Here is a 118416-nt window from a genome sequence, read left to right on the forward strand (position 1 = left end):
ATATACTAAAAAAAATAATAAAAGCTTCAACTACCCATTACAATGTTAAAATCAGACAATACAGGGATGACAAAGACCCAATGATTTTGGGTGACGATATAAAAAATATTTATGGGTGAACAGCACCATAAACTATAATGGGTGCAAATAGGACATATATGTGACAAACAGATGTCTGACTTGAAAGGATGAAAAAAAAAAGTGTTTTTGGGTACAGAAAACATGTTTTTCCTTTTCTCGAACCAGTTAAATAGATGGAGCTCTGCAGGTTTAGATCTGTCACTTCACCGTGCCCTCCTGCTTCCAGTCATGCAGAATGAGTGTGTAAAGTGTGCTACACAGCCGCCCGGGTACATTGAATATAAGATGCTGATACCGCTTCCATCCCTTTGGGAGTTAAGCAAGACATTATAAAAGCATTAGAGAATATGTTCCGGTAAAACATTCTAAGTGACGTGATCAGAGAGCTTGGAGAAAACACATTAACTCTGGTGTAGACGTCAGGGTGCACATTACAATCCATACATCAACCATACAGGAACGGTGTGTATTTCATCATACACAAGAAATGTATTGAGACCTTTAAGATGTGGCAGCAAATGTCTGGACCTTTACATTTTAAAGGGAATATGTCGCCAGGTTTTTGCTTAATAATCTGAAAGCAGCATAAAATAGGGGTATAGACCCTGATTCCAGTGATGTGTCACTTAATGGGCCTCTTGCTGTAGTTTGGATAACACTCTTATCTGCTGCAGCTCTGCTAGCTTTTGCAATACTGAGCTGTCTAACCCGGCCCACTACATTGATTGACAGTTTTCTGTCTACACTGTGCATAGGCAAAAAGCTGCCTATCACTGGTGAGGGGGTGTGGATATCCACAGCACATCAATATCAAGGACTACATAGCAGAAGCTGATCAATGAGAAGACTAGAAGAGCTGCAGCAGGTAAAACTGTTTTTATGAAAACTACAGAACCCCAGTAAATCACCTAGCATTACAATCAACGTCACAGCTCTCAGAAGAGGCATAAAAAAACTTGATGACGGGTTCCTTTAAACCCCTTCACCCCGAAGCCTGTTTTCACCTTCCTGACCAGGTCAATTTTTTCAATTCTGATCATTGTCACTTTAAGAGGTAAAAACTCTGGAACACTTCAACATTGTACTTTCATGATATTGGTAAATTTTGTTCAATACGATTGCATTTGTTTGGGAAAATATCGGAAATTGACAAAAATGTCACAATTTTCAAACTTTTCATTTTTATGCCCCTTAAACCAGAGTGGTGTCACACAACAGTTAATAAATAACATTTTCCACATGTCTACTTTACATCAGTACAATTTTTGAAACATTTTTTTTTTCGTAAGGAAGTTAGAAGGGTTAAAGGGAATCTGTCACCCCATTTTTGAATATGAGCTGCCGGCACTGACATCAGGGGCTTATCTACAGCATTCTGTAATGCAGTAGATGATCCCCCGATGTAACCTGAAAGATAAGAAAAAAAGAGTTAGATTATACTCACCCCGGCGTTTGGTCCGGTCGGATGGGTGTTGCCGTCCGGCGCCTCCCATCTTCATACGATTGTTGTCCTCTTCTTTCCTTCCTGTCGTGGCTCCAGCGCAAGCGCACTGCTCTGCCCTGTTGAGGGCAGAGCAGAGTCCTGCAGTTCGCAGGCTTGGGAGAGGTCGGCGCCTGCGCACTTCAGTATTTTGCTCTGCCCTCAACAGGGCAGAGCAGTGCGCCTGCGCTGGAGCCACGACAGGAAGGAAATAAGAGGACGGCATTGTATGAAGATGGGAGGCACCGGACGGCGACACCCATCGGACCAAGACCGGACCACCCCCCGGTGAGTATAATCTAACTCCTTTTTCTTCTCTTTCAGGTTACGATGGGGGCTCATCTACAGCATTACAGAATGCTGTAGATAAGCCCCTGATGTCAGTGCCGGCAGATTATATTTGAAAATGGGGTGACAGATTCCCTTTAAAAATTGACCAGCGATTTCTCATTTTTCCAACAAAATGTATAAAACAATTTTTTTTTAGGGACTACATCCCATTTGAAATTGATTTTTGGGGTCTATGACAGAAAATACTAAAGTGACAACATTCTAAAAACTGCACCCCTCAGTGTGCTCAAAACCACATTCAAGATGTTTATTAACCCTTCAGGTGCTTTATGTTGTTGAAAGCTACTGTATTGGCGCACAGTTTGATTTTTGAACACAAAAATGGCTGGAATCGAGAGCAGACGCCATGTCACCTTTGGAGAGCCACTTATGTGACCAAACAGTGGAAACCCCCCACAAGTGATCCCATTTTGGAAATTAGACTCCTCAAAGAATGTATGCAGATGTCTGGTGAACACATTGAGCCACCATAGACATTTATAACAGAGCTTTTCACCAAAATTTTACTTTAGCCCCCAATTTATTTTATTTTCACAAGGGTAACAGGAGAAAATGGACCACAAAATTTGTTGTGCAATTTGTTCTGAGTACACCGATACCCCATATGTGGGGGAAAACTACTATATGGGTGCACGTCAGGGCTCGTAAGGGAAGAAGTGACGTTTGGAACGCAGACTTTAATGGAATGGTCTGTAGGAGTCATGTTGCCTTTGGAGAGCCCCTGATGTGCCTAAACAGTGGAAACTCCCCACAAGTGACACCATTTTGGAAACTACACCCCTCAAGGAATTTATCTAAAGCCATAGTTTTATAGTAATGATTACAATGCTTTTGGTTTTACAGGTGTATGATTTTATAATGTGGTATTATGTGTAAGTTGTGCGGAGTACATCAGATTATAAAACTGTTGTGTTAACAGGGTAAAAAGAAATTTTATGATTTTGTGGACGTGTGGTACGTGTTGAAGCGATCCTTACTGCAAAAGCTAGGCTTCACAGGGCAGGTTTCACAATGGTAAATTGTGTCCTTTCGGATTCCCCTCTTGGAGAACCTTTTTTGCACATTTTTTGTGATCTTCCCATCTTCCCTGATTGGGGAACCTCTCTTGGAAAATGTTGACCTGGGACAATACGGGCACTATCAGTTTCAGAAGTACTGGGACCCTCACCTTCCTGAGTGCCAAATATTAGGGCCTTGATGACTACCTCCTGAAACTGAAGGAAGGACCCTGTATTGTCTGCAGATTGAAACTGCACAAAAGCATTGTACATTGCCATCTGTACAATGTGCATGGCCAATTTTTTGTACCATACTTTGGCTTTTCTCATGGCACTGGATGGTTTGAGGACCTGATGTGAGAGATCTACACCCCGCCATCTACTTATTGTAATCCAAGATACAATATGGCTTTGGGACTTGTGTTGCGTTACCTGGGACAGTGACAAGGAAGCTGTGGTCAAGATAAGGACATCCCTCAAATTGTGTCCTTGTCATGGCCATGCTGAATACCGGTGTACTATGAATACTCTAGTATTGCCGAAGCTCTGGTTTTCTGACTATGCCCATATGCAGCACAATGCCTCAAAATGTCATCTGCTGCATTTACAGGGTTCCATCTGTCGTATGATGACGTGGGATTTTGGATGAAAAATCGATGGCCATTCAAATTTGTGTGGGCCACCATAAGATTGAATATTTCCTCGCTGAAAAATAATTTGAAAAAGTCAATTTCTGTGAGGCCGGTGGTGTCAAATTGCATTTCTAAGCTGCCGTGAAGTCTGGAATAACAGACTGATAATTTTTGGGGCTGCAATCCATATGGGATTGATTGCTGTAGGGGGGGTTGCCAGGGTCCTAGGGCGCCCTTTCTCGCTAGATGAGGAGGGAGAGTAATAGATGATGTGGGATCTTCCTCTTTAGCTGAATCAGTGTCATAGGCAAGGAAAGTGTATGCCTCGTATGGTGAATAGCATCTTCTTGACTAGTTGGCCATTTTTATTTTATTCTTCAAAACACTGGGGATATGTGTATGGCCGGGGTCAGACTTTCCATACATACATCTCTCGCATCAATACCAGGCACTGCCGCCGGCACTCGGGACCAGAGTGTGCGGCTGCATAGAAATACATGCAGCCACACACTCTGGTCCCGAGTGTCGGCGTCAGGTATTGATGTGAGAGACTTATGCGAGTTTCTCGCATTCCACTCGCAAGTCTGACCCCGGCCTATAAGTGGTGCTTTTACACTTGTTTTGTGGTGGGCTAGTGTAAAGAGTACTATTTATTATAAAAAGTAGAGGGGGGAAAAAAAGTAAAAGGGAAAAATGTAAAAGAAGCACTAGAAGAAATAAATGAAAGAAAAAATCAGGTAGATGTAAAAAAAAAAAATTACAGTGACGTACACCACACTAATGTCCGACCTATAAAGTTACTTGGCGCTAGCTATTCTTTTTTTTTTGCAAAAGAAAAACGGACGTCACTAACACTGCGACGTACACTCCCCGAATACACTCGGTAAGAAGCTATTGTGACTGCTGTGATTGGTACTGTATGAGACAGCACCAATCACAGCATTTCACATTGATTTTTTTTTTTTTTTTACAACTTTATTGTGACATCGCTGCAATTGGCTGGTCAGAATTGATCAGTCAATCACCGCGATCGTCGACGCGTCGACTGCTGTTCCGTTGCGTTTCGAATTATACTGTTGACTCCATCAGGAATTTCTATCTGAATCTCGTTATTCTTGGGGATTTAAATGGAAATCCTGATGCAGTACTCAGTCAGTATAAGGGCAATGTACAAATGTGAATGAGGCCTTATTCAATCTCCTTTTCACCACTGACCAGCAATAAGGAGGAACAGGGAAGACGCACGCAACTCCTGTTCTTGAAATTGCAAGTGATCAGAAGTAGCGTTTATCATCTTTATTGTACCGAATTTAATGCCTTTTGTAACAAACGCCCTTGAGGGGCTTTCCATAGAAATAAAATGTAGTTCACATCTAATTCAGGAGTATAATGTACACGTACCAACGTGGCAGTGATTTTGAACATCTGAAAAATTGCCGAAGAGGTCAATGCGGCCAGATTATTTTTGTTACCTGATGTCGTTTAGTTAATTATAATGTATCGGGAACAGATGTATGAGCTATTCCCTGTGCATTACTGAAGAGTGTAGCTACCCTGTAAATCTTTATACTCTGTGGGGTAAATGCAGCAAAGCAAATGTCTTTATAATTAATGAGTGCCAAGTCCTAAACATGGCAATTTTCAGCTACGCTCGGCAGTCATGCAGACTTGCTTGTCCCTGCAGTTTTGTCTAAAAATGCTACGTGAAGAAGCTGAATTCATTAGTATGCTGGAATCATGGCTCGTTGTTTAACGGTTATTACATTTATTTTCCACAGGCTGACAGCACATTGCTTGTGTTCTGGAAGAATAACGCTAGTATTGTGTTTTCTGTATTCTTTTTTTCTTTATCAAGGAAGGAGCACTAGTAAAAGTCAGTTGCCAGGAACACAATGTTTACAGAATAAAGTCATTGGGAATTATTTATCAAAACTGGGTAAAAAAAAATAGCAACCGATCAATGCTCATGTTAGATTTCTTCAGCGATATTCACATATTGTTTCCCAGTGGCTACATCGGGGCTTAGAGCCAACCACACGCAAAACACATCAGCGTCGACAGCGCCATCATTTTAGTCCATATATGCCTTGTTGAGATGGGCAGCTACATGGCACACTGTGACTCCGTCTGCATCATTATAGTCAATGACCCATCTGCGCATACGCCCGAATCCCATTTTGCGGGGGTTCGCCCTGAACGTAGTGATGAGCGTGATTTGAACATTACCATCACATGCTCTTTGTCATAGGAGGAGATGTACAGATTAAAGACTGGGGGCCCTGGATCACTGCCTGCCTGTGAACAGGTAATTGAAGCGGGTTATCTGATGAACAGAAGACATGGAGTATGTACACAGAATAGTTGTCAATGCTGGGTAACCGTCTGGGCCAGCAAATGTGACCTGTATGACTCCACTAGCACATAGGTGTTAGACATTGGGGCATTGATGCTTTCACCATGTGCAGCCATTCTATCTGTACTCCACAAACCGGACAAGGCACAAGGGTAAACAATATTTTATTTTTTTTATTATAATTTTAGCTTTACAGAATCCATGATTATATCCATGATCAGTCACATTTGTGGGTGATATTGCAAAAGTGTTGGTAGCTAGCAACCCACAAGAATGCAACAGTTCCCCAAATTAGGGATATATCATACCCATGTGTGGTATGTGTACAATGCATGGTAAGATGATGGCTGCATTGTTTCTCTAGGACAGGGGTGTCAAACTCAAATACACAGAGGGTCAAAATTAAAAATTTGGACAAAGTAGCATGCCGACCTTGATATTATTATTATTATTATTATTATTATTATTATTATTATTATGCATTTATATAGCGCCATTTATTCCATGGCGCTTTATATGTGAAAAGGGGAAATATAGACAAGTATAGTAAACATGTGTAAGACAAGGGACACACAAGTACATAAGGAGAGGGGACCCTGCCCGCGAGGGCTCACAGTCTACAGGGATGGGTGAGGTTACAGTAGGAGAGGGTAGAGCAGGTCGTGCGGTGGTTCAGTAGCCCGAGGATCATTGCAGGCTGCAGGCTTGTCGGAACAGGTGAGTCTTCAGGTTCTTTTTGAAGGTTTCCGTTGATGGTGAGAGTCCGATGTGCTGCGGCAGGGAGTTCCAGAGTATGGGGGAAGCACGGGAGAAGTCTTGTATGCGGTTGTGGGAAGAAGAGATAAGGGGGGGGAGTAGAGAAGGAGATCTTGAGATGATCGAAGGTTGCGTGCGGGTAGGTACCTAGAGACCATCTCACAGATGTATGGAGGAGACAGGTTGTGGATGGCTTTGTATGTCATGGTTAGGGTTTTGAATTGGAGTCTCTGGGTGATAGGAAGCCAGTGAAGGGCCTGGCATAGGGGGGAGGCTGGGGAATAGTGGGGAGACAGGTGGATTAGTCGGGCAGCAGAGTGTAGGATGGACTGGAGCGAAGCCAGAGTGCTAGAGGGGAGGCCAGAGAGTAGGAGGTTACAGTAGTCGAGGCGGGAGATGATAAGAGCATGCACTAGTGTTTTTGTGGTTTCATGGTTGAGGAATGAGCGGATCCGGGAAATATTTTTGAGTTTGAGGCGGCAGGAGGAGGCGAGGGCTTGGATATTTGGCTTCAAAGAGAGCGCAGAGTCGAGGATCACCCCAAGGCACCGAGCGTACGGGACTGGGGAAAGAGAGCAGCCGTTATTGACATTGATGGATAGGTTGAGTGAGATGGGGGAAAGATGATGAATTCTGTTTTATCCATGTTCAGTTTGAGAAAGCGAGCAGAGAATAAGGCTGAGATCGCAGACAGACATTGTGGGATTTCATTCAGTATGGAGGCGAGGTCGGGTCCAGATAGGTAGATCTGCGTGTCATCGGCATAGAGGTGATACTGCAAACCATGGGATATGAATATGATATGAATTAAAAAAAAAGTCTATAATTGAGAACGTTTTTCCTTATCAAATATACTGCTGAAAAAAATAAAGGGAACACTTAAACAACACAATGTACTAGGATGTGTTCCCTTTATGTTTTTGAGCAGTATATAATGACGAAACTCTTCATATGGAAACAAACTTAAGGGGGTTGTCCCATGACCAAAGTATATAATCACAAATGGGGCATACTGTAAGACTATGTGTCCATGTAAGCAGAATTTTTCTGAGTAAAACCGGACTCTTCAGGAAATCCGCATTTTTTTTGCGCTTTTTTTTGCTTTTTTGAGCGTTTTTATTGCGTATTTTTGCGTATTTTTTGCGTTTTTTTCCAAAGCATCTTAATACAATGAACATAGTGGCAAATCCGCAGATATTCAGCAAAATTAATGAACATGCGTTTTTTTCCGCGATGCGTTTTTTTGGCGGAAAAAAACGCAGCATGGGCACAAATTGCGGAATGCATTCTAATAATGGGATGCTTAATGTATGCATTTTTTCAGGGGAAAAACGCTAAAAAACTGTGAAAAATTCTGAATGTGGGCATACAGCCTAATAATATAATGTTATGTAAAAAGCATATGGCAAAATAGCCTATATGCCATAGCCATAGTTCTCCATACAGTATAATGGGCCCCACACAGTGCTCCATACAGTATCATGGGCCCCACATAGTCCTCCATACACTTATAATGGGACACACATAGTGCTCCATACAGTATCATGGGCCCCACATAGTTCTCCATACAGTATAATGGCCCCACATAGTGCTCCATATAGTATCATGGGCACAGGGAACTTCCACCTGATGAAGACGGATCCTCCGTCGAAACGCGTTGTGGTTTAACCCCATCTCTTGTCTGAGTCTCTTTCCTGCGCTCCCAAGACCGTTCCCATTTTCTCATTGCTCCAGTATGCCGTTTGTCTCTATTCTGCTCGTGTGTCCCCAATCTACCGCTTGTCTCCATTCTGCCCTCGTGTCTCCAATCTTCCCCTGTGTGTCTCCATTCTGCCCCGTGTTTCCAATTCTGCCCCCGTGTCTCCATTCTGCCCCTGTGTGTCTCCAATCTGCAGCTTGTCTCCATTCTGCCCCTGTGTGTCTCCAATCTGCCCCTTGTTTCCCCTCCTGCCCCATGTCTCCATTCTGCCCCTGTGTCTCCATTCTACCCTGTGTCTCCAATCTGCCCCTTGTATCCCATCCTGACCCCGTGTCTCCATTCTGCCCGTGTGTCTCCATTCTGCCCGTGTGTCTCCATTCTGCCCCTGTTTGTCTCCATTCTGCCCCTGTTTGTCTCCATTCTGCCCGTGTGTCTCCAATCTGCCACTTGTCTCCATTCTGCCCATGTGTGTCTCCATTCTGCCCTTGTGTGTCTCCAATCTGCCCCGTGTGTCTCCTATCTGCCTCTTGTCTCCCATCCTGCCCCGTGTCTCCATTCTGCCCCCATGTCTCCATTCTGCCCCTGTGTCTCCAATCCTGCCCCCGTGTCTCCAATCCTGCCCCTTGTCTCCATTCTGTCCCCCGTGTGTCCAATCTGCCCCTTGTCTCCTATTCTGCCCCGTGTCTCCATTCTCCCCTGGCAGGATGGAGACACATTTTCTATGTGTCTCCATCCTGCCGGGGAAACATATTGCCGCTTTCAAAAATAAAATAAAAAAAAAAACTTTCTTCCTACCTGGCTCCTGCGACGAAGATGGTATCATACCAGAGAACACGAGCTGCACACAACCAGGACAGCTGCTGCTTTGTGAGCTGAAGGACCTGTGGTGACGTCATCGTCATATGATCAGATGGCGGAGCTGATAAATGGTGAAGGCCTGTGACGTCACCACAGGTCCTTCAGCTCTTCCACGTCGTGTAGCTCTCTGATGTCGGCCGCTATGGTGGCTGTGCTTATGTGTGGGCCGCAGGCCCGACCGCAGCGCACACAGCACTTGGGACCTGATGACGCACAGCACTTGGGGCCCGATGACTAGAAGCACAGGAGCGGGGCCCCTGACCTGCGGGCCCCCTTCTGTACTGCTGGTCACCAGGCCCCATACAGCAGTAAGGGCAGTAATGCCCTGATGGCAGCCCTGCATGGGCCACACATAGTTCTCCATACAGTATAATGGCCCCACACAGTGCTCCATACAGTATAGTGGGCCACACATAGTACTCAACATCACATTCCAAATATAATCACCCTGAGGGCTAGAGTTTGACATGTGTGCTCTAGGAGGTTTCGGGGGGATATGACCCATAGCAGAAATGAGAGCTAAAACTGGATTTGAATCTAATCAGCCTTACATGAGGATAGGGAAGAGTGAGTTCTGTTTTGTGTTTTTGGAGTTCAGAACACTTTTTTTTTTTTTTTTTTACTGTATTCAACAATGGGGAAGCATTTTCAAGCAAAAACGCTGACACTACTGTAGTGATGCATATATTTATATTTTACCCCCTGTACTATTTGTATTGTATTTTCTTGTACTTTCTAAATACAAAAATAGAAAAAACTTGAATTTGAAAAAAATAAATAAAATAAAAAGCTGACAAAATGCTCAAAAACACTCCTGTCATCTTTGGGTGGTTTTTGGATCTGATGCACTGCTTCAAATCAGCCTACTTCGGACCATTTTGTTAGCATTTATGTTTGAAAAACCTCTAGCTCTGGAAACCACATGAAAAAGAATGAACGTATTTCTACATGGAAACAACTTGCGCTTCGTACATTCATCTTTTTTTTTTAGCACGTTTTTTAACTTCAGGTTTCCATAAACGCCAAGCGATTAAAAGAAATTACAAAGCACGAGAAAGACGCTCTGAACTTTAGGCCACGTTCACACGGTCAGTACTTGGTCAATTTTTTACCTCAGTATTTGTAAGCAAAACCCAGGAGTGGGTGATAAATACAGAAGTGGTGACGTATCTCTATTATAATTTCCCTCTGATTGTTCCACTCCTGGTTTTGGCTACAAATACTGAGGTAAAATACTGACCAAATACTGACTGTGTGATCGTGGCCTTGCACTGCAAGTCAAAGAGACCGCTCATGAGGCGCCCATGCACCTCCTAGAGCGTCTTTTAAAGGGAATCTGTCGCCCTTTTTTAGTGATATCATGTAAAGATATCACCCCATTGTGCGTCCCATAAGGATTCTTTTAGGATTTTTTATTCCTCCCGACCCCGCACCTTTGATGCAAAAATACCTTTGTTATCGTGGTGAAGAGGTATGCAAATCGCCGCGGATCAGTCCGATGGGCGTGGCTTAGTCGGCTTCTTTCCCCCCCTCCTCGGCTTTCTGAGCGTGATCTTCATCTGTGAATAGCACAGATAACGTTGTTTTCCGCGCTCGCACATTCAAAAAGGCCTCCAGCGCCTGCGCAGTATGCTTTGCCCAACTGTGGGCGAAGCATATAATCGGTCCTGCGCATGCGCCGGTATTTTCCAGCGCGGTCTATGCCCCGGAAGTGTGTCCTGCATGTGAAAACTTCCGGGGCATAGACCGGACTGCGGCGATTTACATACCTCTTCACCAAGATAACAAAGGTATTTTTGCATGAAAGGTGCGGGGTCAGGGGGAATAAAAAATCCTAAAAGAATCCTTATGGGACGCACAATGGGGTGATAGCTTTACATGATATCACTAAAAAGGGCGACAGATTCCCTTTAATAGTTTTTCTTGCTTGAAAAACCTCTAGTGATCTCTTCATTATTGAATGGAGTGTTTTTTTCAAGTTCAGAAATTACCAGGAAAAAACTTGTCTCAAACAAAATTAACAACAAAAAATATATATATTTATTTATGTGGGTTTTTTTTATCCATCTGCCGCCATTGTTTATGTGAGCATTATTTATGGTGGTGTTTTGTACTGAGGAGGTCAGGGACGTGGACAGAACTCAGGTAGGAGCAGCTCGTCACTCTTTTACTTCATTTATCACTTGTTTCTGGTGTCTCCCTTATCACTAAAAGCCGCACGCACAGCAGCACGCATCGTCTGAGCGGTTACTGTCGGCGCCATTCACCTCAGCTGTAGTCTCTGCCTAGAAACGGACTGTACCAACTCACGTTACCCTCCAACCTCTCTCCCGGCGCCTCAGAAGCGCTCCCGAGTGTAAATCACATACAAGACTATTATAAAAAATTATATCAACCTGTTATTTCACCCTGAAACAAATCTGCTCACTGGAACCTACTCTCCATCCTCCCCCGCCCTGACCGAGCAGATGGAACGCACCGTCGCTATGGAGACGCGCTAACATCTCTGCTGCAGGAAGTTGGCCGGTACGGGAAATTTACACGGTAATTACTGGTGGGTTTATTCCTCGTGGACTGTGCTGGCGAGAGCCACGCAGGTAAATTAGTAAGAGGAGTCTGGCTCTGTTATATATGAGCAGCACGGGGTGCACTGTATACTGCCGTCAGGAAACGGACTCAAACCAATCAGAACGCATGTTTCATTTTTCCCAGTGCTGCTGAGACCATGTAAGCTGATCGCTGATTGGTTACAGTGGACAGAAGTTGATACTAGGGAGCAAATATATTAACTATATATATATATATACACACACATTATATATATATTTGTTTTTCTTCCATGGCTGCATTAGGACAAATTGTATTTTATTATTGTTTTAGCACAGTTTTGGAGTTCATAAACCTTAATGTATAAATAAATAAAAAATATTTATATATTTTTTTTGTGACGGAAATATATTAAAAAATGTTCTGTTGTTCAATTTTCTTTTATTTTTTATTGTTCAGGTTTCACACCAGAATTACCTTTTGATTTCATTTATTTTGTGCCCCTTATATAGCGTCATTAATTCCCCAGCGCTTTACAGACGTCGTCATCATCGCTGTCCCCATTGGGGCTCACAATCTTGATTCTCCAGGTTATTATGGTCGTGTGATTACACGTATATAATAAAATATATTTTAAAGGGTGTTTTTTCTTATATATATCTTTTTGCTTTGTGGACTTTTATTATTTTCTTTAACCCCTTAACCCCCGGATCTTTTTTTTCCGGTTTTTGTTTTTCACTCCCCTTCTTCTCAGAGCCATAACTTTTGTATTTTTCCGTCTATATGGCCAAGGGAGGGCTTGTTTTTTTGCGGGACCAGTTGTACTTTTGAACAACACCATTGCTTTTACCATGTCGTGTACTCGAAAACGGGCAAGAAATTCCAAGTGCGGTGAAATTGCAAAAAAAGTTCAATCCCACACTTGTTTTTTGCTTGTCTTTTTGGCTTGGTTCACTAAATGCTAAAACTGACCTGCCATTATGATTTTCCAGGTCATTACGAGTTCATAGACACCAAACATGTCTAGGTTCTTTTTATCTAAGTGGTGAAAAAAAATTCCAAAATTTGTAAAGAAAAAAAAAAAAAAAAAAAAAAGTTGCCAATTTCCAAGACCCGTGGCGTCTTCATTTTTCATGACCTGGGGCCGGGTGAGGGCTTATTTTTTGCGTGCCAATCTGTTGTTTTTATTGCTACCATTTTATTGCAGATACGTTCTTTTGATCGCCGTTATTGCATTTTATTGCAATGTTGCAGCAACCAAAAAAACGTTATTCTGGAGTTTCGATTTTTTTTGACGCTACGCCGTTTGCCAATTGGATTAATTCTTTTCATATATTGATAGATCGGTTGATGCTGAACGCGACGATACCTAATATGTGTGACTTTTTTTTTATTGTTTTATTTTGAATGGGGCAAAAGGGGGGTGATTTGAACTTTTATTTATTTTTTTATATATATTTTTAAAAATATTTTTTTTACTTACTTTAATAGTCTCCTCAGAGTCTTGAAGCTTCAGTTGTCCAATCGCCTCTGTTACATACATCAAGGCTGCAACCCTGCTCTATGTAGCAGATATGCTCACTTGCTATGAGCGCCGACCACCAGGTGGCGCTCATAGCAATCCAGCAATGACATCCACGGGGTCTCTCCTGCTGACCCCTGGTTGTCATGCCAACCCATCGGCGACCCGCAGTCATGTGACACAGACGCTGATGGAAGGAGGTAATGACGCGCTCCCTACGCGTGCATGTTAAATGCCGCTGTCAGCATTTGACAGCGGCATTTAACATGTTAACAGCTGCAGTGGAATCTTTAAGGTGTTGTAGGGTTTCATGTTCTTTGGTAGGCGTTTAGGTAGCGTTCACACAGGCAATGCAGTTTTGATCCTAACACATGCAGTTTTTATTGCTTTCCACAGATTGCACAGCACCAAAACAAACTCAGAAACATAAATCCCGGTCTTGTCCAGGTGCTAATTAAGCAGAACAGACCCTGGCTACTCATACACGGCTGAAATAGCCCCAGCTCGGTCAAACAAAACAGTTATTGTCCATAGCAATTACTGATACTGTGCAAACTCTTTTCAGAGAGGGATTCTGCCTGTCTCTCTTTTCAGCTTCAAGACACATCCAGTCTGGTCTGCATTCCCCAGCTGACTGACTCAAATGAACACCTAGCCTGTTTATATGCAGGGCCAGGCAGGTGCCCTAATCAAAGAAGTCAGAGCTAAGATTTAACTTTAGCCTACCTGGCATTGCTACATACACTCCCTTTTTGCCCAAAGTCGAGGGCTGGGCACCATCTGCCAATCACCCAGTACCTACAGGTGGCTACTTTACCCAAATTGATTTTGTGATGGAGCGTGGGAGGTTTTGTATTGCCTCCTCTGAGACTACCTCCTGTTGGGACTCAGGATTTCTACAGGGCTTTAAATTGACTCTAGTTGGAGACTCATGTTTTATGTCCATATTGTCTTTAGGAAGGTGACAAATTTCCTGAAACTTTGACATCCGAAATGTTGGCTTCTAACTAGGCTAACAAGTAAGGAGTTTCTATTGGGTCCCTATCCCTCCAGGGTTTTAGCAGGTTGCCATAATGTATGGGAGAGGGCTTCCTTTTCCCTGGTCAGTGTACTCTATAGTTTACCTCTCCCACCTTTTCTACCACCTTATAGAGCCTGTGCCACTGTTTAAGAAACCCGTTCTTCCCTATGGGCTCGAACCCAAGTAACCAATTCCCAGGTCTAAATTGTCTCACTCGCGCCGACCGATTATGCCCCTGGATTTTTCCTCCTGGGGTTTGAGGAGGCCCTCTTTTACCCGTGCCTTCACTTTGTTCCCATGACAGAACAAATAATCATGCCTGACTCCTTGCGGAAACCAACTATCAGCTTCTAGGGAACAGGATTTACATTACCCATAGTACTTTTCTTTACTGTTAAATCTGCGAGCTGGGCCGTCCCAAAGTTGTCCTGGGACTCTTCCAGGTCAGAGACCTTGGCTTCAGGAGATGCTTCCTCATCCTCGTTTCTAACCAGTACAGTGAATAGACATTTACCGTTTACCTCATGTGCCCTTGTTAGCATAGCCGACTCCTGGTGACATACCAGACTGCTGGGTGCTACAGCTTTACCCACATTTTCCAAAACTAAGGAAAATCTCGACCAATAACAATATCATTCAACAAGTTCTTGACCACTCCTTGACCACTCCCACTCCCTGGCAAGTGTGGCCCTTGCCAGAGTCACCAAACTTAAGTTTTGGAGTCCAATAGACCCATCATTTGGACACTGTTCACCAGGTATTCATGAGACCCCTCACAAGGATGAGGAACAGCACTGCAGGCAGGGTAGGCGATGTAGGAGTAGCATCGGCTGCGAGTTAAGGAGACAAACGGACGATATATGACCCGAGACTTGACACCTCCACCAGATAATGGTACTAGTTATAACCTTTCAACCCAGCTTTGACCCTTCTTGGGTTTTTATGTGCCCCTCAGACGTGATTGTAGAAGTTAATACACTAATGTAAATCTAATCCAGCGATCTAAGGCTTCATTCAGGCGTCCGATTTGCACGTATGAATGTTATCCATGGTTTTCACGGACACCACTCATGCCTGTGTTAGTCTATGGGGCCATTCACACGTCTGGTTTGCGAAAAAATCTGAGCATTGGATCAAAATTGGAAGTGTGAGTCAATAGGTTCATGAAAAAAATCGGTCCTCAATTGGATGACATCTGAGTGCAGTCCGATTTTCACGCAAAGGTGGAGATTTAAAAAAAAAAAAAATGCCCCACGCATGAGAAAATCGGATGACATTGTGATCACGCCCTGATCAAACCCTGATCAGAGTCTGATCTTAATAATTAGTCTGATTTTCTCATACAAAAAAATCGGATGTCTGAATGAGGCCTAACAGAAATCAGTCAGTTTTTTTCCCGCATGAGAAATATTACTGACGTCTGAGGCCTAAAACAATGCTACTCACAAATTAGTGCTGTGTCGGATTTGCAAAATCCTCTTGAATGGAACTGATGCGGTTCATGACTACGGTCAGGGCAGGACTAAGGGCTCATAAGCAGAAAAAAAATGTGGGCCACAAGTATAAAAGGTGGGTACAGAGGTGCGTGATGATCTCAGCTCAAGTCTCTAAGACTTTAGTGACCTCCTTTATGATTCTTTCTGGCAAGCGTGGATTTGTAAGTGGCCATCAGGCACGGTGAGTGATCCTCTAGGTCTCCAGGGTGGTGGAGGCTCCATGGCGCATGCCCTGTGATGCCTCATGTGTCTCCCCTCCCTTTAATGACTGCAGCCCCTTTCAGATAAGTTGGAAACCTCCGTTGACTCTTCCACTGTCCCCAGTGAGGTGCTGGTGTACTATTGTGTCTGTAGTTATGGATGAACATACGTTGATAATGACCTGCCCTCCTGCCACTGCTTGACAGCCTTTTCCTTACTTGTATGCATGGGGTGAATGCAGTTAGTCGGGAGCAGGAGGAGACCTCTCATGAATACCCTGCTGCTTATGAACACAGAGGACTTCACGCCAGGTATAGATCATTAAGCAAATGCTCTCAACTATTTTTTTCCTTAATTCTGGTAACTATCTTTGTATTGCAGTGCAACCTAGTAGAGGACCGGAGCGGCCTTGGATACTGGGAAAGACGGTGATCAGTTAGATATATTAACGCACCGACACTGCAAGGTACAGGACAGACACACAAACCATCAGATCATTGAAATCAACCGGTCTGTCACTATCCCAAGCTTCCCTCAGGATGGTAGCAACAAATTCACCTAAAGTGAATCTGTCAGCTGATTAATACTGCCCAAAAGTCTGGCAGAAGGAATCAGATCTCGGCTGCATGACCACAACCAGGTGACGTATAGTATGAATGTCAGGTTGGGGACCATAGCTGGAGACCAGACTAATCCAGCACAACGCTCCCGGCAGGCTTCTCCCAGCACCGCTGGCGATGATTGACAGGTCTCTAATGTGTGTACGTAGCGAGAGACCTGTCAAATCAATCACCTGGACCAGCGGTGGGAAAAGTCGACCAGAGGCAGCACCGGACTACTCTTGTCTCCGGATATGATCCCTGTACTGATATACATACTATGTTTTCTCTAAAAACACCAGTTGTTTCAGAGAAGGATATACCTGACTGCAGTCGCACAGCCACTTTCTGATTCATTCTGCCTGCGGTTTGGGTAGCATTAATGAACGGACAGTTTCTCTTTAAAGGGATTGAATCAGCAGCTTTTTGCTATTTCATCAGCATAATATAGAGCAAGAGAGCCTGATTCCAGTGAGGTGTCACTTTTTAGGCTGTGTATTGTAGTTTCCATACGATCAGTGTTTTATTAGCAGGAGATTATAACTGCAGGACTAGGTCTCATGTGCACATCAGACAGGCTAATTTATGTAACCCCACCCCCACCACTCATTGGCAATTTGCTGACAATGTATAGTGTACACAGAAAACTGGCAATCAGGGGTGTGGGCGGGGTTATACAGAGCTCTGCATTCAGAGAACTGCTAGATCTACAGGAGAGAAAACAGGGATTCTCTCCAAACTGCACCAAACAGCCCAGTAAATGACACATCACTGGCATCAGGGTCTCTATCTCTACATTATGCTGCTCTCGGATATCATAGCAAAAACCTGCTGACAGATTTCCTTTAATATTGTGACCATAGTGGGAAAAACTATTCTATAAAGAGTCATGTGTAATGTTTGCAGAATTGTTTTCTATTGGCAGCGAACTGTCAGAAATCAATAAGAGATCGGCTGCAAATTTCCAGAACTACCAGTGACCACTAATATCTGGCCTTCTTGGCAGTATAGTGTGACCAGTGCTTAAGCCTGAAAAGCAGCTAGTTATTCAACACTTCTGACGTTTATATTCATGTATCAAGTGATAGCCCCAAGGATATACCTGACATTAGATATATATAGTGTGTATCTGTTCTCTGCAGGTGTCACCCAATGGATTTACATACAGACAGCATGGCTCTTATTCTGGGGAACGATCAGTTCTTCAAAACTTCTTAGTAAGTATTTAACCACTTCTTTGTTTTGTATAACTTTTAAAAGGGAGTTAAATAATCTTCTCTTTGAAATACACTGCTTGGAAAAAGTTTTTATGCCATTCCACTTAATCATTCAGGTTGTTCATTCAGGCCCATTGCCTCCAGAGTATAACATCTGGCCCTTCGCCCCGATGTATAACATCCGGCCCCTCGCTCCCCAGAGTATAACATCTGGCCCCTCGCCCCCAGAGTATAACATCCGGCCCCTCGCCCCCAGTGCATAACATCCGGCCCCTTGCCCCCAGAGTATAACTTCCGTCCCTCTTCGCCCCCAGTGTATAACATCTGGTGCCCCGCCCCCAGTGTATAACATCTGCCCCGCCCCCAGTGTATAACATCCGGCCCCTCGCCCCCAGTGTATAACATCTAGCCCCTCACCCCCAGTGTATAACATCCGGCCCCTGGCCCCCAGTGTATATGATCCGGTCCTCCTCCCCCCAGTGTATAACATCTGGCCCCTCGCCCCCAGTGTATAACATCCGGCACCACACCCCCAGTGTATAACATCCAGCCCCTTGCTCTCAGTGTATAACATCTGGCCCCTCTCCCCGAGTGTATAGCATCCAGCCCCTTGCCGCCAGTGTATAACATCCGGCCCCTCTCCTCCAGTGTATAACATCCTGCCCCTCGCCTTCAGTGTATAACATTCGGCCCCCCATGCAGCCTTACATCACAAAGCCCCATTTTCGGATGGAGTGGTGTAATGTCACCATTGAACTCTGGAGCAGTGGAAACATGTTCTGTACGGTGACGGATCACATTTCTCTATCTGGTGGAGGAGTCTGGGTTAGACAAATGCCAGGAGAACATGGTTTGATGAGTTTGATGTGGAAGAACATGACCGGCCGCATAAAGCCCAGACTTCAACCCCATTGAGTTGCCATAGTACGGTATATCTTTAAGCAGATCCCATTTCTCTCCCCTTAGTGAATTATACCTCCACATTTACCCAGTCACAGCAGTAATCAACCCACGCAGCAGATGTTACATTTGCAGCATATCCGTTAATGCTGATGGTTTTACCGCAGATGTGAAATTTGACCTGTGGATTGTAAAAGCTGCCGTATGTCTGTCCTGTTTCAGATTTGTAGCGGATTTTCCCTCAATAATCCAGTGTTACAGATTTTGCTGCAGGTCACATGCAGATTTGTTTTGCAGAATCCGCAGCAAAATCCACGAGTGATTTGTTGCAGATTTTGCTGCGGACTAGTCGCATATTTCACCCGATGCATTACAGAAAGGGAAACTCACCAAATACTGAATGTGTGAACGTGGCCTAACGCTAACGCTGGTAAATCCGCAGCAGAATCCAAGTGTAACGTGCGTAGATTTTGCTTCAGATTCTGCTGCAAATTTTCAGTGGAAAAATCTGCCCCCAACACGCAACGTCATACTCAAAGGGTGAATTCACATGCTGAATGGGGCTGGTTCCAATGGATGGGACAGATGCAGACAAAATCTGTACCAAATGTGCAGTGTGTGAACATGAGCTGTAAATTGACATCCTGCAGATTTTACGCAGTAAAATCTCATCCACTTTACTGCTTTAATACGCTGCAGATTTTCCGTGCATGAACCCCAATGAAAAGTCTGTAACATATCTGCCAACTGTAATCATTCCCTTAAAAAGTCTGCAAGGCTATGTGCACACCGCGTCTTTTTTCTTTCCAATAGCAGAGCCGACAAATTTTCCCAGGCCGCCTCAGGTAAGGGCCGGTAGTCTGCTTTGTTATAGAGGCCAAAAAATGAACATGCTGCTTCCTTTTCCGAAACCTGAAGAAGCTAAAAGAAATAGCAAAAACACTAAACCGGTGCACAGCAATGTCGTTTTGACATTGCTGTACACTGTTCCCTTTTTGCATCGGTTTTACAGCGCTGTTCCAGCAGGAATCCACCTGAAAAAAGACATACTCCAAGAATGGTCACGAAACACAGGACCAGTCTAGGAGAGAAAAGCGCAAATAGGGTCTTATCCGATGACAGTTTCAAAATAAATATCAGCTTGCACTCACCTAGTCTTCCATATTATAAAAGCCCATAGGACTCATCAGAGCCAACAGCTGCCGCAGATCCACAGGTCAAACCATCTGACCGATTCACAAGAGCAGATAGAAGGAAACGTGGATATTGACCGCGCTGCTGTAGAAATCACAATCCCAGTATATAGATAAAAAAAAATAGGTATTTTATTCACTATTCTCTCAATGCGTTTCGAAGTTCACATAACTTCTTCCTCAGGAGATGCAGAAGTGTACAATATGAAAAAAAAATCAACATTTTAATATTTGAACATCCTTATTTTCTTTCTTTTTTTTTTTTAAATATCTTTTTATTGAGTTTTAAATGCAAAACAATAAGAACATTCTTTGAAATGTATATAGTCTTACAATGGATTATTGAAAGTCCTTTGTTGATTAACCATAGGTAATTATACAAAGCATGACCTTAATCATATTCGTTCATATATACCGTAATAATTCCTCAGTAGAAATCCGTTATCCTACTGTAAAGCCATGTAGTTCGGTCTCCTATTCAATTATTCTCTAGGAAACATAATTCTTTTACATACATTTCTAAAAGCTAAACAGTATAAAATACAAAAAGAATAAACAGAAGATAGGAATGGAGTGATAGAAAGTTCCCAAACCTGGGGAGGGGGGCGGAATGACGCCTAAATTCAGACTATCCCAGAAGGATTCCGGGGATAGTGTTATCATCCTTATTTTCTTTTATAGGTATATCAAGATCAACGAAAATGTCCAATAAATGAAAAAATAAAAGAAACTGTAGAAAACAGAAAAAAAAGTTTTCATATATACACCGCAGATCCGAACTCACTCAAAAACACGTGAGCCAGGAATTCACCACTCCATCAAGCAGACGAGACACATGTCAAATTCAAGGAAACCCGCTGAAAGAACAAGTGTTATGGACATTACCAACAGCAAGAATTATTTATTATTAAAAAGATAAAAATAACTTGATTTAATTTATATATATATATATATATATATATATATATATATATATATATAACTGCCCGGGTATAGTAACTAACTGTGGTTAGTTATAGCAAATTATCCTCCATCCCATAGTCCCGTGCCCATATACACATCTTACATATCCAAGATCCCATAGGCCCGTGCCCATATACCCATCATACATATCCTCCATCCCATAGTCCCATGCCCATATACCCGTCACACATCCTCCATCCTATAGTCCCATGCCCATATACCCATCATACATATCCACGATCCCATAGGCCCGTGCCCATATACCCATCATACATATCCACGATCCCATAGGCCCGTGCCCATATACCCATCATACATATCCATGATCCCATAGGCCCATGCCCATATACCTATCATACATATCCTCCATCCCATAGTCCCATGCCCATATACCCATCACACATCCTCCATCCCATAGTCCCATGCCCATATACCCGTCACACATCCTCCATCCCATAGTCCCATGCCCATATACCCATCATACATATTCGCCATCCCATAGGCCCGTGCCCATATACCCATCATACATATCCACGATCCCATAGTCCCGTGCCCATATACCCATCATACATATCCTCCATCCCATAGTCCCATGCCCATATGCCCATCATACATATCCGCCATCCCATAGTCCCGTGCCCATATACCCATCATACATATCCACGATCCCATAGTCCCATGCCCATATACCTATCATACATATCCTCCATCCCATAGTCCCATGCCCATATGTCCATCACACATCCTCCATCCCATAGTCCCATGCCCATATACCCGTCACACATCCTCCATCCCATAGTCCCATGCCCATATACCTATCATACATATTCGCCATCCCATAGTCGAGTGCCCATATACCCATCACACATCCTCCATCCCATAGTCCCATGCCCATATACCTATCATACATATCCTCCATCCCATAGTCCCGTGCCCATATAGCCATCATACATATCCGCCAACCCATAGTCCCGTGCCCATATACCCGTCATACATATCCTCCATCCCATAGTCCAGTGCCCATATACCCATCACACATCCTCCATCCCATAGTCAACCATTATGACATCATAATGAGGGGCGGGGCTTGATACACACACATTTTTTCCCCATTATGTAGATAGGGGAAAAATTGTTTGGTGAATTGGAACGCGCTGAGTTAAAATTTCGCCTCACAACATAGCCTAGGACGCTCTCGGGGTCCAGACGTGTGACTGTGCCTAATTTTGTGGCTGTAGCTGCGACGGTGCGGATGCCAATCCCAGACATACATACACACATACATACATACATACACACACTTGAGCTTTATATATTAGATATATATATATATGTAAAAGATAAGATTTTAATGGTGAAAAGAAATCAATAAAAAATATGAGTCGCCTGTGTGGTAAATTATAAAAGTCAGGTAACATCATATTAGGACATCCACATATTTAAATATTCACTATGATCACCATATAGTAATCCTTTCAATGAGACACTCACTATAAATTCATTAGTTAGTTTACTTAAACCACTAAAAAAAGAACCAATTGATTACATTGAATCAATACCATAAAAAACAACATAAATACCATAAAATATAAGTAAATAAGTAATTTTTTATGGTTTGTTTTTTATGGTATTGATTTAATGTCCTAATATGATGTAACCTGTCTTTTATAATTTACCACACAGGCGACTCATATTTTTTATTGATTTCTTCTATTCACCATTAAAATCTTTGCTTTTACATATATATACAGTGCGTATAGAGGGACGGCCGGGTCTTGGTAGATTTGCAGCGGTATGATACTCCTTCCATTTCAATTTGATCGCTTGCACAGTGCTCCTTGGGATGTTTAAAGCTTTGGAAATCATTTTATATCCAAATCCGGCTTTAAACTTGTGCACAACAGTTTCACGGACCTGTCTGTTGTGTTCCTTGGTCTTGATGATGCTCTCTGTGCTTCAAACAGAACCCTGAGACTATCACAGAGCAGGTGCATTTATACGGAGACTTGATTTCACACAGATGGATTAGATTTATCACTAGTTGAAGAGCCCGGCGCTGCCCGGGTATAGTAACTAACTGTGGTTAGTTATAGCAAATTATAATTATCCTCCATCCCATAGTCCCGTGCCCATATACCCATCATACATATCCACCATCCCATAGGCCCGTGCCCATATACCCATCATACATATCCTCCATCCCATAGTCGAGTTCCCATATACCCATCACACATCCTCCATCCCATAGTCCCATGCCCATATACCCATCATACATATTCTCCATCCCATAGTCCCATGCCCATATACCCATCATACATATCCACCATCCCATAGTCCCGTGCCCATATACCCATCATACATATCCGCCATCCCATAGTCCCGTGCCCATATACCCATCACACATCCTCCATCCCATAGTCCCGTGCCCATATACCCATCATACATCTTCGCCATCCCATAGTCGAGTGCCCATATACCCATCATACATATCCTCCATCCCATAGTCCCGTGCCCATATACCCATCATACATATCCGCCATCCCATAGTCCCGTGCCCATATACCCATCAAACATCCTCCATCCCATAGTCCCGTGCCCATATACCCATCATACATCTTCGCCATCCCATAGTCGAGTGCCCATATACCCATCATACATATCCTCCATCCCATAGTCTCGTGCCCATATACCCATCACACATCCACGATCCCATAGGCCCGTGCCCATATAGACATCATACATATCCACGATCCCATAGGCCCGTGCCCATATACCCATCATACATATCCTCCATCCCATAGTCGAGTGCCCATATGCCCATCACACATCCTCCATCCCATAGTCCCATGCCCATATACCCATCACACATCCTCCATCCCATAGTCCCGTGCCCATATACCCATCATACATATCCTCCATCCCATAGTCCCATGCCCATATACCCATCACACATCCTCCATCCCATAGGCCCGTGCCCATATACCCATCATACATATCCTCCATCCCATAGTCGAGTTCCCATATACCCATCACACATCCTCCATCCCATAGTCCCATGCCCATATACCCATCATACATATTCTCCATCCCATAGTCCCATGCCCATATACCCATCATACATATCCACCATCCCATAGTCCCGTGCCCATATACCCATCATACATATCCGCCATCCCATAGTCCCGTGCCCATATACCCATCACACATCCTCCATCCCATAGTCCCGTGCCCATATACCCATCATACATCTTCGCCATCCCATAGTCGAGTGCCCATATACCCATCATACATATCCTCCATCCCATAGTCCCGTGCCCATATACCCATCATACATATCCGCCATCCCATAGTCCCGTGCCCATATACCCATCAAACATCCTCCATCCCATAGTCCCGTGCCCATATACCCATCATACATCTTCGCCATCCCATAGTCGAGTGCCCATATACCCATCATACATATCCTCCATCCCATAGTCCCGTGCCCATATACCCATCATACATATCCGTCATCCCATAGTCCCGTGCCCATATACCCATCAAACATCCTCCATCCCATAGTCCCGTGCCCATATACCCGTCATACATATCCGCCATCCCATAGTCCCGTGCCCATATACCCATCATACATATCCGCCATCCCATAGTCCCATGCCCATATACCCATCACACATCCTCCATCCCATAGACCCGTGCCCATATACCCATCACACATCCTCCATCCCATAGACCCGTGCCCATATACCCATCACACATCCTCCATCCCATGGTCAACCATTATGACATCATAGTGAGCGGCGGGGCTTGCAACCTATGTTGACATCAGCGTCGCCATGGCAACCATTATGACATCATAATGAGGGGCGGGGCTTGATACACACTTTTTCCCCATTATGTAGATAGGGGCAAAATTGTTTGGTGAATTGGAACGTGCGGGGTTAAAATTTCACCTCACCACATAGCTTAGGACACTCTCGGGGTCCAGACGTGTGACTGTGCCAAATTTTGTGGCTGTAGCTGCGACGGTGCGGATGCCAATCCTGGACATACACACACACACACACACACACATACATTAGTCATTTAGGACAACATTGGATCATTCAGAGATCCACAATGAACTTCTGGAGTGAGTTTGCTGCTCTGAAAGTAAAGGGGCCGAATAATATTGCATGCCCCACTTTTCAATTTTTGACTTTCCACAAAAATTTTAAATAACCAATAAATTTTGTTCAACTTCACAATTGAGTTCCACTTGTTGATTCTTCACCAAAAATTTACATTTGGTATCTTTATGTTTGAAGCATGATAAGTGGGAAAAGGTTGAAAAGTTCCTGGGGGCCGAATACTTTCGCATGGCACTGTATATATTAAATCAAGTTATTTTTATCTTTTTATTAAATAATTATTGCTGTTGGTAATGTCCATAACACTTGTTCTTTCAATGGGTTTCCTCGAATTTGACATGTGTCTCGTCCGCTTGATGGAGTGCTGAATTCCTGGCTCACATGTTTTTGAGTGAGTTCGGATCTGCGGTGTATATATGAAAACTTTTTTTTTTCTGTTTTCTACAGTTTCTTTTCTTTTTTCATTTATTTGACATTTTCTTTGATCTTGATATACCGTACAGACCAAAAGTTTGGACGCACCTCATTCAAAGAGTTTTCTTTATTTTCATGACTATGAAAATTGTAGATTCACTCTGAAGGCATCAAAACTATGAAGTAACACATGTGGAATTATATAATTAGCAAAAAAGTGTGAAACAACTGAAAATATGTCTTATATTCTAGGTTCTTCAAAGTAGCCACCTTTTGCTTTGCACACTCTTGCCATTCTCTTAATGAGCTTCAAGAGGTAGTCACCGGAAATGGTCTTCCAACAGTCTTGAAGGCGTTCCCAGAGATGCTTAGCACTTGTTGGCCCTTTTGCCTTCACTCTGCGGTCCAGCTCACCCCAAACCATCTCGATTGGGTTCCGGTCTGGTGACTGTGGAGGCCAGGTCATCTGGCGTAGCACCCCATCACTCTCCTTCTTGGTCAAATAGCCCTTACACAGCCTGGAGGTGTGTTTGGGGTCATTGTCCTAAACGCAAACCGTGCTGGTTCAGTATGCCTTCAATTTTGAATAAATCCCCAACAGTGTCACCAGCAAAGCACCTCCACACCATCACACCTCCTCCTCCATGCTTCACGGTGGGAACCAGTCATGTAGAGTCCATCCGTTCACATTTTCTGCGTTGCACAAAGACACGGTAGTTGGAACCAAAGTTCTCAAATTTGGACTCATCAGACCAAAGCACAGATTTCCACTGGTCTAATGTCCATTCCTTGTGTTCCTTAGCCCAAACAAGTCTCTTCTGCTTGTTGCCTGTCCTTAGCAGTGGTTTCCTAGCAGCTATTTTACAATGAAGGCCTGCTGCACAAAGTCTCCTCTTAGCAATTGTTGTAGAGAACCCAGTACCTCCTGTCCACGACCCAGCAGCTCTACCTCCTGAGCTATTCAAGTCAGCTGGACAGTTCCTTGCTAAAACCCAGATACCAGTGACTGTTGTTCCTGATCGGCTCCACCCTGTGTTCTCTAATCGGCCCTCTGATTGCTAATTACACTCCCTATATAAACCTGGCCTTGTGATTGCTGCAGTGCAAGATTATTGTGCTTCCAGCCTCTAGTCATGCTCTTCCTTGTGCTGAGCCTCTGCTACCGAACTGCTTCTCCAGTGTACCGACCCACGGCTGCCATCTGACTACATTACCTGCCTCTGTGCCCACTAGTAGTTGCAATAATATAGGCTCCAATTCAGTAGAAACCGTGGCAGAATAATCTCGCGCCAAAATGGAGTCCGTTGTGACAACCTTGAGGCAGCAAGTTGCTGAACTTCAAAACTTTGGTACCACCTACCAAGAAAAATTTTCTAAGTTACAATCCGTGGTATCGGGTCAACAGCAGGAAATAATTGAGTTACATAGGCAACTCCTGGATGTGCGCAATTCAAGCTCAGACTCAAACGCACGGATGCCGCTGCCTGCCAAGTTCAGTGGGAATCGTCAGCATTATCGAGGATTCCTCAACCAATGCCGAATTTACTTCCAGATGCAACCTGCTCCTTTTACCAGTGACAGGAAAAATTTCACCATATGTGGAAAAGAACTGTGACCTCCTCAATAACTTAGATTCCTTCATCACAGCTATGGATCAAGTTTTCGGTGACCCAAATCGCTGTGCCACAGCGGAAACCAGATTGCATAATTTACGTCAAGGATGACGTTCGGTTGCGGAATACAAATCAGAATTTCGCCGCTAGGTGGCCGACACCACATGGAATCCAGCAGCCCAGAGGAGTCAATTTCGTCGAGGGTTATCAGAGCTAGTGAAGGACGAGCTTGCCAGGGTCGAAACCCCAGATCATTTGGAAGACTTTATTCAATTATGCATCCGAATTGATCAGAGACTTACTGAACGCAGAAAGGAAAGACTGCGGGTCCTTGAAAATAATCCGGCCTTCTCCTTTTCAGCAGCAAACCATCAACAAGGAACGGAAAATGCGTCTGAACCCATGCAAATTGATGTAATCCGAAAATCTCTCCCAGCCCAAGAGAAGGAGAGGCGACGTGCAGAGAGCCTATGCCTCTATTGTTGGGGCTCTGGACATTTTGCCATTAAGTGTCCTAACAAGAGGACTATAGCCTTCACAAGCACCAGGTCTGCAAGCAATTTGGACCTTTTTCAACAGCCAGATCCAGTTATGCAGACCATCTCATCGGTAACACAAAATAAAGACAAAATACCTTCGTCATCATCTCATTTTGTCATCCCCATTCAGGTCATAATGGGCACCCAAAAAATACAACGTTCTGCCTTGTTAGATTCCGGAGCAGGAGGAAATTTTATGGACTTAAAATTCACACTCGACAATAATATTTCAAGTAGGACCAAATCTATGCCTATTGAAATGGAAACAGTGGACAGTTCACCCTTATCTTCTTGACCTGTTACGCATGAGACAATTGAACTTGAGATTTCTATTGAACCTAAGCATCGTGAAGCTGTCAGTTTTCACCTTATTTCGTCTCCGAAATTTCCAGTGATTCTAGGAATCCCCTGGTTTTCTGTTCATAATCCTTCTATCAATTGGGCATCAAGGACCATTAGTTTTCCATCTGAGTACTGTAAGAATAATTGCCATAGTAATCCACCTGTTTTCAAACAACCCACAGTCTCAGAAATTTCTCATAAGAATGAAGATAAACTACCACTCAGTATCAACAGTTCTCTGATGTTTGCAGTAAGAGAAAAGCTGATCAATTGCCTCCTCATCGTCCTTATGACTGCCCCATTGAATTGCTTCCTGGAACAAACATTCCATTTGGGTGGATTTATCACCTTTCTGAACCAGAACTAAAAGTACTAAGGGAATACCTTGATGAAAATTTGGAGAAGGGCTTCATTCGACCTTCCACGTCTCCAGCCGGGGCACGTTTGTTCTTTGTAGAAAATAAAGACTCCACTCTGCAGCCATGTATCGATTACAGAGAATTAAATAAAATTACAGTCAAAAACCGCTACCCACTTCCCTTAATTCCTGAGTTATTTGAAAGACTCCGGTCTGCGAAGATCTTTACCAAACTGGATCTAAGAGGGGCTTACAATCTCATACGGATTCGCCCAGGGGATGAGTGGAAAACCGCTTTCAGAACAAGATATGGACATTTTGAGTATCTGGTCATGCCCTTTGGCCTTACCAACACCCCGGCCACCTTTCAGCATTTCATCAACGATGTTTTTCGAGATTTCTTGGACCAATTTGTTGTTGCTTATCTGGATGACATTCTCATATTTTCAGATACCTTGGAGGAACATCGCAGGCAAGTACAATTAGTCTTGGAACGTCTACAGGAGAACCATCTCTACATCAAACTCGAAAAGTGTGAGTTTGAGCAATCCAAGATTCAATTTTTAGGATATATCATCTCTCCAGAAGGTCTGAGCATGGATTCTAGCAAAATCAATGCGATAGTTGACTGGCCTACTCCAAGAAATTTAAAGGACGTTCAGCGCTTTATGGGTTTTTCCAATTTCTATAGGAGACTTATAAAAAACTTCTCAAAGATCATCTTACCAATCACCGGGGCTCATCTTTCATCGTTTTTAAGAAATCTCAAGATGGAAGAGGCCAGGAGCCATTTGGTGAGCTGCATTTCTTGCTACATGTTCACAGATTTACCAGTGGAAAAGCCAAACTTCACATGCCACAAATGCAAGATTGTGTCCCTGTTGGAGGAAAAGTTGCAAAATCTCGAAGAGAGGTTAGCTACGTTGAAGATCATTAAGGAAGGTGAAGAGTTCTTGGACAGAGCAGAATTATCTCTTCATGTTACAGAAAGAGAAGAAATTCGAAGTGCACCTGAAGAAACAGAGGAATGGAGACATGTGTCCCAGAGAAGCAGGAGGATCAGGAGGCAGTCAGCACCCATACTGCTCAGAAACCAGTACCAGGCTCTCACGCAGGAAAACGATGAAGAAATACATCAGGATAAGACTTTGCCAACAAGCAGCAACCTTGTACACCTTCAGAGTCCTCCTGGATGGAGAAAGAAAAATGTGAAGAAGAAACGGAGAGTGGTGGTCATGGGGGATTCCCTGTTGAGAGGAACAGAGGCCGCTATCTGCAGACCGGATATAACTTCAAGAGAAATGTGTTGTCTTCCAGGTGCAAAAATTAAAGATGTGTCTGACAGGATATCAGGACTCTTCAGACCTACGGATGACTACCCATTCCTGCTACTACATGTGGGGACAAATGACACCGCAAGAAACGACCTGGAAACCATCTGCAGAGACTTTGAAGACTTAGGCAAGAAAGTGAAAGAACTGGGAGCGCAGGTGGTCTTCTCTTCCATCCTCCCAGTGGATGGCCATGGAACAAGGAGGTGGAATAAGATTCTGCAGGTGAACAACTGGCTACGTCGATGGTGCCGTCAGCAACGATTTGGATTTCTGGATCACGGAGTGAACTACTTATACGATGGACTACTTGCTAGAGATGGGGTGCACCTTACGAAGACTGGAAAGCAGGTATTTGGAAGTCGCCTTGCTACACTTGTAAGGAGAGCTTTAAACTAGAACAACATGGGAAGGGAAGCAAAAGACCAGAAAAAGCCATACACCTGACAAATGCTATTGAGAACTCTGCTATTAGAAGTGGAAAGGAAGAACAAAGACGAAAGAATCTAATTAATAAAAATATTGGAGAAAGAGAAACCAATCACAAACTAAAATGTTTCTATACTAATGCACAAAGCATGGGCAACAAACAAGGAGAATTGGAACTACTAACACAGGAAAAGAAATATGATGTCATTGGAATCACTGAAACTTGGTGGGACAATACACATGATTGGAATACAAGACTAGAAGGATACAACTTATTTGCAAGAAACAGACTTGATAAACGAGGAGGGGGTGTCGCATTGTATGTTAGAAACGCGTATATCTGCACAGAGATTGAAGCTTCAGAGACTGGGAGTTCTGTGGAAACTGTTTGGGTAAGAATACAAGGACAGAACAATGGAAAGGACACCATTGTAGGCATTTACTACAGGCCGCCTGTGCAAGCTGAAGATATGGATGAACTCTTTATGCATCAAATGGCCAAGTTCTCCAAAAAATATGACATAGTTGTCATGGGAGATTTCAACTATCCAGACATTTGTTGGGAATCTCTCTCAGGCAAAACTAACAGGTCAAGGAAATTCTTATCCTCTCTTGCTGACAACTTTATCTTCCAAAAGGTAAGGGAGAAAACAAGGGGAACTGCTACCTTGGATCTAATCCTTATAAACAGGGAGGAAATGGTTGAGGAGGTAAAAGTGGCTGGGACCCTAGGAGGTAGCGACCATGCTATTTTAGAATTTTGGATAACTAGAGGCGGAAGACCTGTGAAGACTCAGACGTCAAGGTTAGATTTCAGAAAGGCAGATTTTAAGGGATTCAGAAAGAGAATTGGAGGGATCCAATGGCTGGATATCCTTAAAGACAAAAATGTCCAGGAAGGATGGGAAATCTTGAAAAATGAAATTCTCAAAGCACAGTTGTTAACAATTCCGAAAAGAGGGAAGAATAGGAAGCATTTAAGGAAACCAGGATGGATGAACACAGAACTTAAGCACATGCTAAAAAGGAAGAAAAAAATGTTTATAAAATGGAAAGAGGGAGGCATATCTAAAGAAGAATATAATGCTGTCTGCAGAACCTGCAGGGCACAAATCAGATTATCTAAAGCTGAAAATGAATTGAGGCTGGCAAGAGATGTCAAAAGCAATAATAAAGGATTTTGGGGATATGTCAAAAGTAAAAGAAAAGTCAAAGATGCTATAGGATTTTTACAGGATGAAAATGATGAAATGGTAAGACAGGATGTTGAGAAGGCTGAACTTTTAAATTCCTATTTTGCATCTGTTTTCTCTCAGAAAGGAAATGTAACATCAACTGTTATTCACTGTCCTATTAAGGGAATAGAAGAATCCAGGATATCTATAAACAGAAAGATAGTGAGGAAACACTTAGCTAACCTAAATGAATTCAAGTCTCCAGGTCCAGATGAATTACACCCCAGAGTACTGAAGGAGATAGCAGAAGAAATTTTTGAACCCCTCGCTATAATCTTTGAAAATTCTTGGAGAACAGGAGAAGTGCCAGAAGACTGGAGAAGAGCAAATGTTGTTCCTATCTTCAAAAAGGGGAAGAAGGTGGACCCAGGTAACTATAGGCCGGTGAGTCTGACTTCTATACCAGGAAAGATCTTTGAACAAATTATTAAACAACATGTATGTCAATACCTGGATAAGAATGAAGTGATTAAACAGAGTCAGCATGGGTTTGTAACTAATAAGTCATGTCAGACTAACTTAATTTCCTTCTATGACGGTATCACTGATTGGGTGGATCAAGGAAATGCTGTAGATATAGTATATCTTGACTTCAGCAAAGCATTTGACAAAGTCTCTCATACAATCCTTATTGAAAAAATGATTAAGTATGGAATGGACAAGGCAACTGTTAGGTGGATTCATAACTGGCTTAGTGATCGGACCCAAAGAGTGGTCGTAAATGGCTGCACATCCAGTTGGAAGAATGTCTCAAGTGGGGTACCACAGGGCTCTGTCCTGGGCCCTGTATTGTTCAACATCTTTATCAACGATTTAGATGAAGGAATTGAGGGTAAACTGATTAAATTTGCTGATGACACAAAGCTAGGAGGGATAGCTAATACTAGAGAAGAGAGAGAGAGGATTCAAAAAGATTTAAATAAACTGGAGAAGTGGGCAGCAACTAACAGAATGGTTTTTAACAGGGAGAAATGCAAAGTACTACATCTGGGCAATAAAAATGGAAAAAGCATATATAGAATGGGAGGAATAGGGCTAAGTGACAGCACATGTGAAAAAGACTTGGGTATACTAATAGATCACAGACTGAATATGAGTCAACAGTGTGATGCAGCAGCAAAAAAGGCAAATGCAATTCTAGGATGTATTAACAGAAGCATACAGTCTAGATCACGTGAAGTCATTATTTCCCTCTACTCCGCTTTGGTCAGACCTCATCTGGAATATTGTGTCCAGTTTTGGGCACCACATTTTAAAAAAGACATCAACAAACTGGAGCAAGTTCAGAAAAGAGCGACCAGAATGGTGACCGGTCTGCAAACCCTGTCTTATGAGGAAAGGTTGCAGGATTTGGGAATGTTTAGTTTGCAAAAGAGAAGACTGAGAGGAGACTTAATAGCTGTCTACAAATATCTAAAGGGCTGTCACATTGTAGAAGGATCAACTTTATTCTCATTTGCACAAGGAAAGACTAGAAGCAATGGGATGAAACTGAATGGGAGGAGACACAGATTAGATATTAGAAAAAACTTTTTGACTGTTAGAGTGATCAATGAGTGGAACAGGCTGCCACGAGAAGTGGTGAGTTCTCCTTCAATGGAAGTCTTCAAACAGAGGCTGGACAGACATCTGACTGGGATGATTTAGCGAATCCTGCTTTGAGCAGGGGGTTGGACCAGATGGCCCAGGAGGTCCCTTCCAACTCTACGATTCTATGATTCTATGATTCTATGATTCTTACTTACAAAGAAAACCAAGGCCTTTTTTTGGTCTTCTGAGGCACAGGAGGCTTTTGACAAATTAAAAACTCTTTTTACTTCTGAACCCATACTAGTCCATCCAAATCCGGAATTACCTTTTGTTGTGGAAGTGGACGCCTCAAACGCTGCGGTAGGAGCCATGTTATCTCAGCGAGTTGGAGACAAGATTCAGCTTCACCCATGTGCATTTCTTTCTTACACCATGTCATCTGCAGAAAGGAGCTATGATATCGGAAATAAAGAACTGTTAGCCATTAAAGCTGCCTTCTCCGAATGGAGACACATTTTGGAAGGTGCCATTCATCCAGTGATTGTCCTCACTGACCACAAGAATCTTTAGTTCATCCGTACAGCTAAAAGATTGTCTGCAAGACAAGCACGATGGGCCTTGTTTTTCTCCAGATTTAATTTTGATCCTATCGGCCTGGATCAAAAAATGGCAAGGCTGATGCACTGTCCAGGATTTTTTCTGTACCATTCTATACCCTAAAATTTTTTTGGGAATACTGGACTCTAAAGTTTTTTATACCAAGATTAAAGATGGATACCAAGATGACCCTGTCATGATCCCAGTGCAGGTTTTTGAGCTGCACGTCAGGGGTTAATGTCTGGAGCTCAGTGCAGGTTTTGACCTGCACACCTGGGGTTAATGATTGTGGCCTCTCGTTGGTTCTGGGAGAGCTTCTTAAACCCCTGGGAAGCTCCAATCCCTGTCAGTTATACTTTTGCCTTTGGCCGAGTGTGGTGACCTCTGTGTGCCTGTTCGTTGTTATAGCTTGTTTATATGGTTCTGACCCGGTTCTATTCCCCGTTGTGAGTTTGCCTGTTGATTCTGTACTTCGCTACCCTCCCTGTGTATGACTCATTGTCTGTGATCTGACTACTCTCTGCTCGCCCCTCTTGTACCTTGCAGCTATCTCTGTGTATGACTCATTGGCTACATCCTGGCTATCCTCCCTGTCTATGCCCCTTGGTAACTTTGTCTCGCAGTTACTCTGCTAGGAGTTCTCGTGCAGCTCCTAGCTCTCTGGAGTTTAGGCCGCGCATGGCGGAGGCGACGCACCAAAAAACCTTACATGTAACGTTTTTGTGTGCGTCGCGGCCGCCAAAACACGACGCATCCGTCGCACGACGGATGCGACATGTGCCCATACGTCGCAATGCGTCGCTAACACAAGTCTATGGAGAAAAAACATCCTGCGGGCAACTTTGCAGGATGCGTTTTTTCTCCAAAACGACGCATTGCGACGTACGTCGGCCGACGCTAGTGTGAAAGTAGCCTAACTCAGGACACGCGCACTGGCTCAGTGAGCAAGTGCAGTGCGGTGTTCCTGACAGACCCTTTCCTTGACCATCCCCCGAAAGATGTCAATCTCTCTTTTAAGGATGAGTTTTGGATGCTGAACCACAGAATATATGTTCCTGGAGCTGTGTGACTGGAAGTTCTCAAATTAGTCCATGATTCTAAACTCGCAGGACACCCTGGAGTTAAGAAGACCCAAGAACTACTGCTTCATTCATTTTGGTGGCCTAGTTGTTCGAACGATGTGAAGAAGTATGCTTCCTCCTGCTTAACATGCGCACGAAAAAAGACACCACGATCTTCTCCGATAGGACTTCTTCAACCCCTTCTAATTCCATACAGGCCTTGGGGATCAATCTCAATGGATTTTATCGTGGATCTACCTCCTTCTAAAGAGATGACTGTGATCCTTGTTGTGGTGTATCGACTCACAAAAATGGCCCTCTTCATCCCAACTAAAGGGATTCCTACAGCTGAACAAACAGCAGAATTAATGATTACAGAAGTATTTAGGCTGCATGGAATTCCTGACCATGTAGTCTCTGACAGAGGGGTGCAATTCACATCGAGGTTTTGGAAGAGCTTCTGTACAGTTCTGGGAGTGACTGTTGATTTGTCTACTGCATTCCATCCTCAATCCAACGGTCAGACGGAAAGGACTAACCAGACTCTCGAACAATACCTCCGCTGCTTTATTTCATACCTTCAAGATGACTGGGTGGACTATTTAGCGATGGCTGAATTTGCTTATAACAATTCGAAACACAGTTCTACATCCCAAAGTCCATTTTATGCTAACTATAGCTTACATCCAGTGATGATTCCTAACCTTCCAGTTAACACTTCCATTCCTGCTGTTACCGACAGACTTGCAAAATTGCAGGAGATTCAGAAGAAATTAATTGAGATGTTGCAGAAGGCCCAGGAGGACTATAAAAAAGCAGCAAATAGACATCAGAGAGCCCCGCCTACGTTTCAGGTGGGTGACAAGGTTTGGCCGTCCACTAAAAATTTAAAAACTCACGTAGTATCTGCTAAATTGGGTCAAAGATTCATAGGACCTTTTCAAATCTAGGGAAAAAATTAAGCAAGTTGCTTTCCGTTTGAAACTTCCTAGCAATCTGAGAATTCACCCAGTATTCCATGTATCCTTACTCAAACTATTCTGTGAGAATCCATTTGCGGGAAGAACTCAGCCACCTCCTCCACCAGAAAAGGTTCATGGTGAAGAAGAATATATCGTGGACAGGATTCTGGACTCAAGGAGAATTAGAGGTAATTTACATTATCTGGTGCAATGGAAAGGTTACGGATCGGAAGAAAATTCTTGGGAACCAGAGGACAATGTTCATGCTTCTAGACTTACAAGAGCTTTTCACCGGAGATAGAGCTTTTCACCGGAGATATCCAGATAAACCAGGCCTGAGATGTCCAGAGGCCATCCTGGAAGGAGGGGAGTACTGTCAGGAATCAAACCCAGTACCTTCTGTCCACGACCCAGCAGCTCTACCTCCTGAGCTATTCAAGTCAGCTGGACAGTTCCTTGCTAAAACCCAGATACCAGTGACTGTTGTTCCTGATCGGCTCCACCCTGTGTTCTCTAATTGGCCCTCTGATTGCTAATTACACGCCCTATATAAACCTGGCGTTGTGATTGCTGCAGTGCGAGATTATTGTGCTTCCAGCCTCTAGTCAAGCTCTTCTGCTGATCCTCTGCTAACAAACTGCTTCTCCAGTGTATCGACCCACGGCTGCCATCTGTCTATGTTATCTGCCTCTGTGCCCACTAGTGGTTGCAATAATATAGACTCCAATTCAGTACAGACCGTGACAGATGTGTCTTCTGCTAGAACTCTGTGTGGCATTGACCTGGTCTCTAATCTGAGCTTCTGTTAACCTGCGATTTCTGAGGCTGGTGACTCGGATGAACTTATCCTCCGCAGCAGAGGTGACTCTTGGTCTTCCTTTCCTGGGGCGGTCCTCATGTGAGCCAGTTTCTTTGTAGCGCTTGATGGTTTTTGCCACTGCACTTGGGGACACTTTCAAAGTTTTCCCAATCTTTCGGACTGACTGACCTTCATTTCTTAAAGTAATGATGGCCACTTGTTTTTCTTTACTTAGCTGCTTTTTTCTTGCCATAATACAAATTCTAACAGTCTATTCAGTAGGACTATCAGCTGTGTATCCACCAGACTTCTGCGCAACACAACTGATGGTCCCAACCCCATTTATAAGGCAAGAAATCCCACTTATTAAACCTGACAGGGCAACACCTGTGAAGTGAAAACCATTTCCAGTGACTACCTCTTGAAGCTCATCAAGAGAATGCCGAGAGTGTGCAAAGCAGTAATCAAAGCAAAAGGTGGCTACTTTGAAGAACCTAGAATATAAGACGTATTTTCAGTTGTTTCACACTTTTTTGTTAATTCTATAATTCCACATGTGTCAATTCATAGTTTTGATGCCTTCAGAGTGAATCTACAATTTTCATAGTCATGAAAATAAAGAAAACGCTTTGAATGAGAAGGTGTGTCCAAACTTTTGGTCTGTACTGTATATACACGGTATGTAAGGATATTGTACACTTCTGCAACTCCTGAGGAAGAACTTGTATGAGCTTCGAAATGCGTTGAGAGAATAGTGAATAAAATACCAATTTTTTTTATCCATATACCGGGATTGTGATTTCTACAGCAGCGCGGTCAATATCCACGTTTCCTTCTATCTGAGAATGGTCACAGACAGACGGATTTTGCCAATTGGGATACAAACCGAGCAAATTGCTAGGTATTTGCTAATATTCTTATTATTACACCTACTACATATTGGGATAGGATCTTGGAAATGGGAATACCCCCTTAAGCAGATAAGTTTGGTAATAATGTTTTGCCAGTGATAACAAGCGTAGTTGTGTAAGTGTATCAATAAACTAATTCTATTATTTTTATGATTTTTTTTTTTTTAATTACAGCCAAGAACCTGAAGATGTTTTGATACCTGTTCCCATTAGAGAGAAGCCCTCCCGGACAGAAGTGAAAGTCAACAAGTCACAGACACCGGATCAGCTGGTAAGAATGATTTTTTTGGCAGCATCTCTGACAAGCAACATGCAGATTGTAAAGATAATAATTATATATTCCATATTGCTCTTTGGATATGAAGGAGAAACCCCAACTTTATATATATGGACCCTTGAAGCCCATGGAGCCCAAAAACGGCAGGAATTAGATCCGTACCTGCACAGAGGGACAATTAAAGGGAATCTGTCACCTCATTTTTGCACTATGAGATGTGGCCACCGCCATCACGGGCTTATCTACAGCATTCTGTAATGCTGTAGATAAGCCCCCTGGTGTAACCTGAAAGATAAGAAAAACAAATTAGATTATACTCACCCGGGGGTCCGGTCCCGTCTGATGGGTGTCGCAGTCCGGTCCGGCGCCTCCAATCTAGCGATGACATCCTCCTCCTTACTTCTGCTGCGGCTCCTGCGCAGGCATACTTTCTTTGCCCTGTGGAGGGCAGAGTAAAGTGCTGCAGTGCGCAGGTTCCGGACCTCTGACCTTTCCTGGCGCCTGCGCACTGCAGTACTCTGACCATCGGACCGGACCCCGGGGTGAGTATTTTCTAACTAGTTTTTCTTCTATTTCAGGTTACTTCAGGGGCTTATCTACAGCATTACAGAATGCTGTAAATATGCCCCTGATGGCGGTGACCGCATCTCATAGTGCAAAGATGAGATGACAGATTCCCTTTAAGAGAACTTTTTTCTCCTAATACTGTATATGACAGGGCCTGTAATTCCCTACTGATCCGTGAGCCCTCCACTGATTGCTGAAAACACCTGTTTTTTATGTGCCAGAATGGAAAATGAAGCTGTGGGGGTTCAATTAAAGGAAGAGATATTATTCCGGGCATGCTCAGTTTTCAAAAACGGAATCGGTCGCTGGATTCCGTCTTTTGACGAACAGAGACGGATCCTGCGCCCATAGGCTTCCATTATAGCCAACGACGGACGGCGCTTGTTCCATCACTGTCCGACTTTTCATCGTACACACAAAAAACTTTCCGCTGTCTCCGGCCGACAGATGAAACGTGCGGCAATCCGTCGCTAATACAAGTCTATGAGAAAAAATGGATCCAGTGGCATCAGTCGCTCGATCTGTTTTTTTTCAAAAAACGACGGATTGTGACTGACTGGCAAAAAACTGACGTGTGAAAGAGGCCTTTAGTGGTCATAACCATGGATACATAAGCTACGGCAGTGCCCTGCACATGGGGTAAGAGACATGGCGAATCAGAAGAACTATACTACATTTCTAATTGGAGGTTTTCGCTAATATTATTACAATAGAATTTTGGAGATGGGAATACTCGTTTCAACACAGGTTAAAAAGAAGGAAGTAATGTAGAGTGGGTGGGGAGAGTTACAGGGTGGGGGATAAAGGATTTTTTTTTTTTTTTAGAGTGAGATTTTAGTAGTTTATTGGACAGATCCTTTTCAGGATTGATCATTTAGACTGCGGCTACACAACGACTATGGCCACGTCACATTAAGATTGCAATGTCGTCAAAATCACAACTAACACTGAAAGTGGTGGCACTAAAATCAAGCAGGGGTGGGCTGCCGACTGTCATGGCAGCTCATGGGTCACAATACACATCGATCCTTATTTTCAGTGTTATATTGTGCAGTCACAAATCACTATGTAGCCCTCTTCTATGTATGACGTTATATGTCCTTATGTCATAAGTTAGTTTATATACAGTAGGTGAATGTGATGCTTCCAAATGCCGCAATACTGAGCTTTGCCTCTATATACGCTCGCAAATCAGGGGGGTAAATGTAAATTCACTTTCTTTACTCGCCATTTTTGCATCAAATTACCAAGATGTTAAATGCTCCACCAACCTGCTGTGAATAAGAAACCGCGAACACTGGCACAAATAAGGGGTGTAGCGCCACCTAGAGATGGAACTGTAATATCGCTATAATATAACTAATAGAACTGAACTACATACGGTATACACAGAAATACTCTTTGGTGTATTAAGGAAATACGTTACAACTCGTTCTCGGAAAGATAACTCCAAGAATAAGCAAATATTTAATATGTACGTGATAGTAAACTATATACATATTTATGACATGACCTATATCTTTTTGTATATACAGGGGGATTCACTCACTACCCAGAAAAATTGCTGTAACTTCTATAATAGATGATCTATCGCCCTGAACTTTGGACTGTACATACCTTGGTTGATGAGAAACTGATGTTTTAAAGCAGGTGTTGAAAATGTCCACAGTTTGCATCCAAACCTACCGGCGTTCCACATTGTTGAGTGTATTTCATAGGACATTTGGGGTCATAACCTGAATTTTTCGCTGTATGTTCTCTCGGAGTGCCTGTAATGTTCGTGGATTGTTACTGTACACCTGACCCTTCAAATGGCCCCAAAGGAAAAATTCCTGCAGTAAGAAATTATTTTCTCTTAATTGAGCCCTTTCAATTCCTGAATGACAGTAACTCTGTATGGTCGAACACGACCATTCTCGGCCACTTGTTGTCACATGGAATACGACATTTCTGTTTCCTGGGAAAGCCTGTGCAACAATTTACTATTTAAGTCATTTTTTCACATCTTGAATTATTTCCTCAGACATTTTCGGACGTCCCCTATCATGCCTATCCGGTAATGTTCCTATACATTCCAGCTTATGCACCAATGACAATACACGGCTTGGATGGAGGATTTCGACCTCCAGACTTTTTTAGAATCTCACTTTGGCACCTCTTTAAGGACTCGATTTTGCATTAAGTTTTCACAATGAACGCACGCTCCTCCAAACTGTATCTGTACGTTGTTAATAAATGAAGAAGGAATTCAGCAAGAGTGAGATTTAAGCACCGCATAAACTACCGATGCGCAGAAAGTCTATCTCTTAGTGGAGTCGACTGGCGGGTCAACAAGTCGGCGATACCACTCGTCGTGAGAATTTTTCTCCTTACTGCGGTTCTTTGCACTCTCATTTCTCATGAACCAAAGTTCGTACAGTCCAAATTTCAGTAGGGTCGACCATCTCATTTGGAAACTATTTTTCCGGGTAAAGAAGCGAGTGAATCACCTTGTATATTTCACCTTCACCAGCTTCTATTGGAAACCCGGCTAGGAACAGAGGAGTCCAAAGTGGAGGTACGGTAAATATCTTCTTGCTTTTCCATTTCTCCTGACCATTTTTGGGGCTTTGTGTGAAATTAGGTCCAATTTGCTTTTTTTTTCTCTGTTTTTTTTGTGTTGCTCCAATACACACAAAGGGAATAATCATGTGTATAACAAAACTTGTGTAATTGCAATGCTATTCATGCTTCATTTTCTGGAACAGATTCAATGGTGCCAACAAGTTCGGCCATGACATTATGTAATTTCTGAACACACCCTAACTTTTGCCTGCAGAAATCGACAACAATAGAATATGGTCCTGAGGACACACAGTGCTCTGAAGAATGGGTTCTCCACCACAGTATAGACTCCCAGCATCTCACCATCCAAGATCTGCTAAACCTGGGGAACATTGTCATGTGAGTCACATCATTTTCTTCACCCAAGGTGGACATGGATATAATCAATTACGGACTGTTATAGTCATAATAAAAGTTTGGAGACTAACGTAAAGCTTGGTTTTCACAAAGTTGGCTGCGTCAGTGTTTTCGGCTCTTAGTTGGATGTTTCTAAGGTTATTATAGTACAAGTATCAGCATTTCATACAGTTTTATACTCTTATTGAAAAATTCATAAAGTTTCCACAAAGACTCAATATATCTAGTGTTGACCCTTATTTTTCAAGACTTCTGGCAGCTGGATATCGTCTTCTGGGCCAAATCCTGACCGGTGACAACACAGTGTTGCCTAATCTGTGCATGGATTTTATCACAATTTCTGTGATTTTGTTTGTCTGCCCGCTTTTTAAGGATTGATCACAGGTTCTCAATGGCGCTGATGACTACTAATAGCCTTGTCTCCATGGATTGAGATCTGGGCTTTTCCTGGTCCTGGGCCCAAAATTTAAAGGTTTTGTCCCCTTAGCGATTCTTGCTTGATGCTTTTGTTATAGTTATGAAAATTAGCAAAAAAAATTATGGATTTATCCCATAAAAAAACAATTTTTGATCTGTATGGTAACAAGACCCAACACCACATGTTTTGCATTAGTCTTTATTAGCATTGTTGGTTAACCATTTCATAACTGGAGGAATAAAATTGAACGAGTATTGTAGATTTGAAGGAAGGCATGCTTAAAGATCGGTAATCTGCTTTTATCCATAAGGAAACCATCAAGAAACTATTCCAAGCAAATTGAACTGACGGCCGAGACTGTAAATGAATTTGAACTGAAAATTCAGGAGTACGTATCATGCGAACCTACGAAAAAATTGCAATTGTGCAAATGTATAATTGTAAGCAAGAGTCTGTTACGTTAGAAATTGTCCAATAAATGTTTTAAAAATGTTAAAAAATCAGTCAATACATTACTCACCTGGAAATTAGTCCACGTCTCATCTGATGACTCTTATTTATTAGAGATCCATTTTGCCTAAAAATTCAACTTCTAATGTTGCACAACCTTATGTTATGCTACGACACCTTTGCCATTTTTACTGTCAGATCAAAATCAGCAGTGCAAGTCAACGAAAAAATCAGACTGCACTCAGATGACATCCAAGTACTAGCCAATTTTTCACCGACTGTCAGAATGGAGAAGGTGGAGATTTTATTTTTTTCTACACGTATGAGAAAAACACTTGGACCACACTCTGATCAAAATAATCTGTCCATTTTTCTCATATGTGAGAAAAAACTGATGTCTGAGTGGGCCAGACACAATCAGCTTGATAGTAAAGGATGTGGGGATATTAAAGGGCATTTGTCAGTAGGATCAACTCTCCTACGCCGTCTACATGGGCATGTAGGTTATAGAAAGTTGAATAAAATTATACTTTGATATTTGCGATCCAATGTCTTATTCTAGAGAAATCCACATTTTTCTTACTATGTAAATGAGCTGTTAAGATCTATGGGCCGGGCATAGATCTCCCTGAGAATCTGCCCCCAGAGCTTATTATAAATGAAAGACGGCGTTACCAGTGTGAGACATTTAATGACTGAGAGTCTTCTCTCCTGATCTACATGTCTCACACTGGTGATGTCCCCTTTAATTCACAATAAGCTCTGGAGGCAAATTCTTGGGGAGATCTATGTCCGGCCCATAGATCTTAACAACTCGTTTATAAATAAGAAAAATATGGATTTCTCTGGAATAAGACATCGGATCACAGATATGAAGGTGTCATTTTATTCAGCTTCCTATGGCCTACATGCCCATGTAGATGGACTAGGAGAGTCAATCCTACTGACTGAGTCCCTATAACATCCTTTATTATCAAGTTGGTTCTGACTATTCTTATAACAGCATATAACCTTTCTTCATCTTTCTGTTTTAGGGCAATTGGTCACTTCCATAAAAGAATTCACTGGTTGATGGAAGGGAGCAGGAAGGTAATGCAGAAATGATCCACATGTTACGAGATTTTTTTACGACTGATGGGAGGTCAGTTTAGCCACAGAGATATCCTAAAATTTGCACAAGAGAAGAGAAAATAATGTTATAAAATCAGTAAATAACCATTAGTTACCAGTTGAATTCCCAACTGTCCTGCGCTGCCCCTCTGGTGGTCCCTGCCGCTCCTGCAGTGATGAAGTCCAACCCATCATTCATGTGACCACTGCTAGAAACTTCTGGCATCCACAGTGATTTTTATTTTTGAAGAATGTGCCAAATGAGGATAGTGATTGGCTGCAGAGGTATAGTGAATGGCAGATAAGATTTCCCCAGCACGGTACCTGAATAGCAGTATTGTCCATCTGTGGTCTGTACTGTCACCAGCTCGTTACCTGAATAGCAGCATTGTCTATCTGTGGTCTGTACTGTCACCAGCTCATTACCTGAATAGCTGCACTGTCCATCTGTGGTCTGTACTGTCAACTGCTCGTTACCTGAATAGCAGCATTGTCCATCTGTGGTCTGTTCTGTCACCAGCACGTTACCTGAATAGCTGCACTGTCCATCTGTGGTCTGTACTGTCACCTGCTCGTTACCTGAATAGCAGCATTGTCCATCTGTGGTCTGCACTGTCTCCAGTCCGTTACCTGAATTGCAGCATTGTCCATCTGTGGTCTGTTCTGTCACCAGCACGTTACCTGAATAGCTGCACTGTCCATCTGTGGTCTGTACTGTCACCTGCTCGTTACCTGAATAGCAGCATTGTCCATCTGTGGTCTGCACTGTCTCCAGTCCGTTACCTGAATAGCAGCATTGTCCATCTGTGGTCTGTTCTGTCACCAGCACGTTACCTGAATAGCTTCACTATCCATCTGTGGTCTGTACTGTCACCTGCTCGTTACCTGAATAGCAGCATTGTCCATCTGTGGTCTGCACTGTCTTCAGCCCGTTACCTGAATAGCGGCATTGTCCATCTGTGGTCTGTACTGTCAATAGCTCTGTTACCTGAATATTAGCCTTGTCCATCTGTGGTCTGCACTGTCTCCAGTCCGTTACCTGAATAGCAGCATTGTCCATCTGTGGTCTGTAATGTCACCAGCACGGTACCTGAATAGCAGCATTGTCCATCTGTGGTCTGTACTGTCTCCAGCTCGTTACCTGAATAGCAGTATTGTCCATCTGTGGTCTGTACTGTCTCCAGCTCATTACCTGAATAGCAGTATTGTCCATCTGTGGTCTGTACTGTTTCCAGCTCGTTACCTGAATAGCAGTATTGTCCATCTGTGGTCTGTACTGTCTCCAGCTCATTACCTGAATAGCAGTATTGTCCATCTGTGGTCTGTATTGTCTCCAGCTCGTTACCTGAATAGCAGCATTGTCCGTCTGTGGTCTGTACTGTCTCCAGCTCGTTACCTGAATAGCAGCATTGTCCATCTGTGATCTGTACTGTCACCAGCCCGTTACCTGAATAGCAGCATTGTCCATCTGTGGTCTGTACTGTCACCAGCTCGTTACCTGAATAGCAGCCTTGTCCATCTGTGGTCTTCACTGTCTCCAGTCCGTTACCTGAATAGCAGCATTGTCCATCTGTGGTCTGTAATGTCACCAGCACGCTACATGAATAGCAGCATTGTCCATCTGTGGTCTGTACTGTCACCTGCTTGTTTCCTGAATAGCAGCATTGTCCATCTGTGGTCTGTACTGTCACCTGCTCATTATCTGAATAGCAGCATTGTCCATCTGTGGTCTGCACTGTCTCCAGTCCGTTACCTGAATCACAGCATTGTCCGTCTGTGGTCTGTACTGTCACCAGCACGGTACCTGAATTGCAGCATTGTCCATCTGTGGTCTGCACTGTCTCCAGTCCGTTACCTGAATCGCAGCATTGTCCATCTGTGGTCTGTACTGTCGCCTGCTCGTTACCTGAATAGCAGCATTGTCCATCTGTGGTCTGCACTGGCTTCAGCCCGTTACCTGAATAGTGGCATTGTCCATCTGTGGTCTGTTCTGTCACCAGCACGTTACCTGAATAGCTGCACTATCCATCTGTGGTCTGTACTATCACCTGCTCGTTACCTGAATAGCAGCATTGTCCATCTGTGGTCTGCACTGTCTTCAGCCCGTTACCTGAATAGCGGCATTGTCCATCTGTGGTCTGTAATGTCACCAGCACGGTACCTGAATAGCAGCATTGTCCATCTGTGGTCTGTACTGTCTCCAGCTCGTTACCTGAATAGCAGTATTGTCCATCTGTGGTCTGTACTGTCTCCAGCTCGTTACCTGAATAGCAGTATTGTCCATCTGTGGTCTGTACTGTCTCCAGCTCATTACCTGAATAGCAGCATTGTCCGTCTGTGGTCTGTACTGTCTCCAGCTCGTTACCTGAATAGCAGCATTGTCCATCTGTGATCTGTACTGTCACCAGCCCGTTACCTGAATAGCAGCATTGTCCATCTGTGGTCTGTACTGTCACCAGCTCGTTACCTGAATAGCAGCCTTGTCCATCTGTGGTCTGCACTGTCTCCAGTCCGTTACCTGAATAGCAGCATTGTCCATCTGTGGTCTGTACTGTCACCTGCTTGTTTCCTGAATAGCAGCATTGTCCATCTGTGGTCTGCACTGTCTCCAGTCTGTTACCTGAATCACAGCATTGTCCGTCTGTGGTCTGTACTGTCACCAGCACGGTACCTGAATTGCAGCATTGTCATCTGTGGTCTGGACTGTCTCCAGTCCGTTACCTGAATCGCAGCATTGTCCATCTGTGGTCTGTACTGTCGCCTGCTCGTTACCTGAATAGCAGCATTGTCCATCTGTGGTCTGCACTGGCTTCAGCCCGTTACCTGAATAGTGGCATTGTCCATCTGTGGTCTGTACTGTCACCAGCACGGTACCTGAATTGCAGCATTGTCCATCTGTGGTCTGCACTGTCTTCAGCCCGTTACCTGAATAGCAGCATTGTCCATCTGTGGTCTGTACTGTCACCAGCACAGTACCTGAATAGCAGCATTGTCCATCTGTGATCTGTACTGTCTCCTGCTCGTTACCTGAATAGCAGCATTGCCCATCTGTGGTCTGCACTGTCTCCAGCCCGTTACCTGAATAGCAGCATGGTCCATCTGTGGTCTGCACTGTCTCCAGCCCGTTACCTGAATAGCAGCATTGTCCATCTGTGGTTTGTACTGTTGCCTGCTTGTTACCTGAATAGCAGCATTGTCCATCTGTGATCTGTACTGTCTCCTGCTCGTTACCTGAATAGCAGCATTGCCCATCTGTGGTCTGCACTGTCTCCAGCCCGTTACCTGAATAGCAGCATGGTCCATCTGTGGTCTGCACTGTCTCCAGCCCGTTACCTGAATAGCAGCATGGTTCATCTGTGGTTTGTACTGTTGCCTGCTTGTTACCTGAATAGCAGCATTGTCCATCTGTGGTCTGTACTGTCTCCAGCCGTTACCTGAATAGCGGCATTGTCCATCTGTGGTCTGTACTCTGTCCAGCACGTTACCTGAATAGCAGCATTGTCCATCTGTGGTTTGTACTGTTGACTGCTTGTTACCTGAATAGCAGCATTGTCCATCTGTTGTCAGTTTCTGTCTGATCTACCCCGAAATGGTATCAATAAGAGCATCAGCTCAGGGATCAAAAACAAGATCCCTCTCACAGATCCATCAACTGAAAAATGAAAAAATGGTAGGTCTTGAAACATGGAGACACAAGAATTTTTTTTTTTTTTTTTTAAAGTTTCCAAAAAAAATGAAAACAGAAAATTGCCTATTTAGGAAGGGGTTAAATATTTGGATGTAAAACCTGCACTATATATTTCTCTTGCTCATTTATATTTTTTATTCTTTGCTTTATTTTCTAGATGTTTGGACTTGTTCAAGGGAAAAATGTCGGTCTGCTCATCGATTCATCTCAGCTAAACAGCGGTCCAAGGAGAATGGATTTCTTAAGAGGCCTCTTGGTAATAAACATTGCCGGAATTCATCTTTTTTGTATCAGGTGTTAGGCAGTTAATAAAGAAGAGAAACAATGAGAGTGCTCGGCGGATATCTGAAGAGCTGATGGCAGATAACATTGTCACATCCTTACCTCGCACCGCACTATTTACTGCTGCAACTAATTATACTCCAGGTCACATACATGGCTGTACTTTTCATTACTATTTTATTTGCTTATGTCCTTTTCTGTATAAATATGCGATACTACAGTAAACCATACCTGCAAACCAACTATACAGTAATCATCATCTTTCCAGGAAGTCATTAAAGGTATCAACAACTGAGGACTCCCAAGTTTTAACTTATTAAAAGTTTTTTTTTCTCCTCATTTTTGAAGATGTATTCCCATCTCCGAGATCCTATCCCAATATGCAGTCGGTGTAATAATACCTAGTCTCACTGTGGGACATGAATATATTTTACTTTAATTGTTGGTCTGTACTTGTGTACTACAGTGCCTGAGATCTGTCAATTTTATACTGATTCAGCCTGTTAGAACTGGCTTATAGCTGGGTCCAACAGGCCACCGTACCCTGGGGTCATCAGATGACCATAATCAGCACCCACGATTAAGATCACATAGAAATACACACACATTTACATATGAAAACACACATATACACAGAAAAACACTCATAGATACACACTCTCACCTCCTATGTTGGAGCTGTCACACTGGGCAGGTCACAGCCTCCTCCTGTCTCATCCTGCAGTGCTCCTTCTGCTCTGCGACGTCCTGTGACTTCATCCCTTTCCCCTCCTGAGCCGACATTAGGGGCAGCTCTGCTCACTGAGAAGGAGCACATCCTCCTGTCTGCATGGCAGGCAGGTTCCTCTCCCCCACAGCGAGGAAAAGGTAATCGCTGGCAGGGATCACCGTACTGGGGCGGCAACGGTCAATTCTCAGGCACAGTAACTTTCACCTGACTCGCAGTCGCCACCCATTGCAGTCAGCAGGTGATCCGGTACTTTGAACAAAATATTCGGGGCCGGAGCCCCTGATCTTTGACGCTGGCGACTCCAGTGGTGGTCGTAACCATGGATAGCTAAGCTATTGCAATGCCCTGCATGGTGAAAGCGACATAGAGAATCAGGAGAACTATACTACATTTCTAATTGGAAGTATTTGGTAATATTATTATATTGGTATAGGATCTTTAAGTCAGTTTGCGATTCACTTGCCATTTCTCCCTGGTCTTTTCCGATAGAAATCTTTTCCGTAGATCTTGTAATCACTGCTCTGAAGATGGCCAGAATCCTTGGTGCGTGTTTTCTTTTTCTAGTTTTAGCGCCATTTGCTCCACAGGATAGGTTATAACTTATAGATCAGCCGGGGACCCTCTGCTGGGAACAACAATCAAAGCAGAGCAGGACTTTTTTGATCCCTAATGGAGCAGAGGTGTGCATCCCTGAAGACCACTCCATTCATTCCCTATGGGGCTGTCAAGTGCCACGCTTGACTTTTTCTGGTGGTCCCTTAAGGAATGAATGGAGCGGCGGATGGGCATGTGCACCTTCACTCTATTCAAATGGGATTAAAGTGTTCTTCATCAGGGTTAAAAAAAAAGCCCTATTCTGCCAATCAGTGTGGATCCCACCTTCGAAACCCCCTACCAATTTATAGGTTATCACCTGTCTTCCCTGGACAACCCCTTTTAAATTAATTTTAATATTAACGTGGATGGGAAAACAATAAATATATGCAGATTAATTCCAGAAGCATAAAATACGCTCAAAAATTATCATAGATTTAGACTATTGAATTTCTTACCCTCACTACCTTTTCAAAATATCTGAATTTTTTCAATATTCCTCAATTTGGAAACAGGTTTATGTTAATTTCAACATCTCAACACAGAACAATGTTTTTTTTTTTTTTTTTTTCTCTCATTTGTGTCACTTCGATGTGCTGTACTTTGTATATTATTTTCAGTGCCTGGTAGATGAGCAGCTCTGCTACAAAGAGCGGATGTTTCTGATGTCATTTGGAACTGATGTGTCTTGTCCATGGGAACATCCACAAGATATTAATATTCGTGTGTAAGTATATTTTAATTTTCAAGTCTCTTTTAAGATATTCAGAATTGATATTTCTTTTCTTTTTTTTGCCTGGCTGATGGGATAATTTTTGGACATAATGCAGTCTGGTGTCTCCTACTGCTTTGCTTCCCTACCTCACTCTCTTGTACGTCTCCAATCAATCCTGGCAGGAATTCTCCTGTTTAATTTTGAAAATTGTGACGATAGTTATGGAATTCCAGATTGTTTTCCCTCCTCTCTATAGATTACATGAAGCAAGACAGTGGATTCAAGAGCTGCAGCCTCGAGGGGGCTGTAACTTACTCCTAGCATTACGGAAAACTCTCCAGATCCAGGACCTGGATACCCTTGTGATAATCGTAAGCAACTGGTATGGGATTATAAAGTTCTTGTTAACTTTTCTGCTGCATATTAATATTTTTGAAAAACATAATAGTAATAAATATTATTAATCTTATTATTATTGTTGTTATTATCTCCTTTTTAAAGTAAATTTTAGGGGTTTTTTTATATGCTGATCGCTTAAGAAAATGCCTGTTTCATTCATTTCTTTATTAAAGTCTAGAGTAGAGACTGCCATGCTAAACTACAAACTTCTCCAAAAGGAAAAGACCTCCATCGGCAGACAGCTGTCTCAGGGATCTTGTCCCGTTTCACAGTAGAGTAGGGTATTGATGGAATGGATGCAAGGCCTTTGACTAGATCTAGTTAGAACTCTGGTTGGCAAACCAGTGTCCTACTTTGCACTGATGAGAGGCAAGAAGCCCACAAGAAGGGTTTGAAGACGGAGGTCTTTTCCTTTTAGGAGAAGTCTCTGATTTGACTTAAAGGAATTCTCCAGACATACAATATTGAACATGCCTGATTATCAGATATTATTAGCTCTGGATTTATTCTGATATAAACATTAACTGGAGATGCACCTCACAGCTCCATCCAATATGTAGCTGCCGCTGCAGGATGCTGGAAATCAGTGCTGCTGGAGCTGCCAGTAGCAGAAAAGTAGGGGGTATTGGATGTCAGATTCCCACCGATTCGATATTGATCACCTATATCAAGGAGAGATGATCACTAGCATATGTACGGAGAACCCCATTAATATCATGTGTCAGACACTGGCTGCATGATTTCAGATATGTATGTTTGAAAAATCTACTTTAAAAGCCAACCAGGGATTTAGCAACGTGGTAGACTAGTAGGAAAGGCCGGTCCACAGCAGCTTCTCTCCGCCCACTCGCCTTGAGTGATGGGTTTCTCCCTGTGTGCATGTATAGGGACAGTCATTAGCAGCAGGCAGGGAGAAGCCGCCAGGGATCGGCCTTTGCGACTAGTCTCCTGTGCGGCTTAGTCTTGCCAGTCTGTAAGTCCCTCAAACAATTAAAACTTAATTTAGAAGGTATAAAAGCCGAGGAATACCAACAAACTTCAAATTTGAAAAAGGTATTCCAAAAAAAAGGCAAAAATTAGAAAATGAATACAAAACTAATTGATGATTAGAAATTAATTAATTGAGCAAAGGTCATAATAAAAAAACACACAAAACACAAGGTACAGTTTAAAATAGCCAAGGTGTAGGAGGACTAATACGGTAATTTAAATAATATACGGTACATAGTACACTAAATACAGTAGTAAGAGCAAAGTTTGCAAAGTGTATAAGTCGAATACACGATTGATAGAAAAATAGATTAATAAGTTTCTTTATCTAGAGTATAACAGCAGTAATATTAATTGTATAGATCAAAACATTGCACAAAAACCCTTGTTGTAGACACGATGAACATAATATAAAATTGCAAACACTGAGTAATGTGAAAAAAAAAAAAAATGAAAGCAAGTGTAATGGAACCATAACACAGACCAGACTGCATGGTTAAAATTATTCCTCCTACATGCGTTTCGCATCAACTTCTTCAGGGAGTGCTGTACACGCGAGATCATAATATTGTTTTTCTATCAATCGTGTATTCCATTTATACACCTTGATTAATTCTTGCAGTCTTTTCTTTAACCATTTGGTGTATCATGTATATTATGTAAATTATTCTTCCTACACCTTGGCTTTTTAAACTAATTTTTTGTGTTTTGTGTGTTTTTTTTATGACCTTTGCTCTGTAAATTAACATCTAATAACGTTCCTGAAACAGGTAGTCTTGTAAGGATTAATGTCTTCTGTAGGGATTAATATGTCTTCCACTGATATGTATACCTTGTTAGATTTTTTTAATATTTGACATTTACCAATAATGATTATTCATTTGTGTCTAGCCCTGACCAGACATCGGATGTCCTTTCGGACTACCTACTGCAATGCCTCTTGGGAAAAAATATTATAATTCGCATAGTTGCATTTGATAGCATTGGTCAGGTACTTATCCAATTTATATTCATATATGGTATAAAATGCAATGCGAAGAAGTAATTGTCTGGAAGTACGTTCTGTTACAAAATAACCCTAATGACTAGTTTATACCTCTATAGGCGGATTTGCAGGCACTTTCTGAAGCAGCTGGAGCACGGTTTCATTGTTTCTCGTCATGGAATGAGGTAATCTGTACATCAGGTTATAGTAAATTTCTATCCCAATCCTATATCGCTAGTTAAGCTTCAAATTTAAAGGGGTTTTCCTGCCTTAGTTCACATGTCTGCAGACATTCTATGTAACTGCAGACTTCTGAATCCTCACATTGCCCAACTACGCGAATGTCCATACTTCTGGCCACATTCTGACTAGACTTGTCCAGCCCCACTCAATACACTCGCATTGAGCACGTCTAGTCGGCATGTGAGCACATGTATGCAATCACATACTTGCCGTCACACCCCTGACACTGAAGCGTACAGTGCGCTCGATAAGATAATTCACAAGTCTGCAGTCACATAGAGTGACTGCAGACTTGTGTCTCTAAGTCCGGACAACCCCTTTAACAAAAGATATAATGATAATGTCTGATTTGCGTTGTGTAAAACAGGATGAGATTTATGCAAGTACAGATATTAAGGTGATATACAAAGAGGTACAGAAAGCAATAGACATCCTGAACAAGATCAAGGAGCTGCGGCAAGGAAAACTGGATGACACATTTATCAGTATAATACAAAAGGTGAGCCATATTTAATTTATTGCACGTGTTTTTGGTTCACATATTAACATTACGTCCTAGATAAAATAAAGAGAATAAGGGTCTCTTTTTTTCATGTTTTTAAAAAAGGAATCTGTCACCAGATTTTTGCTGTTTAAATTACGAGAAGCATGATGTAGGGGCAGAGAACCTGATTCCAGCAATGTGTCACTTACTGGACTGCTTGGTGAAGTTTTGATAAAATCTCTGATTTCTCTGCTGTAGATCTACCAGTTCTCTGAATGCTGAGTGCTGTATACCACCCACATGACTGATTTGAAGATGTATGTACACTGTGCATAGGCAGAAAGCTGCCAATCAGTGCTGAGGGCGGGGTTATGCTATAAGGCTCGAGACACCTTGTTCTGTGGTGATAATCTCCTGCTGATAAAACCCTAATTTTATGGAAACAACAACAAGCAGACCAGTAAGTGACACATTGCTGGAATCATGATCGCATGGAGTTTTAGTAGGATGTGGTTGTCCAAATTAGATTTGTCAAATTACTGATGCAAAATATATTTTCGCAGATATCAACAGAGGTCGCCAAAATACCCCCCTCTGCGTTTCTTCCCAAGCCTCCTAATCACAGTGCACCACTGAATATAGAAATTCAACATTTTTTACCCAGAACATCATCTGAATGGCTGCTGAAAAATGGACTGAGAGGTAAATGATATCCAAATGTTGGCTTTTTTTTTTTTTCTGAAATCGATATCTTGTAAGATAGGCACACCACATTGTTGAAAGGGTTAATATCCCAAATTAGCTCCATCTGATATTGGTAGCATTAAAAGGAACCCATGAGCTTGGAAGTGTTGTGCAATTTTTTGGCAGGAGAAGCAGAACAGATTGAATTATAGGTATGTTGGAAAAGATTCAGTGTAGCTTAGATTTTAGTCTATGAAATCTCTGCTGATTCTAGTTTACAAGTCAAGGGGGCGGGACTAATCAGTGATTGACAGGTTTCCTTTTATACCTTTGCAGACAGAGTTATACTGACTTTTCTTGTATTGGGGACACAGGATTGTAGAATATGCCCAGCCACTAGAAAGCTCAAGACAAAAAAACAAAATGTTGGGACTATTCCCTCTCCTCTGATACTAGGCAGCTCCGCTTTAGACTAGTGTCCGTAGGAGGCAGACCTTGCCTGTTTCAAGTCTTCTGCACAGTTTTATTTTTATTTTATTTTTTTTTACATTTTTATTTTTTTTCTCCTTTTTTGTGGTTCTTTCCAAGGTGTTATGGATGTCCTTCACCTTTAGGTTATCATCCAGTGACAACACACCATGCACTCCACAGTAGTGTGCCTCCCTGCAGACACCATTCTCCGCAGCTCCCCCATCACCCAATGATTGACACTGCCCAGAGATCAGGTACACAGTAGTGTGCCTCCCTGCAGACACCATTCTCCACAGCTCCCGCATCACCCAATGACTGACACTGCCCATAGATCAGGTGCACAGTAGTGTGCCTCCCTGCAGACACCATTCTCCACAGCTCCCCCATCACCCAATGACTGACACTGCCCATAGATCAGGTGCACAGTAGTGTGCCTCCCTGCAGACACCATTCTCCGCAGCTCCTCCGTCACCCAATGACTGACACTGCCCATAGATCAGGTACACAGTAGTGTACCTCCCTGCAGACACCATTCTCCACAGCTCCCCGTCACCCAATGATTGACACTGCCCATAGATCAGGTGCACAGTAGTGTGCCTCCCTGCAGACACCATTCTCCACAGCTCCCCGTCACCCAATGATTGACACTGCCCATAGATCAGGTGCACAGTAGTGTGCCTCCCTGCAGACACCATTCTCCACAGCTCCCCGTCACCCAATGATTGACACTGCCCATAGATCAGGTGCACAGTAGTGTGCCTCCCTGCAGACACCATTCTCCGCAGCTCCCCCATCACCCAATGATTGACACTGCCCATAGATCAGGTGCACAGTAGTGTGCCTCCCTGCAGACACCATTCTCCACAGCTCCCCCATCACCCAATGATTGTCATTGCCCATAGATCAGGTACACAGTAGTGTGCCTCCCTGCAGACACCATTCTCCACAGCTCCCCATCACCCAATGATTGACACTGCCCATAGATCAGGTACACAGTAGTGTGCCTCCCCGCAGACACCATTCTCCACAGCTCCCTGTCACCCAATGATTGACACTGCCCATAGATCAGGTGCATAGTAGTGTGCCTCCCCGCAGACACCATTCTCCGCAGCTCCTCCGTCACCCAATGACTGACACTGCCCATAGATCAGGTGCACAGTAGTGTGCCTCCCTGCAGACACCATTCTCCGCAGCTCCTCCGTCACCCAATGACTGACACTGCCCATAGATCAGGTGCACAGTAGTGTGCCTCCCTGCAGACACCATTCTCCGCAGCTCCTCCGTCACCCAATGACTGACACTGCCCATAGATCAGGTACACAGTAGTGTACTTCCCTGCAGACACCATTCTCCACAGCTCCCCGTCACCCAATGATTGACACTGCCCATAGATCAGGTGCACAGTAGTGTGCCTCCCTGCAGACACCATTCTCCACAGCTCCCCGTCACCCAATGATTGACACTGCCCATAGATCAGGTGCACAGTAGTGTGCCTCCCTGCAGACACCATTCTCCGCAGCTCCCCCATCACCCAATGATTGACACTGCCCAGAGATCAGGTGCACAGTAGTGTGCCTCCCTGCAGACACCATTCTCCACAGCTCCCCCATCACCCAATGATTGACACTGCCCATAGATCAGGTACACAGTAGTGTGCCTCCCTGCAGACACCATTCTCCACAGCTCCCCGTCACCCAATGATTGACACTGCCCATAGATCAGGTACACAGTAGTGTGCCTCCCTGCAGACACCATTCTCCACAGCTCCCCCATCACCCAATGATTGACACTGCCCATAGATCAGGTGCACAGTAGTGTGCCTCCCTGCAGACACCATTCTCCACAGCTCCCCCATCACCCAATGATTGACACTGCCCATAGATCAGGTACACAGTAGTGTGCCTCCCTGCAGACACCTTTCTCCACAGCTCCCCCATCACCCAATGATTGACACTGCCCATAGATCAGGTGCACAGTAGTGTCCCTCCCTGCAGACACCATTCCCCGCAGCTCTCCCATCACCCAATGATTGTCATTGCCCATAGATCAGGTACACAGTAGTGTGCCTCCCGGCAGACACCATTCTCCACAGCTCCCCGTCACCCAATGATTGACACTGCCCATAGATCAGGTACACAGTAGTGTGCCTCCCGGCAGACACCATTCCCCGCAGCTCCCCCATCACCCAATGATTGTCATTGCCCATAGATCAGGTACACAGTAGTGTGCCTCCCGGCAGACACCATTCTCCGCAGCTCCCCCATCAGCCATTTATTGACCCTGCCCGTAGATCAGGTACACAGTAGTATGCCTCCCGGCAGACACCTTTCTCCGCAGCTCCCCCATCACCCATTTATTGACCCTGCCCATAAATCGGACGGCATATTCAGTAGCACCGGTTGCGTCAATGGTTACATGACTTTTACTTTTCTTACTTTCTGCTACAAGTTATAGATTACAAATAATGGCTTTTATGGGTCGAATATTATCAATTTTACAACTTTTACCCCCAAAATATATCAGGATCAAAAAGGACTTGTAACCGGTTACCGCATTCAGTCCGCTCACCTTATCCTCTTTCCCTGCCACACGGGTGAAATTAAGTGACAGCCATCCTGAACATGTTTTTAGATCTGTGCCGTAGTTACAATTCTCTAAATCCCGAGGCTGACACGTCTGGCAGCTAGAAAGATGGCTGCCAGCATTCATATTTCACAGCCTGATGGCTCGTATCACTCAGCATCAATTGCAAGGACGGCATCTGTTCCAATGAATGAAGGAAGGGTTAAATGACGCCGTCCATAGCCCTCAATTCAATTCCCTTTTCTAAACCAGGTACCGAATATCAAAGTAGCTTTTGAATTTTACCTTCACCAACAGCTTGTGCCACGTCACGTTCTATAACATACAAAATTATAGATATTATTATATTGCTTGTAGCCAAAAAGATGACCCTGTACCAAGTACTGGCTCCGAACGCTTATTCCACGGTGGAGGAGTTTGTGCCCATACTTCAGAAAACTGTCTCTTCTACTCTTCTGGAGGTAAGTTATCAGATATTGCCAACCAAGAGCCATAGCTTCTGTTTGTTACGGTTGCTAGTTGTACGAGAGCTTGTTTTGGTGGGGTGAACTATAATTTGTATTGGTCCGTACAACTTTTTGATCTCTTTTTATTCTTTTTTTATTAAACCCAAAAACAGCAATTTTGCCATTTTTTGGGTTTTTTTACATTTACGGGGGATTCACACAATGAACTAAATATTTTGAGATTTTATTAATACGGACAGTAATACCAAATGTTTTTTTTTTCTTTTTAGACTTCAGTTTACATTTCGGATAATAGAAAACACTTTTTATCTTTTTTTATATATATATTTTTATTTAATTTTTTTTTTTATTAGTCCGCTTTAGGGGGACTAGAACCTCTGATCAATTAATATTTTACACTGTGATATTGTAATATTTCAGACTATTGTATTGAATATTGCACACCCCAAAAGTGGTGCATTAAAGTTTGTGAACCCTTCACAATTTTCAATATTTCTGCCTAAATTTGACCTAAAATTACATCATATTTTTGCACAAGTTCTAAAATAGATAACCAAATAAAACCTAAGAGTCCAAAATATTTAATCATTTAATATTACATCTGTGAGCGGCAAAAGTATGTGAACTTTTAGGGTTAGATAATTTGACGGTGAAATTCGAGTCTGGTGTTTGCAGACCATTATTTGGGAGTGGGTGACCTTTTTGCGTTTTATTTGTAGGACATACAGGGTTTGGACAAAATAATGGAAACACCTGGAAACATCAACAAAAGTTAGTTTAATATGGTGTAGGTCCACCTTTTGCGGCGATTACAGCCTCAATTCTCCGAGGTATGGATTCATACAAGGTGTGAATTGTTTCCAAAGGAATTGTAACCCATTCTTCAGTTAAAACACCCTCTAGTTCTTTGAGCGACGATGGCGGCGGAAATTGATGTCTAACTCGAATCTCTAAAATCGACCATAAATGCTCAATAATGTTGAGGTCTGGGGATTGTGGGGGCCAGATGAGATGCACATCTTCATTACAATGTTCCTCGTGCCATGCTTTAGCGATTCTAGCTGTATGAATTGGTGCATTATCATCCTGAAAGATGGCGTTCCCCTCCAGGAACAGTGCTTGAACCATAGGATGCACTTGGTCGCCCAAAATGCCTAAATAATCTCGGCTGTTAATTCTTCCTTGAAGGGATATCATTGGCCCAGCGGATCTCCACGAAATAGCACCCTAGATCATCACAGAACCTCCGCCATGTTTTACGGTTGGGAGAAGGCAGTCTGGATTGAATGCTTCTTTCGGCTGTCTCCAAACGTACACTAGGCCGGAGGTCGAAAATAGGGTAAACGATGATTCGTCTGAGAATATCACGTTTCCACAGCTCGAGGGACCAATTCTGGAAGTTTCTACACCACTCTAAACGCTTGGAAACATTTGTCATTGAGAGCAGCGGTTTTCGAATTGCAGCTCTTCCGTGGAATCCAGATTTGTGCAGCTCCCGACGAACAGTTTTCGTGGAAACTGGGTTCTGTAGGTGTTCATTGAGCTCAGCAGTGATTTTCGTAGCCGTGGTCTTGCGATCCTCTCTCACAATTCACTTTAGAGTCCGACGGTCTCTCTCAGTCAACTTCGACTTTCGGCCGGACCTGTGCTTTGCTGCGGACGTTTTTCCTTCTCTTTCAAACGCAGTCATTACTTTGGAGACAGTACCTCTTGACACGCCAAGCATTCGGGCACTTTCGGTTACACTAGTGCCTGCCATACGAGCACCAACAATTTGGCCTCTTTGAAAATCTGAGAGGTCTGCCATTGGTATCAGGTTCTCATCAATGTTCTTACAATTCTGCAAAACAAACAGTTAATTTATATACACATATCACATGACTCAAATAATCAACTACAAAACATTACCATATGTCACGGTTTGCTTGTTTATAACATGTTTGAAGATTATGATGCCAAAACGTTATGTGTTTCCATTATTTTGTCCAACCCTTGTATTTGTTTTCCTACATTCTGTTGTCTTAGCTCGGTTGTGTGATGTAGATGCGTCTTATAATCCGAAAAAATATGGTTGATTAATAAACTTATATTACAAAAGTAGTAATAAACTTTTTTTAGTATCTGTTAAATATATACGAGTGTGTAGAGTTACACCTTTATATTGTTTCACTGCTTGTATAATTAATTTTATTTGTTATATTATTTTTTAGCGAGCAATGATGCAATTTGAGTGGCATGATGGAACTGTTAAAAATATACATGTGGATCCTCCAGTGCTTTATGATTATCAGGTAACTTTTCTGATCATTATTTTAAGTATACCCATGAATGAGTTATATATTTTTAATATTAACACTCTAAAATACAAATGTTTTAAGAGGCACGCTGGATAGCTATTTTTGTGATTTAGTAAAAATCTTTTTAATTTTTGCTTGTTTTGAGCCTAGACGTTCAATGGGAGGTCCAATTAATGAGTGACACCTACTATGTATGTACACTTTTACAAAAATAGCTGTCAATCACTAATAAGACCGCCCACTGGACTCCCAAGGTCAAAATGAGCACAAATTAAAATGGAAAAGATTACAAAATTGTACAGCGTTTTTCCCGCAAAATTATTGTATAGAGCCACAGATGGCATACTCATTTAAACCATTACAGACCTAAAAAAAAAAGCAGATGATCAGTTCGTGAACAGCAAATAAAAGCTAGTTATGAATCTTTATAAAATTTGGTTTTCAGAAACAGTTAGCCAAAATGGCTCGGACCTATGAGAAAAGAATAAACTGGCTTACAAAAGGAAGCAGGAGACAGTGGGGAACAGTTTGTGAAAAAAGGTGTGTGTTAAGTTTTCCTTAAAACAGAATCCTACAAATGTTTAACGCAGATCTGCCGTCTTAATGTAAATCATGACTTGATTACAAAGAGTCCAAACGGTAGCCAGCACTCACATCTTATTAAAAGAATTGCTATACTAATCCAGAAGTATAAAAGGCACAAAAAATGGTTGACCACAACCGCACAAAAATTAAAAGGGAAGAAAAAAAATATCCCCTGGAAACATGTTTCAGACCTTTCAAATAGAAATAAACGCTGTATGTCATCGGTCATTTTATGATAATATACATAGCACATCTCTGTGTTGTCCTGAGCATGTATGTGCTGTGTGTTGTGATGGTTCATGTATATGCTCAGGTTTGTACTTTACTTTTTCTTGAAGGGTTGTGCTGCTTGTGGACTTATCCCTCGAGAACGCCTTGCACATTATACACATTCAGCATTCTCTGCGACTTTTACTGGAAGAACAAATGGCAAACAAGGATTTATTTAACATTATAGTGTAAGTTGTTCTGTCTTCTAGCTACAGTTCTAGCCAAACCCCACTTGTAAGTCATCTCAGTGCAATATCTATTATTCCTGCTGGAGAAAAAAAGTTGCATTTAAGGGGGTTGTCCGGGCTTTTCACATAATCACAGTACATATCTGGGCTGCAGAATTATGACAATAAGTAATTTACTTTCTGTCACTAGTTTGCGCGGTTTTCTAGATATTCTGAACAGAACGTCCAAGGGGGGGGTGTGTTATGGCATTGAAATGAGAACTATTCGTAACCTCCAACTCTACGCCAAAAATGCCCTCTATAGCAACAACCCCAAATCTGCTGCTGTGTGAAGACATCAGTGACACAGAGCTGTCTCATTCACACAGCAGAGGCTTTGTCACACAACAGATTACATCAGTGACTGCCATCCCCTGTGCAGATTAGAAGCTGCAGACCCCCATCACTGGCCATCACACAGTCTGTTCTCACTGCTGCCAGCAGCCTGGGACAGTGAGGGAAGGAATTACTGATAATGAGTTATGTATTGTAATCATGGAGTGGCCCAGAATACAGGACGATTTTCCCTCCTCATTAGTTTCACTTTCCATAGATCACTGTTCAGTGTGTGTCTGAGGGAGGAGCAGCTGCTCTCTGCACTGAGGCTGCTGGAGGGGAAGAATTCGTTAGGCTGAGTTCACACGTGGTGTTTTTTTCGCACTTCCGCGGCGGTTTTAACCGCGCAATTTTGCAGCGAAAAATAAGCATCCCATGCATTCCTATGGGATTCCGCAATGCTGTGCTAATGCTGTGGTTTTTACCGCAGCGGAATCGCTTCGCGGTAAAAAACGCAGCATGCTCTTTAATTTTGCGGAATCGCGGCGATCCCGCACCCATAGGAATGCATTGTTCTGCTTACTTTCCGCATGTGGCTGTGCACACCATGCGAAAAGTAAGCAGAACATTTGCGGATGGTACCCACGGTCCGGAGGAGAGGAGACTGTCCTCCGGGCTTTGGGTACCATATCCCTGTAAAAAATAGAATTTAAAATAAAAAATACTGTTATTCTCACCTTCCGACGTCCCGCGCAGCCTTCCCGCCTCTCTCCATGCTCCCGGTCCCAGTAAGCCTTTGCGAGCGATGACGTCCGTTCTCACGGGATTGCGAAGTCTCGTGGTCATTCGCGCGACGTCATCGCAAATGACCGCGAGACGTCGCGATCCCGCGAGAACAGACGTCATCGCGGTAATTGTCGCAAAGGATTACTGGGACCGTGAGCGTGGAGAGAGGCGGGAAGGCTGCGCGGGACGTCGGAAGGTGAGAATAACAATATTTTTTTTTTTATTATTATTTACATTCTATCTTTTACTCTTGATACCGCATAGGTGGCCTCAATAGTAAAAAGTTGGTCACGCTCGTCAAGCACTGTGTTTGACGAGTGTGACCAACCTGTCAATCAGTTCTCCAAAGCGATGCTACAGATCGCTTGGAAAACGCTAGCAATTCTGCAAGCTAATTACGCTTGCAAAAATGCTAGTTTTTCCACGGGAATTTAAAATGCGATTTTCCAGCGGAATGGAATTCCAGAATTCTTGCGGCAATTTCCGCGAGAGTTCTGCTACGTGTGATGAGGGCTGCTTCATGTGGACTGGGAGGGCCTGTAGCTATGGAGGGTGGGGTTGTTGCTATAGAGGGCATGTTTGGAGTAGAGTAGGAGGTTACAACTAGCTCTCATTTCAATGCCATAACACCCCCCCCCTTGGACGTTCTGTTCAGAATATCTAGAAAACCGTGCAAACTAGTGACAGAAAGTAAATTACTTATTGTCATAATTCTGCAGCCCAGATATGTACTGAGATTATGTGAAAAGCCCGGACAACCCCTTTAACTTTTGGCTTGTGATATTCACACAATCGGAATGTCACGATCCATCTTTGGATCTGTCAGATTCTAGATTCTTGTTTATAAACTTTTTCTCTTTCTGGCCATTGGGGGTTAATGTCAGTTTTGCCCCCGGTGGCCGCTGGTGTTACTACAACTGTAGTTGGTCTGCTGATGGGTTTATTCCCCCCGGTGGCTGCTGGTGTTACTGCATGGTGATTAATTATCTATGCAGGTGGGTTCCACTCCCTCTTCCCTTTATAAGGCCACCTGGTGCTGCAGCTCACTGTTGGTAACAGGGCTGTGGAGTCGGTAAGCCAAACCTGCGACTCCGACTCCTCAATTTCCCTTACACCGACTCCGACTCCAACTCCGACTCCGACTCCACGACTCCGACTCCCACACATATTGCTTATATTTAAGTGAAAAATTTATTGTAGTACAATGTGAACCTCAGACATTTAATCATTTTTATGATCCAATAATCAAGATATTTAGATAGAACAGAATATATATTGGTGTACTACCCAGTTTTCATTCTTTTTGGTACAGATACGATATGGATAGACAGATATGGATAAATGGATAGATAGAGCAGATTTCTAATCTGCTTTTGCTATTGAAAACATTATCTATGAGCTCAAAAACCTTTCAGGTGATGCAGTTTTTTAAAAAGATGATCAGCTTTTGCAGCTGAAAAACGTATCCCCAAAAAACACAGGAAAAACGCTGTGTGTGAATGTAGCCTTAGATCAGGAATATAACAGCCATTTATAGGACATTTCATAACTTTCCCAAATTCCTATGAAAAAATATTCAGCACATCCTGCATTGAATTACTGTACCCAATTTATTATATATTTTAGGAGTCGGAGTCGGTCCATTTTATACCGACTCCAACTCCGACTCCGACTCCACCAAAATGAGCACCGACTCCACGACTCCGACTCCGACTCCACAGCCCTGGTTGGTAATACTGATCATTTGCTAACCAACCTTTCGTGTTATTGGTGCAGTTCACTTTATTCCCTGGCTAAACAGGAGGTAGGGACAGGTTGAGGACTTGGGCCTCACTACCATCAAGTGTACCCCCAAGTTAATGAGAGTCAGGGCACTCCCTTTAGCCTGAGGGGCAGTTCAGGGGCCCTGGCTCCACGTCTCCTGTTTCCCCGCAACTGCTCCGTGACATGGAATTTTTGCAATACTTCCAAGATGATATGATTTTTTTCCGTAGTAAAGTAAACCTAAACTTTCAAAGGAACCTGACACATACAGAAATGCCATTTACCTGCAGATATATTGGTAATTTGCAGATAAATACAGTTTAAATTCTACGTCTCAGGCTTACTGGAGCAGTGGCTACAGGGAGAAAATGAAATTGTATTTTACTTGCAGCCTCCAGTCATTGTGCAGGGGTCTTTAACTGTCCCCTCACCGCTCACTACACAGTGAACACACTGTAAGGATTCCTCGGCACTTTGATTGACAGCGTATGTGGTTGGCCTCGTCCAACTTACTAAATCCCATCTTCTTTTAGAAAAGTGCGAGCGCCACACACAATCAGAAAATGTTCTTTTCTTGCGCAAAAGATTTGTGACTTTTTTCCAACATAAAACTGGTGCAAATAGTTTGATAAATCTCCACAAAAGTCCTGAAAGATATTTTTTAATATACACTCACCTTTCTTATAGAGATGAGAAAAAAATTCAAACTACTTATGTCCCGGTGCGGCGTTCAATTTGGTTCCTCGTGGCAGCTGGACCAGGACAGTCTTCACTTCTGTGTTGGCAGTCCTCTACCCAGCATCCCGGGTTCTTCTTCTGCTTATTAGGCCCGCAGCATTATGTCATGACGTTATGTGATGCCTAATCACTTTGCAAGCTACAGATCTACTCCCGATGCCTGGTAGAGGATTGCAAGCGAAAACTGTCACGGAGCATCAAACTGGAAGACAGATCAGGGTAGTTTGAATCTTTTTGCTCATCTCTACAATCTTATATCACAGTTACTGATTACTACTTTATACGTTGCAGATTCGGGAGTGATGTACACGTTTGGAAGGAAGGAATGGTTCCCACGACATCTGAAAACTTGCAGAACGCATGGGAGTAGGCAGTCTCACTCTTTCTAGACATCATTTTTAATGTTCAGTAGGGTCAATATTTTGCTTTTGTTAGTGCCACTGTTATAACTATCTGTCAGGAATCTTAAAAAAGTAATATGAAGAGAACTATTTAAGGGTTTGACCAGGGCTTTTATATTGATGACCTATCCTATAGATAAGTCATTAATATCTGATGGGTCGGGTAGTGACACCTGGTACCCCGCCTATCAGCTGTTCCCAGTGCCGGTGGAAGTTCTTAATTGCGGATTATTTTTTGTAGTGTACAGTTGATTTCCATGGAGCTTGGTTTCCAGATCCTGGCTAAGAGTGTCAGTAGTTACTTCCAGGAGAGGATGACTCCTAATGTAAAATATAATCTATTATATTAAATATAATATATCATTATATTAAAATATAATTTCTATGCAGCAGTTACCTACTCTCTTCCCTCCTCTCCCTCTCATCTGCTGAAGAGGTGCAGTTGTAAGTCACCAGCCCAGCAGCTGTCAGAGCAGGTCTGCTAATCACAGCTTTCATTGTCCATGTGCTTGTTCAAATGCACAGTTATCTCTATAAATACTGTGATAACAGTTTAAACTCCAGAACAAACCACTGATAGCTGAATGTGTTATAGCAGAACTTGTGCTGAGCGTTATAGTTCTACTCTTACTACTGTTCTATTAGTCACCAGAGCTGTCACTCAAGGAGGGGAACCCACCCTGCTAGAAATCAGGGCATGAAAGCTGTGTGCTGCTCAAGAGAAAAATTAAGAATACTCCTTTTAATAAAATAAAAAATCTGGATGTTTATCGGCATAATTATACCTACCTGGAGACTCATATTAACCAAGTAATTTCATCATATACAGAATACACTAAAAAGAAAATATGTGGAATTGATTTTTTTTTCACTATTTCATCCCACTTGGAATTATTTCCTGTTTTCCAGTAGTTTATCGTATTTTTCAGACTATAAGATGCACTTTTGTCCCCCCAAAATTTGGTGAAAACGGGTGTGCGTCTTATAGTAGGAAGATACCATACTTACAATTAGTGAGGTGGCAGCAGGAGTCGGGCGATTCTTCCTGTGGTCCGATGCTGCAGGGCGATGATCTCACTCCCAGTCCGGTGCGACAGGCTTGCCGGTGCTTGGTGGTAAGGGGGCTCCGGCGACATTTTGTGAAAACCCTGAGCCCGTGCACTTCCATTGCCTCGATGCTGTGGCCTCAGGGAAAATGGTCGCCAGAGTTGGTGCATGCACAGATTGAGATCTCGTCAACGAAATCGCGTCCCGAGTTCTCAATCTGTGCATACGCCGCCTCCTGCGGCCATTTTGCCGGAGGCCACAGCATCGAGGCAATAGAAGTGCGGGGGCTCCGGGCTTTCACAGAATGTCGCCGGAGCCCCTGCAGCACCAGCCTTTGGATGGGATTTCCCAGAGACCACTAATCGCAGTAATGGACGGGCTGGGGCTCCCAGCTTTCACAAAATGTCGGCGGAGCCCCCCGCACCACCGAGCACCGCCGAACCTGCCGCACCAGTTTCGTTCATATCATTGCCGGACCACCAAACACCCTCTGTGACTCCGCTCCAGCAGCGCTGCTGATCTCCCCCCCACAGAGTAAGCTGAGTTCAGGACTGTAAGACGGGTCCCCATTTGACGCATTATTTTTTTTTCCCCCATTTTCCTTCTGAACATTTTTGGTGCGTCTTATGGTCCGGTGCGTCTTATAGTCCGAAAAATACGGTAAATGGTGCAATTAATGATGTCAATAAAAAATACAAACCGTCCTGCAAAAAAAAACAAACCCTCGTACGGCTTTGCCGACATTAAAATAAAAAGTTATATCTCTTGGAAAGAGGAATGAAGAAAACAAATGTACAAAAGCAAAAATTGGCTGTGACATGAAGGGGTTAATAATAGAGTTGAGCGACTTTGGTCGGATCGGGTTTCATGAAACAAAATTTGTTTCAGATGAAACTCGTCCGACTAGGGCAAAAAAAGTCGGAGTTTCGTCCGCTCAATGCCGACTTTTATTCCCCATTGACTTGCATTGGGGTCGGGTTTCGGACGAAACTCCGGCTTTTTTTGCCCTAGTCGGACGAGTTTCATCTGAAACAAATTTTGTTTCATGAAACCCAATCCGAGCAAAGTCGCTCAACTCTAGTTAATAATAATAATACATATTATTAGATTTTATATGAATATTAATGATTGATTTTTCTATTTCCAGGTGGTTGCTGACTTTGGAGTGTGAGGGCTCCAGGAATACTCTTAGTGCCATTAAAACAGCAATAGAGTGCAACTTCATCGATAAGGAAAACCAAGAATCTCAGGGAATGTATTTATTTACAAGTGGGATTCCAGATCAGGATGTGGTGAGTGGCAATTTGTAGGGTATTTTTTAATGCTTTAGTGTTTTTTCTTTTTTTATTTAAACATCACAACAATAGGCATGTTAGTCAACAGGCAGTCCGCATCTCCATACAGCAGACAAATGGACAACTTCTATAGAATTTTCATATTTAGCTGCTAATAACATTTTTTTTTCTTTAACACCTCAGAATGTAGTTCATGCCTACTTGTCAGAGGCAGTCAGCGGATGCGATCTACAGCTCCATGCTTGTCTATTTACCGTCAGTGAGGACGGTGGCAATGACAGAAGTGATGCGGCACGAGTTTTACAGGACTTAGCCCATGTCACTAATGGAAGATATCACTGGTTTAATGACACAGGTAAGAAAATTGCACTTAGTAGCCTGCTATACCTAACAGAAATAGTTCAGGTAAAAAAAAACAACCCAAAATTATTCTCTGTGCTTAGAGCTATATATTAAACTCTTAAAGGTAATTTGTCACCAGGCTTTTGCTACCCCATCGGAGAGCATCATGATATAAGGGCAGAGACCCTGCTGCTGCTTCTGTCTATGTGCTACAGAAAAATAACAGCAGGAGTCCATTTCTCTGACCGCTGTGTATTGGAGACATCACAGCTGCTCTTCTCCATCCACTGTCTCAGAGAGAACTGAAAATTGTAGATAGAGCAAAAATTGGTGAAGAACTGCAAGCTTTTTATTTCAACTATCAGTGCACGGTCTTGTTAGTGATCTTAACCCTTGGTGAAGGAGACCTTATATTCTCTCATCTGAGAGAATCTGGTCAATTATGCAAAACTCACTTTGATCAGACTCTGATAAGGGTTTGATCAGAGTGTGATCAAAGGGTAATCTGATTCTCTCAGAAGAGGAGAAGATGGAGAAAAAAAAATCTCCATTTTGTCAGTCCGTGAAAATAGGGCTGCGCTCAGATGTCATCGGAATGCAGTCCGATGGGTTCCCCAAACTCATTGACTTGCATGGCAGATTGCGGTCCAGTTATCGGATCAAACTCAGGCATGCTCCATTTTTTTTTCTGACAGGTGCTCAGCCCCATAGAATAACCTTTCCAAAACTGAAATTCTTCTGCTCCCTTCGTCTACTGATTTCCCTAAATCTGACATTTCCCTCTACGTGGGTGGCACTATAATAACGTCTAGGCAGTAGACGCACTGTCTGGATGTTACTGTATGTTTGACACCAATCTTCCCTTCACCTCCCGTATACAATCTCTTGCTGCTTACACCTAAAGAACATCTCTAGAATCTGCCCCTTTCTCACCAGGGAAACAGCAAAAACCCTCACTGTTGCCCTGATCCACTCCCGCCTGGACTACTGCAATTGTCTATTAACTGGCCTCCACCTCACTCGAAGTTTCCCCTCCAGTCCATCCTTAATGCAAAAGCCAGTGTAATCTATCTGGCTAATCGGTACTTGGACGCCTCCGATCTGTGCCAGTGATTGCACTGGCTGCCCATACATTATAGGATCCAATTTAAATTGCTTGTTCTCACCCACAAAGCTCTCCACAGTTCGGAACCCCCTACATCTCCTCACTCATTACTGTTTATCGGCCTACCCTCTCGTTACGCTCCGCAAGCGACTTTCGACTAACCGCTGCATTAATCCATACCTCCCATTCCTGGTTCCAAAACTTCTCCCGAGTTGCACCAATTCTCTGGAATGCTCTACCCAAAAAAATTAGGACTAACCACAACTTACACAGTTTTAGGTGCTCCCTAAAAACACATCTGTTTGTGGAGGCCTATTGTATTCCTTAATTGAAGTCCTTTTCTGTACTTTGCTTCCCCCCCCCACCTGATTGTAGATTGTAAGCTCTTACGAGCAGGGTCGTCTTATTTTGCTTTAATTATTGTATTGTCTCTAACGCTGTTACTTATGACTGTTGTATATGAACTGCTGAATTGTAGAGCGCTGTCGAATATGTTGGCGCTATATAAATAAAGATTATTAATATTAATAATAACATTTGGTTCAAGTGCAATGTGTTGTGATGTCAGATCGCACTCGGACTGAAAATACGGCCATGTGCATGGCCCCTAAAACTTAAAAATGAGAATTCCTACGGAGGTTTTGGAGAACTTAGTGAAAAGTTTGTCCAGAGGATTTTAAGCCTTTGGCATCAACTTAAATAAAATGTTGATGGCTTGGAACTAAGTTATGAATCCGGATCAGTAGACAAGACTGTGTAGACGTCTTCATGCTTTTGGCCATTTAGTTTATAAGAGGTGACAGACAGCCACCAAGACTAGGTTTGGTGCGGAGTTTCCAATTATTGTAATCACTGCAAAAACTAACTAAAATGTTCTACTCCCGCAGCACTAAAGCGAGTCAGGTATGTATCACCGCCTATTTGTCACGGTCTGACATAGGATGTGTCGGCCTTCACGGCTTATTGAAATTTGGCAATGTTTTCTTGCCTCTTTTACAGATGTGATTGAAAGTGATGACATAAGGTCTCTTGTTTCCGAGATGGAGAAAGCTGTTAACTACTCCAATAAGGTATGTGCTGTCTTATATCCACTTATAGTGGTGGCAATCCCTGCATGTGTAGCAGTTGTCAAATAGTCGCGAGACATGCAGCTGCGGGGACTCGAACATAGTATTCAAGCACGACGGCTAGCACCTGAGCATGCTCAGATAACGCCTTGTCCCAGCATGTTCTCTCATCACTGGCTTTTCGTGCTTCTTGGAAGTGACTAGTACTGTCTGAATGTTTATCATGTTAGTCATTTACAGGGTTCATCGATACCTGCATGTAATCAGATAGTAGTTTGTGTTCCTATCATTTGCAGTGCGCCTATTTGGTGGAAGCATTAAAATATCGTGCAGGGACTAAAGACGAAAGCCTGAGTCCAGCAAACACCCCAGAGGTCTCGTCTCAAAAAGAAAAGCAGAAGCCCAAAAAACTTCCACTTCCAAAGCCAACAGCTCTGACACTTGCTCGAATGGTTTGTAGCCTCTAGATCATTCACAATCCATTTACAAACCATGATGTCCTGGTTGGCCACAGGTCTCCGGACCTTATATGAATGAATGAAGCTGTTGAGTTTGGGTCGGGAGACCAGTCCAGACATCACAGTCCATACTAGGACCTTGAATCTCGGATGTGTGACACTGGCCTAAGGAGATCTCTGCTTTTGGCTTGTTGGATTCCCTGATGGCCCAGACACAGGTTCCTTCACATTGTGCCGCCTACCTACCATTATGTCCCAAAAGTCCAGGATACGTAGCGATACCTTTTAATTCTACTCTACACATTCAACAAATTGTAATGCACTAAAGTGTCTTTGGTTCCTGGTTCATATATATTCATTATGATCTATAAGTCATCACTTATCTGATTTCCAGGGTCTCAGAGATGACGAAGAAGGAAAGAAGGATCCTAACCTGAAAGCATTGATGTGGAGACCAAATAGTGCCAAGGCGGACATTCCTCCAGGTATTTTTTTCCTCCACGTTCTTATGTTACAGAATTTGAAATAAATTTATTAATACTTTACCAAACAATTAGACAGTCAAAAACAATATTCTGCTATTGTCAAACATCCACATATTCTGGATGTGAAGACAGTGTCAATAATCAGCCCTGATTTTTCACTAGATTCATTTCCATTCATTGCAAAGTCACTTTAAAGGGGCTGTTCAATTTCAGTTGATTAAGGGTAAGTTCACACTAGGCGTTTTTGCAGCGGGTTTTTTTTCTACTGCAAAAACCTGATCTCTTGGCAGAAAAAAAGCTGCAGAAAAACCATGTTTTCCTTGTTTTTTCTTGCGTTTTTTGTTCCTTTTTCTGCGGTTTTGGCATGCTAGATTTGTCTCTTGTACATGCTGCTAAAGTCTAGTGCTGAAAAAAAAAAGTCCTATTCTATAAAATCAGATTTTGGCACAAAAAAGCAGCAAAACCTGATACTTGACTTGCGTTGTTGATGTGGATTTTTATAGAGTTTTCTCACCACCCACTCATGTCAATGGGTGAAAAAAGCTGAAAAAAAAAACGCTAAAAGAAGTCACATGCTCCATTGTGCAAAAAAACATGCAAAGCACAAAACACTGATGACAAAAAAACAATGTGTGTGCAGGAGATTTCAGCTGCAGCCAATCACTGGGCTAAGCAGCCTTGTGCACAGAGGAGTGGCTCTAGACAGGAAGGTGAAGAGTCGAGCATAGCCCCGCCCATGTTGCATTTGCAGCCTCATTTACATAAAGATTTATAGTTGATTCTTTCAATCATGGAATATCCATTTGCAGACTGTGCGCTTTTCTTTAATTCCCCTACCCAGAAATGTAATTCATTCGATTTTCCTAAGACGCCTGATAGATTCCCTTTTAGGTTTTTATTATCTGGAGCAGTCTGAGTAATGTTATGATGCAAACGTGTCTCACAAATATAGTTACAGTGTAAAAAATGTTTTACAGCTCAGCCATTTAAAGATTGGGGATTTACTAACGACAAGAAGGCGAAACAAAAGAAATCAGAGAAACCGTCCGTCAGTTCCTTTTATACCGAAAATGGGAAGGATATTGGTATGCGACCATCACGTCTGTGAACTAATAGTCATCCTCACAAGCTCATGTGCGCACAGAATTTATGACTTTGTTAGCGCGCGTTGCTGTGATAAAATGCTTTTCTTTATTGGACTCCATGTACAGTCATGGCCAAAAGTGTTGGCACCCTTGAAATTGTTACAGAAAGTGAAGTATTTCTCCCAGAAACATATATATAAAAATGGGCCAGACAAAATTGTTGGCACCCTCAACTTAATATTTGGCTGCACACCTTTGGAATAAATAACTACCCTCAATCGCTTCCTATAACCATCTACAAGCTTCTTACACCTCTCAACTGGAATATTGAACAACTCTTCTTTTGCAAATGTCTCCAGGTCTCTCATATGTGAAGGCGCCTTCTCCCAACAGCAATTATAAGATTTCTCCACAGGTGAACAATGGGATTTAGATCCAGACTCATTGCTGGCCACTTCAGAACTCTCCAGCACTTTGTTTCCAACCATTTCTGGGTGTTTCTTGAAGTATGTTTGGGGTTATTGTCCTGCTGGAAGACCCACAATCTAGGATGCAAACTCATCTTTCCGACACTGGGCACTACATTTCCAGTTAAAATTATTTGGTAATCTTCAGATTTTATGATGCCTTCCACACAGTCAAGGCACCCAGTGCCAGAGGAAGCAAAACAACTCTGAAACATATTTGCACCTCCACCGTATTTGACTGTAGGTACTGTTGTCTTTTCTTTGTAGGCCTCATTCCGTTTTCGGTAAACAGTAAAATGATGTGCTTTACCAAGAAAGCTCTATCTTGGTCTCATCTGTCCACAAGAAGCTTTCCCAAAAGGATTTTGGCTTACTCACGTACATTTTGGCAAACTGCAGTCTAGCTTTTTTATGTCTCTGTATCAGCAGTGGGGTCCTCCTGGGTCTCCTGCCATAGCGTTTCAATGCATTCAAATGTCGACAGATAGTTCGCATGGACACTGATGCACCCTGAGCCTGCAAGACAGCTGGAATTTCTTTGGAACTTGATTGGGGCTGCTTATCCACCATCTGTAATTATCCTGCGTTGCAACCTTTCTTCAATTTTTCTCTCCCGTCCACGTCCAGGGAGAACAGCTACAGTGCCATGGTGTCACAACACAGCAGTCGGATGACCCGAGACCAGGAGCTTCTTCTCTATCCCCAACACTAGGGGGCGCCCTAGCTCACCCTGTTCCCTGGAATACTTCACAGATGGCGAAGATTCCGGGGCCTCCACCCTTGCCTTATCTCCTGAGTTAGCCCTTCATCTGTTCTCTTCCCCCACCCAGGGTAGAAGAGGTGCTACTGTGCACCATAGTACACCAACCCAACAAACAAGGCTACACAGACAAGGGATAACTGAAAACAGGCATACAAAATATTCACTCACATGTAACAGAGGAATGCATCGGGGTGTGGAGGTAGGGCAATAAACAAACACAGAGAAGGTTAAGGAATTACCACGCATACAAGCCAACCAACACTCACTAATAACTCCTTCAACTCTCCTTCTCATATGTGCTCCTCTCCCACCGATAGCCATGCAGCAAATGCTAGCTCTGACAAGGATTCATAACAGAGCCCAGATTATAAAGGGGAAAGGAGTGGCTAACTGAGCTCAGCTGAGCACAGAGATCTCCAACATGGCCGATTAACCCCTGTTCTGCCAGAAGAAATAAACACATTTAAAATGAAGGAGAAGTGCTACTTCTCGGAATCGGCGATCAGATGCTGCGGTCTGCTGGCTCCACACTGTTGCGGTAACCCCATGACACATGGGTTTGTAAACTTCTTGATTATGTCGCGCCGTGTGGATAAAGGAACATCAAGAGATGGACTTGTTACCTTGAGATTGTTGATATTGTTCAACAATTTTGGTTCTCAGTGCCTCAGACAGGTCTCTTCTCCTCTTTCTGTTCATCATGCTTACTGTGGTACACACGGACACACAATGCAAAGATTATGTCAACTCCCCTTTTTATCTGGTTTCACATGTGATTTTTATTTCTCTATCGTTTCATTGGGGGACACAGAAACCATGGGTGTTTGCTGCTGCCACTAGGAGGCTGACACTATGTATAGAAAAAGGTTAGCTCCTCCTCCGCAGTATACACCCCACCGACCGGCACTAATTTCTTCAGTTTAGCTTAGTGTCAGTAGGAGGTGGACACGGGTCTTTCATTAGACCCATATCTACCTCGGTGTGCGTCGTTTTCTTTTCAGGTTCCGGAGGGATACAGAGTGAATAGTCACATCTGTAGTCCCACAAAGAGACTATGAGTACAGCGTGTACTGCCACCCTGTATCCTCATAGCTCTCCACGGCAGGACCAAGAGCCCCGATCACGGATGCGTGTCAGGCGATCCAGCTGGTCCTCGCCCCCGTCTCCCACCCACTCGCCCACCAGAGCCTGTCGGTCTGGAAGAGACGCGGACATCCTTCTATGGAAAAAGACAGGATCATGAGAAGAGCCTAAGGTAGAGGGTAAGTATGGGACCCCGAAGTGCCAAGCCCTTCCTCTCCCTGCCCTCCCTCCCATGACTCCCCGGCTGCACCTAGCTCTTTTCATTTGGGCAGCCACGCTGCAGGCTTGGGTACCTTGTGGAGCGGGCGCCCTGAGTGGCATTTCCCCAGGTATCACGGCTCTCCCCCTCCCCTCTCCCCGGCTGCACTTATCTTATTTCAGCACCAGCAGCCGGGCGGCGGGCACGGATCCTGGTTCAGCTCAGCAGCCGGGCGGTGGGCATAGATCCATAGCGGAGCGATCGCGCGGTTGTGCAGCGTCCCCTCCGCGCCGCCCCGTGCTCCCCGCCGGCCGCCGCACACCTACGCTTCGGCGGACGCCAGCCTGGGCAGAAAGATCCTGCAGGTGGTGGTGAGTCCTCAGACCTAATGGAAGTTTGCTTTTCCCTCCCAGGGACTGCTTTGGGACGTCCCATGGTTTCTGTGTCCCCCAATGAAGCGATAGAGAAAACAGGATTTTTGGGTTGCTTACCGTTAAATCTGTTTCTCGGAGCCTTCATTGTTGGACACATCACCCTCCCATATTCTGCAACTCCTGTTCTTATGTTGTTTGTTGATTACAGTTAAGTTGTCTGTTCTGTTTTCATTCTGTTTTGTTACTTCCCCTACTGCTTTCTCACTAACTGAAGAAATTAGTGCCGCTCGGTGGGATGTATACTGCGGAGGAGGAGCTAACCTTTTTCTATACATAGTGTCAGCCTCCTAGTGGCAGCAGCATACACCCCATGGTTTCTGTGTCCCTCAATGAAGGCTCCGAGAAACAGATTTTACAGTAAGCAACCCAAAAATCCTGTTATTGCTCACATATGTTACTTGCCACAGGTAAGTTTGAGTGAGCATCACATGCTTGAAACAAAGTTGTTTACCCGCAAATTTGGAAAGATGCCAACAAGTTTGTCTGGCCCATTTTGGGGCTTTGTGTGTAATTATGTTCAATTTGCCTTATTTTCTCTATTTTCTGGGGCAAATGTTTCATTTTCCGGAACAATTTCAAGGGTACCAACACGTTTGGCCAAAACTGTTTGTATGTGTATCTACCTATTTTTTTTTTAGGGTTTTTTTATGTTTACATAGTTTTTCACACTGATTACTTGGGCTACTCTAGAGGAAATCCAAATGCACATTAGCAGCAATAGACTGACCCAGACCCAGACCTAATCTTTTTTATTGAAGCATCTGATGTGCATGTAAAAAAAACTCATTGAGATTGAGGAGGAACCCTGGCATCACCTATTGTGAATGGTAGATATTGTTTTATTAGCCATGTGTTGAGGTGTTACTTGTTACTGTAATCCTGCCTGTGGTGATAATGAGACTTCTGAAAAGTCTTCCGTGCAGAACAGGAAGTAAGAGTCTGATATATAGCCCCAGTGGCCAGTTTGAAAATTGAAAAATTTCTACTTACTTTTTATTGCAGATTGTGATCTGAAAAAAAAAATTCTGAAAATTGTACAAAATATATTTAACACAGATGTCTGATTTAAACAATAGGAATACGTTCTTTTTAAAGTCCATTGTGAAATGCAGCAAATACAAAGCATTTAGGTTTGTGTCATTTTTCTGGAGTTTCAGCAGCACTGGGGACATGAGTTTTGCTGAAGGACTTCGAAAAAGCCATGAAAAAAAACAAGGGGGCAATAAAATCAAACAACTAATTTGATTTGCTGGGATGTTTAAAAACCCTTAACGAATTGTATTTTAATGAGCCTTAGACCTTTTAGTTGCACCTTCCTACCATTTACATTTAACTTGAATTATTGTTTGGGTTTGTACAAATTGATTTTTTCATGTTTTTTTTTAACCCCAAAATTACCTAAAAAAAAACCCTGAAAAGATGCTTTCTATTCACTTCACTATTAATCCTCTTTTCTGCTCATTTTTTTTAGCATTTACTTTCCTCCTCAGGTTTTAAAAAAATGCCTGAAAAAAAGTTTGCATTTCACTCCTTAGAATCAGATTCTAATGGAATCTGTTCCAAACTAGTCATTGTCACATCAAATGACTGCAAAAAAAAAACATTAAAAGAAAAAAAAATCCCAAAACTTTTAAAAAACTCAGAAAAATAACTTTCAAAAAGGAGCCTTTCCTGAAGTGGTTTCCACTTATTTTTGAACGTCTCAAAAAAACGTCATCTGCACATAGCTTAAGATATTCCTGTATATTCTTCACATGTTGATTATTTTTCATTTCACCTGATTTTTGCATAGTGGAAATTTCTAAATCTGTTTGAAATAAATTGAATTTTACAGAATATTATGTTATTTATTTTATTACGACAGGGGTGATGTATAAAGATTATCCGAAGACCAAGACTGTGAGGAAGTCTGTCCCTTTTATTGTGTTGCCTAAAGAAGAAGACGTCTGTTCCACAAAATCAGTAAGACCGACGCTAGTGGATGGGGATTCCTCAGCTCCATAGCACCGCTCCATAGCACCGCTCCATAGCTGTATATGGCAGTAATAACACCGTGATTACCATGTTAGGCCTCCTTCACACATCTAGATTTCCGGTTCTAGAAAAACTAGTACCGGTGTTGTCTGTGTGTACATGTACATCATTCATGTGTCATCAGTGCATACGTGTGTGTCGTCCGTGTGCACCATCCGTGTGCAATGTACCGGAATAGAATGCAGAATAGAAATGACAGATATTTAGGTGCTAGGTTTGCAAAGATACAGATAAATAATTAAATTAATATGGGGTAGATCGATAGCTAGATAGATATCCGTGAGATATATAAATTAGTGCTGTATGTAGTGTACTGTACTTGTATTAAGCTAATAAATGATTGGAAAAAATGACGTGGATTCCCCCCATTTTTTGATAACCAGCAAAGGTAAAGCAGGCAGCTGTGAGCTGATAGTATCAGGCTGGGAAGGTTTATGGATATTGGGCCATTCACAGCCTAAAAATACAAGCCCGCAGCTGCCACAGAGTTCGCGCATCACATTAGAATTGCCGATTTTGGCGCTTTGCCTCTCTCTTCCCAATGACCCTAGTTCGGTGGTAATCGGGGTAATGGTAGTTTGAGTTGATTTAACTGTGATTTGTTAAAAATCACAGCTGCCATCAAGCCCTGGGGTTAGTAATGGAGAGGTGTCTATCAGATAATATAAGTCCCTAGCTGTCTTCTTTATCTCTGCTGGTTATCAAAAATAGGGGGGACTCCACATCTTTTTTTAACTTATTTATCAGTAAATTACCCACACAAATCACTTATTATATATTTCACAGATATATGTGTACCCCATATCAATCTACTCCATATCTATGATCTATCTATCTATACTCTATGGGCACACAGGAAATGGTCAATTTATACGCTAAGAACCTTCCTTTTTTGTAAGTACATCTTACTGAGCAACAATATAAGAGAATCCAAAAGAAGGGAAGCAGTGAAGCCCAAGAAATAAAAATTAAACAATCTACACATATTGGAGGAATATATAAAACATGATGATCAAAAAGGGTAAAAAATGTGCAGAGGAGCCTGTGCAGTGACAATCACCATGTAAACATATGTTAGGCATCAACAAGTAATCTTGACAAAGACAGAAAAAATAATAATAGTTCCTAAAATAGGTTGTAAAAAATTGCGGTTCCCTGAAAAATGCCCACAGGAAAATTGCCCACACGGAAAATTGCCCACGCGGAAAATTGCCCACATGGAAAATTGCCCACACGAAAAACTGCCCACACGAAAAACTGCCCACACGAAAAACTGCCCACACGAAAAACTGCCCACACGAAAAACTGCCCACACGAAAAACTGCCCACATGGAAAATTGTCCACATGGAAAATTGCCCACACAGAAAATTGCCAAATGCAGCATCAAAGTTTAAGATCTATGATTTTTGAGGTGCAAGGTGAGGATGTTCACATGATATGTGATTAATTTGTGATTTACAGTTGATCTAGTGCAAAACTGCAAGAATGAAGATCTGTGTTTGTAGCAGTCTGTCATTATCAGCAATGGATAGATATAGTTTGCAGAGCACAGAGGCCCCAGGCAGCACACGGGGCCCAAGGCAGCACACGGGGGCCCAAGGAAGCACACGGGGCCCCAGACAGCGCACAGGGGGTCCCAAGCAGCGCACAGGGGGCCCCAGACAGCACACAGGGGGGGCTGTCTCCCCCCCCTTGCGTGCTGTCTCTTCCCACCTTGCGTGCTGTCTCTGCTCCCCTGTGCGCTGTCTAGTGCTGCCTGGGGCCCCGTGTGCTGCCTGGGGCTCCCGTGTGCTGCCTGGGGCCACATGTGCTGCCTGGGGCCCCTGTGCTCTGGCTGGGGCCCCTGTGTGCTGCCTGGGGCCCCCGTACGCAGCCTGGGGCCCCCAATGTGCTGCCTGTTGCCCCTATGCTGTGCCTGGAGCTCCCGTGTGCTGCCTGGGGCCACGTGTGCTGCCTGGGGCCCCTGTGCTTTGCCTGGGGCCCCTGTGCTTTGCCTGTGGCCCCATGTTCTGCCTGGGTCCCCTGTGCGCTGCCTTGGGCTCATGTGCGCTGCCTGGGGCCACGTGTGCTGCCTGGGGCCCCTGTGGTCTGCCTGTGGCCCGGTGTGCTGCCTGTGGCCCCATGTTCTGCCTGGGGCCCCTGTGCGCTGCCTGGGGCTCGTGTGCTGCCTGGGGCCCCGTGTGCTGCCTGGGGCCCCTGTGTGCTGCCGGAGGCCCTGTGTGCTGCCTGGGGCCCCCGTGTGATGCCTGGGGCCCCATGTGCTGATTGTATGGGCGCTGCTCCTGTCCTACTACAGAGCAGACAATGGCTGTAATACAGAACGGTAGTGCTCTTAAATGGATGGATCTGAGGATGCATTGAGGAAACATAAAATTGTTGACCACCGAAATGCAAATGTAAAAATGAAGAAAAAAATTAAATTATACATTTCCTGAAGGTTAACATTGGTCTGGTACTCGAGGGGATAAATTAGCAGACTGGTGGGTGGAGGGTAAATGATCAAATGCTGGGGGGCAGCTTACTGTCTGTAAATCAATATAGAAAGTGTTTGGAGATTTTAGAATGGAGCGCTGGCCCTATAAAAAAAGAAGAACACAAAATAAATTATGAGAAGACACTGAGCTTTAATGGCTTTGATTTATCAACTTTACCCAGTCTTGCTTTTTTTTTATACATTTTCTAGTTATGAATATTGTGAATTTATTATTTGTTTTATTTTTATATCTTATTTTCTTGACAAGTGGCTGAAAAGGTTTGGATTAAAGAAGCTGAAGTTGGAGCTAACCCGGCTGGTGTTTGGCCCGGACTGCACTCACCAGAAAAAGCTGGTGCCGGCATTGCATAAGAAAGTTTCTGCAAAATACTGCACTATTTTCCCAAGTGTGGAGATCAATGTAAGGCAGCTCTCTTCTTCCAGATCATAACCGATACTTATAGAATATGATTTAATATTTGGACTAATAAAAGGGTTTTTGTAATGTCAGGAGGTTTTCTATGCTATGGATGATGCATCCTGCATTACTGATGAAACTAAAGGAATCTCTCTGACTTGTTTATGTTGTCTATCTGCCCTTTATGTAAAAAGAGTATAACTGACATTTTATAATAGAATAAATGCAAATGTTCATTTGAAACTACTGTGTCCACTCATAAGATCAAAAGTATATTTAGGTCGGTTCCTATAGTAGATACTTATATGCCATTTATTATCTTAGATTTTGCTCTTTGGCTGCTTTTTAGCTCATTTCTATTAGATTAGACCTTTAATGAGTGACATTGTCTACAGGGACCCAAAGGTAGTCTGAGACACACCCCCGTCTCGTCATTGGGTCAGGGTGCTGCTCTCTCCCTCCCACTGCAGCTCTGCCTCCTCTGATTGGTTGCTGTGTATAAACACAAGTCTTTCACAGCGGTGACCTGGATTAAGTGGGTACTACTCAATGCTAAACCAACTGCAATGCCTTACCTGGTAAGGTGGATCCATAAAGTAACTGATCCAGATTTTGCAGATAATAAAGCAACATGGCCCGGTCATGTAGCAGAGTTGATGTAGCAGAGCTGGTTCGTTGATGGAGCAGAGTTGTTACTTCTGGCTGATATAGGAGAGCTGGTTCGCTGATGGAGCAGAGTTGTTACTTCTGACTGATGTAGCAGTGCTGAAATGCTGATGGAGCACAGTTGTTGCTTCTGACTGATGTAGGAGAGCTGGTTCGCTGATGGAGCAGAGTTATTACTTCTGGCTGAGGTTGCAAAGCTTGATCGCTGATGGAGCAGAGTTGTTGCTTCTGGCTGATGTAGGAGAGCTGGTTCGCTGATGGAGCAGAGTTGTTACTTCTGGCTGATGTAGCAGTGCCGAAATGCTGATGGATTACAGTTGTTGCTTCTGGCTGATGTAGGAGAGCTGATTCGCTGATGGAGCAGAGTTGTTACTTCTGGCTGATGTAGCAATACTGATGGAGCAGAGTTTTTGCTTCTGGCTCATGTAATAGAGCTGGTTTGCTTATGGAGCAGAGTTGTTGCTTTTGGCTGATGTAGCAGAGCTGGATTGCTGATGGAGCAGAGTTGTTGCTTCTGGCTGATGTGGCAGAGCTGGAATGATGATGGAGCAGAGTTGTTACTGCTGGCTGATGTGGCAGAGCTGGAATGCTGATGGAGCAGAGTTGTTGCTTCTGGCTGATGTAGCAGAGCTGTTTCGCTGATGGAGCAGAGTTATTGCAGCTGACTAATGTATCAGTGTTGAATTACTGAAGTAGTAGCTACAGTGAGGTTAATGTAGCATTTCTGGCGCAATGTAGTGGCTGGACGCCATGTGAATACGCACGCTGCCCCCACTGCCTGATCTGCGTGGATGACCATGGGTGTGTGTTGGGTTGCTGTAGTAAGCCTAAGTAAGGGAGAGTCTAAATCATATGAGCCGTGTTTATACAGTATACAGTCTTTATACAGTGGCATTTAAAAGTTTGGGCACCCCTGGTCAAAATTACTGTTATTGGGACCAGTTAAGCAAGTTGAAGATGGAATGATCTCTAAAAGGGCTAAAGTTAAAGATGACACATTTTCTCTGTATTTTAGGCCAGAAAAATTATATATTGTCATTTTTTACATTTTAAAAATTACAATAAGAAAAATAGGTCAATGCAAAAGTTTGGGCACCCTGAATAGTTAGTACCTAGTAGCACTCCCTTTTAAAATATCACAGCTTGTAAACGCTTTTAGTAGCCAGCCAAGAGTCTTTCAATTCTTGTTTGATGGATTTTCATCCATTCTTCCTTGGAAAATTCTTCCATTTCTGTGAGATTCCTGGGTCGTCTTGCATGCACTGTTATTTTGAGGACTAGCCACAGATTTTCAATGATGATCGAATCAGGGGACTGTGAGGGCCATTGAAAAACCTTTAGCTATCACCTTTTGAGGTAGTCTATTGTGGATTTTGATGTGTGTGATCATTATCCATTTGTAGAAGCCATCCGGTTTTCAAATTCAGCTTTTTTACACATGGTGTTATGTTTGCATCAAGAATTTGTTGAAATTTCATTGACTCCATTCTTCCCTCTACCCGTGAAATGTTCCCTGTGCCATTGTCTGCAACACAACTCCAAAGCATGATTGATCCATCCCCATGCTTAATTGTTGGAGAGATGTTCTTTTCCTGAAATTCTATGCAATTTTTTCTCTGCACATACCTTTGATCATTGAGACCAAAGAGTTTTATTTTAACTTTAACGATTCACAGGACTTGTTTTAAAATGCATTGGGCTTGTTTAGATGTTCTTTTGCATACCTCTGATGGTAAATTTTATGGTGAGGGTGCAGGAGAGGTTTTCTTCTGATGACTCTTCCATGAAGGCCATATTTGATAAGGTGTCTCTGAACAGTAGAACAATTACCACAACTCCAGAATCTGCTAAATCTTTCTGAAGGTCTTTTGCAGTCAAGTGGGGGTTCTGATATGCATTTCTAGCAATCCTACAAGCAGCTCTCTCTGAAATTTTGCTTGGCCTTCCAGACCTTATCTTGACCGCCACTGTTCCTGTAAACTGCTATTTCTGAATTACATATTGAACTGAGGAAAGGACAACTAGGAAAAAAAAGCTTTGCTATCTTCTTATAGCCTTCTCCTGCTTTGTGGGCCTCCACCATTTTCATTTTCAGAGTGCTAGGCAGCTGCTTAAAAGAACCCATGGTGGCTGTTTTTTCGCGCAAGGTTAGAGGAGGCTATGTGTTTCTAAACCTGTGGAATCTGCATCAGCTGGCCTTTCCTAACATTGAGGGTGAACAAGCCATATCCCTTACAGGATAATTAAGGTCTGAAACCTTGGTCAAAGTTATCTGAGCACACAAATCTCCAAAGGTGCCCAAACTTTAGCGTCGGACCATTTTTCTTTTTGTAATTTTTAAAATGTGAAAAAATTACAAGGTGTATTACTTTTTAGCCTAAAATACAAAACAAATGTGTCATCTTTAACTTTAGGCCTTTTAGAGATCATTTTATCTTCAACTTGCTTAACTGTTCACAATAACAGTAATTTTGACCAGGGGTGCCTAAACTTTTGCATGCCACTGTAAGTCCTAACAAAGTATGTGATTGCATAAAATTATGATTCTTTCTTTTTGTTTACAGGGAGTTGTGAAGCATCTTCAGTTTCAACCCAAGGAGTTGGAAGAATACATTGAACAGCTAGAAAAAACTTTAAAGCGCTACATCCAGCGGCTTCAGTGGCTTCTTTCAGGTAACTAACGTATTTCTCTTCCTACAAAGAAAAAAAACACACAAAAAACTCTGCGTCTTTTTTTTCAGACTTGATGTATAAGTGGATGAGGTTTTCAAAATCTAAACATGTAGAAGGAAAAATGTACACGAATATCCGAGTGTGCTGCATAAAAACCAAAGCAGGCTCATAAAATGGCCTCTCTATCCAATTCAGCCTTAATAAACGTGTGCTCGACATTGCAGGGAGTCGCCGACTGTTCGGCACTATATCGGAGAACAAAGTCTGTATACTTATTGATGCGTCCAGCTCTATGGCTCCATTTATGGCAGAACTTCAGAAGGGGTTAATATCGCTGCTCTGGGATCAACTAATGCCAAGAAATATTTGGTAAGTGAAGATTGATTTTTTTTTTTTTTAAATAAAATTTACAGTCCTGTCCATTTTTAATTCACGGCAGAAATGCTTCGTTTTTTACTCATTGACTTATAGAATCACTCTGGCGGGGTTTTCTCTATGTTCTACACCCATATTCGTGTTTCCTATGTGCAAAGTGTATGAATTAACTCCTTCATTCACCATGATGGATATACAGTATATGTGATGGAGTGGGTCAGGGTTTGTGGAGCAGGCTCAGAAGCTGAGCCTGCTCTACCCAGGGCAAGTGCTGGCTGTGTTATACAGCAGCAATCTGTCACTAAAAACAGCAATCTTAAAAAAAAACCAAAAAAACATACTAAATTGAATCTCTCTCAACTTTTTCCCTGGGTAAAAATGCATGAAAAAAAAAGCATACTCCATATTGCTTCATCTGTAAAAGTCCAATGTATGAAAATATAAAATTGTTTAACCTGTATGGTAAATTCCAAAGAAAAAATAAAATTGAACCACCAAAACGGTGACAGTGACAATTGGTGCTGTGTCCCATTGTTTACTAGTCTCAGCTGTAAACTTATAGTAATGGCTGCGTCACTAATTAAAGGGGTTGTCCTTAACTTGGAAAACCCCATGTCAATCCCTATGTTTCCCGATGTAAAAAAGTAACACCCAAAACTACCTCGGGTGTTGGTTCTGTTCCATCGGTGCTCTCACTTTCTTTGGATGTATGTGATATATCCGAAGGTGAGGAGAGTGAATGGACTACTGATTGTTATGTCATGCAATCCCTATGGCCAATGTCATACAATCCCCGGGAGAGCCAGTGCGAACACAGTTGTAAAAGCATTGGGGATGGAAGTGAGTGTATGTGTTATTATGTAGTGGACAAGCCCTTTAATAAATTGCTAAAGCTTCATCTAGGACAAGGACTGAGATGTAATATCAAGCACAAAAGTAGGGAGCCGACCAGTTTAAAAAGCGGTGTAAAGAATTGGCTGCAGCCCATCAGATCGGCAGCAGCGCTCACATCACATAAACAATGTCACAAGGTCATCAGGGGACATAGCGCTCGAAGAGGAGATGCGGTGCGGGTCCGAGGATACCGGAAAGGGTGGTTTCACATTAGCGTTTAAGGCCGCAGCGTCGGCCTGCGCACGGCCGCCCCTAAGCCCCGCCCCCTGCCGCGCCTCCGCCGGTAGCTCCGCCTACAGGCGCATGACGCTGCATGCGTCCTGCGTCCCCTATCTTTAGCACTGGGGATGCAGGCCGTGCGCAGGTATGCGTTTGGCGACGCATGCGTCCTTTTGACGGTGCGCCAAGCACACCAAATTGCAACAGGTTGCTTTTGGTGCTGGTCGGCGCACCCGTCAAAAGGACGCATGCGCTGCCAAACGCATACCTGCGCACAGCCTGCGTCCCCAGTGCTAAAGATAGGGGACGCAGGACCCATGCAGTGTCATGCACCCGTAGGCGGAGCTACCGGCGGAGGCACGACAGGGGGCGGGGCTTAGCGGCGGCCGTGTGCAGGCCGACGCTGCAGCCTTAAACGCTAATGTGAAACCACCCTAAGTGTTTTTGTTATTTTTCTAGGCACTTTAGGGCCCCGAAAATAAGTTATCCAGTAGTGACCAATGCCTTTAACTTTCATCTTATATGATCTGAAGTCTGAGGCCGGGATCACACTACCGTGTGTGATGCGAGAAACTCGCACGAGTCTCTCGCATCAACACCTGGCGCTGCCGCCAGCACTCAAGATCGGAGCTGCGGCTGCATGTATTTCTATGCAGCAACAGCTCCGGTCCTGAGTTTCTCGCATCACACACGGTAGTGTGATCCCGTCCTTAGAGAGCTAAACAGATTGCCACTTGGTAAATGCTCGTTATTGATTCATATAAGGCTAGTTTCACACTAGCGTTTTTGAGCGCAGCGACGGCCTGCGCACGGCCGCCGCTAAGCCCCGCCCCCTGCCGCGCCTCCACCGGTAGCTCCGCCTACCGGCGCATGACGCTGCATGCGCCCTGCGTCCCCTATCTTTATCACTGGGGGCGCAGGCCGTGCGCAGTATGCGTTTGGCGGCGCATGCGCCTTTTTGACGGTGCGCCTGCGCAACCAAACTGCAGAAGGTTGCATTTGACGCAGGTCGGCGCACCGTCAAAAAGGCGCATGCGCCGCCAAACGCATACTGCGCACGGCCTGCGCCCCCAGTGATAAAGATAGGGGACGCAGGGCGCATGCAGCGTCATGCGCCGGTAGGCGGAGCTACCGGCGGGGGCGGGGCTTAGCAGCGGTCGTGCACAGGCCGTCGCTGAGCTCAAAAACGCTAGTGTGAAACTAGCCTAAATGGGGATTTTCATCCTAATTGCATTGTTCTGCAAAACTGGAACCGAGGAAGCAAATTTTCTGTAGCAAACAAACCTGACCCACATTCTTTCATCTTTAGGAAGCAGTTTTCTTGCTGCTCACCTTTTTTTCACTTTATTAATGACATACGCTATTTTGCTGCATTTTCTAGGATGCTAGAAATGATTTATTCATTTACTTTTCATCCTTGAATTGAACAGGTTTAATATGATAAGCATTGCGGAAAACATTGAGCCGTGGCAGGAGTGTTTGGTGGAGGCATCTGACGAAGCTTGCCAGGACGCAGTGCAATGGCTTTCCAGGCTGAAACCTCGCGGAAACACCTGCATTCTTCATGCTCTGGAGGTTTGTGAAATGTCCCGGGATCTCACTTTTCTTTTCACGTTTATAGACGTTTTACTTCTAGATGACATTGTAACACATTCTGTAACACATATACTGTATATACGGTAATAATACTTAAGGAATACTCAGAAGGATTGAGAGCCTCACCCACTTGGCTAGAAGAAAGGCTGGATTTAAATACAGGAAAGAATAGACCTTATCTAAGGGTTATAGAGACACAGGAGCAAACAATAAGCACGGGTAGATTAAGAACAGTGGCATTTAAGGTGGCTTCTGAGCTCTTACATTGTCACTCTGTGTCCGTAGGAATGACGGGGAAGAAGGAAGCCCTAGTCTATCCCTAACCGCGGGGTTACTCCTGAAGGTGGAGATGCCCGGTTCTAGTACTTCTCTGTGCTGCTATGAAATCCTATGCAGCTTCCACCATTCATTCCCCAGTGAAGGAATATAAGGGGTAACACTGGATGTACAGACAGGGGCAAATCAACACACAATAATATGACAGCACAGGATAAAATACAAAGGGAAGATGGATGAACAGTAAGAGAGCAGAAAAGCAACACTAAGGAACGCAAAGAAGGGGAAGGAAGAGGTATTCTCAACAAATCGCATGCAACAATCTCAAGACAACAAGAGCGACTCTTCAGAACACCTTCTCCAATGACGCCTGGAACAGAATGGAGATTCTATTGCTGGCAGGGAGAAGACAGACACAGGTTTATATAATGGAAGGGTGTGGTTCCAATAAGCAGCACAGCCAATAGAACTAACAGGTCAAGGAAATTCTTATCCTCTCTCGCTGACAACTTAATCTTCCAAAAGGTAGGGGAGAAAACAAGGGGAACTGCTACCTTAGATCTAATCCTTATAAACAGGGAGGAAATGGTTGAGGAGGTAAAAGTGGCTGGGACCCTAGGAGGTAGCGACCATGCTATTTTAGAATTTTGGATAACTAGAGGAGGAAGACCAGTGAAGATTCAGACGTCAAGGTTAGATTTCAGAAATGCAGATTTTAAGGGACTCAGAAAGAGAACTGGAGGGATCCAATGGCTGGATATCCTTAAGGACAAAAATGTCCAGGAAGAATGGGAAATCTTGAAAAATGAAATTCTCAAAGCACAATTGTTAACAATTCCAAAAAGAAGGAAGAATAGGAATCGTTTAAGGAAACCAGGATGGATGAACACAGAACTTAAACACATGCTAAAAAGGAAGAAAGAAATGTTTATAAAATGGAAAAAGGGAGGTTTATCTAAAGAAGAATATAATGCTGTCTGCAGAACCTGCAGGGCATAAATCAGATTATTAAAGCTGACAATGAATTGATGCTTGCAAGAGACGTCAAAAGCAATAATAAAGGATTTTGGGGATATGTCAAAAGTAAAAGAAAAGGCAAAGATGCTATAGGATTTTTACAAGATGAAAATGATGAAATGGTAAGACAGGATATTGAAAAGGCCGAACTTTTAAACTCCTATTTTGCATCTGTTTTCTCTCAGAAAGGAAATGTAACATCAACTATTCTTCACTGTCCTATTAAGGGAATAGAAGAATCCAGGATATCTATAAACAGAAAGCTAGTGAGGAAACACAGCTAAACTTAGCTAAACACTTAGCTATGAATTCAAGTCTCCAGGTCCAGATGAATTACACCCCAGAGTATTGAAGGAGATAGCAGAAGAAATTTTTGAACCGCTCTCCATAATTTTTGAAAATTCGTGAAGAACAGGATAAGTCCCAGAAGACTGGAGAAGAGCAAATGTTGTTCCTATCTTCAAAAAGGAGAAGAAGGTGGATCCAGGCAACTATAGGCCAGTGAGTCTGACTTCTATACCAGGAAAGATCTTTGAACAAATTATTAAACAACATGTATGTCAGTACCTGGATAAGAATGAAGTGATTAAACAGAGTCAGCATGGGTTTGTAACTAATAAGTCATGTCAGACTAACTTAATTTCCTTCTATGACAGAATCACTGATTGGGTGGATCAGGGAAATGCTGTTGATATAGTATATCTTGACTTCAGCAAAACATTTGACAAAGTATCTCACACAATCCTTATTGAAAAAATGACTAAGTATGGAATGGACAAAGCAACTGTTAGGTGGATTCATAACTGGCTTAGTGATCGGACCCAAAGAGTGGTCGTAAATGGCTGCACATCCAGTTGGAAGAATGTCTCAAGTGGGGTACCACAGGGCTCTGTCCTGGGCCCTGTATTGCTCAACATCTTTATCAACTATTTAGATGAAGGAATTGAGGGTAAACTGATTAAATTTGCTGATGACACAAAGCTAGGAGGGATAGCTAATACTAGAGAAGAGAGAGAGAGGATTCAAAAAGATCTAAATAAACTGGAGCAGTGGGCAGCAACTAACAGAATGGTTTTTAACAGGGAAAAATGCAAAGTACTACATCTGGGCAATAAAAATGAAAAAAGCATATACAGAATGAGAGGACTAGGGCTAAGCAACAGCACATGTGAAAAAGACTTGGGTATACTAATAGATCACAGACTGAATATGAGTCAACAGTGTGATGCAGCAGCAAAAAAGGCAAATGCAATTCTAGGTTGTATTAACAGAAGCATACAGTCTCGATCACGTGAAGTCATTATTGCCCTCTACTCCTCTTTGGTCAGACCTCATCTGGAATACTGTGTCCAGTTTTGGGCGCCACATTTTAAAAAAGACATCAACAAACTGGAGCAAGTTCAGAAAAGAGCAACCAGAATGGTGACCGATCTGCAAACCCTGTCTTATGAGGAAAGGTTGCAGGATTTGGGAATGTTTAGCTTGCAGAAGAGAAGACTGAGAGGAGACTTAATAACTGTCTACAAATATCTCAACGGCTGTCACATTGTAGAGCGATCAACTTTATTCTCATTTGCACAAGGAAAGACTAGAAGCAATGGGATGAAACTGAATGGGAGGATGTCATGATCACGTGTGTCAGGACGCAGATGTTTCCGCTGGGCGAACCCATAACACACGTGACCCTGGAAACACCGCCTCCAGTGGGGCGCATTTAAATAATAAAACGTGCAGGTGGATACGCCGCCTCCACCTGGCGAATTTGGGAATTACACGTTATAAATACATTTCTGGAAACACCGCCTCCAGTACGGCGAATTTAAATAATAAAGGGGGAACCTGGGAAACATTAACAGTGGTGGGCCCTGCGATAGGGAAAAGGGATTTGGAGACCTCCTGAGCTCCCCTGAGCCAGTGTCCCTGCACTCCTGACGTTCCCTATGCCGGTATCACACCGGGCGCCGCACGCGTACCTTAACGCCCTTGCTCACCCTGACCCTAAACCCTCACTAGGGAATGGGTCGGTGCGGAAACTAATCCCACCACTGCACTAATAACACACATGAGGAAAGAGACAATACTGGGGAAACACCACTTAGCTTTGCTCTGTTGCGTGCGCTCCTAGCAACAGAGCCCACCACCTGCGTGCGTCTTCTCCTCCACCCGGATCCATCACCATAACAGGACCCTTCACCTTAGTGCAGCATTGGAGCAGAGTCCAACACCAGTTGCAGCTGCTTAGTACCAGAGTCCCAAGGAAGTGTTCAGCTTCTGCCACGAAGTCAAGCATGCTTGAGTCCAGCTCAGCGGCCAAGTCCCACATGGTGAGTGCCACTCTCCATAGTAGCCACTCCACCAGACCATGCAGACACTTCCCGCTGACTCCATCACTGCGACCCCACCACACCATGCCAGCCCTTCGTCCAGACACCATAGCTGCAACACGTCCCCCCTGGCTAAGCTGCGCAGGACTCCTCACCAGCTCCATCCTTCCTCCAGGCTCTCCAAAAACAGAGTGAACACAAACTCACAATATCACAGGCAGTGATTGCACACCTCTAGCACACCTTTATAGGGTGTCACACCTGATACCTAGTTAAGTGCACAAAAACCCAAAGTGCAATACCACAACCACCACCGGGGACAGTCAAAACACCTTTGAACTTAACCAAAGTAAAGAAAGTTCACTTTGTGCTTTTAATACCGCCAGATCCAACACTGGATCATGACAGAGGAGACACAGATTAGATATTAGAAAAAACTTTTTACTGAGTGATCAATGAGTGGAACAGGCTGCCACGAGAAGTGATGAGTTCTCCTTCAATGGAAGTCTTCAAACAGAGGCTGGACAGACATCTGTCTGGGATGATTTCGTGAATCCTGCTTTGAGCAGGGGGTTGGACCAGATGGCCCAGGAGGTCCCTTCCAACTCTACGATTCTATAATTCTAGACAACGAGGAATGCTAAACCATTTCCATGCATCAAGAAACCTGTTAACTCATGAATGGCTGTGAGGATTTAAAGAGGACCTGTGTTTAGCTAATGGCCGCCATCTTCTATTATCAATTGTACCACTGGTCCCAGCAGAATGTTGCGAATTCATGACAAACATTTAATCTTAGGTGAAAAAGAGGAGGTAAATTAATTGATGAAATATCCCAGGTACAATTCCAGGTGTATTTGTCAGCATCCCTGTTAGGGCTCATACTGCATCCTTGTTAAGGATCATTGGATCACACTCGGACGAGTGTTAGTCTACGGGGCGTGCACATGTCCAATTTATTTCCTTATACAGAGTCTGTCTGAGGAAACAATCACAGCTTGCCTGTGTTTGTTCAGATATTCGGATCGCACTCGGCCATGCAGGTCATTGAGTCTGTGGAAACCATCGGACTGCACTCGGGTAACATCTGAGCGCAGTCCCAATTTCCATGGATTGACAGAATAGAGAAGATGGAGAATTTTTTATTCTCCATCTTCTCCTCATCCGAGAGAACTGGATCACACTCTGATACGACAGAGTAAATTGTCATCTGTCTTATAGCAGCACACACGTAAATCATGTGAAATTGGATAATTTCATTCTAGATTACACCAGGAAAAAAGAACCATAACTCTGTGGAGAAATCACTGGTTAATACATGATAAACATATTATATTTACACGAAATTAAAAATCTTACCTACTACATCTCATCTTGTTTCAGAAAGGTTTTGCTTATCCAGATGTAAAAGGTGTTTATCTCCTGACAGACGGGAAGCCGGACATTAGCTACAACCTGCTGCAGGCAGAACATCTCCTAAAGTCCCAGAATATAAAAATACACACTGTCTCTTTTGACAGCTCAGAAAGGTAGGTGCCATGGATATCAAACATTGCAGTGTGCATGGGAGAAGCCAGCAAGGCATGAGGGGAAACGCGCCAGAACTGAGGGCTCTACAGAAAAACAAAAGCTGCCGCTCTCGTCAGCTGCCACAACAGCTGGATTCCGCTATGGTTGGGTGTAGACAGTGACCGGTGCGTGTGCCGGCGGCTGCTGGATCCCCACCGATCTGACATGGATGACCTACGCCTTTCCTTCCTCAATTTTGTTTTTCTTTTAAATCATTATACCGTGTCCATCTAAATAATGGTGAGGGGCCAGATCAGATATCACTGAAATGTACGAAAACTGCGACGCTAGTCACTACTCACAGACGGAGGGTTACGGGCCCAATCTCAAGGCAGACGCTCGTCTCAGAGGTGGGACATGCACCTATCAGACATCTAGAGCATATCTTGTTCATATGACATGCTCTCAATGTCCAAGATGGTAGTAACCTTTTAATACGGCAGACATTTTTTTGCTGGACTAAACCAGTCTTGTTACATAAATTTTGGATTGTAATTACCCAGTTTCGCTGGAATAAATTAACCAATAGTCAATTAATTAGGATGTACCAAGGTGCAACTTGTAAGTGTTTAATTATATATTTCATAAAATATTTTTTTCTTTTTTTCTTTTCTTTTTTTTATTTCTTTTATTTTTTATTTACTTTACTTGTTTTTATGTACATTGTTCCCTCCATTTAGATCAGGAAATGAATTTCTAAAAACCTTGGCGGCTCTGTCAGGAGGGCGATACCATTGTCAACATGGCGACATGGACGGACATTTCGTTGCACACAGGATGTTGACCGAGGGATTCTCAGATGAAGACGTAGGTATCAGCGGAGGCGGATCGGTCATTGCCATAAGTAAAGGTGGCCGTATAGAAGGTGGCCAAACCAAGACTACATTGTACTGTGCAAAAAAAAACCAAGACGTGAATCAGATTTCATAGTAGAAACTGCAGACATTATTAAATAGATGATTAAGTAGCCGGAAAAAGAGAAAAGAAAAATAATTAGACATTTTAGATTTTTCACTTTCATTGATAGGTTGATTATTTTTCAGATGTAAAATATTCCATTAACATTTAATAAAATTAATTAGTTTTTTCCTTTTTTTTTACAATAGGATCCAGTTCTCCCAGTTTTCGAAGGGGATGATTTAAAAAGACTTGCAAAAGAAATAGACAGAGCTCGCCGGTTTGTTACCCAAGCAAGATCTTTTCGGTATGTAATATATCCACCTTAATGTATCTGTTTTACTAATGACATCTGTATTTATAATGTTTTTTTTGTTTTTTTTACAAAGCGTGTCTTTTATGCCTTTATTTTAAGGCTATACTACATACTGTAGAAATCATATACATTTTCCTGTAAAATGTGAAAAATTTTCAATAAAAATTACAAATTAAAAAAAAGAAATCACATACATAGCACAAACATGGACAAGCATGTATCAGCTATGGACATACATATAACATATGAATGTTTTTTGATGCTCTTGTTCCCATGCCTAGAAGTTGTTCTTTTTTTCTTCATTCGTTCATAGTTGTTTAAGACATAACTTTTTAAATATTTTTACGTAAGATTTAATTTTTTTTTTTTTTGCTATTTGAGCTGTAGGTTTTTGCCAAACACATACAGTACATACAGTGGCATCTAGAAGTTTGGGCACCCCTGGTCAAAATTACTGATATTGTGAACAGTTAAAGAAGTTGTCTACTACTTGGACAACTTCTTATCATGCTCCTCTCTTGGCTCCGATAAAATAATAGTGCTTATAGTGACTTCCCGTGCTGGCGCCGATCCCGCGGTGTTGGCACTCGCTCTCCCGACACTCCCGCACTGTTATTGTGAAACGTGACGCCAGCGTCCAATCAGTGCTGGCGGGACTGTCCCGGCCTCGTGTCGAGTTGAGCAAGAAGAGGAAGCCCTAGATCAGCTGCAGCCCAAACTTCTTCATGCTCGATTTGTCCAAAAGTTGGGGACATTGACGCTAGAGGTGATTGGTCGCCGGCGTCATGTTTTACAACAGCAGCACCGGAGCCCTGAGAACGCGAGTGCCAACACTGGGGGAACATCGCCAGCACAGGAGGGGAGTATAGGCTTTATTATTTCATGAGGGACAAATATTTTGATCAAGAAGAGGTTGTCCTAGTAGTGGATAAACCCTAGTTGAAGATGAAATAATCTTGAAAAGGCCTAAAGTTAAAGATGACACATTTCCTTTGTATTTTGGGCAAGAAAAAGGTATTGTAATTTTAAAAATTACAAAAAGGAAAATAGGCCTATGCAAAAGTTTGGGCACCCTGCATGGTTAATACCTAGTAGCACCCACTTTTGCAAGTATCACAGCTTGTAAATGCTTTTTGTAGCCAACCAAGAATCTTTCTCTTCTTGTTTCAGGGACTTTCATCCATTCTTCCTTGGAAAATTATCCCAGTTCTGTGAGATTCCTGGCTCGTCTTGCATCCTCTGCTATTTTGAGGTTTAGCCATAGATTTTCAATGGTGTTCACATCAGGGGATTGTGGGGGTCATTGTAAAACCTTTTGCGCCTTTTGAGATAGTCTATTGTGGATTTTGATGTGTGTTTAGGATCATTATCCATTTGTAGGAGCCATCCTCTTTTCAACTTCAGCTTTTTTACAGATGGTGTTAGGTTTGCATCAAGAATTTGTTGAAATTTCATTGAATCCATTCTTTCTTCTACCCGTGAAATGTTTCCTGAGCCATTGGCTGCAAAACAACCCCACAGCATGATTGATCCCCATGCTTAATGGTTGGTGAGATGTTCTTTTCCTGAAATTCTGTGCCCTTTATTCTCCACACATACCATTGATCATTGTGGCCAAAGAGTTCTATTTTAACTTCATCGGTCCACAGGACTTGTTTTTGCATCAGGCTTGTTAGATGTTCTTTTGCATACTTCTGATGTTGAATTTTATGGTGCGGACGCAGGAGAGATTTTCTTCTGTTGACTCTTCCATGAAGGCCATATTTGTGCAGGTGTCTCTGAACAGTAGAACAATGTATCACAACTCCAGAGTCTGCTAAATCTTTCTGAAGGTCATTTGCAGTCAAGTGTGGGATCTGATTTGCCTCTCTAACAATCCTATGAGCAGCTCTCACTGAAAATTTGCTTGGTCTTCCAGACCTTATCTTGCCCTCCACTTTTCCTGGTAACTGCTATTTCTTAATTACATTTTGAGCTGAGGAAAGGGCAACTTGAAAACACTTTGCTATCTTCTTATAGCCCTTTCCTGATTTGTGGGCCTCCACCATTTTAATTTTCAGAGTGCTAGGCAGCTGTTTAGAAGAACCCATGGCTGATGTTTTTTGGCACAAGGTTAGAGGAGCCTGGGTTTTCATAAAGCTGGGAAATTTGCATCATCAGACCTTTCTTAACGATGATGGTGAACAAGCTATAACCCTAACAGGCTAATTAAGGTCTGAAATCTTGGTCAAAGATATCGAAGCATACAAATCTCTAAGGGTGCCCAAGCTTTTGCATCATTTTCCTTTTTGTAATTTTTTAAAATGTAAAAAATTGCAATATGTTATTTTTGTTTTGCCTAAAATACAATGGAAATGTGTCATCTTTAATGATAGGCCTTTTAGCGATCAATTCATCTTCAACTTGCTTAACTTATTACAATAACAGTAATTTTCACCAGGGGTGCCCAAACTTTTACATGCCACTGTAAGCATTGCATTTTTTTAATGGTTTTATTAAAGGAAAAAAAAACAATAACACTATTTTTAATAGAAAAAACTAATTCTTACCTCTCCGGCTGTCCCACTATTCATTGTCCGCCCTCCTTTTGTCCACTGTCGGCACCGCATCTTTGGCCTCTTCACTATAAGCCAATACTTTGGTCGCGTCCTGGGCCTCGGAGGTCACTTAAGGTTTCGGCGCATGCCTTAATGTCGCGACCTTTTAATAAGACGCTGAACGGAACATCATCATTTCTTAACAAGGCGAAAAGTCATATGCATTAATGTCAAATAGAAAAACGAGAACAGATTGCATGTTGTCTATAACAGGACTCTGATACTGGACAAACAGATGTCTGCCACCAGAGACGCGTCATTGGAAGGAAGTGATGTTTCAGGTAAGAATCAACATCGTATTTTTTAACAGGATGCGAAAGGATTTCACATTGCTAATATACTATATATATATATTATATGTTGGGGGTCTTATGATTTAAAGGTCCATTGCCCAAAAACTAGGAGTGATCTGTGCCCTGTTATATCCATGTATAAAGTGCTTCCTACTCACTGAGTTTTGGATTAGTACATGTAATCTGTAAAGGTTTTGGATGAGATTCCTTTATATATTAATCTGTGGGTGACTCGCATATAAACAAACAATTCTTTGTCTCTGATATGAAGCGTGGAGATTAATAAGTTTGCTGTAGAAAAAATGAAAGTTGGCTGAGGGAGGCAGGGTCCTGAGTTGACACCACGTGTAGTCCGGTTATGTAATATTGATGACCTATCCATTGGGTCATCAATATCAGATCAGTAGGGGTTTGACACCCTCCACCCCCAAAGCTGTTATTGGTTCCGGCGGTGGGCAGATGTTAATCCATTCACCAGCGCTGCACTGCACAGCTCCAGTTTCAGTACGTAGCAGCCACTGTTGGGCACTGCAGATCAGATCCTGTTCTACTGAATTTCTGAGATGTTCACCATGCTGATTAAACATACGATGATCTTGTAGTTTGGGTCGTTACTGATGCAGCAGTATCAATTACCTTACATTTTTATATTTTATAAACTTGATTTTATTTGCATTTTTTTTTTGTTTTAGTCCTACTACAGAACTACTTGATCATTTGGGCTAATAGTCTAAGGGCCCCGTTACTTTCCTTCAATGTCCCAGCGATCCCACCAACGATCCGACGTGGATGGGATCGCTGGGACATAGTTAGCTGAACACTGGTGAGCTGTCACATAGGCAGACTCACTAGCGATAGGACCAGCGAGCACGATGGTATCCAGGGTAAACAGCGGGTAACTAAGAGCCGCGCAGCTCTTCGTTACCTGCTGTTTACCCTGGATACCAGCTCCCAGCATTGCTGATCGTTGGTCTCACGCAGCGATGTGTGCTGCCCAGCGGGAGACCAACGATAGATTTATGGCCCAGACCATTAGGCAATGATTAACGATCAGCCAACTGATCGTTGATCGTTGCTAAGTGTCACACACAACGATGTTGTTTCAACATCGCTGCAATGGCACCAAACCGGTGACGTTGCAACGATATCGTTCACAATATCGTTGTGTGTAACAGGGCCTTTAGATTCATGACAAACACGGATGCCTCTATTTGGCTGTCAGCAATCTGATTGCCCCCCACATTATAGGGACACCAATGAGGTGGAGGCTGATGCTTTATTTTGTACTTTCAGACCACCTCTTTAAGCTGGCCATGCACATCAGGTGATTGTTGTCCAAACACATATATAGAGATGAAGATTCTAATAGAGGACTGTGCATGTTTACTTAGTGTAGTGCAGCAGTATCCACGCTGAATGAGGACCACCTGTTTCAAAAGCTCCTCCGTTTTTCCAACCGGCCTGCTCACCGATATGCAGCACTCTGTGGGGTATGCCTCTGTTCACACTGCCTGCATTCTCCACTATATATAATGCAGCGGTATCCACACTGAACAGTGATGAGGCTGTGACCCAGCAAAGTTAAAAACAAAAGTCTCTTTAATGGTCAACTCACAGCAAAACACAGCACACAATATCCTCCGGATCACAGCCGGGAACCATATCCTCTGGATTGCAGTCAATAAAGATGCCAGTCCTCCTCCGGTTTACCATCGGGCACAAGACAGTCCACCTTCGGATCACAGCCGGGCATAGGACAGTCTACTTCCGAGACCCGTTGCCATGGGTGACTGCACCACCGTGTACGCTGTGGGTTCCAGGCCTTTCAGCTCTGCTTGCCTGTGTTGCCTCACATAGGTGGAGCTCTGCAGCGCCTTCTGCTCTGCATGCTTGCCAGACCAAACTAACACTGACACACCCAAACCCTTTACTGCAGGGCTTTTAACTGGATTCTGTGTCCGTGAGCCACATGGAAAACCCGCGCCGGGAATGAAACAGACTCCACCACTACCGTCTGTAGTCTGTTTCAAAACACAAAAGCCCAGAGCAGGTTTTCTCTAAATCTGCCTTGGACAACCAGCATGTCCAAGACCTTTTATTCTGCATTGCAAGCACAGCTACGCCTGTGACTGCAATGCACTCCCATGGCCTCAATATGCGGCCGTGTGCATCCTGGGGGGAACACACAGCGATCCCTACATGTGACACCGGTTACTGCCTCACATTAGGCATAAGGCACTACTGGACTGTCGGTAGCTCATCATATGTATCAAAATCTGGCATTAGGGGCGAGTACGGCTGGTCCATACAGCCGTATTTTATCTAAAGTGTCAGTGTGTAACACATTTGTCCTCTACATTAAAACTTATAGTTGACACATTCCTGCAGCCCCTTCAGATGCGGAAATCTGACGGTAATGGCGCAGTCAGTCGACCATATAAATCTGGCCATAATGCTTGGACTGACTGGCAGCTACCCCAACTCGAGCGTGACCGCTACATAGAAATATACAAAACTGTGTCATGCTCATTTCGGGAAACCCACCGGCCAATCTCGGACTGATTTATAAGGATATCTGCCTGCTCCCTAATAGAGGCTGTGCACCTCGCTCTATGTGATAAGTCTGTACAGTCTCGCTATTTTTTGGAATACATATTTTAATACGTATTTTCCAGCACACTCTTTCTCCTGTTTTCTTTGTCCACCATTGGCCTTTCTTTCATCAATTTTTCCCAGGACAAGAGAATACATTTGTATAAACGTCTAATTTCTATGCAGTTTGCTGACTGCCTGTGGGAAATCAAATAAGCCTCAGCTGAATAAAGGTGACATGAATGATCTGTCAAAAAGAAAAATGAGAGAGAGGTGACTTCAGTGTGATGACCGCAGGCAACCTATAGTTCTCGTTTGTTGTATGTACTACAACCCACTTTATTCAATACTAGGGCGCATTCACACGTCACTCCGAGGGTAGGAACGCACGCCTGGAAGCTGAGATGCCCTGCCATGTGACCCAAAGCTGTGCAGTTGCATAGACGGTTATGTAGGTTTGAAGCGCCACTCCAGCGGTTTTGTTCTTTTTTTCTTGCAGAGGTGGAGTGGTGCAACTAATCTAAATTCCCTGCACCTAATATCATACTTACTATCCGCCGTCTCTTCTGTTAGCGGCGCCACTCCGGTTGGTCTGGTGCAGGTTTTGACTTGCCGTATTGCTTCAGTGTTTGCTGGGAGATCCGGAAGTCACTACTCAATGTAAATCAATGACTCTCCAAGACTTACACGTTGAGAGCTTGTAAGAGTGACCTCTGACTTCTGGTCACAAGAGGATGGCACAGGACTGGAGTGGCTCTGGGAGGAGCTGAAGACAGCGGCTGGTGAGTATAGTACTAGGGTCAGGGAACTTAGATAAGTTGCACCACGCCACAACTGCAAATTAAAAAATGCTTTAAGCAACCATTAGTAGTAAACAGTCAATTTTTTATTAATTGGAAACAGTCTATTAGAAGTGCTCAGAGGCGGCTATTTGTTTTCTGACCCTCATCATGAATTTTATATATGCAAGCCCTAATGATTAGATACATTTAAAGTTCAGCTTCCATAAAAAGACATTTTTATATCCCATGGATAATTCGCCTACTTCGGCAGTGATATCGGGATATATAAATTTATAACTTTTATCCAAATCCATGTTGCGAAGAGTGAAACGTGCTCCGCAAGATGAAGAACATACAGTGGATTTAAAGATCTGATCATGCTCTAATTTGTACATTAATGTATTTTTCAGTCTTGAAGTACAATAATAAATTACATTGTGATACCATCAGAACCAAAAGAATCTATGTAAATACTTTTAAAGATGCCTGATGAAGGAGCTGTCTCGCTGTGATGGTCTTCAGTCTGGAAGGGGGGCCTCAAAATGTCCTGGGAACTGACACCATAACTATCCCTGTCCCATTGGTACTCTTGAAGGTAGAGAGGCCTAAGTCTCTGACCTTACTATGCTCCTGTTAAACCCTTCTCTGTCCCCTTCCCAACCCTATGAGGCATGGGACAGGATTATAATGTAAACAAGACACAACAACTAAACAACAGGGATAACAGATAATCTCTATCATACAATAAAACTGAACAACAATAGGGAGCAGATAGGGACAGGGAGGAATAAACTAAACAGGAACCAGAACATAAACACATGTACAACAGAAAACAACTACCACACTCCACTCCAGACACTTAGCTTTAGCACACCGCACAGTAAGATGAATCTCCAGTAGCAACAGCGAACTCCTATTCAGCAGTGTCTACAAGAAGCAAGGAAGTAGAGCTTTCACTGGCAAGGCAGAGATGGTCTGGCCAGGTTTTATAGGGAGAGGTAATGACCAGATCAGAAGCAGCTGAAAATGGAGCTGCAAGTTTCTGACCAGCATAGAAAGGGTTGTTAACCTGTTCAGCACCAAAGGAAACCAAATCCATTTAATATAGGACACAAACACACAGGCTAAATGGAATATCTACGATTCACAATATGTAGTGATCTTCTACCCCCAGATCTCCCATGAGGACGTGACACACTCATGACAGGAGCCTTGCACATATAATTTTTCTGGTTAGCCAATAAAGGTATCAAGCTTAGAATACTTTTGTCTATTTTGGGCATGAGAAGTGTTTTCACCATTTTTTCAGTCTTGAAAACCTTTATAGATATTATTATTATTGTTCACATCTGTAAATGTGATGTTTTGCAGCAGTCATAAAGAAACCAGCATGTCATCCTGTTGCTCCCATATTGAATTAAGTGACAGCTCCTTTAACCGCGGCTTCAGAAATGTTAGTAAAAAAGAAATTGTGCTGTATTTCCCACGAGTGGGAAAATAATGGAAAGTAAATGTACTTTTCCATTCAGTAGGGCAATTGCCTATGGAAAATCACATGCTAATAGTGAGGGAATGACTAGCTTGTCAATAGTGAGAAACGAGTGAAAGGTAACTGTAGTGTTATGACTCCGTATAACCGCTAAGCAGTAGTTCATCAAATGTTATTGTCTGCTGGCTAAACAATGTCTTTAAAAAAGTACAATTTTTACAGTCGACATTTAGAAATTGTATCAGCGTTCATTTCTGAACATATAATATGTACTGTCTTTTTTTGGACCGTTTACTGGCTTGTAAAAAAAAAAAAAAAACACAGCATGATTTTCAGGTGTGCATTATTTTTTTTTACTGATTTTTTTTTTTTGGAGCATTTATTTATAATACAAAAGTACCAGAAAGGAATATTACAAAAAAAAAAACATTACGGCATTTTTACTTTAAGGTAACAAGAAATGCAAGTCCCAAAATATCTAAGTGATCACAACTTTTTGCGATTTCCTTGTCATGGTCGGAGTACGACCATATTCGCTTGCACAATGTAGAAATGGCATACAGCAATTTGTGGTCGTGCCACCTACCTTCTTTATGGTCTGGTAACTGAGGGTCAGTTTGGTGCTAGAATACCCTTGTGGGTTCTCCTTTGCGAAAATCTGATCTCTTTACTCACCCATTAGTTAGTATTAGAGTAAAATTATTTATATTCTTGTATTTCTGTATTTTTTTTCTTAAGGTCAACAAGGTAGAGCTCCTTTAATTAACCATGGGGTTCTATAGATTTAGCTATGCGTCGTGGTCCGGTCTTCTGTCCACTCAGAAATCTTAGGTCATCGCATGTACATTTTCTGTTACAGGGGAGAATACATGTGACCATTGATCGTGGTGTCATATGAGGATGTTCAAGAACTGATTTCATTTATTCTATGTGAAAGGTCCAGGATCACAGCAAGAAAAAAAGCAACAAAGAAGAGAAGAAATCGGAATATTAAAAGTATAAATTCACTAAATAAAAAAATATAGTTTGTTTTACATATATATACAGTGTATATATATATATGTGTGTGTACTGTAAAAAAATTTAGGCTGCTGTGGAGAAAATGCTGCAAAGTAAGAATGCTTCAACAATAGAAGTTTTAGTAGTTTGCATCTTGTTAATTGATAAAATTAAAGTTCATGAACCAAAGAGAAATCAAACCAATGTTTGGCGTGACAATTCTTTGCCTTCAAAACAGATTCTAAGCATCAATTATTCTAGATACTTTCACACAATTTGTCAAGGAACTCGTCAAGGAGGTTTTTCAAACCAAATATCTTAGAGAACTAACCACAGATCTTCTGTGGATGTAGACTTGTGCAAATCATTCTGTGTCTCTATATAATCCCAAACAGACACAATGATGTTGAGATCGGGGTTCTCGGGGGCAAAATCACTATTTCCAAGACTGCTTGTTCTTCTTTACCCTGAATATAGTTCTTAATGTCATCAGCTGTGAATTTGGGGGCATTGCCTTTGTCCACCATTGAAATTTCCTTGGCCATCGACTACGACCATGGACCACCACGTTGCCCATTTCTTGGTGTCATCAGTGCAGAGAAAATACAGATAGATACCGTACTTATCCATCATGGAGTATCATCAGGGAGGCATCTGATTGGCTCCAAACTTATTCTACAATGGAACAATGACCTAAAACATGCAGCCAATATGATTAAGAACCATTCTCAGTGTAAAGAAGTCCTGGAAGTGATGATTTAGCCTCACAGAGCCCTGATTTCAACATTGTTGAGTCTGTCTGAGATCATATGGAGAGGCAGAAGGATTTGCACAAGCCTACATCCACAGAAGATCTGTGGTCAGTTCTCTATGATGTTTGGAAAAACCTCCTTACCGAGTTCTTTAAAAAACCGTGTGCAAGTGTACCTTTATTATCCCCGGTAATAATTTTCCCTTCAACCAACTGGGCTCAAACTGCTCATGTTTTCACTGGCCAACATCTGAGAAGAAAAAGGCAATTCTTAACACTTCTATTTTTGAAAGTATTCTAATTTTGCAACCTTTTTTTCTGGACCTACCTAAAACTTGTATACATTCCACAACATTGACATTCCAACACCAAGAAGGAAAAGTTGCAGAATTATTACTATCACATGATTGAGAAACATGTTGAAGATCTGCAAATGATACACTGGAAACAAGATTTTCAAAACATCTAGGATTTATTCAGTATTTGGGATGAGCGCCACACACAGGAATCCGCATAATTAAAGTCTTGGCTCTTATCAATGATGGTATTAATTAATGAGGGTATTAATAGTTGTCCAAGGAATGTTCGCTGAATTCTCTTGAGCAAATTTTCAAGATCTGGTGCTGACAGCTTTATATGCGATTGCCAACAGATTACATCCCAGATATGCTTGACGTGAGAAAAGTCTGGAGACACTGCAGGCCGTGGTAGCATGTTTAGGCCACTTAGTCTACTTACAATAGCACAAGCAACATGCGGCCTGATGTGGTTGTGTTGAAAAAGGCTGCTGGTAACTTTGGACAATGGCCGTACCACTGGTTCCACAGTCAAATCAATGTTATGCCAAGGTGTTACTGTACATAGAATGAAGACTAGAGAGGTTTGACTACTGTACATTATCCACTAAAAAAAGAGAAGAGCCAGCACTGCCAGTGGTCAGAACGCATAACATGAGGTGCATATGCACATATCTTACTGCATTCAAAATTAGACATTTAGCAAAATATTGATCAATATATTGAGCCACCCAGCCACGCCAAGGCAATCTCATATGGGGGGTCCTACTCTACATTTTTATTTATTCACTGTGCCATTGCGGCCTCCTAAATGTTTTAAAAGCAAGACCATATCAAATGCAATCCATACCTGAAGCATATCTGCATCACTCCCGTGCAGCCAGATGGAGCAGGTGCAGATGAAGGCCAACCAGGTCTGAACACAGACATCTCAGGTTTGACCTCCACACACTGCCTAACCAGCAAACACAGATGAAGGGCAATGCAGGCTCAGACAGGGATGCAAAAATAAATAAAGCCTGGGGCAGGGCGGGGCTGCCGTGAGTGTGCACAGCAGCCTAGATCAATCACAATAAACACAGAAAAGATGGCGAACATGACCCAGCGTGCATGGCAACAGTGGTGGTCAGCCACAAAACCAATTTGCAATAAAAAAAGAGAAGAGCCAGCACTGCCAGTGGTCAGAACGCATAACATGAGGTGCATATGCACATATCTTACTGCATTCAAAATGAGACATTTAGCAAAATATTGATCAATATATTGAGCCACCCCGCCACGCCAAGGCAATCTCATATGGGGGGTCCTACTCTACATTTTTATTTATTCACTGTGCCATTGCGGCCTCCTAAATGTTTTAAAAGCAAGACCATATCAAATGCAATCCATACCTGAAGCATATCTGCATCACTCCCGTGCAGCCAGATGGAGCAGGTGCAGATAAAGGCCAACCAGGTCTGAACACAGACATCTCAGGTTTGACCTCCACACACTGCCTAACCAGCAAACACAGATGAAGGGCAATGCAGGCTCAGACAGGGATGCAAAAATAAAGCCTGGGGCAGGGCGGGGCTGCCGTGACTGTGCACAGCAGCCTAGATCATTCACAATAAACACAGAAAAGATGGCGAACATGACCCAGCGTGCACGGCAACAGTGGTGGTCAGCCACAAAACCAATTTGCAATAAAAAAAGAGAAGAGCCAGCACTGCCAGTGGTCAGAACGCATAACATGAGGTGCATATGCACATATCTTACTGCATTCAAAATTAGACATTTAGCAAAATATTGATCAATATATTGAGCCACCCCGCCACGCCAAGGCAATCTCATATGGGGGGTCCTACTCTACATTTTTATTTATTCACTGTGCCATTGCAGCCTCCTAAATGTTTTAAAAGCAAGACCATATCAAATGCAATCCATACCTGAAGCATATCTGCATCACTCCCGTGCAGCCAGATGGAGCAGGTGCAGAATAGGCCAACCAGGTCTGAACACAGACATCTCAGGTTTAACCTCCACACACTGCCTAACCAGCAAACACAGATGAAGGGCAATGCAGGCTCAGACAGGGATGCAAAAATAAATAAAGCCTGGGGCAGGGCGGGGCTGCCGTGAGTGTGCACAGCAGCCTAGATCAATCACAATAAACACAGAAAAGATGGCGAACATGACCCAGCGTGCACGGCAACAGTGGTGGTCAACCACAAAACCAATTTGCAATAAAAAAAGAGAAGAGCCAGCACTGCCAGTGGTCAGAACGCATAACATGAGGTGCATATGCACATATCTTACTGCATTCAAAATTAGGCTGCTGTGCACACACACGGCAGCCCTGCCCTGCCCTGCCCCAAGCTTTATTTAATTGTGCACCTGTGTCTGGACCAACATCGCCCTTCATCTATGTTTGCTGGTCAGGCAATGTGTGGAGGCCATTCCTGATATGTCTATGTTCAGACCTGGTTGGCCTTCACCTGCACTTGCTCCATCTGGCTTCATGGGAGCGATCCAGTAATGTTCAGGTACAGATTGCACTTGATGTGGTCATGCTCTAAATGTATTTAGGAGGCCGTAATGGCACAGCATTTATACAAAATATATAGAGTAGGACCCCCCCATATGAGATTGCCTTGGCGCGGCGGGGTGGCTCAATTGAATTGATCAATTTTTTTGCTAAATATCTCATTTTTGAATACAGCTAGACATTATGTGCATATGCACTCCAATTTATGCGTTCTAACCTTAAGCAGTGCTGGCTTCCCCCCTATTTCCTTGTTGGTTTGTGGCTCACCACCACTGTTGCCGTGCACGCTTGGTTATGTCCGCCATAACTTTTCTGTGTTCATTGTGATGGATTAGGCTGCTGTGCACACACACGGCAGCCCCGCCCTGCCCCAAGCTTTATTTAATTGTGCACCTGTGTCTGGACCAACATCGCCCTTCATCTATGTTTGCTGGTCAGGCAATGTGTGGAGGCCATTCCTGATATGTCTATGTTCAGACCTGGTTGGCCTTCATCTGCACTTGCTCCATCTGGCTTCATGGGAGCGATCCAGTAATGTTCAGGTACAGATTGCACTTGATGTGGTCATGCTCTAAATGTATTTAGGAGGCCGTAATGGCACAGCATTTATTAAAAATATATAGAGTAGGACCCCCCCATATGAGATTGCCTTGGCGCGGCGGGGTGGCTCAATTGAATTGATCAATTTTTTTGCTAAATATCTCATTTTTGAATACAGCTAGACATTATGTGCATATGCACTCCAATTTATGCGTTCTAACCTTAAGCAGTGCTGGCTTCCCCCTCTATTTTCTTGTTGTTGGTTTGTGGCTCACCACCACTGTTGCCGTGCACGCTTGGTTATGTCCGCCATAACTTTTCTGTGTTCATTGTGATGGATTAGGCTGCTGTGCACACACATGGCAGCCCCGCCCTGCCCCAAGCTTTATTTAATTGTGCACCTGTGTCTGGACCAACATCGCCCTTCATCTATGTTTGCTGGTCAGGCAATGTGTGGAGGCCATTCCTGATATGTCTATGTTCAGACCTGGTTGGCCTTCATCTGCACTTGCCCCATCTGGCTTCATGGGAGCGATCCAGTAATGTTCAGGTACAGATTGCACTTGATGTGGTCATGCTCTAAATGTATTTAGGAGGCCGTAATGGCACAGCATTTATTAAAAATATATAGAGTAGGACCCCCCATATGAGATTGCCTTGGTGCGGCGGGGTGGCTCAATTGAATTGATCAATTTTTTTGCTAAATATCTCATTTTTGAATACAGCTAGACATTATGTGCATATGCACTCCAATTTATGCGTTCTAACCTTAAGCAGTGCTGGCTTCCCCCTCTATTTTCTTGTTGTACATTATCCACCCCACTCCATAATCCAAGAAGTAGGATTGGTGAGATGTTCCTTCGTGAAGGCCACTTCATGGTATTGCAGACATGGTCTCCAGACCAATCTCCTACTGACATTGCATCCAAGACAAAAGCAGTACTGATTGCTGAAGAGGTCAGACCTCCATTCCAGCCTCCATTGCCATCTTGCTACGCATTACAATAGCCTTTGAGAGCGGTGGCGTGAGGTCAATGACAAACCTGTAGTTGGACGTCAGGCTTGTTGCCCATTTTGTTTAAAAGGCTTGTGATGGATTGGATAGGTGCTGTTTTTTGACATGGTTTGTAAAATCTAATTTCACTTGCTGTACAGAATTGATAACTACACGCCATTCTGATGATCTGTCCGTGCAGAAGTTTGCCTCTGTTGTCACATTTTATTGTCATTCCTGCCCATCGTTGTTTTCTCAACTTCTTGGACACAAACTGTTGAACCATGCTGTCATCTTGGCCTCCGTGAGTTGCGATCTGCCGCAACAATAATCTAAGGTCCCTGATATCAAGGATTCTGTTGCTCTCAGTTTGCAACAGGTGGCGATAACCGAAACGTCTATGAACAGGAGGCATCTCACAATAATGCCAGGAGGCATCTCACAATAATGCCAGGAGGCATCTCACAATAATGTCAGGAGGCATCTCACAATAATGTCAGAAGACATCTCACAATAATGCCAGGAGGCATCTCACGATAATGCCAGGAGGCATCTCACAATAATGCCAGGAGGCATCTCACAATAATGTCAGAAGACATCTCTCAATAATGCCAGGAGGCATCTCACAATAATGCCAGGAGGCATCTTACAATAATGCCAGGAGGCATCTCGCAATAATGCCAGGAGGCATCTCACAATAATGCCAGGAGACATCTCACAATAATGCCAGGAGGCATCTCACAATAATGCCAGGAGGCATCTCACAATAATGTCAGGAGACATCTCACAATAATGCCAGATGGCATCTCACAATAATGTCAGGAGGCATCTCACAATAATGCCAGGAGGCATCTCGCAATAATGCCAGGAGGCATCTCACAATAATGTCAGGAGGCATCTCACAATAATGCCAGGAGGCATCTCACAATAATGTCAGGAGACATCTCACAATAATGCCAGGAGGCATCTCACAATAATGCCAGGAGGCATCTCACAATAATGTCAGGAGACATCTCACAATAATGCCCGATGGCATCTCACAATAATGTCAGGAGGCATCTCACAATAATGCCAGGAGGCATCTCACAATAATGCCAAGAGACATCTCGCAATAATGTCAGGAGGCATCTCACAATAATGCCAGGAGGCATCTCACAATAATGTCAGAAGACATCTCACAATAATGTCAGGAGGCATCTCACAATAATGCCAGGAGGCATCTCACAATAATGCCACGAGACATCTCACAATAATGCCAGGAGGCATGTCACAATAATGTCAGCAGGCATCTCACAATAATGCCAGGAGGCATGTCACAATAATGTCAGGAGACATCTCACAATAATGCCACGAGACATCTCACAATAATGCCACGAGACATCTCACAATAGTACCAGGAGATATTTTGAGGTTTAGTTTGGCTAAATAAAAACTTTCTTTCAGTCTTTCTTTTATGCCCCAACCACATGCTACAGATTGGAGCTAGGGGCTTAAAAATTTGATAATTTTAAGATCTTAGTGACACCTGCTACTTACTCGCATTGTGAAACCATACGACTTGACCTTTTTGGTGTTGCAGCTTCAATGTTGAGGAGGTGGTTTGTACACACACACACATATACAGTGGGGCAAAAAAGTATTTAGTCAGTCAGCAATAGTGCAAGTTCCACCACTTAAAAAGATGAGAGGCGTCTGTAATTTACATCATAGGTAGACCTCAACTATGGGAGACAAACTGAGAAAAAAAAATCCAGAAAATCACATTGTCTGTTTTTTTTTCATTTTATTTGCATATTATGGTGGAAAATAAGTATTTGGTCAGAAACAAAATTTCATCTCAATACTTTGTGATATATCCTTTGTTGGCAATGACAGAGGTCAAACGTTTTCTGTAAGTCTTCACAAGGTTGCCACACACTGTTGTTGGTATGTTGGCCCATTCCTCCATGCAGATCTCCTCTAGAGCAGTGATGTTTTTGGCTTTTCGCTTGGCAACACGGACTTTCAACTCCCTCCAAAGGTTTTCTATAGGGTTGAGATCTGGAGACTGGCTAGGCCACTCCAGGACCTTGAAATGCTTCTTACGAAGCCACTCCTTCGTTGCCCTGGCGGTGTGCTTTGGATCATTGTCATGTTGAAAGACCCAGCCACGTTTCATCTTCAATGCCCTTGCTGATGGAAGGAGGTTTGCACTCAAAATCTCACGATACATGGTCCCATTCATTCTTTCATGTACCCGGATCAGTCGTCCTGGCCCCTTTGCAGAGAAACAGCCCCAAAGCATGATGTTTCCACCACCATGCTTTACAGTAGGTATGGTGTTTGATGGATGCAACTCAGTATTCTTTTTCCTCCAAACACGACAAGTTGTGTTTCTGCCAAACAGTTCCAGTTTGGTTTCATCAGACCATAGGACATTCTCCCCAAACTCCTCTGGATCATCCAAATGCTCTCTAGCAAACTTCAGACGGGCCCGGACATGTACAGGCTTAAGCAGTGGGACACGTCTGGCACTGCAGGATCTGAGTCCATGGTGGCGTAGTGTGTTACTTATGGTAGGCCTTGTTACATTGGTCCCAGCTCTCTGCAGTTCATTCACTAGGTCCCCCCGCGTGGTTCTGGGATTTTTGCTCACCGTTCTTGTGATCATTCTGACCCCACGGGGTGGGATTTTGCGTGGAGCACCAGATCGAGGGAGATTATCAGTGGTCTTGTATGTCTTCCATTTTCTAATTATTGCTCCCACAGTTGATTTCTTCACTCCAAGCTGGTTGGCTATTGCAGATTCAGTCTTCCCAGCCTGGTGCAGGGCTACAATTTTGTTTCTGGTGTCCTTTGACAGCTCTTTGGTCTTCACCATAGTGGAGTTTGGAGTCAGACTGTTTGAGGGTGTGCACAGGTGTCTTTTTATACTGATAACAAGTTTAAACAGGTGCCATTACTACAGGTAATGAGTGGAGGAAAGAGGAGACTCTTAAAGAAGAAGTTACAGGTCTGTGAGAGCCAGAAATCTTGATTGCTTGTTTCTGACCAAATACTTATTTTCCACCATAATATGCAAATGAAATGAAAAAAAAACAGACAATGTGATTTTCTGGATTTTTTTTCTCAGTTTGTCCACCCATAGTTGAGGTCTACCTATGATGTAAATTACAGACGCCTCTCATCTTTTTAAGTGGTGGAACTTGCACTATTGCTGACTGACTAAATACTTTTTTGCCCCACTGTATACACTCACTGGCCACTTTATTAGGTACACCTGTCCAACTGTGTGTTAAGACTTAATTTCTAATCAGCCAATCACATGGCGGCAACTCAGTGCATTTAGGCATGTAGACATGGTCAAGACAATCTCCTGCAGTTCAAACCGAGCATCAGTATGGGGAAGAAAGGTGATTTGAGTGCCTTTGAACGTGGCATGATTGTTGGTGCCAGAAGGGCTGGTCTGAGTATTTCAGAAACTGCTGATCTACTGGGATTTTCACGCACAACCATCTCTAGGGTTTACAGAGAATGGTCCGAAAAAGAAAAAAAATCCAGTGAGCGGCAGTTCTGTGGCCGGAAATGCCTTGTTGATGCCAGAGGTCAGAGGAGAATGGGCATACTGGTTCGAGCTGATAGAAAGGCAACAGTGACTCAAATTTCCACCCGTTACAACCAAGGTAGGCAGAAGAGCATCTCTGAACGCACAGTGCGTCGAACTTTGAGGCAGATGGGCTACAGCAGCAGAAGACCACACTGGGTACCACTCCTCTCAGCTAAGAACAGGCATCTGATGGCTACTTTCAGCAGGATAATGCGCCATGTCATAAAGCTCGATTCATCTCAGATTGGTTTCTTGAACATGACAATGAGTTCACTGTACTCAAATGGCCTCCTCAGTCACCAGATCTCAATCCAATAGAGCATCTTTGGGATGTGGTGGAACGGGAGATTCGCATCAGGGATGTGCAGCCGACAAATCTGCGCCAACTGTGTGATGCCATCATGTCAATATGGTCCAAAATCTCTGAGGAATGCTTCCAGCACCTTGTTGAATCTCTGCCACGAAGAATTGAGGCAGTTCTGAAGGCAAAAGGGGGTCCAACCCGTTACTAGCATGGTGTACCTAATAAAGTGGCCAGTGAATGTATATTGAATATAATATATTATAAATTTACTTTTAATTATTAGTAAAAACTTTGAGAAAAATGCTCAATTTACCTGAATACTGCAGAGAAAGTGAGTAAAATGATCTGTATTCTCGGTGTCGCTAATATTTTATATATTATTTGTATGTTAATAAATATATTTTATGGTCTGGTTTGTGCATTGTGTTATCCTTGCACAAGTCTCATATATTTCTAAATTATGAATGTGATGGTGTGATAGGCTATGTGGATATCATTTTGTGTATATTTCTATTTCACTTATTTTCATAGTGTTTTTCTTGTATGTCTATAGCCTGACTGTATCTGTCTCTTGATGACCCCCTGTAGTTCTTTTAATCCCCAAGGCTCCTTTGTTCTCCTCTGGGAGGCCTGGAAAGCGCCCCAACCTGTTTACCCCTGGACACAAGGAAGGGGGTGGGGAGGACAGGAGCTGGTCCAGTCAGTTTCTGTGTGGAGAGGATTGTGTAAAGACTGCACTTCAGAGAGAAGGACCCATTTTATCCTCTGGTGCTAGAGTTTTGGACTCTCATCTCCCTGCACATTTTATCCTGTTACTGGACTACATTCTTGTTCTGGACTATTGTATCGTCAGTGTGGTGGATTGTTTATGGACCTTCTAATTTTGCCTGTAATAAAGGTCTTGGGATTGTTCACCCTTCCCTTGCTCTGTTGATTGTGTGGTATCGGAGAAGGACCCCGTGACAACTGGTGGCAGCAGTGGGATCAACAGAGCGTAACCCAATGGAGAACCACCCACAGAGTGAGTACAGAAATTGGACTGTATCCAGTTTACAGGAGAGAGCCAGAGACCTGGGCCTGAACTACCAGGGACTGACTAAAGAGGCCTTAATCGATCTACTGGTGGGCGCTAGCCCGGCCACCTCCTCCCAGATGTCTGAAGGACGAGCACTGGAGACAGGGATCCCCATCCAGAAAAGCCAGTGGTTGGTGTGGTATGAAGAAGAGATGGCGGTTCTGGGCCCCGACGTCTCTCAGGAGTACAAGGAGGAGGCTGCCTGCCGGGCACAGCAGAGACAGGAAGCAATAGAGCTTGAAAGAGGGAGTAACGCAATGTGGAGTGTAACCCGAACGATCCGGGAGCCTGTACAGATTACCCGGACAGAGTTTAAGCCATTTGATGAGGCTTCCGGAGATGTGGAGGGGTTCTTCAAAGACTTTGAGCAGCAGTGTGCTGTGATGGAGGTACCCCACTCTAGCTGGATGCGTTTGTTAGTGGGGCTCCTGAACGGAAGCATGGCGGAGGCTTACCGAACCATTGACGCACCGCGGAATCAGGATTACACTGTGTTCCAAATTATTATGTAAAACATATTTCCTCATATTTTCTCTACATTACCTATATGAATTGCAGTCATTATTATTTTCCAGTCATCTAATATTCTAGTATAATTGCATTGTTTTTGAACAAACTGCCTATGAAAACAGTATTTTTTTAAAAATAAGAAACACTCAAAATGCATGTTCCAAATTATTATGCTCAGCAGAGTTTTCAACCTTTTTATTTTTATTTTGAACAAAAAAAATGGTGAATTGTGAAATTATAAGCATTATCAGCTTATTACAAAATGAAATCAAACAGTTTTCAAGTCAAAACTTTATTCTAGGTGATGTTACATTTGCACATAGGACCCCTTGTTCGAAAGAAGCTTCTGAACTCTCTCGTCCATTGAATTTGTCAGTTTTTGGATGGTTTGTGCTTGAATTGTTTTGCATGTGGACAGAATACCCTCCCAGAGCTGTTGCTTAGATGTGAACTGCCTCCCGCCATCATAGACACTCCTTTTGATGATGCTCCAGAGGTTCTCAATGGGGTTGAAGTCAGGGGAAGATGGTGGCCACACCATAAGTTTGTCCTCTTTTATGCCCATAGCAGCCAGAGATGCAGATGTGTTATTTGCAGCATGAGACGGTGCATTATCATGCATGAAAATGATCTTTGTTATGAGTTCATTTTCCCCTTCACCATTGAGGTCTGATGAACTCCCTCTTCTGGTGAAGGAAGGTAGTGAGGCTGATTACCAAACACCTAAGCTGGGAGAGGATGACTGGGCGACGGGGATCTCTGACTGGATATAAGGCAGCCGATGCCCTTCTGCCTCGCTGGTGATTTCTCTGTGGAATTCTAGGAGACCAGTCTGATTCCTGCTCCTCAAAAGCTAAGTTTTCTGCTTTGCCTTTTTGCATTTGTGTTTTGGTTTTAGTTTGCCTTGCTTTTCTGGATTCTGCCATTCCCTGCTGGGGTGAGCTGAATTCCTTTTTGTCGGTTTGCTCTGTCTTCAGAAAATACCTGAGTACTGACATAGTCTTTTTGAAGCCTAGCGTCTTCAGGGCCTTTTTCCCTGTCAGTCTGTTGGCTCTTATTTTGATAGGGTTTTTCGCGGATTGCAGACAGCAGCCTTCCTATCCTGTCCTATCTAGTTAGCTTGGGCCCCATCATTTGCTCAGTCTATCTTTCTACCTGTGTTAGTGTTTTTTCTTCTTGCTTCACCGTCATTATATGTTGGGGGCTGCCTATTGCTTTGGGGTCTCCTCTGGGGCAGTTTAGATTTCCCTTTCTGTCTTTAGGCTAGGCAGTTCTCCGGCTGTGATCGAGGGGTCTAGGGCATCGTAGGAACCCCCACGGCTACTGCTAGTTGTTGTTGATAGGTTCAGGGGTCTGCAATCCGATAGCTGCCAACTTCTCTGGTTTTCTGGACTTAGCTAGCATTTCTGTTTTTGCCTCCTATGGTGACTCATTCATAACAGAATCACCAGCCTTACGCAGATCCTAGGGTACTCAATAGCAGGAAAGAATTAAAAAAAAAAAAAAGTGTGTTTATTTTTTCCTCTATATCTCTGAGGCCGTAGGGGGAATTTTTTTTTCTCTCAATGGAGATAAAGCAATTGTCTGATCGTGTGGAGCAGCTCGCTGCGGAAGTGCGGGGAATTTCCGCCTTGTCTCGTGATGTCAGGAATTTTGGGCAGTCCTGTGGGACTTGCTCCCGGTCTAAACCTTGTTCTCGCTCTAGTGGGTTGTTGATGCCTTTGCCGGTCCCCAGGAGGCCATGGACCCATATTTCAATGGATTTCATCTCTGATATGCTTGTCTCTCAGAGAATGACTGTTATTTGGGTGATTTGTGATAGGTTCTCTAAGATGGTTCATCTTGTACCACTCCCTAAGTTGCCATCTTCTTCTGAGTTGGTGCCCCTGTTTTTGCAACAGGTGGTTCGCTTGCACGGGATTCCTGAGAACATTGTATCTGACAGAGGAGTTCAGTTTGTGTCTAGATTTTGGAGGACGTTCTGTTCCAAGCTGGGAATTCAGTTGTCCTTCTCCTCTGCGTTTCACCCTCAGACCAATGGGCAGACGGAGAGAACAAACCAGAACTTGGAGTCGTATTTGAGATGTTTTATTTCCGCTGATCAGGATGATTGGGTTTCATTTTTGCCCTTGGCCGAATTTGCTTTACATAATAGAGCTAGTTCTGCCACTTTGATGTCACCTTTTTTTTGTAACTTTGGGTTTCATCCTCGATTTTCTTCAGGGCAGGTGGAGCCTTCTGCCTGCCCAGGTGTTGACACTGTGGTGGAGAGAATGCACCAGATCTGGGACCAACTGGTGGATAAGTTATCTCTCTCCCAGGAAAAGGCCCAGCGGTTTTCCAACTGACATAGGACCGTTGGTCCCCAGTTTAAGGTGGGTGATATGGTTTGGTTATCATCAAAAAATATCGCTATGAAGGTGGCTTCTAAGTTTAAGCCTAGATTTATTGGACCTTACAAGATTTTGGAGATCATTAATCCAGTCTCTTTTCGGTTGGCTCTTCCTGTCACATTTAAAATCCATAATGTGTTTCATAAGTCCTTGTTGAAGAGGTTTGTTGAACCAGTAGTTCCTGGGGTGGCACCTCCGGACCCTGTATTGGTTGAAGGTAACATGGAATATGAGGTAGAGAAGATACTGGATTCCCGTCTGGCTAGACGGAGACTCCAGTATTTGGTTAAGTGGAAGGGTTATGGTGAGGAGGATAATTCCTGGGTCTCTGCCTCTGATATTCATGCCAAAAGATTGGTGCGTGCCTATCATCGGGCTCACCCTGATCGCCCTGGTGGCGTGGATGAGGGTTCGGTGACCCCTCCTTAAGGGGGGGGTACTGTTATGAGTTCATTTTCCTCTTCACCATTGAGGTCTGATGAACTCCCTCTGCTGGTGAAGGAAGGTAGTGAGGCTGATTACCAAGCACCTGAGCTGAGAGAGGATGACTGGGCGACGGGGATCTCTGACTGGATATAATGCAGCTGATGCCCTTCTGCCTCGCTGGTGATTTCTCTGTGGAATTCTAGGAGACCAGTCTGATTCCTGCTCCTCAAAGGCTAAGTTTTCTGCTTTGCCTTTTTGCATTTGTGTTTTGCTTTTAGCTTGCCTTGCTTTTCTGGATTCTGCCATTCCCTGCTGGGGTGAGCTGAATTCCTTTTTGTCGGTTTGCTCTGTCTTCAGAAAATACCTAGTACTGACATAGTCTTTTTGAAGCCTAGCGTCTTCAGGGCCTTTTTCCCTGTCAGTCTGTTGGCTCTTATTTTGATAGGGTTTTTCGCGGATTGCAGACAGCAACCTTCCTATCCTGTCCTATCTAGTTAGCTTGGGCCCCATCATTTGCTCAGTCTATCTATCTGTGTTAGTGTTTTTTCTACTTGCTTCACCGTCATTATATGTTGGGGGCTGCCTATTGCTTTGGGGTCTGCTCTGGGGCAGTTTAGATTTCCCTTTCTGTCTTTAGGCTAGGCAGTTCTCCGGCTGTGATCGAGGGTCTAGGGCATCGTAGGAACCCCCCACGGCTACTGCTAGTTGTTGTTGATAGGTTCAGGGGTCTGCAATCCGATAGCTGCCAACTTCTCTGGTTTTCTGGACTTAGCTAGCATTTCTGTTTTTGCCTCCTACGGTGACTCATTCATAACAGATCTTGCTGTGGAAAGCACGGTTCTTCCTCTTGAACCATGGCAGGAAGTGCTGTTTTAGAAGCTCCACATAGATTATGGAGTTCATCTTTACCCCTTCAGGGATCCTAAAGGGGCCGACAATCTCTCTCCCCATGATTCTAGCCCAAAACATTACTCCACCTCCTCCTTGTTGGCGCCTTAGCTGTGTTTTCATGGGGTGTCCATCAACCAGCCATCCTCCACTCCATCCATCTGGACCATCGAGCGTTGCACGGCACTCATCGGTGAACAAAACAGTTTGGAAGTCAGTCTTCATGTATCATTTGGCCCACTGGAGCCGTTTCTGCTTGTGTGCAGTGGATAGAGGTGGTCGACAGGATGGCTTACGCACAGCTGCAAACCTCTGAAGGACCCTGCATCTTTTTGTTCGGGGGACGTTGGAGGCACCAGCAGCTTCAAAAACTTGTCTGCTGCTATGACAAGGCATTTTTGCAGCTGCTCTTTTAACCTGATGCAATTGCCTGTTGGAAAGAGTCCTCAATTTTTCCTTATCAGCACGCACACGTGTGTGCTGGGAATCAGCTATATACTTCTTGATTGTGCAGTGATCACGATGAAGTGTCTTGGCAATGTTGATTGTAGTCATGCCTTGACCTAAATACTCCACAATTTGTTGCTTCTCAGGAGCCGACACATCCTTTTTTCTTTCCCATTTTGGCAAAAAATGTAGGCTGCTTAATAATGTGGAACAGCCTTCTTAAGTAGTCTTGCCTTTATTTGGACACACCTGCCAAACTAATTTGCACAGGTATCTGCAATTGCTTTCAGTGATATAAAGAGCCATGACACACATCACCATCAATGAGTTTAAATGACAAACAAAAAAATTCTAACCTTATCACTCCTAAACTCTTTCTGCATAATAATTTGGAACACAGTGTATAACATTGTAAAGCGGACTATCCTGGATTACCATGCTATCACCCCAGACTCGTATAGGGCCAAGTTCCGAGACCTCCCATGTGTTGCGCCCTGAGGCTCAGTCGCCACAGAGGTACTGCACCTTCTCCTAAGGTGTAGTGCCCCACCATCCAGGTAAGGTGGGAACTCCTTGCCACACTCCAACACCTGCATCCCACACACAGGATAGTTCAGCAGAGGACCAGATTGCAGCTCAATGCTTAGTGGGTGGCAGAGTACCTTTCGTGGATCCTTGCTTCGTAACACGAGATGTGCTGGGAGGTGGATGGAGTTAGTATAAAAGAAGGGGAAAGATAGGATCTAGAGTTCGGTTCAATTCAGTCAGTCCAGTCAGTCAGTATGACTGGAGAGTGGGAGAGCAGGCTGACAGGAGGTCAGCCTGCTGGGAGGCCAGGCGGAGGAAAGACAGTCAGTCAGGAGAGGCTGAGGACTGGTCTTAGTGGAGAGCTCCCGAGGAAAGGAATATAAGAAGGAGTGCTGCAGCTACCTCAGTGATCTGAGCCAGCTGGCATGGGAAAGGAAGGAGGAGAGAGACGTAGAACTGTAACCTGCATTTCCATAAGAGAGAGAAAGACAAGTACCAAACGAAGGAGAGAGATCAGAGAGGAGGAGTGGGTTGGATAGGAACCCTGCCTATAGGTTCTCAGCGCAAGGCCGGGGCCCGGTCCCCGGTCCCCGAGGTTGTATGGACACTTACGGTTCTGCAGCAGACACCGGTGGAGTAGTTGGCTGTAAATGCACTACTCCCATCCAAGACTTGGGACACAACAGCAAACTGATAGAGAGCCGGGACCCAGGAGCATCCCCGAGCAGGCTACAGCTGTCTGTCATACAAGTGAGAGTTCTAGGAACACCTAGAAGGAGGTATTCCAGGGTAACTAAGTACTGGAGTTCTTCACCATTAAAGGCGCATTGGTGGAGTCGTTCAGAAAGGCACATGCCTGAGTGTTGGTAGGGAGAGTCCTATCTCGCCTGGAGGTTGGCTGGGCCTCTGCCCCGGAGGACACGGTACTGAAGCAGGCACCTGTGTGCACTATGAACTGTGAGTAAAGCTTTGAAACTGCAAGCTCTGGTGTCCTCCATTCATTTTCGCATCAGCACTGCTACATCTGGGTATCAGCATCCGCACCATTCTGTGCCTCTCCTCAGCCATTGCACCTACACTGCCCTGGGACTACAGCTCCACCTGTGGGGAGCTACACCATCTTTGCTGCATCAGTCCCAGTGAATCTGCACGCAGCATTGGCTTAACATCTTACTTGCCAAACACCACAGGTGGCGTCACGAACTATTACTTTAACCACAAACCACCCTTGATTTGGGCGCCCAGGGCCACGGACCGGGTCACCGCTGCTGTGACACATTCCCCTTGACACCGGCGCGGTACCGAGTACCCCACAGCCCTGGGAGGGCGACCCACATGCACCACGGGGGGATCATTTAGGATGTATGCACATAAGATGTCCCAGGCATGTTGGAGATGGCTGGAAGCAGAAAACGCCTTTACTGTGGAAGATGTTATAAAGGCGTTCCTTATAGAACAATTTCTTGCCAAGTGCCCCGCAGAGGTACGGGAATGGGTCCGGGAGAGCACGCCGTGTACCGTGGATAGAGCTGCAGCCCTGGCCGATGAAGCCCTTACTATCCGGCCGCAATGGAGGAGGCTTCTGGACAATGAACCACGGCCTGCTCCCGCGCCCCGTCCCCCTCCAATTATATCTGCCCTTCCACCTAGTCGCAAGCCGATGACAATCACGCCTCACAATCCTAGGCCCCAACAGTTCCGTCCAAGACCTGGGGGTATCACAGAGAGGAGGTGTTATGGGCGTGGGCAACCTGGACATTTGCAGTCTGGCTGTCCCTCCAGGATTAGGAGGGAGCCCGACGCAGCCCCACCTCGTCCAGTGCATCTTGTGCACTCCACCCTGCCTGAGGAAGAGCTACCACCACCCCCACCAGAGTGGACCACCGACCACGGCACCATAGATACTCCTCCTGAAGTGTACGGACTCCGGCCTCTGTCCTTTAGCTACTCAGAGCAACGGCAACGCCACCTGCAGGATGTCTTAATTGATGGATACAAAGCGTCAGGATTTAGAGACACGGGGGTATTCTTGACTATCGCTGACCCCGTGTGGTTCGACCCGAGGAAATTTACCAGGGCCCGGGAATTCCCATTGTCCTGGCAGGGGGTGCCCGCAAATATATACAGCGAGCTTCTGTGTGTTTGGATTATGGTTGTGGAGAAAAACTGTGTTGGATTGGAGTTATGGGAGGACTTCCTGCAGATATCCTCCTTGGTAACAACATTGGGGAGTTACAGTGCCAATTTGTGGGAGCAGTCACCCGACTACAGGCCCTTCAAGCACTACATCATCCGGACCTCACCGGGGAGCAACTACCACGAACCGCATCAGAGTCGGTAAGCAATACGTTCGCTGCTACTACATTGGGAGAGTCTTGGGACAGAGAGGAGTTTAGGAGAGAAATAGAGGGTGACACTACCTTAGCAGCACTTAGGCGAAAGGCAGAAAATGGGCACATGGGGATGGCTTCACTCAAGAAAACGGACTGTATTATCGTGTAACAAAGGGCAGTGACCAGGGCAACCCTGACGCAACGACCAGGCAACTCATTGTCCCTCAGAAGTACAGGGCACAGCTACTCCAACTGGCCCATGACATCCCCTTGGCTGGGCATCAAGGGAGAAAAGGACTGAAAAGAGACTCACCCAAAGTTTTTACTGGCCTGGCGTCTCACAGTCGGTAGCCCATTATTGCGGCATCTGCGATGTGCGCCAGCGAATGCGGCATCCAGGAGCTCGACATAAGGTACCCCTGCAATCCCTGCCCATAATTGAGGAACCATTTTGACGTGTAGCTGTCGACATCATAGGTCCTCTGGCCCACCCCAGCCGGTCGGGGAAAAAATATATCCTGACCGTGGTGGACTATGCCACTAGGTATCCTGAAGCTGTGGCCCTGTCCAGTATTACAGCAGTAAAGGTAGCCGAGGCCCTTGTTACCATCTTTACCCGGGTAGGGTTTCCTAGTGAAATATAGGATCAAGGCACTCAGTTCATGTCAGATCTGGTCCAGTCCCTATGGCATACCTGTGGTGTTCGAGCCATTCGCACCACCCCATACCACCCGCAGACCAACAGACTATGTGAACGCTTTAATGGAACCCTAAAAAATATGCTGAGGGCTTTTGTTGACGTTGAAAAAGACTGGGAAAAGTACCTGCCACATCTCCTCTTCGCCTATCGGGAGGTTCCCCAAGAGTCCACAGGGTTCTCTCCCTTCGAACTACTGTTTAGCCGGAAGGTCCATGGGCCTCTCACTCTTTT

The 118416-nt window shown here is 43.5% G+C and overlaps 1 protein-coding gene across 1 annotated transcript; it reads left to right on the top strand.

Annotated features, from left to right (window-relative positions):
- Positions 1-11703: 11703 nt before the first annotated feature.
- Positions 11704-100002, top strand: VWA3A (von Willebrand factor A domain containing 3A). The gene is made up of 35 exons (XM_073542976.1): positions 11704-11752; positions 16377-16461; positions 17737-17811; positions 37290-37386; positions 40778-40902; positions 41649-41726; positions 42823-42877; positions 46744-46842; positions 48813-48919; positions 49164-49289; positions 51188-51287; positions 51401-51466; positions 51892-52023; positions 52572-52710; positions 56104-56207; positions 58424-58504; positions 58956-59050; positions 59434-59553; positions 63448-63522; positions 65752-65896; positions 66083-66254; positions 68346-68416; positions 68710-68865; positions 69266-69356; positions 70334-70441; positions 75252-75349; positions 78164-78316; positions 81544-81652; positions 81877-82021; positions 84571-84715; positions 89737-89882; positions 90603-90729; positions 91029-91126; positions 93946-94013; positions 99748-100002. The coding sequence occupies exons 3-35, from the start codon at positions 17747-17749 to the stop codon at positions 99768-99770; spliced, it is 3519 nt and encodes a 1172-aa protein (XP_073399077.1). The 5' UTR covers positions 11704-11752; positions 16377-16461; positions 17737-17746; the 3' UTR covers positions 99771-100002.
- Positions 100003-118416: the final 18414 nt, after the last annotated feature.

The sequence above is a fragment of the Dendrobates tinctorius genome, unplaced genomic scaffold (assembly GCF_039654945.1).
Source record: "Dendrobates tinctorius isolate UK_male_01 unplaced genomic scaffold, ASM3965494v1 ptg000129l, whole genome shotgun sequence".
NCBI classification, from domain to species: Eukaryota; Metazoa; Chordata; class Amphibia; order Anura; family Dendrobatidae; genus Dendrobates; species Dendrobates tinctorius.

Excerpts from the sequence above, each read along its gene's own strand:
- VWA3A (XM_073542976.1), top strand. The coding sequence starts at position 17,747 with ATGGATTTACATACAGACAGCATGGCTCTTATTCTGGGGAACGATCAG. Across the intron at positions 37,387-40,777 it reads CACAGACACCGGATCAGCTG|AAATCGACAACAATAGAATA; the intron begins GTAAGAATGATT and ends TTTTGCCTGCAG. Across the intron at positions 48,920-49,163 it reads CAAGATATTAATATTCGTGT|ATTACATGAAGCAAGACAGT; the intron begins GTAAGTATATTT and ends TCCTCTCTATAG.